Here is a 140,091-nt window from a genome sequence, read left to right as displayed (position 1 = left end):
AATTATATTTCCCAAATTGGAGTTCCAAATTTCCAAAGTTTTATGACGCTCCAGACTACTTATCAGGATTTTAAAATTTAAACTGTGTATTACTATAGTTTGAATCTGAGTTTTGCCAAACGTAGCATTTATAATGTTTTCTTAACTCACTTTCTAGTTTATTTAAGGTTAGAAGATTGTAATTTAAATTTCGTTAACTTTCCAATTAGCTTAAGCACATTAATTTCTAGACAGGATAATATAATTATTCATGTAGCCTGTGTTCATGTATAATGTGTTTTATTCGTTTTCTAACCACTATAAATAGAATTTATTGCTTATAGGAATAATCTTCTATCGAAATTTTGACTTTTTTCCTAGTAGCTCAATTTAATGCTGAATTTAAAATGGGAACTCTGTGCTATATGTCAATACATGTCTTAATTTCTTTCTGCCCACTATAAGCACAATTATTACCATATTATTGGCTGATAGGATGTTATCATAAATCGAAATGTTAATAACCCCTTCCTGACTAGCTAGTGCGCGAATTCAGACTAAACGTCTTATCGGGATGCATACACACCGTACCTTGAGTTAATTACGGTTTTAAAATGGGTATTAAGATATAAGCATAACTAACAATTCAGAAATTTTTCGACCATTACTAATTAAAATTAAAAAAAATTATTAAAAAAATTTTGACAGAATTATTTTTGGATAAATGAATTTTATAATTTTGCGTAAAAAGTTTAAATTTATTTGAACGTTAAATATGCAAAGAATTAAATTGACATTAAAGATTGACCCAAACTTTCGATCCCTCTCCTACCTAAACTATTGGAACCATAGTTTTCATATTGTGATTACAACAATATAATTTAAAGGCAAGAATTGAAATCCTACGAAAAGGTGGTATGTTTTTTCAGCGAAACACGCTTTACTTTTTGTCTGATTTCGTAACTTAAAATATCGTCATACTAATTATTTAGCATAATTAAGATCACCGCCTAAAACCATTAAGATTGTGTTCTAGTACGTGTAGATCCGATCTTTAGAGAAAAAAGTTACTCTGGGTGATCTTATTTTGCGCGCTGTACGTACGTTACGTTGCGTGCATATACGTACGTATGTGCGTAAGTACGACGCGTGCAGCAAACGTACTTACAATATTATTACATAGCGCATACATACGTACGTATGGACGTGCATTAAACATGTGTACATATATATGAATGTTTGGATCTCTCAATGTTAACAAAGCTTTTTAAGTATTTCGCTACATTTGAAGAACTTTTTTAAGCGAATCATGAAGTTTTGGCACACTATTATAAGATTCGTTTATCCAGAGATAATCTATGCAAAAAATAACTTTATATATTATTTTTTATTTTATTTACTGATTGTCGAAAACACTTAGCATTGCAAAATATAGAATTTTTCCTCATCATTTTTAAAGTAATTTTAAAGGCAAAATAAGAAATTCGAATGAAATCGGGCTAATAGTTTCTAGGTAGTCCAATTCTAAAAAGAGTTATTTATGTAAAATTCGATTTCTGAAGAACACTTCGATTAATTTAATTTTAATTTAAAATTTTCGATCTGCTTAAAAAGTTATACAAGGTGAAATCCGCAAAAAGAAATTTTAACATTAAGTGATTCAAACTTTCCACCACTCTCCTTCATAAAATCTTGATACCATATTTTGCAGATGGCGGGTACCTCCCCTATTTTAAGGGTCCAGGCACTGAATCCCTCATAAAGTTAGACCTTCAAACCAATAAGATCGAGTCGTAGTAGATCAAAATCCGATCAATAGATCAAACTTTTTCTGGGTTTTACCTTTTTTGAGCCCTGTTTATACATAAGTGCATGCATCGTTATTACATAGAGCATGAATACATGCGTACATGTATTGAACATACAGTGAAACCTGTGTATAACGATACTGTCTATAACGATAAACCTGTCTATAGCGATATTTCCTTGAGGTCCCGGTGAAATTCCTATTTACTCAATGTATTTTTAACCTGTTTATAGCGATAACCACTTTTCAGTTAAACATGTCTACAACGATAATTTTTCCTCTTTTGATAGTTGATAGTTCCATTCCGATTTTTCTACCTTTGGAAAACGACTCCCCATCGAGCTTAAATGTGAGATAACAAAATGGTTTTTTTTTCATCTCCTTTGTATGTAATATTCTTTCGTTGTTTCTGAGAAAAAATGCCACTTTTAGGGGAAATTAGAGCAGTAGAAATGGGTGAAGAGGTATTGTAGGAGGGAGAGAGCTTCGTCAGAAATGCTGATGAAACTGGCTTATTTTATCAGCTCATGCCAGATAAAACAATGGCATTTAAGGGAGAAAATTGTAAAGGCGGTAAAAAATCAAAACAGAGGTTAACTGTTCTACTTTGTGCAAACAGTACTGGAACCGGTAAACTGAAGCCGTTCGTCATAGGCAAATACGCTAAACCTAGATGTTTTAAGAATGTGAAAAGTTTACCAGTTGACTACGAGGCAAACAAAAGAGCCTGGATGACAGAAGAAATATTTAACAACTGGCTGCTTGATGTGGATAAGGAGATGAAAAGAAAGAAGAAAAAAATAGCTCTCTTAGTTGACAACTGTACTCCTCACAACAATCCTCCAAGTTTGAAAAATATAAAATTGTTTTATTTTCCCCCAAATTGCACGTCGATTCTACAGCCATTAGATTTGGGAATAATAAAATGTTTCAAAGGATACTATCGAACAAGATTAGTTCAGAACGTTGTTTATAATCTGGATAATAAACTCCCAAATCCTTATGCAGTTGATGTAAAAAATGCATGTGATTGGATTTCCGGAGGGTGGAATTCATTGACACAATCCACCATCCAAAATTGTTGGAAGAAAGCTTCTTTCTTTGAGGATAAAAGCAACGGAAACGCAGAAACTGAGCTTACTGAAATCACTGATGAAGAAGAAAAATGTGTGGCAGGCTTAAATTCGATTGTCAGTGATTTCCAAAGATCATCTAATACATCACTTCGATCATACGACGTTGTTATTTATTTAATTATTTTTAATTTTGAAAGTTACGGACATTAATTTATTTTTGAATTCGGAAGAATATTATTCTACCGTTTAGCGGTACCTTCACAAATTCAATTTTAGGTAAAACGGTAGTTTCACAAATTCAACTTTAGGAAAAACGGTAGAATTAACTTAAAATTTTATTTTTGTATCCCTAAAGAAACGATAAATCTATATTTTCACCATGTTTTTGTATTGATTTTTTAATATAATTTTTAATTTTTCACAAATTATGTCTAACTTTTCACAAAATAGGTACCTTTCACAAAAACCTAGACAGACCCCTGATAATATAATTTTATAATATAATTGCATAATATATTTTGAAATCAAATATATGGATTTACACGAAAAATAAATTTTATCTATTGATTTTAATTTTTAGTTTATTATTTTTATTTATTTAAATTACCATTGATTTAAAATTGTTTTACTCTATAGAAACTCTCTTTAAAAGCACAAACATAAACAAAGCAAACACGGGGTTTCAGATAGCTTTGTGATCTTTGAGCTAGTAAAAAATAATTGAATGTGCAGTATAAGTTGAAACAGAACAGTTTACAGTTTTATTTGCAACAATGGCTAATGCTGAAGTCATGCGAGAAAATCATTTTCCGAACATTTCTGCCAAACGGAATAATTAAAATTTGTAAACGAGTTTTAGTATCAGCGGCTAAATTAATACCTTCGAGTTTTCAAGAGTTATAATAGTAATTATAATTGTTTTCAATAGCACAAATAGCTCTGAAGTTCTTAGAGATTTGACTGGGCGTTGCTTGACAAGGTCGGGCATAAACATAATTTTAGTAAAAAATGTACTAGGTAAAAATATATTAGACAAAAATGTATTATTAGTGAGTTCAAAAAGAAAATTGAAAAACATAATAACAAAATCCAGCATTTTTTATTTAAAATGTATTAAACAAATGCATAAAACTCGAAAATGAATGAAAATAACTTGATAATTAATATTTTTATTCATTTTGCAAAATAATTGCATTTCGAAAGCATTTTTTTTTTCTTTAGAAATCTTACCGAGTTTTAGAAAAAAGTAACGATTTCATTCGACATTTCCGTTACAAATACTTGTACTTTTTCCCTAAAAAAGTAACGAAAGTACAAGTAAAAGTACTAAATTTAAAAAGTAACGAAGTACAAGTAAAAGTACGTACTTTTTACTTGTACCGGCGGTACAAGTAACGAAAGTAAAAGTACTGCCATATATGGTCCCAATAGTTATGATCAGAAGAGCGGAAGTTTGTACCCCTTAATGTTTTACTTTTTACGTATGAGACTACATCATGAGAGCTTCTTAAGTGAATTGAAATTTTTTTTGCACTCAATTAGAAAATTCGTTTGTCCAAAGCTAATTCCATGCAAAATATAACTTTTTGTCAAAATAATTACTTTTTGTTATTTTATTCAATGACAGTCTAAAAAATTTTGAATTGTAAATTAAACAATTTTAAATTGGCAAAAGGCAAGATTTTGACGAAATGAATAACTCCTAAAAATGCGACTTTTTCAAAATTCGATTTTTCAGGAACTATTCGATCCATTTCACTCAAATTTTGTATTTTGCCATTTAAAATTTCCTTCTTTAAAATGATATAAAAAATTATATACTTTACCATTCAAAATTTTTTCGGCTATTATAAAATAAAATAAAACAAGTAAATATTTACTAAAAGTTATATTTTGCAAATAATTATCTATGGATAAACGAATTTTATATTTGTATGCAAAATTATTTTAACTCGTTTAAAAAATTCTCAAGACATGGTGAAATACGCAAAAAGTAAAATTAACATTAAGGCGTCTAAGCTTTGAACTCAGACCACACTATTGGGACGATTTATCTCGCATTGCGAATTCCCGTTGGACGGCTCTTTTGACCAAACTATTATTGGGACCATATTTCCCAGATTGCGGGATTTTGTGGGTCAGAAATATGCATCCGTCGAAAAAAGATATGTTTTTCAGAGAAAGTACGTTTTATTGTTGTCTAATTTCATAACTTAAAATATCGTTTGCATATTTGATTAATTAACATATTTGAGATCCTAGGAATCCTTAAGATTGAGTCCTAGAACGTAAATAACCGATCATTAGATCATCTCGCAATAGAGTGAACTTTAAGACACGTTTCCCAGTAGAACACCGCATCACTGATGGCTACGGTCAGTGTGTGGATTGGTGATCACTTTGTTCAATCGGCGAAGGTGTCTTGGCCTTGGTATCGCTTGATTAAAAAGTACAAGGTCATTATGCTCTCTAATTGATTTCCTGTTCTTCTGGATAATCAATAGTTCTTTAAATTCTAATTTTTCTTAACATAATAAGTTTATCTACCTTTACTAGTATAATAAGTTTGAACTTATAAAACTCTCAGGGTGGTTTAAATTTTACAATTCTTAATAAATTTAATTATATTTTTTAATTTGTATTGATAAATACATAGCGATTGTAAAATGAAATACATCTACTTTTGTTTTAAAAATTCTCTAAGTTAAAGTTTTCTTTTCTAAATGTTTTTGTTGTATACCTTCATTGAAAACATTAAATGTGTTTTTCTCTACATTTAAGAATCTTTTTCTGGATTTATAAAGTGCAATGCGCCCTTCTAAGGAAATTGTTAGTTGCTTTTTATTGTATACATTAAACGTACATACCTTCATTGAAAGCATTGAACATGTTTCTCTCTCAATGTATATATATATATTTATTATTATTATTGTTTTTTTTTAATGCATAGAATTTTCTAATCCTTAAACTAATTTTTTTTCCTTCAAATTTAATAATTTTGAAAACAGCCATATTCAATTTATAAACAAAATATATGTATATATTTAAGGATCTGTTTCTAGATTTTTCAATGTGCTTTTGCTCAGGTTTAAGAAATTTTTTTTTTTGAACAATCATTAGAATACTGTGATAATATTTTATTAATCTGTAACATATTTTTCCTTTTTTTTAATTAACATTTTGACATAATTTTTTTTAAAATTTATTTACTTCGTATGCAATTAAAAATGTCCTATTTAAGTATTCATAAAACTCTCAAAGTATAAATCTTGATGTGTATAGATTTATTTTTAGCTGGAGAAATTTGTATAAATTTATGTATTTCACTTTCTGAAATCATTCTTTAACAATAAACATATTTCAATATTGTGGTATTCAATTTATTTCTATATTGAGCTTGGAGTTAGCTCCATGGATGCAACACATTCATAACAACCTAATATTTTTTTTTCTTGTCTTTTCTTAAAATAATTAGTTACCTCACTTTATGGACCTATGAATTAAAACTATCAGAGTAATATAAATTTTAAATTTCTAGATAATAAACTTTTTTATCTTCTTGAAATTGTTTTGAAAAGTGCATAGTGATTATTAAATAAACTTGACCTAATATAAACTTTACCAAGAATTCCATTTGTTTTAAAAATTCTGTCAAGTTGAAATGTTTTTTCTAAAAGTTAGAAATACGAAAATTCTAACGGCTAAATAAAAATGGAGAAAGCTTGGATGGATGGATCTCTTATTTAACTTAAAAGACTTAACTCGACACTTTAAATCAAATTAAGAACCCTTCAAAACAGCCCTCCAAGGTCCGTTAAAAAGCATGGATTAACTACAAATAGAAAGATGTATGATGAGCGCACAACGACGCAGTAAGTAAGATGGCGACGAACTCTCGCGGTTGCTTCACCTTGAAAGGAGTGGGCCAATGGGAGTGTCTTCTCCACTTACTCCTAGCTCCATGGGCTGCAGTGCCCGGCATCGCAGAAAACATCGTGCTTCCCCGTCCAAACCAAAAGACTCTCACTCTAATGCTGCAAGGTTCCTGAAAATCTTTAAAGAGCTCCAGGAGTTACTCAAGGATGAGGCAGCAGTTTCACTGCTTACCTCTCTTCTTCCATCTCTCAAGACCTAATCAATTTACATTCTCCTTCATGCCTGCTACAGCCACATGACCAACTTTTTGAACCACCCCTTATGAAAAAATCGAGGTATAAATGAGGTATAAACGAGGTATATTTTAATGGTAGAAAGGAGGTTGTTATTTAAATACGTCGTTGAGGTTAAAAAGGGTGCAAATGAATACCTCAAAACCAACCTCAAATATACCTTAAATATACCTCCAGAGGTATATATGTTTCAACTTGAGATGTTTAATTTTACATCTGGGGAGAGGTAGATATTTACTACTTTAAAGTGTTTCATTTTCAATCTTAGGTTATTACTTATCAGCCAGAAGTATATTTTTTTACACTTGTGGAAGTATTTATTCAACAACCTAAGGTGTGTCATTTTACACTTCAGGTTATTATAAATCAACCTCAGGTATCTAATTTTATGCTTGTAGAGATATATATTTTTCAACCTATGGTGTGTCATTTTACACTTCAGCTTATTATAAATCTACCTCAGGTGTATTTTGTTCGACTTCAGGTAATTGTTTTTCAACCTCAGGTATATAATTCTATGCTTGTAGAGGTATATATTTATCAACCTGTGGTGTGTCGTTTTACACTTCTGGTTGTTATAAATCAGCCTCAAATGTATTTTGTTCTACCTCAGGTAATTATTTTTCAACCTCAGGCATATAATTTTATGCTTGTAGAGGTATATATTTTTCAACCTAAGGTGGGCCATTTTACACTTCTGAAATCAACCTGAAGTGTATTTTCAACACTTGGAAAGGTTACTTTTTATTAGCGCCATGTGTTCCATGTTCTACCTTAAGTTATTATTTCGTAAACTCAAGTATATATTTTTCTATTTTTAGAAGTATTAATTTATCAACCAAAGATGCGACATTTTACACTTCAGGCTTATGTAGCTCAACTTAAATCTGTTTTTTTAGCACTTACGAAGGTGAGGTGTTATACGGACCACCTAGTTTATTAATTTTTAGACTCACTATATAAAAAATATAATATATATAAAGATATTATTTATATTATATGAAGAATAATGTATATCATTATATTTTTTTCACTAGTAGATATCATTTATCAACCTGAAATTTTTGATATTAGACCTTCGGCAGTAATTGCTTCTTTTGTTTAGCTATAAAAGAAAGTTTCAAATGCATAATTCTTCTATAATTTTAATAGATTGAGTTAAATCATCTTAAAATAACACTTATCCAAATTCTACAGTCAGTAAAAATTATTTATGGGAACTCATACTCGTATTTTTAGAAGATAGTTGTCTAAGGTGCTTGAATTTTTAAAGCTATAAAACTACAAATTTAAATAATTAGTCAGCTGAAATTGAAAGTACAACTTTTATTTAAAACTAAAATGTCATTTATTTGCAAACCAACAAAATTATTTTAATTACTGTTTCTGTCTACATGTTGAAACTTGTAATTATTGGAACCTAAAAGAAAAAAAAAATATGAATTAGTAAGAAAGTCATATTTACAATAATAGTGGCAGATTTTAAAATATTAGAAATTGCTTTTTTTATGATTTAAATTAACTGGATAAAATTAATTTTCTTTTTCAGATAAATAGTATTACTCTTCTGCCATTTCTATTCAATCCTCGTAGCTAAAAAGCATGATATGTATCACAGCCACATACACTGATTAAATACACTGAAGACAGTATTACCATTAACAACATTTACAGAAATTCAAATATACAGGGTGTTTATAAAGTCCCGGACCCATTTTGATGTTTAATAACTCATAAAATAATAAAGATAGATTAAAATTAATAACATAAATATTTAGATAGACTCAAAAAGTTTCATGACCCTTGTCAATGAACTCCCACGTGTGCCCCCTTCGTCGCATGGAGAATATCAAGGCGATAGTCAATTTCACGCCAGGTAGCGGCAAGCATGTCGGCATCCACAGAGGGTATTGCGGTTGTAATTCTGGCTTTTAGGTCATCCATGTTCGACACGATCCTCCTGTAAACATTTTTCTTTATAAATCCCGAAAGAAAAAAGTCCAGTGGCGTTATATCAAGTGATCTGGGTGGCCAAGGGATTGGACCTCCTCGCCCTATCCATCTTCCTGGAAAATGGTCATTCAAAGAACTACGAACGATGATAGCCCAATGAGGTGGTGCACCATCTTGTTGCAAAAAGACATGTGGCTGAAGCTGTTCTAGTTGTGGAAATACGAAATTTTCCAACATGTCTAAGTATACGACTGATGAGACCGTCTTTTCTGTAAAAAAGAAAGCTACCTGGCGTGAAATTGACTATCGACTTGATATTCTCCGTGCGACGACGGGGGCAAACGTGGAAGTTCATTGACAAGGGTCATGAAACTTTTTGAGTCTATCTAACCATTTATGTTATTAATTTTAATCTATCTTTATTATTTAATGAGTTATTAAACATCAAAATGGGTCCGCGACTTTATAAACACCCTGTATAATTCCAATCTTATTATGCAATTTTAACACTTTTTATTTTTCTATACATTTGTAACATTCTGGTACTTGTAAGTTTAATAATTAGATTTTCTTTTTTTAAAAATCTTTAAACTCAATAAACCTAGTCTATATTTTTAAACTTTTAGTCAGACTTCATGAAACTAATAGCTTTTTTTTAAATTTTTGACGTTGATTCTGAAAAGGACTTACGTTATTGTCAATCACATCAGAGTTTCTTAAAAAATAGTTATTTTAATATTTTTTAATCTATGTAATCAAGAATCAACAATCGTTTAATAAATTAAAATTTTAAAGTTATGTACGAATTTTTATTCTCTTTTTACACTCAATCGAATAGAACAAATTACAAGCTGATAAGGAGCATTTATTTTAAAGTTGTGAGGAGTAATTTTATGTGAGGAAAATGTCTAAGAGAGAATGATTTGAAATAATACTTTTAAAATAAGTTGAGTATAATATCTCCTATATAACTTATAATACCGAGAAGAATAAAACTAATAGTTAGTTGTTACAAACACTTGTTTAAATATAAATACCCATCCCATAGGATGAAATTCAAAACAATGCATATTACTTTCAACCATAAATGTTTTTATTTGCAATTGATTCTATTCAATTCAGGATCAAAATTGCATACTTTACTGACTTATTTCTAAAAAATTTAAGATTTCCGAAATTCGCACATTTTTGAAGTAGTGAACCATAAACAGCTGCATGAAAATGCTCATAACTTTGAAACAAATTGTCATATAAACTTGAAATCGGATTTAATTTAATTCTGCTCAATATTCTAATAAGTAATAACAATCTGCTTAGTAAATAATTAACGTGGGTAAAATGCGAGAAAATAACATGTCGTGAAAATAGCAGTTTTGTGATCAAACATGAAGAAGTTAGCTAGTACAGTTACTAGTTTTCAATTATCAAATATCTAGCAAGCTATTGTTATCAACAATTACATAAATTCTGTAGTTTATTAGGAGAGATTACTTTTTCTTTTAGGTATAAATTCAGAACTATTTCCTAGGGGAAGGCTGAGCAGCTTGCTAGTCTCTTCTTCTGCTCCGCTGCGCATGTGCTATTTACAACCTAGGTTATCTCAGCAATATCAGGGAACTGTGGATAAGCTCTGTAAATATATATATATATATATAAATATACAGTGGCATACACAGAATTTTTTCAAGGGGGGTGTTCATAATTTTCTGAAACTACTAAAAGAAATTCGAGTATGTAATAAAGCACAATTATTTCCCTAATTTAGACAGCTAGACAATTTTTACTTTTTATTTAGACAGCATTGTTTAGTTAAATTTTGATTTGATTTTTTAAGTTTAAGAACATAATGAAATATCTTCTCGTATGTAATATCATCTGAAAAATGTCCAATGTCATATGGGTGGGAAGTAGCACTTTGAGGGCCACTTTCTCATTCATCAGATTTTGTTATGCTAGAAACGTTTTCTTCAACGGAAGTATGACATTTCTGTTCAACAGAAAAACTTTCATTGGTTCTAGATGCTGTCACCTAACTAATTTCAGGTCATGATTTTTTATCAAAATAATTCAAAATTGTTACATTCTTGCGAACCAGCCCGTTACAGTATCACGTGAATTTGGTTTCAAAAGTACAACCCTTTTATAGTAAATGTTTTTTCAGTATTCTGAGAAATACCATGAAAAATAAAAGTAGGCATAAAACAAATAAAAATATATTGTCTTAAAAAATAATAGCCCGCATAACTTCTACCAAAATTTTCATTTTTGCCATTTTGTCTGAGCTCAAGGGGGGAGTTTAAACCCCTAAACCCCTCCCATGCGTACGCCCCTGTATATATACATATATAAACTTTATATATATATATGTATATATATATATATATATATATGTATATATATATATATATATATATATGTATATAAACAATATAAACTTTGCAACAAATATCCAAACTATAAGCATACAGCTATAGTAGAATTTCAAAGCAAAATTGCTATTTTAAAATTCTTTGAATTTTCAATGACTTATTTATGAGAGAAATTATGAAAATTTTTCTCAATTAATCAGCGTGCATACTGCTACGTTAAAACATATGCATTTAAGCAAAATAAAGAGAATAGTTCTACTTGAATAAATTACGAACAATAAAATATACTGTGCATAACCTGCTGTAACGATTCACCAGTAACGTTACCCTAAACAGCAACGAAAAATATTTCGGTTATTCTCTCTTATTGCTAAGCCTATAACGATAGCCTCTAAGAATATTCTCCAACTTAAATTATTTAAGATCAGGACGCGTGTTTAAAACAAAAATAATGAAATTTAAGATTGAAAATTGAAACACATTTGATTAAAAGTGATAAAACTAAATTAATAAATGTCAAGCACACTTACCGAATTTCAAATAGACTTTCGATTGTCAACACACACGCCATTTACCGGTTCGCATGGAACTCTGGGAAGTGAGCTAGTTAATATGAAGTGTACTTTAAACAACCTTAAAACAAGCTTAGGTTTAAAAAAAATTACTTCATACACCTCAATAAATACCTCACTCTCTTTAGTTGAAATAAAGTATATTTTTTTGTACCTCATAAATACCTCACTATCGTTAGTAGAAAAAGGGTATATTTTTTTTATGCCTCGTAAATACCTCACTCTCGTTAGTTGAAATAAGGTTGATTTTTTTATACCTCATAAATACCTCTTTTGTTACAAGTGTAAAAAAAACAACCTCGTATACCTTAAAAATCACCTTATCAGTCTAGATGATTTGAAGTGAATTTAAAACAACCTCAAAATAAGCTTAGGTATAAATAAAATGACTTCATATACCTCAATAAATACCTCACTCTCGTTAGTTGAAATAAGGTAAAAAATTTTATACCTAAAAATTACCTCTTTTGATACAAGTGTAAGAAAATAAACCTGGTATACCTCAAAAATCACCTTATCAGTCTGGATGATTTGAAGTGAATTTTAAGCAACCTCAAAACAAGCTGAAGTATATGTAAATCAACCTCGTACACCTTAATTACAACCTTTACAAGGTATAATTTTTATTGCTGTTTTCTCTGCAACCTTAAATATACCTCAAATATACCTCAAAACAACCTTAATACCTCAAATCAACCTTAAATATACCTTAAATTTTCGTAAGGGACCTATCCTACTGATTCAACACCTACTTCAGATCTGCTTCGCCAGAGCAACTTCAACCCCACTGGGATGAATGAGTTGGGACCCCTGACGGGGCCTGTACTTAGTTAACCATTTCACATAGGCATTTCTTTCTCAAGAGACTGTTTGATACTCCTGTTAAGATAGAGAGATTTTGTGGCAGGCGCCACGAAATACAATGCTACCGATGGCAAAAATTCGGACATACACAAAAGTCATGCACAGCTGAGCCTGCTTGTATGAAGTGCGCCACTGCACATTTCACGCACCCTTGTACAAAGCCATTGAGCGAGCCGGCGAAATGTGTTAACTACCTGGGTGAGCACCCAGCCTGTTTTTCGGGCTGCGGTGCAAGACCCAAAAGAAGACCAAGAGGCCGACGCACTCAGCCTGCCAAAGCCTCGGACAAAGCCACCAGATTCCTGCTGTTATTTAAAGAAATGCAGCAACTCCTAAAGGACCAAGATCTCATGAATTTACTCCGATCTCTGCTAGCCGATAAGATTTAGTTACAGTGATCTCTCCTCCTAGCTGACAAACACCCAAGACATCCACAGTTCTCTTGTGGTTTACTCTTTTCTAAAGACATTATACTAGGCGCCTACGGGCACTACTATCGATGAAGAGGTGGAGTGTCAGCTTCGCGGACTGGTACTTCGTATCCAGACTCAGCCTAAGCCTAATTTCTTTCTGTTGCACGGATGAAGGTTGCCCTTTTGAGCATCCGAAACAGCTGTCTGTATTTTATAAATATTTTTGTGCTCTTTAACGTTTTTAGCCTTAGTTTGTAGATACCTGAGGTTGATTTATAATAACCTGAAGTGTAAAATGACACACCATAGGTTGGAAAATTTATACCTCTACAAGCATAAAATTAGATACCTGAGGTTGAAAAATAATTGCCTGAGATAGAACAAAATACACCTGAGGTTGATTTATAATAACCTGAAGTGCAAAACGACACACCACAGGTTGATAAATACATACCTCTACAAGCATAAAATTAGATATCTGAGGTTGAAACATATATACTTCCGGAGGTATATTTGAGGTTGATTTTGAGGTATTCATTTGCTCTCTTTTCAACCTAACGACGTATTTAAATAATAACCTCCTTTATACCTTTAAAATGTACCTCATTTATATCTCGATTATTTCATAAGGGCTGTAATCAGTAGAGCTCGTATAACTGAAATTAGAACGATAGATGTGCTCTATCTTGGCACATAAATTGACGCAAATGCACATGCTTGTAAACTTAAAATACAATATATGCAGAAAATTATTGGAAAAGATGCATATTTCATGTTCTCTGAGAGAAATGATTTGGAGGAAATAGATGTGCAAAATTTTTTTTATGTTTTACTCTCTAAATCAGAATAAAGAAGAGTTCAACTTTCCTTCCAAATCCTTAACTATTTCATTTGTTAAACTAAATTGTTGCTTTTTTTCTGATAATTTAAAATATATAAATATTTTAGCGCAGCATTTATGACTTTTCAGTTGAAATATTCACCGAGGGTAACACACATAACTTTCAGTTAACACACGTAAAGCACCAATTTCACCAAATAAAAATGTTGTCACTGTTGGAAAAAAATTTAAAAAATCACTAAACACAGCTTTGATATCGTTAAAAAAATATCTTAATTTTACACATTTATACTTCACAGAATTAAATGAATATATTCAAAGTTTTAAATATCTAGCATTATAAAGGGTAACACACGTAACAAAATTTCAGAATTCTTTTTTAGCTACATCAAATTAATAAGCACCTTCTATCTTCTTTCTGCAAACTTAAAACACATGTAGATTTAAGAACAAATTAAGAAAAAACATAAAATATATCTAACAAGTTTATAATAAAGAGTGTTAAAGTTGAAATATGTCGTGTAAAAGTAACACACGTAACAAAAGAATCGCCCACTGATATAATAATATTGGATAGCAAACTTTTTCAAGCTTAGGCAAAAAAAAGTAGTAACCCGGAAGTCTTACTATGAATTTGCACTTCTAGCATGAGCCATCCATAAGGAAATACATACCGAGAAAAAATTGAAGTCAAAGTTAAAGTGGTTTTTTACTTTTGCAAATCATGAGACAGGGATAAAACAATTAAACTCTAATCATTTCATTTTTGCCAATAGTAGATTTTCGCGCTCTGTCTTCTGCTATTGTTAATTCCATTCCATTAGTTAATTTAAAGAATATAGTCTGTAACCTAAATTAAGTTTTAGAAATTCATTATTTGTTACTTTAGAAGGAGCTTGATATAAATTTGAAATATTTCTTGAACCTGAATTTAATTTACTGTGGATAAAGATTTTGTAAGTTTTATTCTAATTATGATTCAAATTTTATTTCCGCTCTGAATTTTTTAAGTTCCTTCTATTTTGAAATAATCTGTTTTAAGTTGATTCCTCAGCTAAAAAACTGACTTCTTTTATCATAATTTACCTAATTGTAGTCTAAGCTTTTGTTTTATTTTTATAGTTTTACTTTCTTCTATATTCTAGTCAGGTGGGGTAAAGTGGGTATATATTTAAGAATATCTATTATCTCCTTTAAGTTAAGATAATTTATTATTTGTAGAGATATTTAACTGGGATTGGGGCAAGCATTTTTATTTCAGTTTTAGAAACTGTTAAATAAAATCTGTCTGTTTATGATTAACCCTTAAAGTATATAGTTTGAGCTGTTGATGAACTTTATTATATCATTAAAAATCATCAAAAACTATTAATTTAGTTCAAACTGATAGAATGACATCTAAAGAACAGATCTACACAGAAATTTATGAATAAATTTCAAAATTCAATTTATTATGAATTATTTTCTGAAGTGGGGTAAAGTGTGTAAAGCTTAACTTGTGTGATAGGGATAATTTTTACTTCTGTTCTAGCTTTTGAAAGTGTCTAATGCTCTATTTTACAGTGAAATGGCTAAAAAGTAAATTACTTGTTTGATTGTAACCCTTCACAGTAATTTTTAATACTGATAATATATCGTTTAACTTCCATGGTTGGAATAGCTGCTCAAATTGTTCCAAAACAAAACTTCTGCTCCAGCCTGCTCAAAAATGCCACTTTTTCCCCAAAATTGCTCCAAGTTGTTCCGAAACTCCAATACTATTCACTGAGCCAAAAGCATGACATGGGTTCAATTTGGAGCTGAAAAATAAGTTATGACGCTTCTCTTGGGACACAGGAAATTAAAGAATGTGCCAACAGATATATGTAGTAAGCAAAATTATAACCAAACTTTTAATACAATATCTACAAACAAAAATCTTTTTCTTATCATTCTCTTTTCCATCTTTTTTAATATTTTCCTGTTCTATCAAATTATTACATCCTTGCTTTTACTTGATTCAGAGTTTCGATCAATCCTAACTTAAAGTCCTAATTGTGCAAAATCTTATTGTTTTAAATTTTTTTTCTACCAATAGAATTCTTCATATCAATTGATGAATAAACTGCAAATTTGAAAAAAATAAGTGAAAATTTAAAAAATTATTATTTGGAAGTGTTGTCTTAGAAAGATTTTACCTCTATGGTAGAAAAAAAACAGTGTTACATGCTGCATTTCATAGCCGTAAATTATTAAAATGATAAATACTTTCATTTATTTTCACAAAAATTTTACAAAATAATAGAAAAAGCATTAAAATATACTTAATAAAAATTCTGCATCAATGGGTTAACAATATTTCGCTTAGAAATTTTTAAAATTTAGGGAGAAAAACTTGTTCTTCTTTTATTCAGGGCTGAGATTTTACCGCTTTTTTCACTTTTATCTCTTGAATTTCAGCTTTTTTATCAAAAATTCAGATTTTTCTAAAAAATTCACTTTTTTTTTTATAAGTATTCCTCTTTTTCAGAAAATTCATCGATTTTCAAAGAGAAACAGAAAATTCACACTACATAGCTACCAATCCTTTCTCATTTTTACTTATTTTAGCTATTTTCTCCCCTTTTACTCGCAGCAGATAAGATTTTCCGAATTTTTTACCCGCCCTCCAGATAGATCTAATTTTTTTAGTTCAAAAGACGCTGCTTCTGACAAGCCTTTTAAAGGTCCCAAGCCTGGAATCTGCTAATATCTCGATTCTTATTCACATGATTTTTATCAGGGTGGCCACCCTCCTGGAAAATCTTGAAAACCTCGAATTGTCAGGGAATTTTTTTATACTGGAGAAAACCTGGAAAAATCAGGGAAATATGGATAAAAACCTGGAAAAATCAGGGAATTTTAAAGAAAAGCTGGAAATTTTTCCTTCGATAATTTTTTTAATCTCACTAATTTAAATTATTTCATCCATTATGCCCACTTTTTTTTAGACGGAAATGTATCGCCAAACAGTTGAAATATCATCAACTTGGCGATACTTTGCTTGCATAAAAATTTGCTCCATTAGAGCTCTGTTAAACTAGAATGCCACATAAAATTCTCTCACAGTTGCTAAACGAATGTAGAAACCTTTGACTGCTATGGGACTGTGCAATTTAGAAAAGGTTGTGGTGGAGGTGGAAGAAGGGATTAGGATATTAGCTTTTGTTTTTAAATTCTGTCCTTGGGCTGAATCCATTTATGGCTCAAGTTTGTTTCGATGCTTTGGTGGTAATTTTTTTCTATTTTAGCAAAGTGTTTTTGTATTTTTAACTTTATAGAATTCTCCAAAAATTAGTTAGTTTTAATTCAATAATAATAGATTTTATATTGCACTCTTTTTCTGAAAGCTTTTGTATTCCCATTCAAAGAAATCTGTGAATTATTTTTTCTCAGCAAACCGACCAATCACAACATTTTTTTTTACAGTCGCTAACAGCAATGCTTGTTACAATTTTTGCATTAAAGATAATTTTTTCAATTTCATTTTAACCTTTTATAACATATTTTAATTTAAAAAAAAAGGTTTTTTTAAGAACTAACTATATATTAATATTTAATTTTACTGATTTGTTGGTCAATATGTAATTTTTGATTCGAAATTTTGCGCAAAACATTAAAAATAATTACAAAATCTTGCCAAATTGTCAAAATAAATAATTTTTTTCGAAATGATATGTTAAAAAAATGACATTTTGAATAAAATGTTTTATAATATAAACACTTTTCTTGTATACATCGTACACTTCATGAGAAAAAAGAAACGCACACCTGGAAATTTTAAGATTTTTATCTGGAAAACCTGGAAAAATCAGGAAAATTTGAAATCTGATTTGAGTCTCCACCCTGTTAATATCAAACATAGCTTTTCATATTTGCGTGTTGCGATTCTTATTCACGCGATTTGAATTTTGTACGTTGCGATTCTTATTTACGAGATTTAAAAATCCGATATTGTGATTCGTATTTACGCCTTTTTAAAAACCTATGTAGCGATTCGTATTCATGCAAGTTTAAAATTCAATGTCTTGATTTGCTCGTGCCGTTTATAATATCAAACATTGATTTTCGTATTTATACATGATTTTAAAATAGGGCATTGGGATTCACATTCACACATTCTAAAAATTATGCGTCATAATTCTTATTTATGCAATCTAAAAATTACGCATCATGATTTGTATTTACGCGATCTAAAAATTATCAATCGTAATTTGTATTTACGCGTTTTAAAAATTCTATATCCCAGTTTGTATTTTCTCATTTTCAAAATCGTATATCTAGTTTCATATTCATGTGATTTCAAAATCCATAATTGTTATTCATATTCACGCAATTTTAAGATTAACTATCGCGATTCTTGTAAGAAGTAAATTTTTTTTAAAAATTAGTTACTATAAAGGTGACTGTTTTTCTAACGACGATTATTAGTATATGTAAGTGTTAACACATTAGAGAAACTCGAAGGGAATATATTCAAAACTTACATTCCGTTCTTGCAAAGAAGAAAAAATATTTGTCACAGGATGCTTGAAGATGGACTAACGACTAAATATAGCAAACATAAAAGATATAGCAAACAAAAGCAATCACTTAAAAGGGATTTAATTTAGATTTTTTTTTTTTTAGAAAAAGAGTTAATTAACTCATTATCAAAATTTTATTTACAATTGCTGTTATTTATGCTATAAAATGCAAAATTCTTATTAAATAAAAAACAATTATCTAAACAGTTGCTGATTGTCATGTAATTTTTCAAACTGAAATAGCAATTTTTGTATGTTAAGGAGTTACTATATATTTCTACTTCACTGTTATTGATATGTTTCAAAGGGCTGTAGTTAGATTAGACTGTAGTATGAACATGATGATTCGGTCCATTGTTAAAGTTTTTTTTCCAATATAAGTTAAAAGTAATATTACTGATATATTTGCTATAAATCACATAACAGTATTTATTCAAAGAAATGAAATATTAATGTATATTCTCAGTAGTTTTAATTTGCTAAACCAGGTAGTTTTTCAAGTAATAATTGTCTCTTATGTGAACTGAGGAAAAATATAATTTCCAGCTTTATTTTTTCAATTGATAATTTTTATTTTCACTAAATGTTAAGTATCAATGTAATCATTTATATAATAATAGATTAGTACACAATTGTATGTCAACACATTATTTATTACCTTAAACTGTCTGGAATTTATTATTAAAGGGTTGCACTTGCGTAAAATTTACTATCGTGGAAATTCAGCTTTTTTGCCTTTCGGCTAATCTCGTCCCTGTTTATTGCTAAACTCGTAGTTTCTTTCTTTTAAAAAAAAAAATAATAAATAAAAGCATTAAAATCCAAGATTAGTAAAAATTTATTAAATTAAATCCAAGATTAATAAAAATTTATTAAATTAAATCCAAGATTAAAAAAAATTTATAAAATCCAAGATTAGTATTGGGTATAAAAATTTAGCCAGTTGAAACATTTTAACAAAATACAGTAGAAAGTGTTAAAAACGCAAACTGAAACATAAAGCTTTGTGTTTTATGGGATTTTTTGTTATATAGATTAGGGGTGCACAATCTTTTTGAGTGAAGGGCCACTTGCACAACAGGTTGACTTACAAAGGGCCGCACACGTATTTAGGCATGTTAATGGCAAATGTAGTAATATTTATTTAAACATTAGGGATCTAATTTTTTTATCAATAAACTTAGTAATATATTTGTAGAAAATTAAAGGCATTCAATTATTAGAATTCATTCAAAAATGAAAAAACTAATGCTTTTTTTTAAAATTTCCATTTCTATCTTATCAAAACAAGATTTATCAAAATGAACAAATAAAGTTATTAAACAAACAATGGAGAAAAGAAATGGTTTTTAATCATATCATGCAATCAAAAAATTCATTTAAAATCTGAATAAAAAAAAACTGAAATGCTTTCAGGATGGAAGTGGGAAGAAATTTAGTACATATGAAGCAATATAAATTCAAATTAAATATTTTAATTGAAGAAAATTATAAAGTTCAAACAAAAGCCTAATATATAAAAACAAAACTGTTATAGTTCAAAATAAAATTCAATGCTTATTTACTTTATTATTGATTATTAGATTTTTTTTTTATATAGTAAACGATTTCTTTTTTTTACTGAAAAAGATCACTTAAGGAAGAAAAAAAAATTTAATTTAAAATTATAAATAGTGAGTAGTTTAAAAATTCACATTTTCTGCCTCTGTCAATTTCTCAGGTTGCAATAACATTGCATTTAAATTAGGGATGTAACGTAACAAGTATTTGGCCCTTTTGTTAAAAATTCAATTGATTGAGTGATCGGCCAAATATTCAGCAGAATATTTTTGAAAAAAGTATTTTTTAGTTTTTTTTTTTTAATTTGTATAGATAAGATAAAGAATATAAAATTGTATTTTTACATATATTATTGCATTGTTTGTTATCAGATAGTTTTTGCACAAATTTGTTAAATTTTAAAATCTATGTTTCTGCACATAGCTTGCAAATTTTTCTTCTAGAAGACAAATGTAAAAATTAAGTTTGAAGAGTTAAAACTACTTACTTTATACTGAACCACAAGTTTTTGCACTTCTACTTTTTAAAAAAAAATTTTTTATCTATTCAAGCAAGTCAATTTTGTCATACTTTCAATACTTATAGTTAAAAATTGACAATGATTTTTTTCTTCATTTTTGCTGTTTTTATTATATTGCAGCATTCTAACAGAACATCTTATACTATTAATTTGTTGTCACTTTTTCCCTGTACTGTAATATTGATAACCAGTAACATAGAGAACTGTGATTTTCAGTGGTAAGTTTTATTTCAGGAACTAAGTACAATTCATTTTTTTTTTTTTGGTTTTCTTTTTAATTAACTTTTCTTTATATAGGCATTTTTATTGTGAAACAGCATTTTTTTTAATGAACTTTATTTTACAGCCATTTTTTTTCCTTTTTAACATATGACAATGTGAAAAATTTAAATTTAGATTTTCAGCATTTTCATTTAAAAAATGAATGTTTTTTTTTATAATTTTTTTTTAAACTTCTCTTTTTATAGACACTTTTATTATAACGCAGCTATTTTTTATAGCATTTCTGTTAGACTTTTTCCTTGATTCTTGTCTTTTTTCTTGAAACTGAGATGTTCGGCTTTAAAATTTTCTTTCGAAAATTAAGATAAATTTTTATTTTCACTTTTGCGTATAGTTTTTATGATAGCACGACATTTTCAAAAGCATTTCTGTTAGGCCTTATTTTTTAGTGTTTTATGAATAAGTTTTTTCCGGAAAATATTATTCTTAGCATTGAAATTTTAGTTTCTCAGTGTTGCTATGCTCTGCTAAAAAAATTTGCCATTTGGCTCCGAATATACGGTATTCAAATTTTTTTTAATCCGAATATTCGGCATTAGACCACAATTCATCACCACATTCGACTAAATTGCATTCGTTGCAGTACCGAATACCTTTTGTGACCGGAATACCGTATCAAAAAGTGATTATTTAAATGCGTGAATAGAAATTCGCATGTCGCAAATAACATCATGGTTGAATAACGGGAACGTCAAAATCGCGTGGAAATGTATAGCAATAATTGAAAAAAAAAAAAAATCACTTAAATTAATGCTGGACTCAGAATGAATAAAGATTGTCAAATGCGCAATTTAAATATGTCGTAATAAAATTATCAGAAATTTTTTATACTACGTGGGAATGCATAGCAATGACTGCCAAAAAGAATGGTGGAAAAAAAGAAAGCAATAATTACTAAAATAAATCGGTACCATAAACTCTGCTCCTATAAAGTGCGTCAAAAAGTGATTACTATTTAAATGGGCGATCTGAAACTCCTGTGTCGTAATATAATATCATAGTAAAAAATTCGGGATTTTCGAAATTACGTTGAAAAGCGGAAATAACTGCTTAAAAAATCATTTAGATTTACGATAAAATCGCTTAAAGAAAGGGCGTTGAACATTTAAGAATCTATTAAAATTGAGCGTGTCAAAACATGATAACTCAAAAGTGCAATTAAAGATTTTCCACTTTTTTCTTATTTTTGAATTTTATAAAATTCATTGTGTTTAGAAGCTCTCACAGGCCGCATTTCAGTAGTTAGTGGGCCGCATATGGTGACCCCTATTATAGATAATTTTACTTATCTTTAACTTACCTACTAAGTATGGCAATATTACTGGGACAGATCAATTTTAAAATAGTTTTTAGATACAACTCTTATCACAAACTATGCATTTCATTATTTACAATTAAAAAAAATTTAAATTTATTGATAACGTTAATATTTTTTGTTATTTATTATCCGGGGTGTGTAGCGTTTTTAAGAAGTACTTATTTTCGATTTTTATTTTTTTAAGGTTGGAGAACCTTTCAACAGTTTTTGCTCAAGAATTATTTTCGAAGTTTTATTGCTTTCAAAATCTAAGTTCTAATTTTTATTTACTAAATTGATATTTGAGGTAACCTCTCAATTTTTTCCAAAGGTCTAAGCCAAAGACAAAATACCTAATTTTACATATTTAGTGAACCGTGTATTTTGTTGAAATTTACCCCTCCTGGGGGGGGGGGCAGTTTTCAACTGGTGGTAGGGCACATTTCAACCATCGAAGAGAACGTAACAAGATCATATATTTTTGAAAATTAACTTCATTCTTAAAATAATAATGATGAATGAACATATTGGATTGATTTAGGTTTTTTCTACATTATTTTGTCTTTAATAAAATCAAAGTTTATGGAGAATGTCATGAAAAATACAGCTCGAGCTGTTCCGCCACTTAAACTTGGTTGAGGCAGTTTCAATTTAATGTCATTTCTTTCTATACTATAATATCCTCTTTTACTGGAAAATAAAGCATTGATTATCATGCTTCTTCGCTCTCTCTTGAAACTACCTGCCCCAACCTAACGAGCTACCAGCTTGGCAGCAACATTCGGAGCTGTTAAAGCTCCAGTTTCATCCAAGTTATATATTTGATCAACTGTAAAATGACCAGAAGTAAGAGCTCTCTCATAATTGTTAAAAAATTCTTCAACATTTTCTTTATTAAAAGCTGTAGCTCTTTCGAAGCTTGTGCTTTCCTTTTTTCTTAAAGTAAGCTGTGGGTGACGCTTCATAAAACCTTAACCCAGTCAATTCCAGGCGTTTCATTTTTGTCCCAGCTACTTGGAATTTTGCAGTTGAAACGCTTTGCGTAATCATAGGCAAGTTGTCGAACTTGTCTGTAAGTTAGACCATAATTGAGAATTGAACATGTAATTATGTATTCACAAAGCAGGGTTTCTCGCTGGACGTCAAAAACTTGTTGGCTTGTGTATTTAGAACTGAAGCATTTTGTGTTAGTTGTACATTGTTTGGTTTCGCCAACCAAACAATTATTTGACTTTCTTTTTTTTTTAATCTATAAAATAAAGCTGAAAAGTCCATTCCAAATAAGTCTGCTGCTGCTCTTAAGAGCAGATGCACTATTTCTGACAGCTTCCATTGCTTTTTCAATGTTTTCTTCGCTAACTTCTGGTTTAGTGTCCTTTTTTTTATATGTTTGCACCATTTTTATTAACTGTAAGAAAGTAAAATAACGGGATTGAGCATTTGATTAAATATAATGTTACGTCGTAAACTTTTCAATTTTCTTAAAATTAAATTATTTTCATTCTTAAATGAAATTTTCTTGAATATTTTTATAAAATTTTAAAATAATTATTTTATTGACGCTTTTAATGAATTCTTTGTTAATAAATTTTATTTTCAACAACAATGCAACTAACTAAATCTTGATTTTAATCTAAGCTCTGTTGAAATCTGCCCCTGGTATGGACATTTTGGTTAAAGTATTATCAACCACTTAAAAAAAAAGACTTTTTACTAATAAATAATGCAGTTAGAAGCAGAATTAAATAAACTAGCAGATGAATAAATGTCACTTACCTTATTAAAAGATTACTGATAGATAAACAGTTTAAAATCAAAACTGTCATTTTACTTTTGGAATGTTAAAACATGTTCCACAGAGTAGCAAAACAGTGGTAAAAAGAAAGTGCTTAAAACTAAATGTCAACAGTTGTGCATAATTAAAGCTTATTGTCTGGCATATTGGCCAATCATCAAGCAATATTAGAAGGCAGAAATTCTAGTTGTTGAAAGGTGCCCCGTGTTGAAATGTACCCCCTCTCCCCTACTCTTTTTTTGTTAGGTGTTCTTAAAAGTGCTTCATTTTCCCTTTTCCAGAATAAGATTTTTTTCTTTCTTTCCCACGTAAATTTTCGCCGTGAATTACGCAAAAAGCTTGGTTTTTACATTGTTCTTTGCAACGTTTTTATGATTAATTTATATTTTACACACCACAAATCATTACATTTTGCCACAATCCATTTCGGGGTATGAAAGTGACAGTCAATTTATTTTATGAAAAAATTTTTATATTTTGCATATCCGAACACAACTGAATTCGGTGGGAAGGAATCTCGTGCAATTCTGCTGCATTTTGCAAGAGACTTACAATTTGAGACTTCATTTTCAACCCTCTAAAATTGAACCAAAAATGAAAAAAAAAAAAAAAAAAATTTACTAATCATGGGAACTAAGAATTGCCAAATCCCCCTCCCCCATTAGCAAACGAAAATTTTATTTCTCTTATTAATTTAATCCTTGGTGAGGCCTCATTATCTTTGTCACTGACAAGCTAATGACGTTCTCTACATAAGATCTGTACCATAATGCTTGATCTTGACTTGGGGGATCATTTACTAATTTTGTATTTTCATGTGTGTCCAGCAGTTAACAATCACAGATCTTTATCTCAAAATTTCCATTTCTCCATTTATTTATTTAATTTAAGAAAGAAAAGAATTAATAGAGATTTTTAATTATATGGTACCATCTACTAAGCAAATAATTTTATCTTTTTTATTGTATTTAATTTTTTTACTTATTACTTTTAATTTCGTTTATGGTTATATTTTTAAAATTTTCAGTGCTCTTGAGTTGTTTAATGAAAATACTCAATATTTGGAGGCTAAATTTTAAAAGTATGAAGTTAGAGGCTTTTCACTATTTTAACATATAGCAAATCTTATCACATTTAAAAACTTCATACACTTATCACACTTAAAAGGCTTTTCACTTGTAAAAAATCTTATCACATTTGTCATTCCAAAAAGAAATTAATTTGTCTTTTTATCAACAATTGAAACAGTTGAAAATATTTAAATTTGAAGAATTGAATTGATTTAAAAACAATTGAAATAAAAAATTCAATAATCTTGCATTTGTTAAAGTTCTGACTGAAGGGACCATATAATACTTTTCTTCTGACAAAAATGTTAACCTTCAATACTCATTATATTCACATTCCAAAATAATTTAAATTTTTATTAATTTTTTAAAATTTTGTTATTAAAGAAATTCTGAACCAAGTTACAAATTTTAATGAAAATTTAACAGGCACCATTCACTAATTTACATTTGTAGTATGCATATATTAAAGTTTTTTAGTTCGCTTAATTTTTTGCATGTCTTTATAAATTCAGTATGATCAATAATATTAATCTTGTTAATGGTTGAATGTGCTTTCATAAGTAGGTATAGGTAGCTTTAATTTAAATTTAAAATATACACCCAATAATTTTTTAAAATTATAGTTTAATTAATTATAAATGCGAAAAATTTTTTTTTAAGTAATTAAATAAAGTGATTATTAATTTCAAAAATGGAACGAATGACTCAATATAAAGTATATTTAAAATTGTGCATAAATTGTTATTATGATGGCTAATATAATTATGAAAAGAGCTTTTTGTTAGAAACTAGTTATTTTATCATGATAGTGTAAAAGTCTTTGAAAATGTTTTTGCATTTTGTTGATAAAAGAACTTTAACAATAGATCGAAAAAACTTTTTACTGCTTATATTCAAATTATTATTATAAATTTTTTTTAAATTTTTGTTTTTTTATAAGTGCTTAAAAGTATTTTTTGAGTACTTAAAAGGTGCTTATTTTTGGTAGAAAAATTTGGTTATACACCCTGTTATCTTTTTCTACTGTGTCTAAAATGTGTCAAGCGTATTTATTTTGTATAATACTGCTTCATTTTTTCGAAATTGGTGTTGTTCCTTATGCACATAAATTCAGAAAGTGATATAATAATATTGGAAAATTTTAAAATTGTAAATTTAATAAGTATTTTTTTAAAAAATTTATTTGGGTTTTTACTATTTTTCAAAATTTCTGCATGATTTAATATGTCAAGCGTTTTTAGATAAAATGAAAAACTTTTTGTGAACACAAAATCTCAAAAAACTTTCTATAAGCAATTTACTGATTCTTGTAGGTTTTTTTTTAAAAAAATGTGTTTTTTTTTTATAGTTATTGCTGTATTGTGATTTTGAATATCTCAATATTTTAACACAATATTACAACTCGTAAAATTCGATTCTGTTTTTAAAAAATTTCAATTTAAAAAGTAATTACGTATTTTATCAAAAAGAATTTAAAAAAAAAAACGAGATGTGTTAATTTTTATTAAACGTGGATCCCCTTTCGCAGAAAAATATTTTAATACGCATGCTCAATTCTGTAGTCTCATGAACATGTGTAAGTTTAACCACACATACCCAACCTTTATTTTTTGTAGTCACATGATTTAAAAATCTCATGTTGCGATTCACTAGTTTTAAATATCATACGTTTTGATTCTTCTTGCAATTTAAAAAGTCACATCGTGATTCGTATTGACATTTAGGTGATTTAATAAATCATCCGTCGTGATTGGTATTCGCGAGGTTTGAAGGGAACACCGCGATTCGTAATCAGGCGGTTCAAAAACCACATCGGGATTCATATTCACACGTTTTAAAAATCATACATTGCGAGTCTTCTCGCAATTTAAAAATCACACATCTTGATTTGTATTTACGCATCGTATTTTTTATTCACGCTATTTGAAAATCACACGTAACAATTCGTATTCAAATGATTTAAAAATCACATATTGCTCTTCATATACTGTCGATTTAAAAATCAAGAAAGGAAGAGCATCATCAGGGTCAAATTCCAAAAACTGATTAAGTTTAATACTTCCCACAACTACAGTTTCTGTAGAAAGACTGTTTTCCAGAATGAATTGGGCATGTTCTAGACTGTGGAGCAGTCTTTAAACAGAATCATTAAATTTTCATTTAATGGCCCGAAAAAGCTATCATCAAGTAGATAAATTTATCACAATATTTGAAAAATTTGAAAATTTTAGGATAACCATTAAGAAATATTTTAAGCCATTTTCTACCTACATGGACCATTTTTTATCATTTATGATCATGTGCTGGAAAATTATTTGTATATCCTTAAATTTGAACTGTAAAAAAGGGAAATCAAGATCTGTATCGTAATGTAAATTTTAATTAGTAGTCAATATATATATGAATTAATTGTAAATAGTGTCATGTTAAAAAAGTATTGGCTATAAAGAGTTGTAAACAAGTATCTTAATAGTTTTTTATTATTTAGGAAAATAGTTCCTTCAAAATCTTTTCTTTTTCTTTCCTCTCTCAACCCCTTCCTCTTATGATTTATTTACAATGTTTTAAAGTTGGAGTATATTTCCAACTAAATGTTGAATCTTATTATGCCCTGCAAAGGTTTTGTTTTAATTTTAATCATTTTTAATTCTGCAAACTTTCTTTAAAGTATTTAACTTGCATTTATTTTATTAACTAGAGTATTTAATTTTTTAAAAATTTAATTCTATGAACATTAAAAACTTTTAATGTTAAAATTTATCTTTAAATGGACTTCAGTATTATGTAATGTGATAGAATGTGATAGTGTGTTAGAATTATGTAAAGAAAAAAAAAACATGAATTTTCCCATTATTTTAATTTTTTTCAGTTTATCTGAATTTATTTCTGATAATTGATTTTGATTTTCTGATTCTGTTTTTTCCCTAAGTAATCAGTTTCACAGTTTTTAATTTTAAACATTTAAAAGTATTTAATTTCATGCAAACATATTACAAGGTTAAGTGATAAGAAGAATTGAGTGGCTAGAATAATGTTTATATAAATATTACTACCTATATTTGCTGTCAACATGTATGTCTAAATACTTGGGCATGCTGCTCTTCATTGGTCAATCTGCTGTGAATGCAGCCCTTCACTTAAAAAAGTTGTGCATTTCTAAATTAAAGTTTTGTAATGTAAATGAAACACATTTATAGTAAAACCTTTGTACCAAATTTTAATAATGCACAAAGATGGTTCATAATATTATTACCTTGTATTACATTCTGTGCTTTTTCAAATTAATTACATAAAATGTGGTTGGGATATTTTGACAGTTCTTTCTATATTCATAAAAAGTGGTTTCACTACCGCTTTACCACTACAGTTGTTCTGATTTTGAAAGAATTCATTAATTTTTTAGTTTTCACTTATTTAAAAAGATATATTAAATTGATTATTTAAACTAGATTGTGCAATTATGATTTGTTTAAAAAAACATATTTAATTTTTTTTTTTTTTTTTTTTAAATTTGATACCTAACTATCCTTTTGATGTTTAAATTTATAAGTTACTAATTGATTTACTGAAAAGACATTTAAGGTGTCCTATGTCTAACTTTTTTTCTTTTTCAGATTATACTATAAAATGCCTTTCAAAAATATGAATATCTCAAACGAAGTTGAGAGTAAAGATAATTCTAATGTCATTAGACATGAATCCACTAAAAATGAAAATGTAGCCTATGGAATCACCGATCTGCCTAACAATGATGACGTGTATACGAGCTATAAATCAAATAGTTTTGAGGGAAGTATTATTACGCCCGAGATGTTAAAAGAAGAGCAAGAGTTGGAACAAAAGGCTATTTTGGAGGAGCAAGAAATGAAACGCCAAGTTGAAGAGGAAGAAAAGAAAGTTGCTGAAGAGAAGTGCTACAAGCGTTTACATCTTTTGTTGAGTCGTAGCAGTATTTACGCTAAATTTATGGCCGAAAAATTGGAGAAACGTGAATTGAAACAAAAGGAAAAGGATAAAAGGCAGAAAGCAAAATTGGAAAGTAGTAGTGCAGGAGAAAGTGAACTGAAACGAAAATCAGATGATGCTGTATCTTCATCTAAGAAAAGAAAGGTGCATAAAACTGAAATTACAGTAGTTGATGTTTTTAAAGAAAAAAATATGCTCAATATTGAGCGTCAGGAAACTACTAATAATGCTGATTTGGAAAAAGGCTGTGTGAATAATTTAAAAGAAACTGATCTAGCAGACCGTCACCCCATTCTTTTTTATGGTGGGAAAATGCGTAATTATCAAATTGAAGGATATGATTGGTTGAAAACTCTGTATGAACATGGCGTCAATGGAATTTTAGCTGATGAAATGGGATTGGGAAAGACAATTCAGGCTATTGCATTTATTGCATATTTGATTGAAATGAAAGTAGCTGGTCCCTTTTTCATATGTGGTCCTTTATCAACCTTGCCCAATTGGTATTCTGAATTTAAGCGATTCACTCCTGATATACCTGTCATACTGTATCATGGTCCACGTGACGATAGGGATTATCTCCTTCGTAAGATAGCTAAGAAAGTTAAAGTAAATGAATCATTTTCTTGTTTTCCAGTGATTTTAACATCCTATCAAATTGCATTAATTGATGCCAAAAAGCTCTCTGGAATTGATTGGAAATCCATCACCATTGATGAAGCACACAGAATTAAAAACTTCGAATGTAGACTTGTCAAAGCTTTGAAAACATTTCATGCCGGTCACAGATTACTTCTTACGGGTACTCCCTTGCAAAATAATTTGGATGAACTCTGGTCGCTGTTAAATTTCATTCTTCCTGAAATATTTGATGATCTCAAAGTGTTTCAGTCTTGGTTTGATATTAACAGATTATCTAAAAGTGGGGCAAATAATGAAATAGTTGCAAGAGAGCAAGAAAAACAAATTATTTATACAATTCATCAAATTTTGACACCTTTTCTTTTACGTAGGACTAAAGCTGATGTGGAGTTGCAACTTCCTGAAAAAAAGGAAATCATTGTCTATGCACCACTCACTGATTTGCAAAAAAAATATTACACAGGTGTTTTAAACAAAACTATAGCAAATGATTTGAGACCTTCAAAATACTTTGATCCTTCGGAAGTGCTGACAAAGAGGAGAAAGCCAGTTAAAACCGAATATTTTGGTTGTGAAAATCTGATAAATGAAAAAAATATTGCCTGTAAGTCAGAAGAAGAGCCTTGGGATCCTGATACCTTGGATGCAAAGTTGAATCTTAAACTTCAGAATCCTATGATGTGTCTAAGAAAAATATGTAACCATCCTTTCTTAATCAACCACCCTGTAGTTCCTGTTGGCGAAAAGTTAGTACAAGCTAGTGGCAAGCTTTTAATCTTGGATGCTATGTTAGCTGAATTAAAAAAACGTGGGCATAAAGTGATAATCTTCACCCAGTTTGTTTCTATGCTTGGCATATTAGAAGACTACTGTGATTTGCGAAAATATAAATATTGCTGCTTGGCTGGAGATATGACATTAGAGGAGCGTCAGGAGCATCTGGAAGACTTCAAAGATGATTCTACTTTTATCTTTTTAATTAGCACTAAAGCTGGTGGTCTTGGATTAAATATCATATCAGCTGACACCGTCATTATTTACGATTCCGATTGGAATCCTCAAAATGATTTGCAAGCTCAAGACCGTTGCCATCGTATTGGACAAACTAAGCCTGTTGTGGTATATCGGTATATTGTACAAAATACGATTGACGAAAGGATTTTGGAATATGCGACAGCTAAAAGGAAATTGGAGAAGGTGATCATACAAAAGGGTCGCTTCACGTCCAAAGATATGGCTCGTTCTCAACAAGCGATCACTCCAGATGAACTTTTGAAACTCTTAGACTCCTGTGATCATGCAGGTTTTGTGAAAACTAATGATAATTATGTCATTTCTCCTGAAGAGCTTACTAAACTGTTGGACAGAAGTGATATGCAAGGATGGGATGAGAATGTTAAAGGTTGAATTCTTTTTCGAACAAATTTTTCATTTGTAAATTTATTATTTTCCACTCAAATATTTTCTAAATTAAAAATTAAACTTTATCTTATGGATCAAGTAAAAATTTACAGACTTTTTATGAATTTTTTTTGCTTGTGATTGTATTTTAAATCATAAGTAGTTATTAAATTAGTTAATAAAATAAGTTATTTATTATTGATGTTAAAAAAATTTTCAAAACTGGAATTTTTTATTTGGCAATTGCAGTCATTTAATAGTAACATTGTCTTGTAATTGAATATGCTTTTAAAACTTATTGTGAGACAATTGAAAGTCAAAAAGTAAATTTATGTTTAATATAAAAGTTTAAAGACTGCAAATATTTGTGTTTTTCTTTTTAAAGTTTTTCTCATTTATCTGACAAAAATCGCCTGATCGCTGCTCATTAACACATAATATTTCTTACCAATTCGTAAAGTTAATTTAACAAACAACGCAAAAAATTTATTAACGACATCTTTTATTTAGTTTTTTTTTTCCTGTTCTTTTTAAGGGTAAATAACACATTAAACCCTAAATTAAAAGTAATTAAACCATTAAAAAGTATTTCAACAAAATCTTTTTTACTATTGATTAATATTTTGATAAAGAATATAGAAATTTTTACTTCCTCATTTTAATGATAAAAGATAACTAGAGATATTTATTATAGACATTTAATATCTAAATGTTTTTTTTGTTCAAAGTGAGGCTTGTATGTTAGTTTGTTTACCTCCTTGATTGTTAGCATATAAAGAAATGTCAGAATTATTTACATTAATGTTCTTATTTAACAGTATACAATTTGTAGTATACTGTTAAATGTATTAATTAATTGTTCTAAAATATACTTTTGTTTTTCATTCATTGTATCAATACAAATTTTAATATAAATGAGCGTAAGATACTCGGCAATATATTTTTCTAATTAAAAAAGTTTTAGAATGATGAAAAGGAAAAATGGACTGCATAAATAAGCACATAAAATAGTAAAGGTATGCACTAGCAGTTTGAAAAACAAAGAATTAATTACTTTTTAATTGTTTATTCTAACTTGATGGGGCTTTAAACGTAGCAATATTCTAATTCATATATTGCTGCATTAAATAATTGAGAAAAAAATATTTTCAGTGAATTTAATAGTTTTTAATATGAAAAATCACAATAATTAATAGAAACTTACTGCGTATATACAAAACAAATTTATTTACACTGACAGAAAATAATTCTAAAATGTTACTGAAAAAATTAATCATTCCTATTTATACTTTTTATCGCAGCAAACTTAATGTTATTAATAGTAGTTAAAAATAAATATAGTTATTGCATAATTAAACTATTTAAGCATTTTTAAGAGACCTAAATTTGCTCACGCTATTTAACATCAAGGATGGCTTTCCGCAGTGGAAAAACCACCTGTAAGAAGTAGGTTTTTTCTAAAAGAAATATTTAAACAGTTTATAATTACAATCAAGTTTATTGTTAATTTTTAAGCTTTTTTTTTGTATCATTTTTATATAAGTAAACCTTAAAAAGCAGAAAAGATATGGAATTTTTTAGATGAATTAATTAAAATGACTCATTTTTCAATATTTTATTTAGTAATATTTATATAGTAATATTTAATTTTATTAACAACACTGAATCACATATTAAATGTATATCTAAACACATATTGAATTCTCAATTACAAATAGCATGCTAATTTTTTAATCAAATGTTAAGTATGAATACTTAAACCAACTCTTAAATAATCTACATATCTGCCAAGTCTCCTGTTTTTTAACGAAGACTCCTGTATTTTTCAACTATCTCCTGTTTAACTGTATTGTGTCAAATTTCTCTATATTTGTGGAAGAAATTTAAAAAAAAAAATTTTTTTTTGATAAAATATCTGCTGATGGAAAAAATATTCTCATATTCCTCAACAGATAGTGCTATTGTCAATACTGCAGTATTTTTGAAGACTCTGTATAATAAATGGTGACTGGTGCAGATTAAATCTGTCGAGTCACAACGTCCTCCATGTACCCATAACAAATCAATCCCTCTGGGGGTACTGATACAGGAGTTTTCTTGTCTTCTGGATTGGTTCAAAATTACAAGGCTACGGAGTTGAACTTTACTAGTTGTAAACCCAAAATTATGTCAGTTGTTCAACAACTGTTATAAAATAAAATAGTTTAAGTATTATAAATAATGGTTTAAAAAAATCTTCTTTAGATTAAGATTTATATACATATTTTTTACTTCCCTAACTGTAAGTGCTTATATTATTTCCAGTTTTAAAATTCTCTGTTTGAGTTACATGGTTATGCATGATGTATCAAAACTTAACTCGTAGCTTAAAAAATGTCCCTAGTAAAATATCCGTTATTTTATTTCTTCAATGTTGCCAGGCATACAACTAATAAATAATTAATAATTTTAAAAAAATAATAAAGTTAATGTGATAAACTTTCTGTTACTATATTAGATTTAATTTTTTTAAAATTTGAGTTCTTATACTTATTGTTAAACAATTGTATTGGTCATTTTTAGTTTCTTCCATTTTGTCCAGTTAAAGATTTCTTCCACTGTTCTGGAAAAAAAATTATTCTTTAAGGAGGCCCTAAAGCCCTATTCGCGATCGCAACACTCGAATACGCCATCTGGGGAGAGACCGGTTTCATGCCTTTAGCCCTTCTCCCATCCCTCTCCTCCTCTTTTCAGTTGTATAGGAATATACTACGATATTTTCCCTTTTCTTAATATTTTTCCTTTTTATTTAATAAAAATATTTCTTAAAATTTCCGTGATACTTTTCTCTAGAACTATGTTTAATGTAGTTTTCAGTTCCATATAGTTTTTCAACTTAAAAGATTTTAATCTATATAAAAATCAAGAGAGAAACTAACGTACTTCCTTCCTCTATGACTTTCCACACGCTAATGGGGAAAGCATGTGAAGTGTTGCCATAGGAAAAGAGTTCTGCTCTACGCCACCTGCAGCCCATTTTGATCGCCAATACCTGAAATGTTAAAAATCGCGGAACAGTTTCACAGATTAAATAGTATACTAAGAGTCTCGAATTTTTTCACGACATTCAAGAATCTTGTTAGCCAGAACCTAAAATGTTTATTTTTGGAAAATTAGGTTGTGAATTATTTTTAAAAGCGTATAAAAGTTTTGTTACATTTGAGTTGTAGTTCTGTTACTGGAAATTGGATGGCATTACAATAAATGTGAATTTACTGTTTGTGAGAACAATTCGCAAAAAAAAGCATAAAATACATATTTATATTCTCATTAATTGTTGATTCTTTTTGTTTTAGGTATTAATACAGATTGTTAGCTTTAATCCAATAGCAATTTTAAGACATTTTAATCAGTATTTAATTTGTGAAACTGTTCAGGAGAAAAGTCACTACGTGATAATTTTTCCAGCATAGAAAATCAGAATATTTTGTTTTTTTTCCTTGTTTACGAACGCGCTTGAAAGAGAGTTATTTAGGATATAGCGATTAGCATTTGTTTCTTTAATTTAAATTCTAAATAAACATGTAAGTTGAACCAAATAAAAATCGTTGGTAATCTAGATGCTTGTTTTGCGATACCAGAAGACGTTCTTTACATATTTACATTAATATACATCATTGCGATACAATGATTTATTTACATCTAGAAACTGTTAAAAGATAGAATAGTTCTTTCGAGGTAATCAATTAGCTAGTATGAATTAGAATCTTTTTAGGAAAGGCTGAACTCAGTGGCCCCCTACCCCCCCAAGCTCTTGGGCGCATTCATCCCCCCCCCCAAATTTGCAAACTTCCCCCTTCCATGTCAGTTTGTTCGAAATAGTGCTACTTTGCTTGCTCATAATATGACAATGCTTCTTTTATTTATGTACTAAAAAAAATTCTCCCGTCTAAATTCCCCCTTCCCTTGGAGGCTAGATTCGACTTTAGGACCGCCTTAAGCATTATCGCAGAGCTTAATGCCATCTATATTCGCGATCGCAACGAACTATAGGGGGCCTTGTTGTAGGAGAAGAACACCTGCGATTTCTATATGAACAGTCATTCTGGAGTAGTGATGTGCCAATCGATTCTTTAGAATCAATTCACTAAAATGAACGTTTATCTTAATCGATTCTTTAGAATCAATTCACTAAAATGAACGTTTATCTTAATCGATTCTTTGATTCTCTTTTTAATGGTCGTTATAATGGAAGAGTCTTTATAAGAGGAGGTCGTACAAATTAGTTAAGACTGTTTTAGTATTTGAATTAGTTGATCTAGGTCAGGGGCTCTCAATATTTTTCGGCTATGGAACTCATAATCATAATATGGAGCTAATTAATGTTCTTTCGGCGGAACACCTGATAAAAGTACTATCTCGTGTAGCCGCTGTAACCTTTCCACGGAACCATAGGGGTTTACGGAACACCAATTGGAGACTATTAATTTAGATCTTAGGCTCTAGGGTGCAGAAGCAGAATGTGGCTAAAAAAAGTACCAATTAGCGAAACCCTTGCAATTCTTGACGGAACTGTAGGGTTCCATGGAACACCATCTGGGAACCACTTATACTCTAGGGGGCAGAAGTTGAATGTTCTACTTGGGTGGCTATAAAAGTACTATCTCGTGTAACCGATGTAACTTTTCCACGGAACCATAGGGCTAACCAATTGGAAACCATTAATCTAGATCTTGGGCTCTAGGGTTCAAAAGCAGAATGTTCCACTTGGGTGGTCCAGTTGAATGTGGCTATAAAAAGTACGAACTAGTGGAACCCCTGTAATTCTAGACGGAACCCAAGGGTTCCACGAAACACCATTTAGGAACTGCTAATCTAGGCAATGCTAATAATTTTTTTAGAATTTTAATATTTTTATTTTTTTTTAATATTTGATACATCAATTTTGTTAAAAAATTATTATTTTTTTTAAAAAAATTGTTAATATAAAGACCGATAATTAATAAAGATATTCGTAAAAAAATAAAACGGTAAATTTACTTATAATAATGAAAAAAATTCAAATTGTATGAAGTGAAACAAAATAAAAAATAGATAAATTGCGTTTTAAAACTTGAAAAAGTTAGAGGATATGAATTGATATTCAATAAGTTTGTCTAAAAGTATTCCTAACAAAAAAAAAAAAAAATAAATAAATAAAATTAAAAATATCCCAGCAGTAAAAGAATATTTACTCTAAATCATGGGTCGCCAATCTTTTTTGATCATCGACCCCTACATAATTTTTCGAAATCTCCTTCGACCCCCCATTAAAGTAATTTTCTGTTAATTAAAAATAAACCCTATTAGATACTTTGTTTGTGCATTTATTTTATGATTTTAAGCATTTATTAAAGCAATAGTACATTGTAAAACAGTAGTTTTATGAAAAATACATTAATGTTGAAATTTAAATACCTTAATATTTATTAAATAATAAATAAGTAGAAATAATAAGTAAAGTAACTACAGATTTATTGCTTCTTAATCAATGAAATGGGTGTGCCTTGTGTTTTTTTTTTTTTTTTTGCAAGGTTCGCTATATTAGGTTCAAAATTGGTCAATTTTAATCTTAAATCCTTTCGAAACTCAACATTTAATTTATTTATGCTACTTAGTAAAGATTGAATTTACGTGACTGAAACCGGCTTCCACCATATAGGAACTTGGAAATGCTAGCATATATAGCTGAGTTTTTTCATAAAGATTTCCATATTTTTGCATTATAATATTTCTATTTGTCCAGAATTTGCTTATTGTTGAATTTTTAAAAGCGTGCTTCAAGATCCGATTACAATTCAGCAAGCTCATCTTGCAGGTTTTCAATTTGAGCAGAAAATGGCACTCTAATCCAATCAGGGATGTCTATGTTTTCCAAATCAACAAAGCGCAGTTTAAAATCGTCGCTCAATTTTTGAGGATGACCTGTGTATATTTCCAAGTCTTCTTCTTTTATTTCTAATAGTCGTAGATTTGAAAAATACTGATAATCCCTGCGTAGCAATAAGGATCTAAATAAATTTAATTTTACTTGGAAGCCTAACAGTATTCTTCGAGCTGGTTGTATTTTTTTACGAAAATTACAAAATTTTTGAAGATATTATTTTAATTTGATATGAGTAGTTTAATTTAATTTCTAGTTAGTAGTAAACAGCAATAATGTTGTTTTATTGCTGTTCACTGCTAACTGGAAATTAAATTAAACTTATTTCATATAAAATTGTTATTCTTAAGAACAGTTAAAGATACACTTCAGATTAAAATAATAATATTTTCAAAAATTTTGTAATTTTCGTAAAATGATACAAAGTGTGCTATAGTTTTGTCGCAGGCAGTAGTAATCCATATTATTAATGCTTACCTTCTTTTTTTACATGTATTGATAATTAAAATTGATATCTAAACTAAACGAATGGTTTTATCGAAACAATAACTAATTATCCAAAACTATAAAAGTTTTAATAATGACACTGTTCAATACTGTTATAATATTCAATACTGTTTACAGTTTGCAAAGATAGCTGAAACTGAATATGATATTTGCATTTGTAGCGTCAATGCTCGTCACACGTGACATTTGGACAAGCGCACATGTGTATATGACTTAAAAACCAGAAGTGCAGAGTTCGTGTCACTGCGTGCTGGTACGTAAATACTTGTTTCACCCGAATAAATATACGTTTATTAATTTATGTTCTATAAAGAAACTTATATTAAGTCAATTATAAAAAAAATCCTAAATTTTACATACTTAATTAGGTATGTGTGATTTGCGTATTAAGAACTGTTTTTTCTTCGACCCCCAATCGAGCCTTCCGATTCGGATCGACCCCCGCTTTTGTTAAATAGACCCCTGGGGGTCTATATAGACCACTTTGGCGACCTCTGCTCTAAATACTCACATTTTTCGCAATAAACAGTTTTTCAATCATTAAAAAATAAATTTTTTTCTTTATCTTTTCTTAAAGAAAAAAATTTAAAAAAAAAACTGTCCTTTTTTCTAAAAATTTTTAGTTACTTGCCCCTCTGAAGGTACCTTTTAATTTTAGAAAATAAGATATAGCGAAAAAAATCGATTCGTTTCACAAAACAGTTCTTTTAATGTTAAAAGATATAAAACCGCTCAAATGAATCATTTAAACAGTTCAGTGAATCGAATGCAATGTTAAAGTATAGGAAAACGACTCAACTCTTTGAGCCGATATCAATGTTAAGAGATACGAAACGACTCAAATGAATCGTTTGGAAGTTCAATTCAACTCTTTGAGCCGATTTCAATGCTAAGGGATAGGAAACAGTTCAAAAGAATCGATTCATTTCGCTTTATGATTCTTTTAATGCTAAGAGATAGGCAAACAGTTCATTGAGTCGTTTATTCGACTCTCGATTCTTTTTCTATCATTCGGTTCATTTTTAACCAATCAGAGGATCGTTCATTCGATTCTCGACTCTTTTTGTCTCATTCAACTCATTTTCAACCAATCGAAGATTTGCATTCATACGTAAGTTCATTACCCAATCAGCGCAACGTTTTCATTTTCTTTTGCTCTCGCTCCTTGGCATAGAATAAACGAGAACACAAAACTCTGCTTTCTTTCATATTTACTGAAATTTATAAATTGAAAATAAACCAGAATATCAAAAAATTTGCTCTTTAATATTAAAGGACTGAAAGTAATCATCTTTACAGCTTTAATATCTTTTTTATTTGAAAGGAACAACCGAAACTGTAGAAGACAGCTTTTCAGTTGTTGCCATTTTTAAACTGTTGTTTATCAATAGAATTTATTAATTTCGTAGATGGAAAAAAAAAGAGAGTGGTGCACACTTTTCACTGCATCAGAGTGCAGTCCCTTTTGCATTGATAGCATTTTCAATTCCCTTCATCCTTCGAATGAGTCCATTTTATTAATCACCTCTGGAAACCGGTTGTGCGCTAACGTTGACATCGGGGCCAATCTCATTGGATGCGATTTTTTCGCCCGCGAAAAACCTCACGCATGCAAGTACCTTATTGCCAAGTTGCTATCATGTAAATATTTACAACCAATCAAATTGTCATTCACATGATACTCGAGTGAGAATGAGTCTATTCGACTGCGTTTGGATTTTAGCAAGCTCCAATTGTATCAACGAAATGCTATATCAAATGCATATGCGGATGTTTAGAACTCTGAATAAGCTTATAAAGTGTAGAGTACAAAATATTGTCAAAAAAAAAAAAAAAAAAAAAAGGAATCGGTTCTTTTTCAAAAACGAACTTGATGAATCGATTCACAAAAAAGAATTGATTGAAATATCGATTCGTTCGTTTTTCGCACATCTCTATTCTGGAGACGTCTTTAGTGTAGCATTGTAACGTTCCTGCTTTATTGCGGCTTATTAAATTTGATAAAGAAAAATGTTTGATATTCTTTCTTATGCAAGTGAAAACAAAATGGTATCTCTTTTTTTAAGAGAAGGAACATACAAAACACATCGGAAAAATATTTGTAAATAAACAGAAAAAAATATGTATATTCTTATAAGAGTTAAAACCTAATGCCCAAGAAATAGTTTTACTAAATTATATGATATAACATGAAAAGTCCATTTAAACTTAACATTCCATAGTTTTAAGAATCGAATTACTTCAAAAATTAAAATGAACAAAAAGTAGGACATAAAGCCTCATAATTTTGTATAATTTAATTTCGTAAACAAAGTTTTTTGACAACAATTTATATCAAAAAATTTTAAGTTTCAATAAAAATCATTATTTAGAAACTAAAAAAACGTAAAATAAAGAATGCTTATGAAAAAAAAAAACGCCATTTTTAGCTTCACGAAAATGCAACTTTGGGATTTGCCAAAAACAAAACAAGATGCAATTTTATTTTTTCAGGAGCGAATTATTTTATCGAAAAAACGAAAATGTACCAATTCCCATGACATGAAACTTTATCTTAGTAAACGTACGTTTTGGAAATGATCTTTCATTTGGAATCTTATTTATTAGAGTTCATACTTAACCGGACTGGCGATGACATTTTTTTCATATGGCGACAGCAATGGTGAAAGAAAATATAGATTGTTTTGAACTCTATTTCGGCCCATTTTCCACCGAAATCCGATTGACTACTTTGATTTTTAATTAAAGTGTTTTATTTTATGATTTGTCTAAAAAATTCTAGGTATAGATTGGCGGCACTTAAAAACTGCCAAATCTGTAACGGCGGTGGCGTTAATACATTAATACCGAATTTTTATTACATACTTTTCAGAATCATATTACTTCAAACATTAGAATATGCAAGATATATACATAAACACATAATGTTATACCATTTAATTTTTCAAAAAAAGTATTTTGACGACAATTTTTATCAAAAAATTATAAGCTAAAAAACGTAAAATAAGGAATTCGTAGAAAAAAAAAACGATTTTAAAAATTCCTCATATTGAAATAAAAACTTTCACATTGTTTCTCTTTTTTTTTTTATTTATTTTTATAGTTCTTAATCAGACGTAAAAAACCATTCTGTAGAGAACGATCATCAAACAAGAAAAAAAATTACTTAACAAGCAAATTTTTTTATTATTAAAATCATAACACTCACTTGATTTATAAATTCGGAGAATTCCAAATGATATGTTCTTCGTTTGAAAATTTTATTTTCAAATAATATATGCATAGATTCAGTGGTGTAGCGAGCTTAACTCGCGCCCGGGGCACAATACCTTTTTAGCGCCCCTCCCCCATTCGAAAACCATACAATATAATATGTAAAATATACTCGCAAATTAATAAATAAATAGATAAAGTAAAATAAATAAAGTCATAGGCTCAAGCTAGGCTTTAAATTTGAGACAAAAAATGTAGTTGAGAAAGCAAGACTAGATTTTGAAATGTATATGGTCATCTAGAATTAGTTCAAAACATACCTATTATTTATTTTTCATATTTATAAAGAAATATTTTAAGAACACGCAGTTTTAAAACAATAAAAAAGTAAATATTTATTATCTCTAAGGAGATACATATATTTAAATGATTATAATACATTAATGAAACTAATTACTATGTATAAATTTTCCTTGCTTTTGATGAAGCAAATTTATCAATAATATCATCTAAGCTGATAATTTCAAATTTTTCTCTTTCCACACTTAAAAATGCTAGGTCACTTAGGTGATCTTGTCCCATCGTTGATCGTAGATATGTCAAAATTAATTTTAATTTGCTGAATGGACGTTCGCAGGTAGCAATTGATACTGAGATAGTCAGGAGTATTTGAAGTGCCACTCTCAGGTTTGGAAAATCATCTTCTCCATACGAGATTATAAAAGTAAGAGATTCTAATGGAGTTTTAGGTTCGATTTTTTTTCTACTGCGGAGTAACATTTTGCAGTCACATATTTCGATAACGAGTTCTATTCCATTGAAATCTGTATCATAAAATTCACCCAAATTTTTAAAAAAATTTTCCAAGGTCGTTATCAACATGATCCTTGTTTAATAAATTTTCAACGTCTAGTAGAAATGCAAATTTGAAATTAAGGTCACTTAATCGTGTACATATTTCTTGTTGGAGACGATCAAGAACGCTTTCCATAACGCGAGAAATTTCACTTTCTGCAGAAATACCAACATCTCTAGCCAATTCTCCGGTCATTTTGCGGCGTTTTCTTACACGTATTGTTGTATCAATATTCCATTTTTCTCAAAGAGACTTCGCTTTTTCTAATGCCTCTTCACAGAGCTTGTTCCGAATTTCGGCTAGTTCAGTAGTTAATGATTCAAGATCATGGAACGCTTCTCTAAAATTCATTCTAGGATTTTGTAATCTGAGCTGCGCACGATCAATCCTTCTTAAGATTTCACACCAGAAATGAACTTAAGTTATGAAACTAAAAGTTAGTATATTTTGCAACAGAATTGTAACTTCACTTCTGGTGTCAGTTATAGTGGTAGTGTCCTCTGCTAATTTTTCTAATAGTTCTACTATATTCTCTAGCCCATCGATGATAACGCTATTCTGGAGCTCCATCGTAACGTTGAACGTGAGAAAAATAGATATATGTTTTCAATTATTCCAAAACATGTCACAACGATTGGATCTTGTTTAGCTGCAGTAACTCCTACTGAATTCAATGAATGGTTATCACAATTTACAAATAATGCTTTATGATTTTTTCCCCATTGTTCTTTGTTGAACGTCAGATGTGTGACCTGCCATCTCGGCAGCATTATCGTAACATAGTGATCTGCAGTTTGTTAATGAAATTTCTAACTAACTAACTCAGTGGCGCGACAGCCCATTAAGAGGGCCAAGGCCGACTGTGCCCATCTCAGTTTTCTTGACCTTTGGGCTCTGGGGTGCAGGAGCATATGTTCCGGTCAGGTGGTCAGCCGAACGCGGAACCCCCAGTGTTAGTTCCCAAGCATGCTTGGTACTCATTTTATCGACCCACTGAAGGGATGAAAGGCTGAGTCGGCCTTGCCCGGCCCAAGGATCGAACCAAGGACCTGTGGCACGACAGCGCGAAGCGCTACCGCTCAGCCACCGGGCGTCGAATTTCATCGGAATTAAATTTTTCTAAAATTGTATTTTCGATCGAGGCTGTATCTTCATCGTGTATTTCAATAATACCCAAAGAAGATTCTTTGATGGAAACTTTTTTTATGGATAAAATCAACATCTACATACCTTAAATCAAACGAAAGTCCATAATATTTATTTCTTTTGATATCGTTTATTAGTTGATTTCGAATTGTAGATGCCAGAAGATGAATAAATTCGTTTTGAATCTGTGGTGACAAATATGAGACAGTTTTTGGAGTTCCTGTGGCATGATTAAGATGATTTGCTAGTAGCAGATCAAACTGAGCTGCAAATCTAAATAAAGATAATAGGTTTCCTGCATTTGTACCATCTTGAAGTGCTAGTTTTTCAACATGGCCACGTAGAGGAAGATTTTGTATAATTAAGTACCTCAAGCAAGCTAATATTCCTTTAAATATATTTCGCTACCGTTCTTTTTCGGACTGAATGTTCGCTTCTAATGATACATCATTTCCCGTTCTACTTATTAATCTTGGTTCTGTTTCTTTCCAAGCCGTAAGTGATTTTCAGTGAATTAGACTTCTTTCATGGCTAATCAATTCATCTTTTTTCTTCCATTTATTAAAACCAGCAGATGTTACGAAAGATGATTGTATAGCTGATATTGATGTAATAAACAGTAAGCAACAAAAGCAGTACGCTGCAGTATTTTTTGATGAATATAATAACCAGGATTCGGTTAACTTCAGTTCCTTCTTCTTCATTACCGTCCCGTCGAGAAAACCAAGATTTTGGCATTAGACGATTAGTTGACCGTGACTGTACAGTCCGCAAAAAAAAAAAAAAAAAAACGAATCACCCTGAATAACTTTCGTTCTAATGATCGGATTTTAACGAACTAAGTGTCAATCTTAATGGTTCCTGGGGGTGACCTCAAATATGCTAATTAATCAGTGCTAACTATTAATTAAGTTACGAAATCAGACACAAAAACGTACTTTCTCTGAATAAACATATAATTTTTTTTGCATATTTGGATTCCTTATCTTCAAAATATAGGGGGTAGCCGCAATCTGGGAAATGTGGTCCCCATAGTTTGGTCAAGAGAGCGATTCAAAGTTCGCACTCCGTAATGTTAATTTCGCTTTTTGCGTTTTCAGTCATATTTTCAAAACTAATGAAGCAATTCAAAAAAAAATTGGACCCACTCATAAAACTCATTTACCCAAAGATAATTTCATGCAAAAAATAATTTTTAATAATTATTTATTATTTTTTATTATTTAATTAAAGTGAGGATGAAAAAATATTGAATTATAAGGTATGAATTTTTTATACCATATTAATCTACATATTTTTCAATTGAAAAATCTAAAGTTTCAACTGTTTTTATTTATTAGAAGCTGAGAAAAATTAAAATTAATTATTTATAAAAAAATAATTTGGCGACAATAAAGAAATAACTGATAGGGGCGATTAATATTAAAATGTGATAAACTTGGGAGGAACTTGACTTCGCGCGCGTAGCGTAAAATTTCATTCATATTTTTTTCGCTAATAATCGTTTGCTAATCTTTTTATTTTTATTTCTTTCGCACTATAAAATACGATGTTTCTTTTTTAGTCATTTAATAATTTATTTCCAATTTAGTAAAGAATTTTGAATAAAAAACACTTTATTCAACAAATGTCTAGTTTTAAAAAAGCGTGCTTCTGATAGAATACACCAGATTGTGCTTATTTAATGTGATTATTTTTTATTTTTCTTATTTTGTTTTTCAATAACTGATACAATTTCAATAATATACATACGTATGCAGAGATTTGGAATAATATATTTATCAATTTCTTGAATATGTATTTTATAAATATTAATAAAAATACATAGTCAACATTTTTAAACATCTCTCACAACATCGCAAATTTCTCAACATCTTATAGGGTAAACTAAACAATGAAGGAACACTTAAGCTTAGCTTGCCTTTAAAAAAAATTCATAAAAATTTCGAAATTTGTAGTTTTAGCTAAATGATGGTGTCGACATATTTGTTATTAAATGCAAATTATGTAAAAAAAAGTTAGATAACTTACATAATATTGTTTTAAGCTTTTGGTGGTTTAAATAAAAAGTACTAGTAAGATGACCAAGTGAAGGAACAGTTCTTGCCAGTGAATAAACACTAAATTTTCCAGTGAATGAACACTTAATTTTGAGAATGTTTGATGCTCGTTAGGAATCCATAGGCCACACAAATGTCTAAAAACAAGATTTTTCTTGGAATTACGACATATAACCATAGTTAATGTGGAAAATATTACTTTTTTTTCAGTCATGGAATGGAAAGTAAAATATGTTTGAATACATAATTTAAAAAAAATTTTTTTCATTTTTTTCTCACAGTTTAATAGTCCGTTCTAAATTATGAATGTTTATCATTGTGTAATCCGATAATGCTTTTATTATTATTATAATTCGATCATTTTTTTGTTTACTCTTTTCCCCATATTTTTTAAGCTTTTTTTTTTTAAATCTTTCTAAGTATTTTTTTTTCTCTTCGTCATGAGTAATTTATTTCTTTTTCTTTTGATTTAACCTTCCTCTTTTTTCCAAATTTTGGGCCAATGTAAATGTATCTCCGAAATTTCTTTTGATTTTCCAGTTCCATTTCCAGAATTCCTCACTGGATAATAAATGAGAAAAAGGAGTTTCGAAGTTTGAGTAAAACCCATCTCTCAATGACTTATATCTAGTAGTTACTTATAAAACCAATTGTTTTTGCAACTAACAATGCCTCAAGAGGACTTATAGTTTTCAAGATACTTTCATTATTAATGTTAGTTGTCTCAGCTTCAGAGCCAAAATTTGATTATACAATTGTTCTTTTTGAAATAAATTCTTCAATATTGAAAAAAGCACAGGCTATTGGATATTTGGGAGATTAAACTTTTCTGTCAATATTCCTTTAAAAATTTGCAACATAACTTGTGAGATTTCCTTCTCAAGCTTCTGAAGAAATAGCGCATCGTTACTCTCAAAGCATGTGTTTTGTTGATAAGTTGTCTTGCTCATTAACTCTTGGTGTCTGTTTTGCATGCATTTGTTACAGTCAACGTTTTCTACATCGAATGGAAAAATATCGCATTTTATAAAAGCATTTTAACTTCATCAGTTGATGCCTCAAATCTTATTTAAAAATGGATGTAAAATTTTCTAGACATATTGTTTTACAATTCTTTTGTTTTCAAGATCTAACGAGAGATTTCCATGAATTAGGTAGAAAACTAAACCAGAAAAATTGTTTTGAGGAACAAAACTTGCTCAGTATCAAATTGATATGAGATTTATACCTATCCAGAAGAAGCAAAATATGGAATTTGATTGCATTTTTAATTAGCTATGGGTAGAAACATTTGCAATACATTTGTAAAATGTTGCTGCGGTCATCGTTTCATCTCATGAATAGCTTTTTCCAATGAAATATGTAGCAGGGACTGATTCTGTAATATCTCAACGAATTCTTCTGTAAGGAAAAACTACCAATGGAGGTACTTTTTCTTTCCTAGGAACTTTAAAATATAAATCCTTATAATTTTTAAGGCAGAAGATTTTTCCCGTTTAAGGGCAGTATTCAACTCTTGTTTCATTCGCATTGTAAATGCAATCACTTTATAAAAGGAAGACTTCCCTCCTAAAGATTCTTCTGAAGTTCTTAAAACCAGTATTTCGAATATTATTCTCTAAGGGAAGTTTTGCCTTTTGAAATTATCTTCGCATTGCACTGAGTTATCGGTGGATGTCGCCTTAAAAAAAACTTCATCCATTTTTCACCTAGATAATTGTCTTTAAATGGATTTTTCCTACCAGTTCCCGTTAGGACATTAAAGACGGCAATAAGATAATAATTTAGTTAATTATTCGCACAAAATCCTGCCAGGAAATTTTCCATTCAAGCTTCTATTATTATATTTAGTTAATAAACATAGTTTATTAAGGTGTCTAAGGTATGATGTAATAACTAATCACTACATTTATAAAGATAAATAATAAATTAATTATTATTATAATTCTTTAAATAAATTTAGCAATTAAATTTGCATATTTAAATGAAATTGTTATAGGAACTATTCATACAACATTTAACTGAATTTTAGGAGTCCTCTATGTCGCTGAACTACTAATTATCCATGTAAAATCATATTTCACACATACTATTCATTCACTGGGAAATCTATTCTCAGTGAAGGAACATGCCTGTTCCTTCACTGGTTAGAAGTTTTTTATTTTTTTATTTTTAACATAATTTTGATTTATAATATGACAAAAGGTACAAGAAAATTAAAATTTTCTTTTATTTTCATTAACTTGAAAAAATCCCAGTAAAGGAACACTTGTTTATTCATTGGTTTTTCATCGTTCGGTAATCCAGTTAATAAACACCCCCTAATCTCAGTACTTGCTTATGTTATGATGCTTAAAATAAATAAAACGTAACTTCAATGACCATATTTTGAATTCTTTTTTTCACAATGAGAAAAAAAGCATTATTATATGCAATTAATTGTAGTTTAAACGGATAACAACAAACACTGACCTTATAATTTTGTCAAAGAAACAAGGCGTTGAACAGATACTAACAAATTCAAAACTTTTTCCAGAGAAGACTCAAAGACCAGGTAACTAAATGCATTGTTAGATGACTTCCTATTGTTAGGTAGTAAGCTACTGTTACCAATCAATCTAAATTGAAACGTTTAAAATCTTATTTCTAAGAAATATCTATGAAATGCTCCTTCATTTGTTGGTTTACCCTATATCATCCTAATCTTAAAAGAAATTTCCGGAAGTGTATCGCAGAACTATTTTACCAACTATTTAATTAAATTTTAACATTTTAAAAATCTTATTCTTTACCATTTTACGTTTATTATTTCTTCATTAATATACTAATAAATGTTTTTAGAACTTTAATTTAGATTTTCCTTAATTTAGGTTTCCTTTTTAAATTATAGTCAAGTTTTTTTTAAAGAATTATTGTCTGCTAGCTAAGAATAATACCTTGTTAAGAAATTAAAAACATTCAGCTGTTTAATATTATTTAAGGCAAAACAGCTGATTATTTACTTAGCATACTATTTTTTTTGAAAAAAGAATATAAATTATTGATTGTCTTTTTTTTTTTGTTTCTTGTGACTTCAACTTAGATTATCTAAAATAGTGTTGATGTTTTATAAGTCACTACAAAGAGGATAAAGATACCGAACAGCTGTGGAATACGTAGCCAATTTTTTTAGTGTCTTAAAATATCTCAGTATCTTAAATGTCGTCCTACTATCTTGGTTGTGAAATTAAATTTTTAATTATCTGACCACGTGTGATTCACTAATTATTTCATTACATCTTTTACTCTTTATGATACCAAGTAGATTTTTTTTCTGATAATATACTAAACTATTTTGTTTAATTTTTTACTTTAGCATGATTTCCAAGATATTATTGTAGTATAATTTATTATCAGGAAAATGCCTTATTATTTTAAGCAGGAAATACTAAAAATTGAAATTTGTAAGGATTCCGAAGCTGTGCCAATTTTAGAGTCATCTGATTTTTAAAAAAAGTGCTATAAAAAATACACAATTTCCGAACTTATTTTAATAAAAAAAAATTTAAAAAAAAAACGTGGCAAGTAGGCTAACATACTTTTTACAGAAACTGTGAAAACTAATTTTTCCTATATTTCGTCAAAAGAGGATAAGAATGATGTTGCTCCAAGGGACCTACTCAATAATTTTTCTATTTCCAGAATGAAATCTGTTTGATCGAAACATATTATTCCTTGAAAATTAAAACGAGGGAAAAATTAACTTTTATTATTTATCTAAGCTTATTCCATTTATTTAATGATAGCGGTATTAAGGTTAAGGATATGCGTTGGAAGCTCCGTTTATTATTATACTATAAATGCATTAAATCATGTAGCTTGAATAATTTATTTTAAGTAAATTATTTAATAATTTTAAGCAAATAAGGGTGTAAAATTAAACTCGATCGAAATACTCCGAAAGTATACCCTGAAATATATGTAGAATAAACTTTGGAATCGATATATAAAAAATACCTTTTCAAACAACTTCGAGTAGGACGGAAACGCTAACTTGTTTAAAAAAGTTGTCCTTGTAACTATTTAATTTCGATTCCTGGTATTAGGGGACATTCCATTTTCACATTCGACTTTTGAAATTTCAATTGCAAACGGAATTTTTTTATGACCTTAAATTAAAATGTTAAGGCTTGCAGCAAAAAAAAAATTTTTTTTTTTTTTTTACTGCATTGATTTTTTTACAAAGTAGTGAATTATTATTTTTTCAATCTAAGAACCTGTGCCTATAACATGTGTAAAACTTATTTTAATATCGAGTGAAATAATTTAATATGTTGTGTCACTAAATGGATAATCCCAAGAAACTGAATCGAAAATATAAAAACTTCATTGATTTAAAAAAATAATAGATGATAATAAAAATAGACATGTTTTGAGCGTCCAATAATAAAAGTCACAAGTTATCCAAGCCTGACAAGTCTTGAGAATGGGCGATTATATTTGAAATCTCGAAACATGTCGACTTATACTTCCCTCTTCATATGTTTTGAAGCCATTTGAGTTTTTATCGTCAATTATACTGCTTTACATTTGGATCTTGATCATTATTTTGATAAGGATTTTACTCTCGTTAAAGTAAACATATGCATTTTAATATTTTATCAGGATTCATGTGGTCTTTAAAAACGTAAGAACATCAATATTGTAAAAGTTATATTTAACTTAAAAATTAACATTTTGACACCAGATATTTTGAGTTAATGAAATTAAATATTTTATCTTTTAAGTTTTTGTGCCCCCATTTCAGTATCTTAAGGATCTTACGAGCTCTGTTTAAAAAGAGAGCATCAGATATATATAAGAAAACAAAAATAACCATAGTAGCAGTATTTGGTGGTAAATGTAGCTTATCGTAAATGAAGAATATGCTGTGCGACATTTTATGGTAAATTTGCGAACGTATAAGTTTCAGAATGTATCGAAACATGAGGATGCTATTTGCTAATCATCTTTATCCAAAGAAAACGATGTAACCTAAATATCTAGTAGAATGAAGCGATTTTTTAAGCAATGAATTCTACAATATGCAACATATTATTTCAATATCTTATTCTTAAATATAACATATTTCAATCTTTTTAAAATGCCACTAAACATTCAGTAATTCCTTGAGTTATAGAAGAAAGAAATATCGTAAATTATAGAAAACCTTGTGAATGTGCGTTAGAATTATTATACAATCTACATTTTATTTTTCAAGCACTTTTTTTTTCTTCAAACTTTCTTGCCTAGAAGACTCGATTGAAGCTGTAAAAATGATTATCCCTAAAATTTTGTATATTGCTATAATAAGTTATGTTCATTTGATTTTGGTATAAAATCCTCGAATAAATATAGTAAAAACAGTGTAATCTAAATAATATCAGATAAAAAGTCATGTATTTAAATTCTAAAAACTATCATAAATAATTTATAAATCGATTCAAATTTACTTTTCAAAGGAGATTAAAATAATTTTTTTTTTGCTTTTTGGACAGAAATCCCCTAAAATTGTTTATTGCCAAGAAACTTCGAGATATTTTCTATTAACAATAAATTAAACCTCTCCGAGCAATCACTGAACATTATTCAATTTTTTTACTATCAAAGCTTGGTTGCGTAGCAACCTAGTAAAACTAAGCACTCCTCTTTTGAATTAGTCAATGGGTTATCTTAAAATATTTATTTGCGCAGGCGACTTTTTTTGGCGGTTCTCTGGACTATCGCCAAATATATAAACCTTTATTGCGGCCCAATTTACCACCCAATTTTTTTAAAATTTTGTCTACCCCCTAATTCAAGTGTCTAGATTCCAAATATGTAAAAAAAAAATATATGTTTATTCAGAGAAAGTACGTTTTTGTGTCTGATTTCGTAACTTAATTAATAGTTAGCACTAATTAATTAACATATTTGAGGTCATTAAGATTGACACTTAGTTCGTGAAAATCCGATCATTAGAACGAAAGTTATTCAGGGTGATTCGTTTTTTTTTTTGCGGACTGTACATGTAAGTACATTAGAGGGTTATTGTTACTGTTTTAAAATTACTAGCGTAAGCCACATTGCGTTTATAGAAATAAAAAAAATATAGTGTTCTGAAAGGAAGAATGTTTGTACTTTGTACACTGCAAATATTTATTGCAACATATTATTTAATCAGACAAATCAAGAAAGGAGATAATTTATGTAACCACACAGAGTAGATGCCATAAGGAAGTGCTGACAGATACAGGTCGAGTCAGCCCGGCCCGGCCAGTAGAAAAGACATGCCATTTCTATTATGAATATATTATTACAGTTTGATTTAGACTATTAGTGTTCCTTTTTTTACCTTTTTATTTACGAATTAATATTTATTATATTGCACTGGCACTAAATTTAAAATATATTTTCTAGAAATCAATTACAATAAAAATAAAAATTATCCAGCAATTTTTTGTTTTGCGGACCATTTGGCGCCCCTTTGTGAGTAGCGCCCGGGGCATGATGCCCCCCCCCCTTGCCCAACCCTCGCTACGCCACTGATAAGGAGTACTAATATATGAAGGTTGTATTTAGCTATATTAAGAAAAAGTGGTGATTAAAGTTAAGAGTATTTTAGATCTACACTTCATCTTTATATATTTCTAAATTTCCTATTAACTATCATAGGAATTGTATGCCTTGCATTCAAAATTGATAGATGAGGTTAATGTATTTAAAATAAATTAGTTAACTCTAAGAAAGAGTAACAACATATTGGGATTTTTTGTCACTGTGAGAAATTTATCTCTTTTGATGTTGTAATTTTTTAATACAAGTATTGTTTACGTTACTTTTTTTTCTCTAGTGGTTCATGATTCATATATAGGAATGACTGGAAGCATGTCTGTGTACCACATACAGTTGGCTGATCGTGGAGAAGATAAACTTGGTGAAACAATAGCTAGAAAACTGCCTATTTAGATAGTTTATTAAACTTTCTATATAAATGTTTTTAAAATGGTTTTTTTTTTTATTGTTTTTTCCAAGTTCAGTATAACAGCTAAAGCTCACTTGCAAACTTCACTAGATGTTAATTACTTTCTAGGGTAAGTCATTCATTAACATTTTCAAGTACTTATAAGTTTAAGAATGTTCTAAAAAACTTATTACTACATTAGCTATATTATGTACCTCTTACTGCAATTAATATTGCATTGATATGACATCAATAAAAGTTAAGTGACATTTTTACAGACTCCCGAAACTGGTAAGTTCCCATTTTTGGGTAAGACATTGCAGTTTTATCAAAATATTTTTAGTTTAATTTTGATCTTTAAAGATATGAAAGTTTTCTGTAATGCATATATGATCAACTTAACTTCTAGAAATTTTATAATATTTATATTGCCAATTATTTATAATTTGGCCTTTATATGGTTGATATGTAAATAAACATTTGGAGTTTTAATTATTCTCCCTTTAGTTGTGTGCATATAATCATATCATGAAATGTAATCCAAAGTTCTGATTCTCGTAATTATACAAAATTTAATCTGCAGTTTGGGAGTAATGTTAAGGTTATTGTTTCTAATTTATAAAAATTTAAGCATTGTTTTTAAAATTGTACATGATTAAATGATCAAGTTATTGATGATAATTTAAGTTCTTTAACTCTTGTAATGCACATTCCATGTATTGTTGTAAAATGAGTAAACATAACACATAAAATTTCAAGTATATTGTCAATTTTAACTGGAAAATATTGCACTTTTTCTATTTTGATAACTAGAAAAATCTCTAAAATTCCTTTTGTGTTAAATATGTAGTACATTCTGCGACAATTATCATAAAATTTACATTGTTTCGTAAAATCTATATCGGATTTTTTCCTATCCGTGTTGTCAGCTATGATTTCGCAATTTTTCAGAGAAGAGTTTCGACAATTTGAAATATAGTTATTAAGGTTTATACTTATGTATATGAAACATCTTTTTTTTTCGTATGCTGGAAATTTATTTAAAGAAGAAAATCTATGCAATGAAATTCTATAAACCACCTTAACTTTTAATATCTATCTATTTTTAAGTCTACTCTACTTGGTTAAGCAAACTAAAGTTGATAAATTTATTGTGTTATATTAGTTGTTATATGTTCTTGAAAGTTTAAAAAAAATTTCTGTTAATGCTTAAGCACATATTTATGTGTCTAAATATTTGAATCTTAAAATTATATTAAGCATTTTATGGCTTGTCTTTCTCAGATTAATATTACTGTCATGCTTAGTAGGTAAGCATGACAGTAATATTAATCCAATGTTCTGTATGACACAAAATTCTATAAAATGCAAAGACACATGTTTTAAATTTTTTTTAAGATATTGTTTTAATAAACTTTGAAAAAGTTACTATTAATCCTATAAGTAATATTTTAGAGTTGTGAACGCCTAATTAAAATTACTTGTAGGCTTTAATTGAATGGCAAATATTATTCTGAATTTTTTATTTTATTTTCAATTGCACATTATTTGTGAATATATATATACATATATATATATATATTTCTGTTTGAAAACCCAGACAAAATTTAATAATTTTTTCTTCTAAACTAGTTTCTTTAAGCATGTATAATATAACGTTAAAAATTAATAAAATAGATTTTCGTATAGAATTATTGGGTGAATTATGTTAAACTTCCATTTTTAAATTAGATATTTATTGTAAATGACAGTTTCTTGGATTGGGTAGATTTACATAATCAGTTTTTTTCTAGCCTGACAAGAGCTTACCAATCCTGGTACTATTTGAATGTAATGTTTGAAGAAGCTACCACTAAGTAATAATTTTTAAAACCGTTCTATCAAGGAAAGAATCCTTATGTGCAAAATTCTTATTTATATTTGTTATTTGTATCTAAAACTATTGTTTGTATGCTTATTAATACATTTATTTAAGAATATGCATTTAGGTGAAGTGTATTTAAGTTGTGATGTCTGTCTGCTGAAATTTCAGAAAAATGAAAAACTGTGCAACTATTTTATTAAGTAAAGTTTTAAATTGTTCATATAACCAGTAGTAATTTTGACTTCTTTAATTTATTATAGCTTCGTACTTAAAAATTTTTTATTGAAGTAAAAATTCATACCAAATGCACCTACAAGATGTTGATTACAGTATCTTTGTACAATAAATAAATAAAATTAGTAAAGATATTTGTTGTTTTTTTTTGTTGTAAATAATGCTTAAAATATTTAATTAAAAAAATCTGCTGAGATATGTTTTGAGTTATCACTTTTGAAATTTGAAAACAGTGTGTAAATATCAATTTGCGATATCTACCAACTTAAAATTCTACACTTTTAAATTTTATTGCAATTTTTCAGATAAACTTTCTGTCCTATCTTCCTTAATATTAGTGCATTTTTTAAACGTTTGATCTTCAGGTAATGAAATAATTTGGGAAATTCTATACAAAATGCAATCAGATCCATTAAAATGGAACAATTGCTCAGCAATAACTCTACTTGGAACAATTTCTCTCCTTCTGAGCAATTAACATCTAGAACACTTTTCAGAAGAATACAAAATACATATTAAAAAAAAGCATAATATACTCAGAAAATAAAGGTTTTACTTTTTTTTAAAGTACATTTCAATAAAATTATTTTTTCTCTTGTGAAATAATATGGATGTGGAATTTTTTAAAATAGCCTAGAAATAAATGAGATATTTTAAGTATTTTGTATGCAATTTTTCTTTTTAATTTATTAAAAGTAATTAAATCTGACGCTCTGAAATAGATTTGGGAAACCTTTATAAGTTCAGACCATATACATAACCATTTGAGTGTAAAAGGGGTTAAACTTTAAATCTTGTTTTTAATTTATAATTTTAGAATTGTTTTCAAAAATAAAGACAGAATTAACATTAGCGGTCGCAGATTAATTTTCAAACAAGGAAGAAAATAAGCTTCTTGAATGATGAATCATCATTGAGGAAAGCAGGATTAAATTTAAACCTGATATATTTCAAACATTTGCCTTTCACATCCTCCCGGTTTTCTTTAGCAATCTACCAGGTTTTATTGTTTTAAAATTACAAATGAATGATTTTTCTGATTTTCATAACATTTCTGCGTTAGTTTCGTTGAACTTTACTTAGCAACACATGTATGTGTTTTCATTTAATTTTGCGCATCCTAAAAAAGTATATTAAAAACTGTGCTAACGGAGCTTCTTATATATGAGCTTATCAAAATATATGATAGCATATATATAAAAACTTTAGCTCTAATAATTAAGTAAGAATACAAAGAGTTTGAAAATTTTGTTAAATATTCTTCCCCAAACTTGTGAAACAAATAAATTTTCTAAAAATGTTACTATTCCGTTCTCACCTTTTACCTGATGGGTGTAGAAGATTCGCATCACAATGTATATTTGTAATTATTAGATTTAAGATATCAATAAAAACTAAAAAAATAATTATGGATCGCATTTTTCTATCATCCTTTGTATTTTGAAGCATTTTGCAATTTGATCCTCTCTAAATCCGCTGCTTCTCCAAATTATTTTATGGTCTAAAAAAGTATTTTGGAATATATTCGATGCAAATATGTCAAAAAATTTCACGCGACGTATAAAATTAACCAGTAAATAAATATAAAAAAGATATTTTGTTTCATATTAACTTTATTTCAACAATGGTTAAAAAATATAATATTAAATGCAGCGGGAACAATTTTTCAAAGAGACATTTTTTTTTAGAAACTAGCTAATTTTAGATAAATAATCTCTTTGCCGAGAACAATCAAAAAGTAAAAAAGCTAAATACAGTTTTTCTTTTTTTTTCCATTTTTTTTTCATAACTTATTTCCGAACAGTTTTAAGTAAATAAAGACATTTTATCACATACATTTATTATTTAACCGTGTAATTATTAGATATGGAATGTCCTTAAAAGCTAAAAGAATAAAATTGCATAATCTGCCACTTAATATTGTTATGCATTTGACGCAATCCGGTCTTATAAAGTCGAAACGAAATTTTTAAAAGCTATTTGATAATGAAATAAAATAGTTTTCAACACCAGCATTTGCTGAAATTTTAAAAAAAAAATCGTACGCCATATTTCACATTAATTAGTAGTAAAAGAAGGATACATCGCCTGAAATGGAAATTATTAGTTAAAAATTCTAAGAACATTCATCATAGTCTATCAAGTTTTATCAAGAAATTAATCCTTGAAACAAATCAGAATGTAAATTTTGAATTCGATAATGCTGTAAGTTATTTAAAATTGTAAACTTTTGATTTTAACAAAGGTGTCTTTAAAAATTATTTCTCTGTATTAATGGAAAATAAAGGTAATTAAAAGAAAATTTATCTTTCGTAAATAGCAACTAACTCCAATTATAAATTAAATAAATACAACACTTAAGAATGATGCATACATTTTGTAGTATTATTAAATTTAATCTTTTATTTTGCTAAATTACATATGAATTATAAAAATTTTCAATTCATAAAAATATCATTTTATGGATTTAAAGAAAGAATTTAAAAAAAAAAATCGAAAGTTTTGAAAAATTTTTGGGTTATGGCACATGCTTCCTTAGGTCCCTTCCGTGGTAATTAGTGATCCAAAGAAATCAGAAAATAAATTTCGAATTCCAAAACATCCTGCCAGTTTCGTAGATAATTTGAATACTATGAGACAAAATTTATTTATATTTCCGTGAATGAAAGAAATTGGTTAACTTCCACCGGTGAATGTGGACAATAACATAATCGCTTTGGTCTGAATTATATACTAGCTCTAGTTATGTGCAACTACCCGATATACATTTGCCCCATATCAATGTATTTTAAAGGTTCAGTGCCCGGTATGTCCTACATCGATGTTTCTTTAAGGTCAAGTGCCACTGCCCAATATGCATTAAATCGGTTCTCCGAACACTGATGTTTCACCCAATCTATCCCAAGATATTAAAATAGCGAATAAATAAAATAATATCAACGAATAAAGTAATATCTAATCGGATAAAACAAATATTTCGCACATTCACCAAAGCGACAATGTGATTGTTGACATTCACCGGTGAGAATCGACATTCTCTTGATCTCAGTCATTCACGGTAACAATTATGCTGTAAAATATTTGTGAGAAAGAAAAAATAGTTATGAAAAGTATATATATACAGGGTGTTCTAAAATTATCTTTACAACTTCAAAAATTCATAACTTCGAACATAAACAAGATATTTATATTCTGTCTTTTGCATGTATTACTGTAACTAATAAAGTTTTTTTTTTCAATAGGCTGAAAAGTTTTAAGTGAGGATGTGGACATCACAACAGAAAGCTCAATGCGTCTCATGGCCGTATTCGCTCCACATTTTCTGGACTTGCGCTGGGTCGTCCGGCTCCGCTTTTATGCAATACTGATCCGGTGCTCATGAAGCTTGTGTGCCATGCACGGATGGAGGGTCTGGATGGTGGGTCTCTTTGGAAATTTGTCCTGAAGTTCCGTTGAACCTGTGTATCTGATTTCGTCTCTATGAACCATGAGACGCATTGAGCTTTCTGTTGTGGTGTCCACATCCTCACTTATAACTTTTCAGCCTATTGAAAAAAAACTTTATTAGTTGCAGTAATACATGCAAAAGACGGAATAAAAATATCTTGTTTATGTTCGAAGTTATGAATTTTTGAAGTTGTAAAGATAATTTTGGAACACCCTGTATATATATATACGAAAAAAAAGAAGAAAGAAAGAGAAAACAATAAAAAAACAAGAGCTTTATTAAAATCTGATAATTTAATTTCAGTCACGTAATCAAAATCATAAAAGACCAGTTAGTATGCCATAGACTAAATGGGGAAGTAAGGATATTATTTGGGTTACTAGATTTATTAGTTTGACTAATTGGATTATTACTATTCTTCTAATTAATTATGAATCCATTTATGCTGTGATTATCCTCAACAGTGATTCCTAAGATTTTGATAAAATTCTGACTGAGACAGTTATTTGCGACACCAGAACATGTGGTGTTTTTAATCAAATTGCGACTTCATGTGCCACAAGCATTTTTAAAATATATGAACAGAGTGTTCCGTTTCCTCGTTCTTAATATTAATTGTTTAAATATTTATTAAGAATTTAATCTAAATAGTACGCAATTAATTGCGTACTATTTAGATTAAATTTTCAATAAAATAACCTATAATTATTGGTTAATCTATAATTATAGGTTATTTTATAGGAATAATTATAGGTTAACCTATAATTATCGGAGACCGATAATTATAGCAAAGAATATAGAGGGGTTCTATAATCAGGGGGGAAGATGGGCTCACGATGCGCCCACTTGCTTGGGGGGGGGGGGAATTTTTACACTAAATAAAACGAATAGTTTGGGGGGGGGGGGGGATTTAGACGAGAGAATTTTTTTCTTTTTAAGTACATAAATAAAAGAAGCAACGTAGCACTATTTCGAACAAGCTAACATGGAAGGGGGAAGTTAGCAAATTTTTTTTTTTGGGGGGGGGGGATGAATGCGCGCAAGAGCTTGGGGGGTATGGGGGCCACTGTCTATGATATTCTTTGATTATAGGTTGCAGGCTAATATGCGGGGAAGTAACAAAAAGATAGTTGGAAACTATCGAGTCCCTAAAGAAGAAAAGATGAAAAAACGGCAAGACCAATTTGATTGCCTAATGATTCTTAGATATAGTTCTACCGATCTCCTTTCAGTTTTTTTCTGTTTCACCCAAAAATCAAGCATGCTTCGTTATTTACCCCAACCGGGATTCGCGGGTTTTCACAGATAATGTTTCGTTCTCGCTTAAATTTTAATATGCATGAAATTTACTTGCAGCCTCTGTCTATAGTTTCTTTTAAGTATAATTTTAAATATAATTTATTTTCCTTCTTCAGAAGAAGTTAAAAAGCTGAAGCGTCCAAACAACGAATTTTCGAAGAACCATTCTTTTTCAGAAAAGGCTAACATTAACACACACAAGATAATTTTTAAAGCAATAGTATAAGAATTAGAAAAATGTTTTTCCCTCCCCCTTTTTTTTAAATTTAAATATCTGAATCCAAAAACCAACTCATATATATGTGACCAATGTGTTTCGTTATTTTTACAGAATTGCAAATGCGTGTAAATAATGCTTCTTCGAAGAAGGTTTAGGGCATTTTCAGCGTGGACGGAAAAGAAAATCTTTGATGTCAAGCTTTGTGCTCTCGAAATAGTGTTCAGGCACAGTAAAATCAACTAAATCAACATAAACTACAATTCAATTCGTAATCAAATACTTTTAAAGGTAAGTGTGAAGCAAAATGTCAACATAACATCAAGGAATTTTTTTATACAAATTAAACTATTTTACAAAAATTATTTTTGTATTAAGTTTTATGAAAGAGAGAAAAAACATTATTTAAATTGTAAAAGTTTCATTTTCTTCAATAGTCTTTTCTATTTCGGAATTTGCTGGTCCGGATATATTAGCAATTGTTTCCACACTTTTTGACAATGTCAGTAAATTCTTCTTTTAAAATGTAAAAAATTCTTAAACGACTTACTTTTCAAGGAAATAAAAAAAAATTCATCCCTCCCAAAATTAAATTTTCTTTTTTGTACACTCCTTTCTATTTTCATTTCATTGCTGTAGGGATTTACTAATTCCATCACTAGATGGCAGCTCTGCATTAAAGTACACTCTACTGAGGCTCTGTTAGCAGAGTTGGCCAAAAATGTAATCGATTACATTTTTTGATTACAGTAATCAACTACTTGTAATCATGATTACAATTTTCAAAAATTTTGATTACAGCTGTAATCATGATTACGTTATTGATTACAGTAATCAATTACTTGTAATCGTGATTACAAAGTTTGATTACAGCTGTAATCATGATTACAATTTTGATTACAGTAATCAATTACTTGTAATCATGATTACAATTTTCAAAAAATTTTGATTACAGCTGTAATCATGATTACAATTTTGATTACAGTAATCAATTACTTGTAATCATGATTCCAAGTAATTGCGATTACAAGTAATCACAACAAAAACGATTACAAGTAATTATGATTACAAGTAATCAAAATATATGATTACATGTAATTTGATTACATGTAATTATGATTACATGTAATCTAATTACACGATTACAAGACTATTGTATTCTGATAAATGATTATATTTTACAGTAGATAGTAGAATGTATTTTATAATGATACATTTTGCGCGTATTAACATGTACTGCATTTTGTACGTATTTGTATACGTACAAATGAATGTAACTGAAATGTATGTACATATGATTTTATCTAGTGCATATGTTCAGACATTTTAGTATCACACACATGTACATACACTTATATTGTAGGTATAAAATATATGTACGTATGTATATAGATAATAATTACGTATGTATGTGCAAACAATGTAGGCATGTACATTTATACACAATGAATATGTGCATTTTATGCAAATATTTGTGTATGTAAAATTCATATCTATGTTCATGTACGCATGTATATACAAGTACTTGTGTTTGTACGAACATACATGCATTGTCTGTACAATGTATGTCCCATGCATGTATGTGCAATTTATTTATGAACAGTACAATATATGTATGCATGTACAATATAGGTATATCTGTAGGATGTACAATATATGTATGTATACATGTACATGATATGCATGTCCAGTGTATTTATGTACATGTACATAATATGTTCATGCTCAATGTAAGTATCCAAATATGCATAATACATTTGTGAACTATTGTACGTACGCGTATTTATATTTCACATATATTCATACATGCATTCGACATGCATAACGTACGTACATACACACATTTGAGATGCATATATTGTACAGATGTATATACATATAGCATACAGATGTATATACATATAGCGTACAGATGTATATTCATATAATGTACATATGTGTGTACATATACAGTACGTATGTGCATAAATATATTGGGCATAATTCTTTCGTACAAATTTTACATGTGTACATGCATGCTATCCCTATCTATGCATATGGTGCAATGTATATATGTACAATGAATGTATCCACACATGTACAATACACGTATGTTCCATGTATGCATATCCATATGTACTATATATGCACGTACAATACATGAATGTATGTACATACATTGTACATGCGTACATACATTACACGTATACATATGTACATTACATTTATGTCTAAATATGTGTTCAACGCAATAAATAAAATGCATGTAAGTTAACTTTTAATGACTCAAGCAAGTTAAATGACAAAATCAAACGATATTTAAATTTAGTTTTCAGCTTTAATTGTTCTATATCATTTTGAAATTCTCTGAATAAAAAATTATTTTCAGGTATTTTCATGAAATGTTTGACAATACAGATTTATTTTTTTTATAACATAATGCATGATTCATAGAATTTTTTTAAATGGTAAGAAAAACGGTAAATTTTATGTGTGGAATTAATATTTAGAAATTCCAAATAAAATTATCGTTTGCTTTCTAAAAAATATGAGGTCGAGTTTCATATACCTTAGAATAATTTTAAAGCAAATTTTAATAACTTTACTCATATAAATTTTTTTAATGTATGCACAATGTATGTGTATATTGTAATTACATATATTTAAATGTACGCACGTATTTGTACATTACTTGTAATTATGTACATGTATACGTTGTATGCACATGCATACATTGTGCATATGACTATTTTTTGTACATCCATGCATTACATGCGCATAAATATTAACAAAGTATGTAGTTATACAAGTACATACGTAAGTTGTACATAAGTACATACTTTGCTTGCACATATATCGATGTACATATAAATATGCATGTATACATGTACGCATTTTATTTACGCAACTATGTGCATATATTGTACCTTTAAATAACATTTTTACATATTGTACGCAAATACGTACAATTTTATATACAAACGTACATTGTATATGCGTGCTATTATCGTAAATTTATACAATATATGCACTTAAGTACATAAAAGCATGCAAACGCATAAACATTATTTTCATATACGTTCATACATACATTGTCTATGTATACAAAGATACAAAACATTGCCTTTTTGTAGAAACTAACATACATGCGTACATGTATCATAAATGCATAATTATATGTACTAAGCATATGCGCATTGCATTAAGTATATTACAATATAATTATGAATATTGTACGTACAAACAACGTTTGTGCATACATTGTATGTATAGGAATCGCAAATTGTACGTTCATGCGTGCGTACATTCTATGTACATAAAAATATGTAAACACATGAATACTTACATAAAAAATTTGACTATAGTATACAATCGTAATAACTTGTAATCGTATAGTTTGATTACAAGTAATCACAATTACATGTAATCAAATTACATGTAATCATATATTTTGATTACTTGTAATCATAATTACTTGTAATCGTTTTTGTTGTGATTACTTGTAATCGCAATTACTTGTAATCATGATTACAAGTAATTGATTACTGTAATCAAAATTGTAATCATGATTACAGCTGTAATCAAAATTTTTTGAAAGTTGTAATCACGATTACAAGTAATTGATTACTTGTAATCGTGATTACAAGTAATTGATTACTGTAATCAAAATTGTAATCATGATTACAGCTGTAATCAAAATTTTTTGAAAGTTGTAATCACGATTACAAGTAATTGATTACTTGTAATCGTGATTACAAGTAATTGATTACATAGCTGTAATTATCTGTAATCAATTACAGTTGTAATCGATTACTGTAATCAACGGCCAACTCTGTCTGTTAGTAGTTTAGAATTGTAAAATTAAATTATCAAATTAATTATTAATAAGTAATTAACTAAGTTAATACATATTTCTAAATCGAGTTAAAAGTTTTATTAACTTTAAAAGTAAAAATACAATTTATTGTTCATTTTTTATATTTTATTATATTGTTATATTCGCAATCAGAACTAGTACAACTAAGCACTCAACGAAAAAAAAAAATGGTAGTAAATTTTTTTAAAACGCCAATAATAAGATAAACCACAAAGATAAGGTAACCCTAAAAACCGGTTTTACGTTGCCATCGGAAAGATAGGAACTTCACTTCCTCTTACGGGTTCCTTATATCTACGGCACTAGTTGGTGCTGTCTCTCCTATTGTGCTATCTGTCATCTTCTACTTGACGAAGGTTTATAAGCCTATTTTGAGCACACAAGGCTGAAAATTTAGGTAATTGCAATAACCAATAATCTGTCAAGTTAATTTGTGAGATGTTCGGTTATCATATTTTTTAGTTATAATTATTTTAAATTATCTTCCTTCTTATAACTAACTAACAGTTCGTTAGCTTAGATATTAAAAGTAAGAAAATGATCCCTTTTATTAAATTTTTAATGTTATGATCCATAAATTAGTTACCCAATACAAGATGATAACAAATTTTATTTCTTAGTATATCATTCGCAAATAACAAAAAACTTAATTATTCTTTATTTGGTTGTGATTTATTGTATTTAAAAATCTTTGGCTAAAATGAAATTTTTAATATTAATACAATTAAGAATATAAAATGGAATTCCTCTAAGGTGGGATGGGAATTTAAAATTTCTTTTATCAACTGTAATTGGGAATATATATTAAGCAATTAATCATCTGTTGTAATTAAAAATGAACTAAATTTTTATTGTTATAAGACAAACTAACAAAGAAAATGATACCAAGTAATCGCCAAGGTGCCAAATAGATTTTAAACTTGCAAATTTAAAAAAACAAACAAACATGCAAATGTTTGTTTGTTTTTGCTGCGAGTTATACCTTTCAAGTTGCTCCTTTCCTGTGATTTTTTTCTTTGTTGCAAGTGGGCCGGTGCCTTGAAGTTGCCAAGACTTGCTGATTATTCTGCCACATATCACAATACGAAAATCTTCCTGATGGCTGATATTTGAACAATGAAAATCTATAATCACAATTAATGCAAGATATGTGCATTTTTTTAAAAATCATAGCTCAATTTGGTCCTTACATATTAATGCAACCAGGCCAAAATTCGCATAAATCGCCAAATTTTGCGACCCTACTTACGGCAACCCTATGTGTTATACGTGGTTTTTCGTAAAGAAACAAAATAATAATAAATAATTTTGTTTTAATAATAATTTGATAATTTTAATAATAATTAATTAATAATAATTTTGTTTTAATAATAATACAGCAGAGTCCCGATTATCCGAGTTAATGTGGACCACGACTAACTCGGATAACTGAAAAACTCTGTTAAAACGAAGAGTATAAAAAAAGAAAGAAAAAGAGTTGGTATAAATGTAATATATTTAAGAAATATAAAATTTATACGAGTATACCACATACAATTCCTATTATTATTAAAAAGCTTACTTGAAAAAACTTAAAAAGTATACTTTGCGAGAATTAAAGAGTTTTTATTTAAAAAAAAGTCCTTAATCGTTTTTTGTTTTACATAATTTTGATGCTTTTCTGTAGATATGTTTCGCCACTTTTTAGAGATAACAGGAAGGCTGGTGTCGCCTTTTTTTGTTGTTCTATGTATTCAGTAGCATTTTCGACAGCTTTAAGTTAATCTGTGTGAGAGATTTTTATATGTTGATTTTCATCGTCACTGTCTTCATCATCCTCGCTAGGTTCATTTTCATTATTGACGATATTAATGATCATTTCATGGGATCAAGTTGTTAGATTTTGTTTTCCCGAGTGTTTGGAAGATAAAATTCAGATTTATTTTTCGGCGGTATTTTTAAAAATAAAAAATAAACTAGAGCAAAAAAAACCTTAAAATATTTGATAGCTCGGTTAAAGCGGAAACTCGGATAACCGGGGCTCGGATTATCGGGACTCTACTGTAATTTGTTTTAATAATAATTTTGTTTTAAATAATTTTAAAACAAAATAATATAAAAAACTGTATTAAAAATTATCTGTAATTAATAAATGTACATTTTCTTTCTATTTATACTTCCTTACTCAAACTTACAAATCGCACCAACCTGGTTGCGATAATATGTAAGTACCCTCAATTCTTTTTCTTCTATTATAAAAGTAAGAATTTATGCTATGGCACTTGAAAATAAGTGTAAAGAATTATTTTAAGCTTATAAAATTATTTGTCGCAGGATATTTCCATATCTGCTTTCAGACCCGTAGCCAGGGGGGACCATCGGGACAAATCCCCCCTCCCTCCTGAAATTCTGGGATTCAAACTTTTTAGTCTTACTTTGAGCCTCTCAGTAAAAAGAAAGCTCTCATTCTCATTACTGAGAATGAGAGCTAAATATGGGGATGAAACTTTGATAAAGCATATTAACCAATGTGGTGGTAATGCAATGTACATCAGTCCATCCATTCAAAATGAATTAATAGAGATTTGTGGTAGCATTATCCAAGCGACAATTGTTGATAGAATCAATAAAGCAAGCTGTTTTGCTATTCTTGCAGAAGAAACTATGGACATAACTCAAACTGAGCAGTTGACACTTTGTGCAAGGTACATCGATGTGAGAGGTGATGTGCCAATTGTCAGAGAAGACTTTCTCCAATTCGTTCCAATTTTTGACTCATCTGGACGAGGAATAGCTGGTGTTATTTTAAAATCATTAAGAAATTTAGGAGTTAATGTTTCAAAAATTGTCGGACAAGGCTACAACGATATCAAGCAAGATGCAGACAAAGCTACAACGATGCAAGGCTACACTTGCAATGCGAGGAGACTTTAACGGTGTTCTAGCAGCCATCAAAGAATTACACCCAACAGCTATATATGTACTCTTCACACTCCTTGAATTTAGCAATTAGTCACTCTTGTAGTATTCAAGCTATTAGAAACTGTGTTGGCACAGTTAAAACAATAACAAAATTCAATTTTGCCAAAAGAACAAACATTTTAGAAGACATCATCAAAACGAATTTGCCGAATGAAAAATTCAAAAAAATATCTTTTTGCGAAACAAGATGGATAGAAAACCATGATGCAATCATTAGATTTAAAGAACTTTATCCAGAAATAATTCAACTTCTCGAAGAAGTAATGGCTTCTGGAAACTGCTATGCTTCCTCTAAAGCGGACAATCTTATTTCTACTATCACTAAAAGTGAGTTTTACATTACTTTACTTGTTTGTAGAGATATTTTTTCTGTGACTCTCCCACTGAGCAAAGCACTCCAACAAATTCATCTAGATTTGAATGGTGCTTTGATACATGCAAAATCAATAAACAACACAGTTCTAAACAAAAAAAAAAATGCCGAGTATGAATTTCAAAAGCTATATTCGGAACTCCTTAATACTTTCACAAGTTTGGATCTAGATGTAAAACTTCCTAGATTGGCATCCTATCAAAATCACCGTGGCAATATAAAAAATCAGAACACAGACCCAGAGCAGTACTTGCGTCAAAATATATACATTCCTTTTTTAGATTGTTTCGCTGCCCAACTGATTGAAAGATTTTCGAAGCACGAAGATACTCTTGCATCTCTCAATAAAGTGTTACCTAAATATTGTGTGAACGTTGATATTAATTTATGCAATTTTCGAATCTATGCAGATTTCATTGGCATTGAAAACCTCATGGAAGTATGGGCATCAAAGTGGAACCTGCCTGAACCCTTTAGTAGACCAGATACGTCACTTTCAGCAAAGGAAGAATGTGACAGTATCTTTTTCCCAAACATTTATTACTTGCTATCAATATTGGCTACGTTGCCAATCACCACAGCAACTGCAAAAAGAACTTTTTCTACTCTTAAACGTGTAAAAACAGCAACAAGAAATGCTACTAAAGAGAAAGACTAACTTTATTAAGCATATTTCGGGATATTCAGGTTTGTCCTAGAAATGAAATCGACAAATTTTTTCCAAATCCCCGTCGCATGTCTTTGTAAACTTTGTTTACGAATTGATTATAATTATTATGTAATATTAATTGAAAAATAATTATTCTGTAATATTTTTTAATTACTAGTTTAACTTTTTCTAACAATAGAATAAACGATATTTGTTACAATGTTTTCCCCCTACTTTGCATGTCTGAAGCTGTCCTTGCTTCTTACCATCCCCCCCCCCCCCCCCCGAAAAAATATCCTGGCTGCGGCCTTGTCTGCTTCCATTGCTCAATGTTCAATTCTGTGATTATTTTTTAATGTTCTCACATTGCCATTTATTTTGGCACAGTTTTGCAAATTTTTTTGATTTATCTGTTTAACATTTTATTTAATCATTGTAGAAGTTTGTTTTGATTAACCTTTAATGCATCATATTTTCCTTTAACTTTTTGTGCATCTTATTTTCTTTTCTTTAATTTTTTTCTATTTTTGAAATTCTTCTCTTAGCTGCAGTAAATTTATTTTATCACATAATCATATTCTATTACAGTAAATATAAATCATTATTACTGATATATGTTGCTGCTTTGATAGCCAGTTTTGTGCTTATTAGTAAGCATCAAAGAAGGCATTCATTGCTTGTTGTAGTCATTAATTTAATGTTTGGAATTCAATAAAGCTTATTGATTTTTATTAGTTTTACTTATAATTAAACTAACTGTTAAATTTTTATGTATATGGAAGAAAAGGTGAAATCCAAGTATAGTAAGACCTTGATTATCCGAGCTAATTGGGACCGCTAGTACCTCGGATATCGGAAATCTCGGTTAATAGAAATCAGGTATAAAAACCTTCCGTTCTCGCGAATTTAACTACTTTTAAAGTAAAAAACAATAGAACGTTTTTAAATGATAAAAATAAACATATATGACTTATGTTTCACAGCTAAAGAGATTAAAAAAGGAAATCAACTCTAGTAGTAAATTTTAAAAAGTAAAATGGAATTTTTTTAACTGTACTTAGTTAAATATCGAAAGACGCATTTTCAAAAATAACACAAATCTCAAGAAAATATTGCATTTTTAAAATTTAACATATACATTAATTTGTTAAATTTACATTCTTTTAAAAAAGTCTGTTACCTTTCGTTGCCAAAGTCCAGAATTTCTATCATGGGCTGCCCTATTGCACCAATTCTTGAGCAACAAGAGATCCATCGGTATAGCATCGTTTAAAAAAAAATTAGACCTCATTATTGCCTCGGTTAACAGAAACCTCGGTTAATCGAAGCTCGGTTAATTGAGGTTCTACTCTATGTGGAAAAGACTTCAAAATTAATTTTTAAAATTGCTGCCAACACTGAAATTATTTGATTTACAACTGCATTTTTATTTACTTTACTTAAAAAATGAGGATTAATTAAGATATTCAAGTGTGCACATTGAAAAGAAATATTTGATTATTTGAACTAATGTATTTAATTATGTTGAATCAGGGTTCATAGGTATCTGCAGGCCACATTAAGCGTATGCTTGACCCTAGGCCATTCAAATTTTTGGAGCCCTTCGATTAAGTTTTTTTTTTTTTTCCGTATATTTTTTATTTATTCAAATATAAAAGTATTTATATATCTTTTCATTTAAGAAAGCATATTTAAAATTAAAATAAATAATAATAAATTCAAAATTACTTTATTTTGTTAAATTAGAGCTAAAAAATAATAATAACATTTTGAAAAAATGTTACTAGTATATGTTTGAAATTTATTTTTTTTTTTAAAAAAGTCATTGTTTTCCTTAATTTTTTAAAATTTATTTTCAAAAAATCCATTTTAAGGGGGCCCCTAATCATTGGGGACCCCAGGCCATGGCCTAAAGGGTAATCCGTCACTGAGTATCTGCTGAGGCTGTTAAAACCAGCTTGGCAATAACCCTTTTTTTGCCACAAAATTTTGGCAGAAACTCAGAAAAAACGATATAGAAGTTACTGACATACAATTGATAATGCATAAAAAAAAACATTAAAATTTTAACCAAAGTACAATTTATTTGTATTATCACCATTCAATATCAAATGTTACATTGTTTCTACTTTGCAATACTCTATACTTAACTGTTTACATTCATGATTGTTTACATCAAAGAAATTATTTACATTTTTGAGTCAGTCAATCTAGCCAATTATATTTCTTCTTATATACAGCAAAGATTACGATTTAGTTAGTATTTGCGTGATCGGATTGCTGAGAAAAAAAAACTATTTGGAAGTAGCTTCATTCAGTTAAGTTAAGAGTTAAAATGATAATAAATTATTGAATTTTAGAAATTAATATTTAAAAAACAAAATTTAGTTTTTATAATTACATTCCTTCATTTCATATAAAGTATTTGATAGAATACACTTTACATTTAATGTTAACAAAATAATATATTTACAAAAATGAACTGATATGTTTGTAACAGTGACAGGAAGGCTAAAATTTCTAATACTGAGCAATTTTAACAATAATTAATTTAATTGCTTTGCTTCCTACATTGCAGTCTTGTCATTTAATAGTTTTTACATTGAATTATTATATCAAGGATAAAATGAAGTTTTTTTTGTTGTTGTTTACTTAAACGAATGTTGTTTTGTAATCGCTGAAACATTAACTTATCGGTTATAACCAGTTTCTGTCATTGGCAGGGCAAAAATCAATCCTGTGTTGTATAGAAATCACCGAACCATGTCCAAACTTCACATTTTTCTATCATTTAACAGGAATGCCACATAGCTTTGACTCAGGTCAGATGATGTGTCTGAACTGGTATCTCTCTCTCTCTCTAAACACCACAACTAACGACAGATTTAATGTGCACTTTGCTGCTGAGATGGTTTAGTAATAATATTTGTAAAAGTAGAATTAATAGTCTATATCTACTGTCTACAATAATGTAATAATAGGAATTATTTATGTTTGACTAATATAATTTATATTTTTAGGTACATTGTGATACTATATATTATATGAAGGTTTATCAAGATTTGCATGGATAATGAGTTCTCCTGCTCCAACTTCATCGAGAAGTGTATATGGATTTGTTATGTTTTTAGGAAGTTATACTCTCTTAACTTTATATTTGGTATGGGCTTATGTTCCTATGCCATGGCTACATGCATTAGGCTTAACATATTGGCCTCAAAAGTACTGGGCAATTGCCATACCTGTATTTTTCTGTTGCTGTATTTTTGTTTTTGCTCTTTTATTATATCCCGGAGTCAATTTGATAATGACTCCAGATTTATCCTCCATTCAAACAGTTACTGATGACTTTTCTAGGAATCCAGTGTTAGCAATTCCTAATAGTATACCTCCAATTTATGATATACCTATATCTGATGTATGTCATAGCTTGTACTTGAAACGAAGATAAATCTTATTTTTTATCTATGTCCACAGATTCTGTGGGAAATGTCAGGCACTATATCTGCTATTCTAAAACAATGTACCTTTGCGAAGTAATTTTTATAATATTAGAAGAATTTTTATAATATTAAATTTACTTTCTATTAATAGTTGATAGATTGAGTCCAGCCATGTCTGACTAAGACTTAAAAAAAAGAAGAGTGTTTATTGGCTAAACTGCGCAAACAATTGGAAAATTTTTTTGTAAAATTAAAATTTTAATTTAACATTAGAAAGTTAGTTCTAAATATTTTTTACTTTCAATTGCACCCAAAAAATTAATTGGACCTTGGAGATGCTTCATTAAATTTTGATAATCCTATGTTTTTATATTTTAATGTGAATCTCCAATGAGTAGTTTTTTACTCATTATTTTTGATCAGTTCCTTTTTTCAAGAACTTTTTCGAGCAATAAACTAAATGGATTTTTAACTACAAATTAGTTCCTCATTTGAGAGTTTAGGAAAGCATATCCTAAATTCATTTTCTGAAGATATAAAAGCATTTAGAATCAAGTGTGTAACTTAACTGACGATGTAACATTCGATATGGCAACTCAGTAAACAAGTGGTATTGTGTGCTAGGTGAACCTCTCTTGCAGTACAAGTATGTAGTCAATAGATTTTCCCATCTTTCTTGTGAAATTAGTTTCTATGGTGCATTATTAAAAATAAGTGACATTAATATAAATAAATGGTGTGCTTTCAGATTTTGCTTCAAACTTGGGCAACTATAGAGAACTCCAGCAGACCTATAGAGACAATGGCTAAGGTTTTTTAGTGGTTTAAGGCATTTTCAGAAGGAAGAGAAGACACGCTTCATCAAACGTACTACAATTGCAAGAATGAATGGAAATGTTGACAGAATCGAGGAGTTTTCAGATAGTTGATTGACTGCTAGAATAATCGGGGAATAGTTGAATTTGTATCACATCATGTTCATTAGATTTTGAGTTATGAAATGAATTTGAACAACGAAAAAGGATCATGTTTTTGAGATCAAACGATACTGGCAAAAGTCTTGTTAACAGCAATGTCAATAAACACATTCCTGTGGTTCCTTAATCTCACCTGATTTGAGTTCTTTTAAGTTTCCCCCCTTTCTGAGATTCAAAATTCATCTCAATATCGATGTTATAGAGGGAAACACTTAAAAGGCTGTTCTAGTTTCTTGCGCTGCTGTTAGAAATTAAGTCCCGCAGTAAACTGATTGTTAAGACACGGATCATCCTCAGGGATGTTTCCCAGACTGTCGCCAATAGCTCATTGTGTAGCTCTAGTGTGATGTAAATGAACTACAACTATTAGAAATGAAAGAACTGTCTCAAACGGTTTCCTAAAGGAATTATTTTGAGGAAGACCATCTTGAATTGTAATTCTAGTTGGATGAAAAATTTATAATATCTCATTACTTAATTTACACTCATCCAACCTGAGTTGGGAGCCATGGTTATTATATTAGTATGAAACAAAAAGATGAGTCAAACAAATAAAGCTTTAAATAATGTGTAATTGAAGAAACACTAATAGGTTTAAAATATGTACTAGTATAGTCTAAGTATTAAATAGATTGTATCACTATAAAACAAAAAGACAATTCATTAGCAAAACAAATGAAATTTCAGGTAATATATTAACGGAGAAAAAATGATAGGTTCAGGTTTTAAAAAAAATTAAAACCAAATTATTCAATTTTTTTGTAAGGTTTGATTTTTAAGATGAATAAATTTCTAAATACTTGACATTTAATAAAACATTAAATACATAGGCTTGCAATACTATATTGACTAGCAATTGCTTTGAATAGGCCTTTTTAAACTTAAATTGTGTTTTCTAATTTATCTTCAATTACAATTTTTCTGTGCTATGTGTCCTCCATGAGAAGAGGTGTTTTTTTAATATTCTAACGGTAATGCTGTAAGAGTTTTTCCCCACTTGCTTATAATTTTATATTGCTGTAATAATTCAGATAATTGAGAAAAAAAATTGATATTAAAGATAATAAAAAATTGTTGGGATTATTTCTTTTAAATAAAGTGTTTGCATTTTTCTATTAAGTAAATTTAAAAAAATAATAATCACAAGATTTTAAACACATATTTGAGGCAGTTGTTGGATCTGCTGTTGGATCCTGACAAACAGTGATCAATTCAATATTTTGTAAGAAATTTTTTAGCAGAAAGGTTAAATTTTTGTTTTAATATTTAAATATTTATGAGAACTTTTAATTATTTTTCTTCATAATATGAACTAAATAAAATCTTATACTCAAAATAAACTCTTTCTTGCTTCAATTAGGTTTCATTTTAAAATGTGTCCTAAAAATAAATGATCAAATTTTTTTCATAATTACTCCTTCCATGTTAACCTACAGAGAATTATATGAACACAGTTCACAGATTTCTTATTCAGTTATTAAATGAGATATTTTATTCATTAAAATGTTATTCCTATTTTTATGGAACAAATTGTTTTTTAAAGAATATTAATTTACCAATAACGAAATTGCTGTCATATAATTATCCATAGGTTAACATAAAGCATGTAAAATTATTTTTCTTATTCATTAACCCTTATGGTTAATGAGTCTTCATTGACATACTTGGAAGTTCATTGCAGTTATAATTAAAAAAAAAAAAGACGAAGGGATGTAGTTCAAAATATTCATTAGAAAAACAACTTTTCTTGGTTCCGCCCAGGATCGAACTGGGGACCTTTTGCGTGTAAAGCAAACGTGATAACCACTACACTACGGAACCCACAGTAAATAATAAAATTTTTGTGATATATCAAATGAGAGTAGATTTGTATATTAACTGATTTGGGATTGAAAATTTTCCCTCGTTTTGTAATTGTTTAATTTCCGTGTAAATATTATCAGAACATCTGAGGGCAAAACAGATTTTGAAGTATTGATGCATAAATTAAAAACGTGATGAAATTTTGTTGATAAATAATTGTAAAAACTCGCAAATTACGAAAAGAAAGTACTGGTACATAACTTTTTTTAAAAATAAAAAAAAGTTAGAGTGTGTTGCTGTAATTAATTTTAATGCCCATCCATATGCCATTTTAAGAGAGTTACATCATTAAAAATATTTTGAATCAATGTAAGACATGCTGCCATCTATTGATGAAAACTTTATTCATATAATCTGAATATTCTCAGATTCGAGATGCTTCAATTTTCTGGTGTCCTAATTTCCGCAGAAGAATTTTCAAATAGCTGCATTTATTTTCATCTGATAATTCTATTTTAAGCTACTACATTTTTGTTAGTTTAAAATAGTTTTATTAGATTTTAATTTTTATTTATTCAGATCTTTGCCTTTTAATTATGAAAAAATATAATAATCTTTCTTTAATTATGTATTATTACTTGGGAAAATATTTCAAGATTCTAGGTTTTATCCGATTTTATTAATTTTGCTTTATTGCAGCAATAAATCCCCGATTTTTTTTATTTACTTTTTTTGTAATTTTCAAAAATGTTAAAATATATATAAATGTTGGGCTTTTTAGTTCATTCTGCTAAGAAAAAAAAGTTTAGTTATTTTAATTAATTTAGTTGCATTCAGTAAACAAAAATATGTTTGTTATGAAGTTCTTTTTTATGAAATCTCACGTTTCTATACTAAAGCGAAAGTCTGTTAGCAAATAACTCGAGAGGTTTTTTTCTGCAGCTTCCAAATTTTTAAAGAGGATTTCTAAATCACCAGTTTCAAGCGACGTTTAGTTCAAGAGCAATAGCGAAATTCCTTTGTTGAAAACCATTGCTACAGATTCAATTTTTCCTTATCTCTTTTGAATGATTTGCATGGCGCTTTCTGTTACAGGATGTTAATATTTGTTTAATCAATTTGCGATGTTTCCATGCATTATTCAAAAATGCTGTTTTTCATTGTTTCAACATTGCGCTATAATAAAAATAAATAAAAGCAGATGAATTTCGAAAAAAATGAAATACCTAATTAAAGCTCTCTAAGCTAATAGTTTAAATCCTGAAGTAAAAACGAGTGTTAGAAACAAAAACAAATATGCAGGCTAACATAAAAGTTATATATATGTAAAAAATAACTATATTTAACGAAGTAATTTTAATTATAAATATGCTTATTCGTTCAAACTACTTTTTAATTTCAAGAGGTGTAAAATTACTAAATTCTAATATTAAAACTTTTTGTTAGTTCGTTGCCAAATATTAATAATAGTTATCATTTTTTGACATCCTTTTAATGCACAAATTTTAATTCTGTACCTGGATATTATTATCCTTTAAATGAAAAATATCACAAAACTTACAAAAATAATCCAAATTTTTAATGGCGGCAGGTTGGGCACTAACAGAAGCTAAAAAGGCATCAAACATAAAATTATATGTTTGCGCACCCACATTTAACTGCCAGATTGAGACAGGTCTCGACAGTGGCTGAGTGGCAAGGTTGACTCAGACCCTACAGTGGGTCAATAAAATGGGTACCAAACATGATTGGGAACTAAACACCGTTGGTTCCGTGTTCGGCTGACCATCCAACATCTGCTCCTTCTCACCAGAGAAGATGGGCCAGGCCCTCGGCGGTCAAAAATTCCCCGCGGACAACGAATTTCTCGAATCCGACGTCCGCGCGGACGGCCATTTTCCAGTTAATGTTCGTGATACATTTTCAATTTTTTTTTATCTTACAAGAGTCTAGCGCCTCACTTCTAAAACGACCCTGAAATGGAATTGATATTTTCTCTGTCTGGGAGTACTGCAGCTGTTGAAAGGGGCTTTTCAGCAATGAACTTACAAAAAACACATTATGTACTGGTCTTAAACAGGAAGCGTTAAAAGCAATTGTGAACATTTATCTAAATGGAAAACCCCTTTCAGATTTCTGTGCATAAACCTCAGTAAATCATTGACTTGATTGTGGAACTGGCAAACGTTATATTTGATTCATTTAGAAAACGCAGTACCCCCGAATAAATTGACATTCCAGAAAACTTGACCTTTGTCATTTAAATTATTTCATAAAAGAAATACTAGGTTACTATTAGTAACCTAGCATTCCTTTTATTACTGTATAATGTAATCCTAGTAACTAGTAAATCATTGTGTAATTTATATAAATGTTTGTAATAAATAAGAGAAAATTATATTTTTATTTATTTAGAAGCTACGGGTTAGTTTCAAAGGAGGACGGGTACATTATTGGACAAGCCGTCCTCGAGGACGGGTAAAATTTCTGAGTTTTTTCGAGCCCTGAGATGGGCACTCTTTTGGCTGTTGCTCCTGTGAGTTAAGTTTAGGTTTCAAATCCTAGGTCTAAATATATATATTTATATAAATAAAGAAACTGCAAAAAATGTTTCATTTAGGTTTAAGAAGTCGAATAAAATTGGCAATCCAAAATTAATTCTAATTATAAATTAAAATTGCCATCTTTTTTAAAACATAAATGCACATTTATTTGGTATCTTTTTTTTTCTTCCCGACCGTGTCATAAAACAAAAATATTTTTTACTTTAGAATGTATTGTTTACTGTTTTAGATCTGTGTATTTTTTTACTTTAAAAGAATTTATAATCGTTGTCGTTTTGGCGAAATGACCCTTAGAAAGTTGCTAATTTGTTTTATTATCCATCAAAAGCACCATTGAGATAATTAGTATATTTGCTTTTTGTACTGAACTTTTTATTTCAACAAATTCACCTCGAAACCATCATGAAGGAGACTAAAATTAAATCCACTCTCACTTGAGTTCGTTTATATAGACTAACATATTGTCTTCATATTTGAGCGTACGATTTTAAATCTAGAAATTCCATTTATTTTCAGCTGTTCACCGAAGGCGGCTACTAATTTTATATTTTGACATTTTTCAGACCTTTTACATTGATTTTCAAGTTGAAAAAAGTTTTCTGATTCCCTTGACTTGATTTCACAGTCTTCATGTCAATAGGAACTTATTATGCTATTATTATAGTTGGACATTAAACTCTACAAATTTTCATGAATTCAGATTTTTAAGCCTCACCTTGAGTCTTTAATTTTAATCGTCATACTATCAAAGTGAACGTGCTTTTTGATTAATGAATGAGCATGATCTATTTTTAGATTATTTATAAACTTTAAAAATAAAACTTGTTTTTCTAATATATTTTTTATGAAAAAATATTTTCATACATTTTTTAAAACATAAATTATAAACATTTAAAAAAAATATTTTTTGAAAGAAATATTTTCAGGCAATAAAAAATAATAATGTGTCATATTATCTGATTTTCGGGTCGGGTTATTTGCTTAGTGTTTAACTGTATTATTGTAGGTTTTTTATTGTGTTGTTCAACTAAGACTTCGCTATAGATAAAATTATAAAAGAGTCATTTAATCAAAATATTATTTTATTTCTTCATAAATACATAAAAGCAGAAAATAATTCAATTAAAATTTATAAAAAATGATATCACTTAAAATGCACAAAATCTCATATATCACATTGTGTAAAGATCCATGCTGACACGCAGCATTGAAAGCCCTTTGATTTTCAAATCACGAAGTCTGATAATGCAATTGGGTTGGTAATGATTCTCCTAGAAATGTTGCATACATGACTTAGAGGTTCAAAGTGAAATAGGAAAGCTGCAGCAATCGCCAAAATATCTTGGCAAGGCACGATTACTTATATCGATGTGGATGTTCACAGTTTGTGTAGGGCACATCATTTAGTGTTTCATTGCTCCTTGATTTCTTCTCTCAAAGCTTACAAGTATCAATAGTTCTTGTTAGTATTGTGCTGTGGCAATCAAACTATCGGTTGCATGGCATCGAACCATTTGAGGACATCCATATATTTAGGTGCAGAAAAGATTATTATTATTATTCTTTTGTAAATTTATAACTAATAGTAACTAAGAACCATCTTTGTCAAACTTGATTTCATTATCAAGCAGTTATGAGATATTTTACGCTATTCTGCATTTTTAACACGTGTAAAATGAATGAGTACACAGTTATTGAAATTATATTCGACGAAACAGAAATTATTTTCAAACGAGTTTGTTATTTTTCTTCAGTTTGAGCCAGGTGCTTTTTTTTAATTTTTTGCTTTTTGTTTCTATTCTCTGTAAGAGGAGATGATCTTGTTTAAAAAAATTTGCGCGTTTTTAAGATGATTTTGGAGAAATTGGAGTCCTCAAGCATTTTGACAACTACTGAAATTCGGGAATCGTCCTCACCTTATATAAAATGTCCTTTCAGATCTCTGTAACCACTTTTTCCTAATGTTTTCGGTCTATGCAATCCTCGTGATGTACCCTTGTTGCAACTTTTAAGTTTGTGGATGAGATGAGGTTACATCTTGAAGAAAGGGGCTCAAGAATCCAAAGCAATCCACAGAAGATGGATGCGCCACCCAGGAGATGAAATAGATGATCATAACTGCCCATTGTGTCTCGGAAATAACCTAAAACATGAATTTATATTAGTAATATGTCATTTTTGTTTATAAACTTAGACCATATTTTGATGAGTGTTCATTATTTTCAGGTGACCACTTATTCTACTTCTTCTTTGAATCCTTACTTTGATTTTGAACTAGCAAAATATAATTTGTAACTCTATTTGCTTTTGAGTTATTAGCTTGTAACTGAATAAAAATTGTAAACATAATTTAGTTTGATATTAAGATATCCTGAATTATCTTTTTTTTTTTTTTTTTTTTTTACTTAAATGTAAGATAATTAATGTTAGAAGAAAAAAGATAATTAATGTTAGAAGTCTTTAATATACGGCACGAAATATTAGATGTCTCAGTACAATTCAAACTAGTATTATAATTTAAATTTTTTTCACTTAAAAACTTCCTCTTTAAAACGTTTCTGTACTGTTTAATTTACGTTTCAACATAAGTTTATTTTTTGTTATAATCAAGTATACAATTAGATAGTCAAAAATAACAGCGTCCCAAGGATTAAGTTTTTTAAATATGCTTGCTCTTACGAAACAGGGCTTAGAGAAAGATTAATACAAACGAATTCAACATCAAAGATTTTTAACACTAAATTACATGTGTTATGTCTGTAACTACAATGAATTGTGAATATTATAAATGCATGTTTTAAAGTATTTTTAATGTATGTATGTTTAAAATACATGTTATATTATAAATCTAGTTAATAAATGTCTTAAAACAAATTATTTTAAATGATAATTCTTTTATCGAAAAAATCTTTCTAGGTTGACTTCTAAAATGTGATACATACTTAATAATTATGTACTAGTAAAGTAATGAATAAAAAAATTATTTTTTTTTTGAAAAAAACTTTTTGTATTAATTATAATTTCTTATTTTAAAATAAATAAAGCATTATTAGACGAACTTTTTTTTAATCAAAATAAGTTATAAAAGATAACGTATTATTAATTAATTAAATAGAATTTATGACAATTTTGAAGTTTCATAGGTTGTTGACGTTCATATAATTATGTGTGTAAATTATATGAAACATTTTAAAACCCATAAGTGGTTATCCCATTATTAAAGAGATGAAATTCATAAATATTTTTTAATCCACCAAAGTCTCTCTTTTTTTTATAACCGTTGTTGAGCAGCTGACAAGATTTTGAGTTTATGTCTACCAATGCCTTGAACCCAATACAGAAGACAAGGGAACTTCTCAAGTATTGGGAAAAATTTGCCGTCTTGGAGGGACTTTTGATGAAATGAACACGCATTAGCGTTTCACGGAGAAGAAAACCTCGAAAATCTCCCAAGGTTAGCCTGACAGCAAGGGGACTCTAACCTATGATCTGTCTATCACTGATGATAATTTACGTCAGCTCTGTTGTCGATGCGAGCCGGGTGCGGAATTCGTATTTATTGTAATTTTGAACATAATTCAGAAGACAAGGGAACTCTTGGATCAATACAAATTTTTACATTTTTTAAAACCTGTAATTCTGACCTTTTAAAAATGTCGATTTTTTAATTCTTTATGGTCTTCTCTCATCAGCAACAAATCGGTTAAGTAAGTTTTTTATCTTTTTGACGGTCATTAAAACAAAACTTATTCTAGAGATATCTTTTTTTTTTTTTTTTTTTTTTTTGACATTGTAGAGTGCGCTAAAAAATAAACGGACCACCTTGAATGACTTTTGATCGGATTTTCACGTTCTAGGACTCATTTTTAATGACTGAAGGGAGTGAACTCAAATAGGCTAATTAATAAAGGCAGACGAGTTCACCATTGAAACTGTATAGACAATTTTTATTTATTTACTTTTTTTTAAAATTCCTATTTAATATTTGTTTTTAATTCCTATTATAAAAACTCGTTGAATGCTTTTGGCCAAAAATATATTTTGTAATAATAAAGAGAATTTCTGATAATTTTGTTTTTATTGTTCTAATGGTATATTTTTCAAAATGCTATACATAAAAGTAAATGTAACGATGTTTAATAATTTTAAAACGGAGAATAACTTATAGACCGTTTTTAAAATGTTTTTCATTAAGTGTTTGCGTTGGAAAGTTATATTAGATTGTACTTTAAAATAAAAACACTATTAATTTCGAAAACGTAATAATAGCCGAGAGTAATACTAAGAAAGAATGATAGCGTCAAATAAGGACTGAGCGTACAGGTAAAAAATACCTTTATATCTTTCGTTCATTTTATACTTATGACATAACATAAGAGATTTTTATTTGTGAATTTCTAGCCAATAAGAATAGCAATAAGGAACAGTTTTGGACTTGTATGTTAGCATAAAGAAATAAAATACACCAACGGAAAAAGAACAATTTTTCTCAAAAATGCAATGTAAATCCGATGGGAGATAATGTTTCTCCGAACTATAAAACGTTCAGACATAAAGTTATAATAAATACCATGTCTAAGCACCTTTTGGTGACATTGAATTCAAGTTTACTTAACTTTCATTTATTTACTTTAATTTACTTACTGAATTTATTTTTTTATTTTAATTTAATCGATGAATCCAAGCTGACTTTGATAGTTTGGAATTTTAATTGGAGTTTCGTATAAATAAGTTATTAGTTAGCCCCTTAAGTATTACCTTAGCCATTAGTTAGCCCCATTAATTATTAACTCAACTTCTAGGCAGGCGCGAGGAAACTTAAAAAAACTTAAATACTCCCGATTCCATTTTGCAGATTGAGATTATCCGGAAAAAAATATCCCAATTTGAGCCACCGATTTCAGCACCACAGATTTGCGCTGTAATCGACAAAAAGGAAAAATGAGGTTAAAAACTTTTTTAAAAATGAACTCTACTCTAGAAAGAAACTCTCTAGAAACTCTAGAAAGATACGTCAGATCGTGTTTGATATTTTGAAAAACCTAAGTTCCGTAAAGCGGTGGTGATCGAAGTAGTTGTTCAACCTTATTTTTATTTACTTGAGATGTAATACCATTGGGTTCATCTTTAAGTTAAAAATTATAATTTAAAAATCAAATGGAGAATCTTCAATATTTAAAAGAAGAAAAAAAAAAACGGTGGTTTATATTTGAAATTCCACTTAACCTCAGGGCTCATTGAGCATATCTGTTATGGATTGAAAAGTAAAATGTTTTATTTACCTGTAAGCAAGGGTGTCACTAATGAAATCACACCAATCGAAAAATTCATAAGCCCGATGGCCATGGGCAGCTGCCGTATTCCCAAATATTCTTCTAAGAGGGCATAAAAGAGAATAAGATTGATCCCCACCACGAGTCCAGTACACACTGATATGGCAGTGACAGCTATGTATGTGGTGGTGAATGAAGTGGCTGCCAACAGTCCGCCCACCAAAATCATATTTCCCATCATAAGATGTTTCCGCTTCATAATGCCACTGTCTGTGATCCAACCAGATCCCACTCGGCCTATAAGATCAGCTATTGAGAAGGTAGATACGAGAAAGACACAGTCTGTCCTGTCTATACCCAAATCTAAAGAATAATCCACTATAACAATCAAGTAAGTCATATAGGAGAGGAAAAAAATGGAATAGTTGCTAGCAATAATCAGGAACATTGGATTCTTGATGATTTCGCAGGCAGCTTTGATGGGTTCCATCATGCCTTTCAACCGATTGTCATCTTGCACCACGTAGATCGGTTTTTGTGGATCTTCAATCAATTGGAGTGTTCCGTGAGGTTCATCTACTGTTACCTGGGATTCATAGTGTCTCTTTTTCTTAATAGAAACCCCATTGATACCATTTTGTTTCAGATGATTGCTTTTTGTGGCTATAATGGCTGACATTTTTGAGTTAGGCAGTAGAGAATTATCTTCGTCGTCATCATTTCCATTGTGGTGAATTGTAGAGACTGTTTTATTCTTTGAGGAAGGATTTTCGTTCAGCAGATTTTCTACTTCTTCCGATTTCGTTAGAAAATTCAGATTCTGGTCTCCTGTAATGGAATTAAAAATTTTTTAATCCTTTTTTGTCCGACTTAAGGTTGTAACGGACAGTTAATTCGTAGCACCAGATGGCGCTACCCCTCTATCCGCAAAAACAATAACAATAGTCTTCATTCTGACTTAATGTGAGATGACGCAAGACGAGCTCCTAACCTTCCTGGTTCCCTTCTCCCCACTCAATTTGGATAAAACTTTCAAGTTCTTTTTTTTTATGTTAGTTAAAGTTATATTGTTACTCTTTATTGTTTAATGTGAATGTATAATTAAAATATTGAGCTCTTTGTGATGGTGTTTTCCTTCCATCATCTTGCGTCCTTACAAAATTGGCACCCAACGTGGGGTCGGGTCTGGTCCACTCCTGATCTTTTATCTTAAGAATTTTCAGTTATATGTTCCCTCTGGAACCAACTGAAAAGAAACAAATTATCACCCTGATAACTTTCAATGTTTCAATCATGAAACTTTTATACCTACTTTTGGTTTAATTAAAGTGATAATGTTTTCCATTCAATTACACTTTGCATGTTGTTAATTGTGAATTTGCACGAATAACTAAAGTTTCTATTATGCTGTGCTTATAATTCCTCTGTTAAAATAGATTTCTTAGTACATAGTTAATGTTTATAAGTACATCGATTCATATTTATCCTTAAAACGAACTAAACTTAAAAGTGTTTAGCTTTCAAAAATGAAAACAGAAATCAAAAGTTTTTCCATATACATGTATTTATTGTTGACTGAAGTATATAATATTAAACTTTCTTGTGGTATTAAAGTATGCTATGTTTGAATTATTTAAACGTGATACTTCCTTGTTCAATTTATAATGAGGATAGGATACAAAGCGAAAGTGATTGTATAAACATAACTCACTTTAATATATTTATATTGCACTATAGATGCAATGGCTGAATTCGTAAACAAATGCATTGTTACCTTTTGTACCTTCTAAAGAGCTCATCCAAGCTCAATAATATAAGTGTGTTATACTTTGAAGAAAATAAGATAGTAAATTGCAAACGCTCATCCGAGCTTTATTTTGTTGTTATTGCACAGTTACTTTTTACCCGATTAAAATTTGTTAAACGTATTTCTGAATATAAGTTTATTCTTTTAATTATAAAAAGTATGAAAGTATCTAAGAATTCACCCCGAATTCTATAATTTTAGTTAAGTAAGGTAACTACTGTTTTTTTTTTTGTTTCATAAAAGTGGTAAAAGCAAATATTTAGTTCCAAGAAACATTTTTATATTTATTGAATGTTTATTAAAGATGGCGACGTAAAGTTAGAAAGTTTCACTTTCTATCGCCTACTCAATAATACTTAAGAAATGTATCATTCATTCCTGCCAGGAAGTTCTTAATTAAAAATATTTAATTCATGGATAAATGAGAATAGCTTATTTTACTGTGGTTTGGAAAATATGTTAATCCCAATGGAAGATTTATGAAGTGAATGGTTTCTTTTCTTTTCTTTGGTGGTTAAAGATGTCATTAATAATAAGCTCTCGTAACATTTATGGAAATAAATTGGATGATTTTATTCTGTTGCTTGAAATATTATATAGTGATTTCTTTTATTATTATTACTGTGTTCTTAAGTCAAATGCTCTTTTATTGTTCTCAACAGTGATTTTGTTTTGATTTTAAGAAGTATTTTGGCATTATTTTTAACTTAAGAAGGTTGCGTTTTAATAAAATTTTGAGTTATGTTTTGAGAATTTTGTAGTTCTGTTTCAGGATTGTATTTTAAGGAGTTGTTTAATTGCATTTTAAAAAGGAATTTTTTTTATTGCACCTTAAGAATTTTTTGTGGTATTACGTGTATACACCACAATAAGATGTTGCTATTTTTTCTTCTTGTAATAATAGCATTTGGTTGAATTTAAATTTAATTTGTTGTATGTGAATTGAATTTAAAACATATATATTTCTGATACATTTTCAGGCTATTTTCTCTGCTGTATTTAAAATTTTGTTTAATGTATCAGTATAGCAAAGTTTATCTATATAAAACTTAATATTTAATTTCTTCTGTGTGTTTTTTAGTTAAGTGTTGTAGTGAACATGTGTATTGTTAAAGTCAAATTTTTCTTGTAATATGCATTTAAAGGGGTAATTTCTATATCTGATTACTGAAGTTGATTTTGAAAATTTATCAGTTTTACCAGTTTTCCTTTCTTTTTTTGAAAATTGGTTTGTTTTATTTTATTATTTGATTGGGTGAATTTACTAAAAAATAATAATAATTTTGTAAAAGAAACTGAATGATAGAAAGACAATATCTGAACAATTAAAAAAAAAATTATTGCATCTTTTTCCCTCTCCCCTGACTCCACAAATAACGATGACTTACTTAGCCAAGGCCCGTAAAGAGGATTTGAAAACGTTATCCATAGAATTGGGCTTGGAGGTAAGTGATACCATGCTCATTATTGATTTTAAGGAACTTATCATAAAATCTGACACTTATGATGAAGAATTCACTAAAACACTTCTTGATACTATAATAGAAACTAGGCATCAAACAGAAAGTGATAACAAAGAATTAGAGGAGCGTAAAAGACAAGAAAGTGACCAGTTGTTGGAGATCGAACGTTTGAAGTTAAACTTGGCAGCTGCTGGCTCAAATCCTACCTTTAGCACATTTGCTTCAAACGCAACTGCTGAAATAAATATGCAACATCTAATTCCTAAATTCAACCCTAAAACAGAATAACTAGGGAATTTTTTAAATATTTTTGAGAGACAGGCGAAATTCATGAAGCTACATGAGTCCTCATGGATTCCTTACTTGATTGGAACCCTTCCAACAGACATCACTTCTCTCATTGTCCGAGAACCTGAAGAAACCCAAGAGTATAAAAAAAAATAAAAGAAATGCTTCTACGAAGTTTAAAATTTACTGGTGACAAATTTCGTCAACTCTTCGTTCAACATAAGATGGACCCAGATAAAACATGCAAAGACTTCTTCGAAATTTCTGGCTTCTTCGAAGGTTGGCTTAGCGAACTTAAGGTGGATGATTTTGAAAGACTGAAACAACTGATCATTGCAGATCAGATTAAAAAGAAAGTATCGCCCGAAGTCAAGAAACACTTTCTTGACATTTGGTCAGAATGGATCACTCTAGTTGATCTAGTCGAAAAACTGGATGGTTACGAAAACGTCCATTCTGGTATGAAGAAATCTCTACCATCTTTTCATCAAAAGAAGACGTTTTCTCCTAAACAACCACCTCAAGAGAGAAAACCCTATTTCCAAAGAAATGATAAGGTGAAAAAGGAATATTCTCCTGAAGTTGTATGCTGTGGGTGTGGCCCACCAGGTGTCAGTAAACCTAAATGTAAAACTTGTAAAGGAAGTGACAAGAAAAACCATGGTACCCTCAGCAGTGCTATTTTTCAATCGGTATCTAGTCCATCAAGACAATTGGCAACCCTCCAAGTGACTATTAATGGATTCATGGGTACTGCTTGCGCAGACACTGCCGCAACCCATTCAATTGCTGGTGAAACCCTTTACAATTTATTGAAAAATCAAGGAACAACCTTCGCAGTTAGTTCACTCGTCATGTTTTTGGCAGACGGTAGCAAGATCGAGAAAGAAGTCCATACCACCTGTGTGAAGATTCGTCTCGGAGGTCGTACATTGCCTCTAAACCTTATTGTCATACATGGAACAAAGAAGAACAACACTCTTTTGGGTGTTGACTTTCTAGAATCATTCGGAATCGTTCTCAACCTCAAAAAGAAAACCTGGGTTTTTAATGATCAGCCTAAACGTCAATTTCATTTTGTAAAACAGATTCAACAGTCCTGTGAAGCTGAAGATTCGAATGTTTTCCAAACGGCTGCACCGTTAACCGTAAAAGAAACTGATCACCCTGATCACTTGCATGAAGATATTCATCTGACTTCCATTCAGCAGTTCGAACTGAAAGAACATCCTGAACAGTTACGTGAAGATGAAGGTACCCACCTAACTACTATCCAGAAGAAGAAATTGAACGAAATGTTATTTAATTAAGAAAGTAGTTTTCGATTAGGGGGAGAGGCAACTCCTTTCATTGAGCATCACATTGATACACAGAACCATCCACCTGTATCTGTATCTCCTTATCGTGTGTCCCCAGCAAGAAAAGAAATCATGAAGCATGAGATTGATAGACTCTTAGATGAAGGTATTATAGAACCCTGTGAATCACCATACGCAACACCTGTTGTACTCACAGCTAAGTCAAATGGTAGTGTTAGATTTTGCGTGGATTATAGAAAACTGAATCCCATCACCAAAACAGATTCCTATCCCCTCCCACGCATTGACGACCAACTTCATGACGCCAAACACACTCGTTATCTGTCCACAATCGACTTGAAAGCTGGTTATCATCAGGTGAATGTAGCTGCTGCGGACCGAGACAAGACAGCTTTTACTTGTCCGTTCGGAACTAACCGCTTCGTAAGAATGCCTTTTGGATTAAAGAACGCTCCAGCGACTTTCCAAAGACTCGTCGATAATTTCAGAAGTGGTCTGGAAAATATCTTTATATTATCTTACCTTGACGATATAATTGTTCTATCAGAAACTTTTAAAGAACACTTAGAAAATTTGGAAGAAGTTTTTCATAGACTTTCCTTATTCAAACTAGCCGCTAACCGAGAAAAATGCAACTTCGTATGCTCAAAGGTCAAATATGTGGGACATTTTATTAGTCCAGAAGGTCTCCAAGCTGACCTTAATAAAACAGCCGCTATTCAGAACATACCTGAACCCAGGACTGTAAAGCAAGTGCAGTCCTTTCTGCAGACATGCTCCTGGTACAGAAGGTTCGTTCCGAACTTTTCTGAAGAGGCTCGACCTCTCAGTAACCTCACCAAAAAGTCCTCCTCTTGGTGCTGGACAGAAAAAGATAAAACTTCTTTCAACATTTTAAAGACTTTGCTAACTTCACCACCTGTTTTGAAGCAGTGCGACCCTAACACACCTTATGTTATACGTATGAGTGCATACGCTCTTGGTGCTGTCCTCCTTCAAGGAAAGACCAATGAAGATCAGCATTCCTTTGAGTATGCAAGCCGACTTTTAACTAGTGCTGAACGCAATTATTCAACAACTGAGTGCGAAGCTTTTGCCGTTGTTTGGGCTCTAGGAAAATTCAGATGGTACATTGAGGGACAAGAAGTTACCGTTGCTACAGATCATCAAGCTTTAAAATGGCTTATGTCTCTAAGGTCCCCTTCAGGACGACTTGCTCGTTGGGCTTTGCTACTTCAGGAGTTTAATCTCCATATTGAGTATGTCCCCGGCAAATGCAATGTAGTTGTTGACATGCTCTCTCGTCCTGTTTTTCCCCATGGAGACAGCTTGTGCGAGATATGTGCTGTGACTGTTAGCCAACCTACTGTTGTTACGATAGATTTTCCTACTAGAAGTCCTAAGGAAGTCAGAGAAAGCCAACTACAAGATGAAAATTTGAAGAAAATAATTGATAGTCTTGAAGCAGTCAACCTGACTGAAGAATACAGAAATTGGACAGAAAGAAGTTTTTTAATGAATCGAGGTATCCTCTACAGATATGCCCCCAATTCCGAATCTGATGAAGCACAACTAGTCATTTTAGAACATGAAAAAGAGCAGATCTTCAAACTCCATCACGATGCTCCTACCGTAGATCATTACGGTGCGGAGGGAACTTTTGACAGAATTTCAAGAAGATATTACTGGACAGGCATGAGGAAGTACATAACTAATTATGTGAAAGAATGTATTGAATGCATGAGATACAAGCCCTCTAACCAGAAACCTTCTGGTCTACTCCAAACTCCAGTTCCGTCACAAAGGTTTGAAACATTGCCAATAGACCTATTTGGTCTTCTTCCTGAAAGCCATGGAAAGAAGTGGATCTATATTGTGGAAGATGTTACCACTAGATGGGTTGAACTGTTTGCACTGGAAAAAGCAGCAGCAAAAGAATGCGCTACCACCCTGATAGAAGAAGTATTTATGAGGTATGGTATTCCACGCAGAATTATCAGCGACAACGGACCTCAATTTGTGCCCGCTATTATGCAGCTACTTTGTTATCTGCTGGACATTCATCAATCCTTGATCCCTGTTTACCATCCCCAGGCAAACCCAGTAGAGAGGAAGAACCGAGATTTGAAACGTCGACTTGCAATGTTAGTTAACAACCGTCATGAGACATGGTCGGAAAAATTTCCTTCGGTTCGCTTTGCACTCAACACCTCTGAGTGCAGTTTCACTGGAAAAACTACCGCTTTTCTCAATTTTGGCTGAGAATTGCGCACAATCGATGACATTACAAATGACTTTCGCGGAATTATTGAAAATGACAACTTTGTAGCAGAGATGACTCCTTATCTAAAGAAATTAGAAAAATTCACGTCTGACGCCAAGGAGATCATGCAAGGACAACAAGATAAAAACACGTCGTATGCATATCAGAAAAGAAGACCCGCTCCTGCATACTCTCCGGGAGATTTAATCCTAGTTACGAAACCCAACATAAGCAAGAAGAATACTGGTGTTTCATCGAAATTTATGCCCCTTCTTGACGGACCATTTGTCATCGTTGAACAAAAATCACCAGTATTGTATTCTGTGACGAACACAGATTCACCTAATTTACCAGTAGGTGTATATCACACCTCTGCGTTAACTCCGTTCAGAGGTAATAAAACTCCACCTGTACAAGCTTTGCGTAGAAGAGAAAGATCTGCCAGAACTATTAAACCCAGCTCTCCCACTCCTACCAATGCTCGAAGACAGCAAGATTCACAGAGTGCCTTTTCTGCTGACCCCTGGTCGGGTCGTCTTTGGGGTCAAAGGGGGAGGTTATAACGGATAGTTAATTCGTAGCACCAGATGCCACTACCCCTCTATCCGCAAAAACAATAACAATAGTCTTCATTCTGACTTAATGTGAGATGACGCAAGACGAGCTCCGAACCTTCCTGGTTCCCTTCTCCCCACTCAGTTTGGATAAAACTTTCAAGTTCTTTTTTTAATGTTAGTTAAAGTTATATTGTTACTCTTTATTGTTTAATGTGAATGTATAATTAAAATATTGAGCTCTTTGTGATGGTGTTTTCCTTCCATCATCTTGCGTCCTTACAAGGTCACTATTAAGGTCGGTGGCTTATTTTACACTTTTACTCTACGTTAAATTGCTAGCAGTGCAGACACAATATGATAGATTATATAGTTCAGACATTTGTAAGCATAACAATAATAGTGATTATACGTTTACTTATTTTGACTAAAAATAAATAATATTGAAATATTTTATCTTTAAACACTTTCATTTTAACCAAAAATATGTCACACTGTTTGGAAACTTTTCCTTCGTCCCACTTCTGACATCATGTGTGGACAGTGTTCATTTAATGAGTATCGAATGACGTAACTACATATCAATATTATTATTAAGCTCGAACCAATAATTATCTGTATGAGCTTAACAGATAGATTACCTGCTGTGTATTTGTTGTTATTTTGACCATCTAGAGAAGCCATTTTGGGGATCCATTGAGCAGGCCTCATGAGTGATGCTCCTAGGATTCCATGCAGAGTGATGCCAGCCATCATGAGGAATGAACCGCCAAGTCCGTACTCTTCGATCGCAAATTCCACAATGGGCGGTAAAGCGAATGATCCAGCCGTCGCTCCTGCACACGCTATACCCGCACCTGTACTCTTGTACTTTACGAAATACTGATTTATCATGACTGGCACTAAGGTGACTGCCATACCAACACCGAATCCTGTAAAAGGAAAACAATGAACACGTCAAACAATATTTTAAAAGCTTATTATAAGGGTTGTTCGGAAAATAATATATATATATTTTTTTAATGAAAGATTATTTTCTTACAGTGAATAAATATTTTATTAAATTCTGGTCCAGTACTATCTTTCTGGTAGTAGCAAGAATCCGTGCTCGTAAGGTTTTTGTTCTTTGCTGATAAAAAGGCGATTCAAGTGATTTTTGTCCTCCTCATTCAAACTGAAAGTTTTACCTTCAAAAAATTTTTTTAGAGAGACCGGAACAAATAGTGTATTCAACTCATTTTTCGTCACCAGTGACCTTCAAAAGTAGATTTTTTTTTGACGTTAGAGAGGGAATGAACCCACATGAAAGAATATAGAAAGGAGAAGTCAAGCTCTTAGAATACGTAATGAACTGCTGGGTTTGGTATGTTATACCAGAAAAACAACGTACAGGGTGAGCAGATTGAACAAAGCATCCTATGTATCAGTGCATGTGCATAAAAAGCAAAGTGAGTGTCGGGGCGAACGTGACTCTAAATCAGGCCCGTCGATAACTGATTCGAGAGGGGAAGAGTTGAGGTTTATTTTGCCGACTGTCATATATATATACATAGGGGGGGGACTTATGGGCTGGTTGTATTACGCTTTTTTTTTAAAATTTTATTTCATTTATTTATTCTTCCTTGATTATTTTTTAAAGCGGGAAGATATTATTTAAATTTTTCAATTTTGTTTTACTTTTTTTTGTAATTTTTTTAAGTGAAAAAAGAGTTATTTTCTATTTTAAATTCTTTTTTTATTTCTTTAGAATAAATAAGAAACAAAAGTTAAAAAACCATGCACGGAACAGCAAAAAGCGCTTCAATCTAATCGTCTCATTTCAAATATTTTCCCCTACAGAATTTTCCCTACACAGGTACCTTTTTTTCCGGGGACCTTTTTTCCGTACCTTTTTTTCCGGGACCTTTTTTTCCAGGTACCTTTTTTTCCGGGACCTTTTTTTCCGTACCTTTTTATCCGGTACTTTTTTTTCCTAGAACCGCTGGGGAGGACCCCTCTCACCCCCCACTCCGTTGACGACAGGTCTTTTCTAAATGTACGCTGCCTTCCGCTGTTTCATCCTTTTTTTCCATGTCAAAATGTGTTAGAACAGATTGAATCAAGATGGGTGATATGAATGGTTTCTCAAAGGAACAACTTTGTTGCCGATAAAAAGAGAAAACTTTTATCCTCCTCAGTGTAGTGGTTGGGAAGAGAGGTCATCAGCTGCTTTAAATATTGTTCTTTCCTTTCTACACAGGGACCACACCAAACCTTGGAGGTTTACATTATGACTATGGAAGCTAGCCTTCTTCCCCTATCTATATTTTTTGCCCATATGTCAAGTTTTGAGCATGCGTTTCAAATGATTGTGAACCGGCGAATTCGATATTTCTCAGCAATTTCTCGAATTCTCCCCCAATTAACGCTCTTCATCAGTTTCAACTGGTCTTCCAGTGCATTTTCAATATTGAAATTGACAGATTGAAATTTTATCTCGATACATCTTACATCGGATCATTTTTTTCGTTGCTTAAACAGCACTTTTTCGATATGCCGAAAATGCTGCTTTTCACTTTCTATATTTGAAGCACCCACCGAAACTACAAAAATCTTTTCATATATGTGACTTAGTATGAAGTTGTCTGTGAAAAAATACCCAGTTGAGAAAAAATAAATAAATAAATTACTTATCGAACAACTCATTGCTATCTTCTGAAACAGCGTTTTTTTGTAAATGATGTGGTATTTTTATTGCTGCTTTGAGTTTGTAACAGTTATTCACAACTATTAGGTTAATATTCGGCTATTTTCAGCCAACGGTTTTAATATAAATATGTTAAAAGCGCTTGTTATTTAATTGTTATTTGAGTTTTAAGACATGCGATAATATAAAACTATTTATTGATTTTTGAGCTTTTCATCTAATTTAAAAAAAAAAAAACAAGTATTTCTAAATATTTAAGTTTTAAAAATATTAAGACTGAAGAGAAAAATTCTGTTTATCTCTTGAAAAAGAATGGACTAAATTCTTTTTTTAAGTACATTTAATTATTCTTCAAATCCTTTCATTTCCTTACGATTGACACATTAATAAACTGAGCTTTTATAAAATTCTATATTTTTATAAACAAAATAACGTTTCGTATCGACTTATATCCTTAGAAATTGAATTTCAAAGAAGTCGAATATTTAAAATTTGATTTATTAGGAATTCTTCAGATTATTTCGCCCACATTTTGTATTTTGCCATGTAAAATAACATGTTTTAAAATGAAGTTATAAATTGTATATCTTACAATTCAAAATTTTTTCGATTATTGCTCAGTAAAATAAAAAATAATGTAAATAATTACTAAAATTTATTTTATACGTGGATTTATCTTTGGAAAAATGAATTTTATAATTGTATGCAAAAACTTTTCAATCCGCTTAAAGAAATCTCGAGATAGGGCGAAATAGGTAAAAAGTAAAATTATTATTAAGAGGTCCAAACTTTGGAACGCTCTCCTGACCAAACTATGGGAACCAAATTTCCCAGATTGTGATTACCCCCTCTATTTAGAAATCCGGTTCCGTTGAAAAAAAAGAAAAAGAAAGTCATGTATATACAGAGAATGTAGTACGTTTTTGTGTCTGTTTTTTTTTTTTTTTAAATTTACAATATCCTCTGCACTAATTAAATTCGAACCATTAAGATTGAGTCGTAGAAAGTGAAGCAGAGTAAATGGAAGTAAGGTAAAACCTTGCAGTCCTCCTAAGAAAAATGTTATGATGGTGATGTCTTTGGCAAACCAGCAGATGATATTTGTGGTTGTGACTAGTAGTACTCCTGCAAAAGTGATAGTTCGAATACTCCATTTGTAGCTCAAAGCTCCCGCTATTGGACCTGCAAATAAATAAATTTATTGAAGAATTTACTGTGACATTTAAATAAAATCAGAAAATTACGCAGATTTTTTTCCTTCTTTTTTTTTTTTAACGTTTTAATTTGCTTACGTGTAAGCTTCCTTGAATAAAAACGTTTTGTATATGTGAGATTTAATAAGCATTCTAATGCAGCTAGTTATTTCCTAATGACACCACCCTCAATGTATACACATTGATTTGCCTTTGTTCGTACTTTACAAGGGTTTGGTAAGACATGTTTCAATCCAATAGAATGTTACATGGACAATAATGCGTACAAAGTGGGTTCATTCCTTAGTCATTACAACTTAGTAAAATTATTTGGATTATGAAGCACATCTGACAGTCCTCTCTAACTTACAGATTTAGTCAATGTTCTTTAGACATAAATGAGCTCCAGAAATTCGTGAATACGGGCTTTTATTCGTACGATCCAAGAAAGCATTCATCTAAGGTTTCTAATGCGTCGACAAGTGTGGTTATATTTTTATTTTACTTATTTATTTATTTTTTTAAAAGGAAAATAAATAGGGCCATTAGGGATAAAAAATAAATATTCAATCGAAGTCGAAACAAAAACGCTATCTATTGAATCACTAGCAAGTAAAGCTAGATGAATCTTATAGGCCTTCAACTCCTCTCTCTTTATGTCAGCGATCTAAGAGGTTTTGATTTTTGTTATCACGCTTTCTTCATGAGTGTCGTTAGATTTAGAGTAAGGTTTTGTTTGTTCTGTTAATTAATCATTTTTTTCGACGATCTAATGAGCACTCTTTTTTTTGGAACACCTAAATTGATCACGTATGATTTTCTTGAATCACTTACAGAATATGTCCAAAAAGAGTTTGTCCTAAATAAACAAATTCATTATGTGATATGGTGTACGCTTATAAATGATTTTGCGATTATTTTAAAATTTATTATTTTATTTTATAATTTTTTTCTTCTAAGGATTCTTTTGAAACTGGATTAGTTTAAATCTGGTTTCATTTAACTCCGTGTTTTCTAAAATGACCCATACATACGTCGAAACATTACAAAAAAGTTATTGCCCGAAACAGGCAAATCAAGAATCCTACAGAAAATAACAAGATGAGAACACTATCAATTTCTCGCATCGTGGCATTTAAATGAAGCGTGTTTCTCATGGAAGAATGTCAAGAAATATTTACCAAACACATTTTGAATTTTTTCAGTTCTCTCTGAGCTCTATATATCGTCTATATTGTTTTTCAACATTAATGCTAACTTTATGGTTGAAACTATTTTTATTTATGCAACCGACATTTTTTTTATATGTATCACAGATTGCTTTTGAAATAATAACGAATCAAAGATCCACCCTCTATAGGTAAGCTATCAAATATGTGACAAAATGTGTTTAGGAATTTGTGTCGAAATTTCGTACTTCTTTTTCTCCATTAAATCAGCATTATTTCAGAAAAATCAGTCTTATGAAATGCAACTCTCTCAAAGTAATCATTGCAGCCTTATTTTGCTCCTCACTCGATTATTTTGCTTTGGCTGTATTAATACAATATTACAAAGCACTCTTTTTTGCTGATATAATCAAATGAGTTGACAAAGTCTCTTCGTTTTCTTTTGTTTTATGACTTTTTAAATTTTTTTAAAAACATTTTATATATTAATAATTTTTTAACTTCTATTTATGTTATTATGTCATGTACCTGTAGTATAGATGCAGTAAATATATATATATATATATATATATATATATATATATATATATATATATATATATATATATATATATATATATATATATATATATATATATATATATATATATATATATATGTGTGTGTGTGTGTGTGTAATAACATAAAAAAGGATCAAAGAAAATAGAGATTAACAAAGAAAATGACGAAAAACAATAATAAGTTTCATTTACTGCGCATAAGTTGCAAGCACATAGCATTGAGAAAGCAAGGAAAAAGTATAAGGATTTTTTAAGGGAGAAGATAGAAAATATGAATTTTTTTAAAAAAAAATATTTACAAATTTAAATATTTTTTCAATTCAAAAAAAAAATTATTGGAAAATTAAATAAAATAATATTGTATTTCTAATATTGCATTATGCAATCAAAGCAAAACAAATTAATACAATAGTGTGAGGAGCACGAAAAAAATTGAAACAAAATAAAATTATTAAGCAAATAATCCAAAGCGCAAAATGCAAAACAAAACATCCAAGTAAAAAGAGAAAATAAAAATTCAAGAACATGCAGAATAAAACTCAAAATGTAATATATATAGTGACTCGCAAATTCAAATATACTTGCAGATATTTTTCCAAAAATGATTTGAAAAGTTTTCGTAATAAGCTTGCCAGATTACGAAATATGAAAATAGAAGCGTAAAGGGAATCAACTAAGCGCGCGTTCTTACTGAAGTACAGAAGCGTTAGTTGCCTTGGATTCGCCTGAGTCTGGATGTGCACAAAGTAAAAATGTCATACTGGATAATTCAAAGTTTGTAATTACTAAGGTTGAGTTTTAATTATAAAATTTTAATATTTATAAGGTTGAATCTAGAGAAATTATCAACATTTAATGAAAAAAAAATATTTATTTATTTAATTTTTCTTTTTAAATATTAGAAGATTTTAGCCATGGATTTGCGCATTGGATTTGCACACGGTAAAAATATGAATTTAGGTAACAAAGAAATTTTCAATTATAATATACAATTAACTCAACAATTTTACATAGAATTTAATTATATTAGTAGGACATCTATTGTTTTTAATAATTAAATTTCATTAGAAAAACAATTTAGTTAAGATTATTAATTTAATTCAGAATTTGTAGTAATGCTTGTGTACAGAAAAAAGAAACAGACTAACTTTTTCAAAATTTAATAAAAAACAATGGATATTCAACTTATGTAATTAAATTCTATATAAAATCGTTGAGTTAATTGAATGTTGTAATTAAAACTTTCATTGTTATCTAAATTTATATTTTTACCGTGAACAAATCCAATTCAGGCAAATCCATTTAATTCAGGAAAATTCGGGGCTAAAAATCGTCTTATATTTAATAAAGAATTAAAAAAAAAATTTTTTTTTTAAATAATTTTTTTTCATTAAATGTTAATTTCTCTAAATTCAATTAAATGTTAATTTCTAAATTCAAAATATTAAAATTTTTTAATTAAAATTGTATAATTTATAGTTTGTAAGTTAATTATAAAAAATTATCCAGTATAATATTATATCGGTCATTCATATATATATATATATATATATATATATATATATATATATATATATATATATATATATATATATATATATATATATATATATATATATATATATATATATATATATATATATATATAAGAATGACCGATATTGGTGGCTGATGACTTCCGATGAATGTGGACAATCACATAGTTGCTTTGGTAAATGTCTGAAATATATACTAGGTTTAGTTAAGTGCCACAGCCCGGTATACCCTACACTGATGTTTTTTAAGGTCTAGTGTCTCTGTCCGGTATGCATTTAACCGGTACTCCGAACACTGATGTTTCTCCTAATCTATCCTCAGCAGATATTAAAATATCGAATAAATATAATAATATCAAAGAATAAATAAATATCAAAGCTGATATAACAAATTTTTCTGACATTCACCAAAGGGACTATGTGATTGTTGATATTCACCGTTGAAAGTGAATGCTATTTTTAAAAAAATATAATTAGCCCCTTATAAAATATTAAATTTCCAGTTTGAGTGTAAAACATTATGCAATAAAAGAGAAAAAGTAAACAATCTGAAAATGGGTCGCAATAGTCATCATTAATCATACTTTTCATATGTTTCACTTTATCACCATTTGTACGAATCAAACAATTTTGCACCTTTTCATAATATCCATTTTTCCTAAGATAATTTTTCGTGAAAAGTAATTTTAATAATTTTTTTAAAATTTAATTTAATTTCTTTTTTTTTTTTTTTTTTTTTTTTTTTTTTTTTTTAGTGAAAACTTTTTTTTAAATTGTAAGGGTATATGCATTTTTATTTCCTTTTAAAGTATATTATTTTAGATGACAAATTACATAATGTGAACAAAATGTATTGATGAGGATATTTAGTTTTTTACTATTTAATTCAGAATTACTATTATTATTATTTAGGATCGTTAAAATTTCGGTATAAAAATTACTTTACAACAGCAACAATAAAATAGTAATCTCCTTTTTTTTTTCTCCAGAAAATCTAAGTTTAATGAAGGATGTTAGGACTCCCTAACAAAAGGTTAAATGTCATTAAAAATTGGAAGAAAAAACAATTTTATAAAAAGAAAAATTATGTAACAAATTCGTAAAAGTGTTTGTTATGTCATTTTTGTTTGCATGCAACCCTAACCGAAAATGAATCAGTTCCGGAAGATTTGATCGAATAATAGATATCACTATTATGTGCGAATAATAACGAATCCTTCACGGATTACAGTTTTTTGAAGGAGATGTAAAAATCAATTAAAAATAAAAACACTTTTCAATAAAACGGTGTCTGGCTTATGTGTTCTAGTGATATTTCTAAATTGTGTTTCTTATACCATTGAATTATTTCATTGATCCCTATTTTATGTAACCCTAATATTTATTCTACGGAAAAGAAGAATCAGTTCCGGAAGACTTGATCGCATTTTTAAGGTCATTTCAAGGGCGTTAATGCGTTTTTGAAATGAGAGCTAGACGATTTTAATACCAGAAAAATAATTAGAATCTTTTTAGTATGGGAAAGGAGTATGTGGTTATTGCACAAACGGGAAATTTGTGACTTAACAAAGACCAGTTGCTTCATAAATTTGGCTAAGAAAAACCATTAAAATATTTTTTTAAATTGAGTAAAAATAAAATTATAATGAATTACGTTTGTTTTCAATACATCGTGCTCGAAAGTGATCCATTTATTATTATGTTTTCGTAAACGGCGATGATATGTTGCATAAAATTGTAAATTAGATTTGAAAATATGCTGAAAGATCAGAAATGAAAATTTCGTTAAATTTAAAACTCTTTCTTAAAATTAAGAAAAAAGATATCTGATTTGATTTAAACGTCCAAATGCAAATTTTATTTCGCAAGAAATCGCAACAGAAAAAAATATTTTAAAATTAAATAAAATTTTAAAAAGTGGATTAAAAAGAAGACAACTATTAAAATTTTGATACACGTTCCAATTTTTTTTGTGTTCCAGATTTATAGTTTAAAACACAGTTGCACAAAATTCGAATACTTTAGTTAGTTAGAAAATGGATAGTTAATTATGGATAATGCAGGCAATTATTAAAATCGAAAAAAAAAGATTTTTTAAAGAAATGTATCTCAGATTAACATTTTAAGATAGGACAAGGCGCACAGACATGATTGCTACAATCATTCGTTTGTCTTTTGACGATTAACAGATATTGAAAGATTCCTAAATATTTTAATAATATGGATTTGACTTCAAAGATTTTGACTACAAAATTTAAACCAAATAATTTTTTCTTGGTTAATTTTCATTACATTTCTATTTAATTTTCGGTAATTATATTCTTCGTCCAAACAGATTATTAAGTAAAAATTTTATAATGTTTTGACCAAAAAATTTAATAATGTTTTATGTACATAATGCATTAGGAACATGTTTAATAATTTCAGAATGATTAATTAGTCATCAACCGATTTAAACACGTTTATCATAAGTTAATATCAAAATATTATATTATACCATAATAAAAAAAAATCCTCGTATTCAGTTTAAAGATTTTAATCTATCAAATACATTAAATTCAAAAACTTATTAAAAGATGATGAATAAATATTACGGGTGAACTCTTTTACATTGGGGATAAAGAAATATTTTACCAGTAGACAATTTATTTAAATTTTGTTATTAATTTTACGTTTATGGTAAACAAAGAAATCTTGATTTTCGTAAGAGAAAACTGGAGTATACCATGTGATTTCTATGTTCAATGAGAATGTCATTTTCGTCCGTTTTTTATATACATATGTAGAAATAGTTAATTATTATTTCTTCCATTTTTTAGTCCAAAAGAAAAAAAAGCATTTTTTTTTAAAATATAGAAATAAGGTAGGGACAATTACTTGACTGTCAGGAAATGTGACAAAATTAAAATACAATATAAACAATGGAATGAGTGACCTCATTTTGGTGAAGATCGTCTGGGTCTGTCAGCGGTGCGCGATAACACTCTCCGAAAAGGACACATCAAGATTTTTGTATCGTTGCCACATTTTTGCAAATAACAATAAAAATGAAGTACAGAATTCATAATATTAATATTATGAATTCTTTACTTCATTTTTATTGTATTTGTAAAAAAATATATTTTTAGAGTTTTTAATTCAAATTGTAATACTGGGACTTCATGGCGAAAGAGAAAATCCTCTTCGATTCATTAAAAAATTTAATGAATTAAGAAATCTGAATTATCTTAAATTACGAAAAGTACGAAGTAAAATATATATTGGATCGTTTTTTAAGTAGACTAAAAAAGAGCATTTATTTTAGTGACACAAACAAAATCTGTGATAACTGTGTTGCCACGACATTGGAATATTACAATGGGATATAAAAACATAACAATAATGAAAAAAAATACGAATTAAAAAAAAGGGAAAAGTGATAAAGTATGTATCAGAGATGAATCTTGGGAAAAATCTGCCTAATATGGAGAGTGCATAGCTTAAAAAACAACACTTCGCCCTTTTTTTTTTTTTTTTTTTAAAAAAAATATTTGCACTTGGTTAAATAGTTTTTATTAACCTCATCAGTTCGAAAATCTAACTGAAATATGTGTTTCAATTAATTTTTGTTTGTTAAAGACAGGCTCTATTTTTTGTAAATTTATAGAACTTCTGAAGATGACAGGCGAAAAACCAATTTCATAAATAAAAAGAATGCTTTTTTTTCCTTATCCGTTTAAGAAGATTCCCTTCCTGCGAAAATAAACTATCAAACAAACAGATAACCATTTCACTCTAAAATTTGGATTTCTGTTATGAACTTCAGTTTGATAATGAGTACATTTTTTCCCAACGGAATTCAGGGAAAGAAAGTGTTTAGAAAAGAATGAGAGCATTAAAATAATTAGCATTCTACGCGGCACGTTTCTGACATTTTGGAATGAAGTTTATGAGCTTCGCCTCAGATTAAAAAAAAAGAAAGAAAAAAGACTGAAAATTTAATTTAAGATTTTTAATCGAATGCTGAGTAATTCATTATTTGAATGCAGACTCATTAATTTTATTGAATTTCATAGTTCATTTATTCATTGGATCCTTGATATGTTAGGCACTTTTTTTTTCAAGAGCGATAAACTTGAAAAATTAGTGTTTTTTGCTTCTTTTCGGTTTCAGAAGAGAAAAATAGGTTGTTGACGTCTAGAAAAACTTTAAAAAAATTATTATTATTTCCATAACTTCATATTTATTTATATACAAATAATAATCATATTTTTAGGCATTATCAAGAATTTTTCTTAGATTAATAGCATAAGTTTAACATTTAAACATTATGTCAGAGTTACCTAAAATATATAATATAAAAATATATAATATAAAAATATATAACATAAAAATATATAACATTAAAATAACTGCAGTAAAAATCACCAAAAAAATATTAAAATTTTTTTTTGGTTTCTAGAAATAAAAAGAATTTTGAATTCTAGAAAAGCTTTGTTAAAAAATTAAAAATTAATTTCATGCATTTATCTTCGTTTTTACTTTAGAAAAAAGCACTATGAAATAAATTTTATAGGCATTATAATATTTTTTTATGTCAATAGTTAATGCATATTTAGATATTATGTTTAAAAAGTTGCATTATTTCTTATCTATCTGTCTAATATGTAATATATATATATATATATATATATATATATATATATATATATATATATATATATATATATATATATATATATATATATATATATATATATATATATATATATATATATAAGAAATAAACGAGATTAAAAATATTATAATTGTTATGCCACAATTGGCATTACATATTTCCTAGCTTTTAAAATTTCTTTAATTTCTTAAACTTATCTTTATTAATCATTCTTAATTGAATTGTGATTAAATTAAATCAGTTAGTTAATTTTTATTTAAATTTATAAAATGTAAACATAAAATATTTTATTCTTTTCTTATCGATCAATGTAATGGCTAACTTTTTATTTCAGTACCAATGTTGACAGAGTTGGGCGTCAATTACAGTAATCGATCAAAACTGTAATTGATTACAGATAATTACTGCCATATAATCAATTACTTGTAATCACGATTGCAAGCAATCGCAATTACAAGTAATCATGATTTTTGATTACATCAGAGTAGAACAAAAATGTAATCAATTTCCTATTACAATCACAGTCATCAATTACTTGTAATCATGATTGCAAATTTTGATTACAACTGTAATCGTGATTGCAATACTCAATTACAGTAATCAATTACTTTTAATTATGATTACAAACATTCATAATTTTGATTACAACTGTAATCGTGATTACATAACCGATTACTGTAATCAATTACTTGTAATCATGATTACAAGTAATCAGAATATACAATTACATGTAATCATGATTACATGTAATCTTGATTTCATGTAATTATGATTACATAATTTAAATATTCAATTACAAGACTATTGTATACTTATATATGATTATGTTTCACAGTTGATAGTATAATGATACATTTGTATCGTATACTGATACATTTTGTATGTATTTACATGCAGCGTAAGAACGAATGAATGTAACTAAAATGTATGTACATATGTATTTATCTAATGCATATATAGATAAATGCATATGTACAGACATTTTAGTTACACACATACACTTGTATTGTAGGCATAAAATATATATATCTGCAAAATATATGTGCGTATGTATATAGCTAATAATTAAGTAAGTATGTGCAAACTTTGGCCAAAGAATCCTTGTTTGCCATGGTGCAAACAATGTAGACATGTCCATTTATACGCAATGAATATATGCATTTTATGCAAATACTTGTGTATGTAAAATGTATATCCATGTTCATGTACGAGCATGTATATACAAGTACTTGCTGTTTGTACAAACATGCATACATTCTCTGTGCAATGTATGTCCCAGGCATGCATGTACGATTTATTTATGAACAGTACAATATAGGTATACAGGGTGATTCTAAAAAGATGGGCAAAATTTTAGGAAGTGATAGTACACACCCAAGCAAACAATTTTTATCAAAGAATACATGGTTGAAAACAAAAAGCAAAACCGCTAGAGGGCGTCAAAGTTTATGTTCTTACATGAGGCAAAAACACACAAAGAACGATGAAGTTAAGTTACGAAAGCAAATTTAATGGCATGTGATTACAATAAGTGTTCAAAACAGTAGCCGGCAGCGGCTATGCACGCAGTATAACGGCGAAGAAAAGATAAGCAAACATTCTGAAACACACCAGGCATATCACGAACTTTTCCTGCAGCGGCCGAAAGCTTGGCGACAAGTAACGCAGTGCAGTAACTCGCAACAGGAATGGAACTTTCACGTTTGCATCAAACAACTTTCCAAATGCGCCAGCACCTTTGCGTTTTGTTTTCGAGCATGCATTCTTTGATAAAAATTGTTTGCTTGGGTGTGTACTATCACTTCCTAAAATTTTGCCCATCTTTTCAGAATCACCCTGTATATGTAATATGTACAATATATGTATGTATACATGTACATGATATGCATGTCCAATGTATGCATGTATATATGCACAATATGTTCATGTTCAATGTATGTATCCAAATATGCATAATACATTTGTGTACGATTGTACGTACATTGTGGGTATTTATATTTTACATATATACATACATTTGACATGCATAACGTATGTACATACATACATTTGACACGCATATATTGTACAGATGTACATTCATATAATGTACATATGATATTATGTACAGATAATGTTATGTACATATAATGTTCATATAATGAATATATGTGTGTACATATACTGTACATATGTGCATAAATATATTTGACCTTATTCTTTCGTACAAATTTTAAATGTGTATATACATGTTATCCCAATCTATGCAATATGTGCAATGTATATATGTCCAATTAGTGTATCCACGCATGTACAATGCACCTATGTTCCATGTGTGCATATCCATGTGTACTATATATGCATGCACAAAGCATAAATGTATGTACATACATTGCACATACGTACATACATTACACGTATACATATGTACATTACATTTACGTCTAAATATGACTACAATGCAATAAATAAAATGCATGTAAGTTAACTTATAATGACTCAAGCAAGTTAAATGACAAAATCAAACTATATTTAAATTTATTTTTCAGCTTTAATTTTCGATATCATTTTAAAATTGTTTGAATAAAAAAATAATTTTCAGGTATTTTCATGAAATGTTTGACACTACAGATTTATTTTTTTTAATTACTAAATGCATGGTTCATAGAAATTTTTTAGATGGCAAAGAAAACGGTAAATTTTATTTGTGGAAATAATATTGAGAAATTTAAAATAAGATTATCGTTTGCTTTCTGAAAAATATGAGATCGAGTTTTATATGTCTTAGAATAAAGTTTAAAACAAACTTTAATAACTTTACTTATATAATTTTTTTTAATGTATGCAGAATGTAAGTAATATTTTAATTACATACATTTAAATGTACGCATGTATTTATACATTACTTGTAATTATGTACATGTATACATTGTATTTACATACGTATATTGTGCATATAACCATTTTTTTGTACATCTATACATTACAAGTGCATAAATATTAACAAAGCATATACATCTGTAGTGTATCTGTATTTTCAATAATTTTCGGGGGTTGACGAAATGTCAGATAGGTGAGCGAATATGGAGCTGTTCCAGGGGGAAAGTAAGCAGCATTGGATGGTTGGAACAATTACCAATCTGGAGTTCATTTATAATTTTAATTTCATCACATAATTACGTATCGTAAAAAGCATGCACTGCAACCTGCATTTGCAAAACCACTGAATACTTCGATAATTATTTGATTATACTTTCGAACCTGTTCATTGATCTGAAAGAATTATCTGTTTATAATTTGATTGATTGTTTGGTTCTTCAACTCATTATTCAACTAGGTTAAAAATTTGTTATGATTTTAAAACTAGATTGATATATATCTTTAGGAAATGTTACAGAGAGGACCTGATCTTTAAATGTGTTTACACTGGTTAAATATATGTTTCTCATAATTTCAACACTCTGGTATGTCTATGTCTAGAAAAAGCTGTTTGTGTAACTCCTATGCAAGTGTTTTAAAAGCACTTGCTTGTATATGAGAGCGTGCAGTTATTCAAACAGTCTTGTCATTTTAAAAGCAAATTTACATCAGTGGATTTCAGCTATTTCGCTTTGTTAGTTTGATGGCCAAAAACCTGCCACAAAATGTGTAGAAAATTTCATTGAAAATGGAGTTAGGTTATGTGGCGCTTCAATGAATCGCTAAGAGCATTATTGCACTGCGCAAGTTTCTGAAAGACTTCAATTTTAGACCCATCGGTGAAAAAAAAATCCCTGTGTCCCCTTATTTCAAAACGCCCGAACTAGGGGTGAAAATGTCGGTAAGATATTAAATTCAGTTGAAAGTCTTTTTAATTCTCAAACCAAAAGTCTTTTGTTTTCTAAAACGTTATGACCAACAGGAATTATATGAAAACAGTGATAAAACTGTTATAATAGGCGAGGTTTTTGTCAAGATACGCCCTAATTTGCATCGGATAACATTTTTTAACTTCGTATTTGCTTAAAGCTCTCACAGTTTTACGTTACAAGCTTTTCTTAATTATTGAATAGGTAGTTTAACAGTTAATTTTGAGTCAAAAAGCAGACGGAGAAATTTTGTCTCATTTAAAACTGGAAAACTATTCTAATACAGTTCGGAATGAAGTCCTCTTTTTGCTACGAAAATGACGTTTTTTGTTTGGCTGAAACCATTTAATTCTGCCTATTTCAATAATATGTTGTCTTTCAATGGTGCGCAAGAACAAATCCGCAAATAGTCTGATATCCACTGTAGATAAAATTTCCTTTGAAAAAGAGTACCTTGAAGCACGCCTTTTTCTTGATTAAAAGATAAAATATTATTTAGTCTCATTTAAAATTTCCTATTTTTTAAACAAAATAAAACATATTTTCAGTTATGTCATTATTTACTTGTAAAATACCGCCTCATCATATGTTGTTTTTTCAGTAATTAGATTATGTCTTTAAAAAAAAAGGGGGAAAAAACGAATTTTTCTACGAGTTGTCTATAGCAGTGGAGTAAACCATTCTGATTTTTGGATAAAATATGTAGGGATACTAAAATGAATGCTATTCGCGAATCGGTCAAGAAGTTTACAGAAGTAACGTGATGGGTCAGTAGTTGATAGGGTTCTTGCCTGGTTAAGGCAACCACACCTTGCTGAAAAGCATTATGTTGACTATTTGTTTTAATATAGTGTTGTGGATATTATCAACACCTGGAAATGTTTCTTTACATTTGTTCATTTTAATTCAAACATTGCAAAAGGTGAGCTATATATTATTTGGAAGGAGATGAGAAGTAAGAGCAATTTTTTCAATTTGGGGTTTCGATCTTTTAAAGGTTTGAGAACAGTTCTGTTTACTGGAAGCGCGTAGGAAAAGTTTTTTGCTAAAGTGTTTGTCAATTCTTTTAAATCTGCGATTTTATTACCGTTTACATTTAAGCGTGGAATTGGAGAAATGAGATACTGTCCAGATTTGTTTCATAATTTTCTTCCATACTTTTGTTGATTAAGTATTATTAGTTATCTCACTTACGTTTAAATTATATTAAATTAAGTTCGGTTAGAGACAGGTTCTTTTTTGATCTTTATGGGTTTTGGATATTTTGGTAGTTTTTGTGACGGAATTTACTTTTCAGCTGTGGTTTGTAACATGTGTCATCATTATCACAATATCAATTACGTTTTCATTTAAAGTTATTGACTCGTTAAAAAGTGAGCAGTCAGCTGAAGTTGATCGTAATTACCCTTTAATAGTTGATCTAGGTAGTAACATGTTGATTATAAGGGGTAAATGATGGCAGAAATGGGCATTATTAGATTTCTTTTGGGAAGTAGTCCATTGGACACATCTAGAAGGATGTTGTGAGGAGGGCCGAATGCCTTAGAAGATTTTGTTGCTGGTGAATTTTGTGTTTTGTGAGTTTTCTTCATTGCATCGTATACCTATGGATTGTTATTATTTTTGAGTTGAAATACTGCGAGCTTTGGAATTTAGTCTTGCTATCTGTACAGCGTCATTTAAATGATTTGATTTTCTTGTTTTTGACAGCAACAGATTCAATTGAAGTTCAGGTGATGTGTGTTCCACTGCAATTGTTAGCAGAATGGCTAGACTTTTGGCTTTTAAAACAAGGTAGGAATGTATGAACGGACATTCTATAACAGTGGGTAATGTTGAGTTCCTGAAACTTTCTTAATAGTTACATGACAAGCATTCATAACGCCTTGACCTTCAATGATTTCAGACATTGAGAGATATTTCAGAGCCTTTCAGTTGAGTGAGGTTGCAGTTATTGGGACAAGTTTATATGTTTTTGGTAGTGAAGTGGTTTGTTCAATTAATAAATCATCTTAAGGCAGTTGTAGTGCATTTTTTGTGTTCTCCATGATTTTTCTTGTGAGGTTTAAGCAAGAAACAGCAGAAAGCTTCTTTTCGGCAAGTGTTATAAATCTTGCTTTTGTATCGCCGTGCTTTTGAAAGATTAAAACTAGGCGTAGGTTTGCTTTAAGTGAAATATTTGTAGTTTCCATAATACATGAAGACGTTCCGCAAAATACTGCCAACCAGGGGAACAGAAATACCTCTATCCAGGTATAGCAGGAGCGTGGTTCCTAGCAGAAGCATGCCCACTTGAAAGAGAGGGGAATCCTTTCTCTCGACGAGAGTCGGGAGCCTGCCGAGTCAGAGATGCTCTTTTTGGCGCCGTATGAGGATGCAGACTGTAGGTTCCCCTTTTCTACAAGTGTAGATCTTTCAAATAAAGATATACTACAAGTCAGAAAATACGATAATAAACAAAATTCTGCAAATGATAATCAGTGTTGATGAAATAACACGTGGAAAATATTGGGTAGAAACTCAAAGCAGGACCGAAATATAATAATCGGTTGAATAGCTTCCAAAAAATAATAGTTTAAGGGGAGTCGGTAGGGCGTATATCAATAATGCTAAAACTGACCTTTTTCGATGTTCCTTTTCTAAGAAACTATTTATGATATAGCTTTGACATTTTTTTATTTGGGGGGGGGATAGTTTAGATTATATCAGTTGTATGCTGTGATAATGTTTCAGCGTTAACAGGAATACTTTTTGAGATATGCAAGATTTTTGATGAAACTTTATAAAGAATTAAAAGTTCTCAGTTCATAATTTTTTTTAAAGAAATGTTCGCCAAGGAGAGGTATTAGCAGTTATCTTAGTGTAAATATGTATACGTAAATATTCTGCGAAAACTGAAGCAATCTCTTGCTTAGGTGCTGAGAAAAGGCACATCGAAATTTTAGAATTATTGGTACATGCCTTAACATGCATAAAAATGACTATATATTGTGATTTTTTTAAAAATATATATTGAATGTTTAGTGTATGAAAATATAAAAAAGTGAAATTTTGGAAGGTGTTGAACCACTCTCAAATTTGCTATAAAAAAAACCTTTCTGCATACTTCTTAACACTAGAAAGACTGAAACTTACCTATATTGCTCAAAAGCAGTCAAAATGACTGGATTGTAAAAGAATAATTAATGCGAAAAGAAATTTGTTTAAAATTAATTTTTAATATTTTTTTATATTATTTACAGTTATAGAACAAGTTATTAGTAAATATTAACAATACAAAAAATTTTATGTTGTACAAGAAGTCACAAAATTCTAAGAAATCGGGTCATTATATACATAATTGTTTCTCTAATTGAAATTAAAAAGCAGTCAAAATGACTTCCTTGAGCAATCTAGTGATAAGTAGATATGACAAGTTACGAATAGCTGATTTTGAAATCTAATTGCTTCTGCAATATTTCTCAAAAAAATTTGTCTTAATGGCAGCATGCTACAATTTAGTGCAATTTAAATTGGAGAAAGAATTGTATGGAAGTTGGAAGAAAGACTTAATTTTTAGTTTGTTTAAAAGTAATATTAAGTCTTATTTATATAGAGAGTCCATTGAAACTGCTTAAATATGTATAAGCATATAGTTATTTGTTGAAAATTTCACTTCAATTATGGACATTTTCGCACAATCTGATGGCGATGACCTGTCTACAAACATTATTTTCAGTGAAATGGACTGAAATGTGACGTCCCTAAAGTATAAAAATATGAGCAATGGTTATTTTAAATTTTTAATTAAACATAGTTTCTTTAAAAGACTCACAAAAGTAATTTTCATTGGGTTCTTTTTCTAATGACTTAGATAACGATGTAAGAACGATCAAGATTCCTTTAGGATCGGAAGCATAGCTAAAACTGACCGTTTTCTATGCACCTAAACAAGAGATTGCTTCAGTTTTCGCAGAATATTTATATATGCATGTAGGGTGTAACGTAGCAGGCCTCTACGTGGTGCACCCAGTTTAACACTAAATCTGCTACGGCTTTGCCTCCTTCCTTCTGTCTCTGGACATTTTAATGGGAAATTTTGCAAGATGTGTAAAGCTTTGAGACTGCTTCAGTGGAATACTGGCGGCTTCTTCCATGAAAAAAGAACTTAACTCCTAATTGTTCTAGATAAGGAGAATGGTGATGTTTTCTCTATTATGGAAGCTTCCACAATTTCCCTGGTTACTCCTTACACTTATTACATAAATCAAGACAAATTGCAAGTGGCTTTCTTGCTGGGATAAAGAAATCACTTACTTCTTCCTTTACAATCATCAGTGACTCACATTCTGCCAGTGGCACTGAGTTGGTTTGCACTGAGATTTGGAAAAATGACGTTCATTTTACAATACTTATGTGCTGCAGCCCACCTGGTAGCACAAAATTAAATTTTGAAGCTCTCTCTTTTTCCACAGAAACAGTGCTAATGGTTGATTTCAATGAACATAGCGCTAGATGGAGTTATGGTGACTTCAATTGTGCAGTGATAGAATATCTTCTTAACTCAACCTCTTTAAATCTTCTATACCACCCACCCGATGCTCCCACCTACCTCCGAAAATAATTAAGAGACTTCCTGTTTTAAAAAGGTTGGCTGGTTGCAAATGGGGATGCAGCCGGGACGCTTTGAATACAACCTTCAAGCTTTTCATTCAGTCAGTCTTCAGTTATTGTAATGAAGTACTTGTCTCTGCTGCTGCTGTTAACACTATTCAGAAACTCGAAATAGTTTAAAACCAAGCTCTCCGTATCATTACGGGAGCTGTAAGATCTACTCATATTCTGGCAATGCAGTGTTTGACTGAAAACCCTCCAGTACGAAGCATAATTGAAAGAGACGTAGTCCTTCTTTATGAAAAGCTGATTCGCCTGCCCAACAATATTTTTTGGAGGGATTACGACACCAATGCAGAGAGAAATCTTAAAGCACGAAAAGGGTTCACACAATATGCCTATTCGGCAGCTAATGACATAAATGTTCACCTCAGCCCTAAACTTCTCTGTAAGCCTGTTGGCCCTTTGAGTTAGGGAGGGATCTGTCTGAGGCTGGACAGGCAGGTTTATATGAGCGATCAACAGCTTCGTGCCATTGCTCTATCTACTACTGAAGGAAAACAAATACCCTAGAGATACATGGTTACATGTCTATACAGATGGATCAATATTTAACTATGAAGACGGAGCGAGAGCCGGCTTGTATTGTGATCTTTTTTCGTGCTATTCACCAATTGGTGCCCATTCCACCCATTACGATGGTGAAATCGAGGTTATTTATATTGCTTTAAAGCAACTGGCAGTCTGCCGTTCATCATTTTGTAGAGCGGTTATTTCAACAGACTCCACGTCTGCTCTGCAATCTCTTGCAAATAGACAGTATACAGATAATACCCGTATTCTGGAATGTAAAGAGCTGGTAGTGTCGATCTCTGTTTCCTTCCAGTGGATCCCAGCCCACTGGGGGATTCCTGGAAACGAGGCTGTCGACTTTTTAGCCAAAAAGAGGGCAGGGGTCCTCTAGAGACCTTTGAAAAGCCTCTCTTTTCATTCAGTCAAACTCCTGATAAAAAGAAGATATAACACCAGGATAAGGCAGAAAGCATTATGTGACTCTCTGCCGGTAAGCCATGGACCCCACTGCTTGAGGATGCAGAGTTGGTTCCAGATTTTCCTGGAAGAGCAGCTGTGGCACTTATCCGCCTTACAGGCCATGACTGTTTGGCCGGGTATTTGTATCAGTTTGGGCTTTGTGATTCTCCCTTTTGTCCTTTGTGTGGACAACATCAAATTTTCGATGCTATTCATTTTGATTCATGTTCTGCACTTGTGTTTTTAAATTGTAATGCTCAGAGATATTGGAAGGCCAGAAAACTAAAGCGTCATAGCCAATCTTATGGGTATTTGTAATAAATAAGTAAATAAATAAATAAATAAATAAATAAATAAATAAATAAATAAATAAATAAATAAATAAATAAAAGCATGTTTATACTGTGATAACTTTTAATACACATCTGTGGCAGAAAATTTAAAAAAAAAAATTATGAACTGAGAACTAATAATGTTTTAAAAAGTTTCATCAAAAATCATTCATAACTCGAAAAGTACTCCTGTTAACGCTAAAACATTATCATTGCATGCAACTGCTATAATCTCAGCTATCAGCTCAAAACATTTCAAGGTGATATCATAAGTAGTTTCTTAAGAAAAGTCAATTTTAGAATTATTGATAGATGCCCTGCCTACTCCCCTTCATACACTACACTAAGATACTTTACAAAAAGGAAAATAGTTATTTGCTGCGAATTTCTAATTTGAGTGTAAAATAACTTTTAAACACTTTGTTTTAAGATTCCAAAGCTATTGCAGCATTACGTTCATGAGGAGTATCAAAATAATTCGTTAACAATTTAAATAAATAAATAAATATTAGTTTGCTTAAATTTTAAAACAGAAAAAAAAAGAAAAAGAACATCGAACATTTTAGTGTTGTGTTAAAATTTTTCTTCGTAGAACACAACAGTTGAATCAACGAGTTCGTCATCCACAACAAAACAAATTTTACAAAAGAAACAAGTATAAACTACTTTAGCTAGAGCTTTACAAGTGCTTCTTCTCAGTTTTTTGATATTAAAATAGGGTTGGTTAAACAATATTCTATTGCAACTGTGCGATAGCATCACTTCATTTAAGAATGAATTAGAACTTGGAGATGACGGGTTTTTGAAAAAATCTTAAAAAGAATACAAGACATTATTTTCAACAAGCGAAAATATTAATAATGTGTCATGAAATAAAGACTTTAAGGAAGTCTTACACTATATATTCACGGATATTTGTGTGGATTCAGAAATCTATCTGCGCCGGGCCACTTACGAATTTCTTCATAGACAAAAACTTACTTGCGTTAGATGGTATAAATTTTTTTTTTGATACCGCAATTCTCTTGAGGTGTATGGCAACTTTTGCAAAAATTTTTTCCTAGGCTAGTTATGGTGTCACTTTTAAGGTATTTTTTTTAATAATAATTTTTTAATACGAGTAAATATTAATTTGCATTGAAAGGAAATACTTCAACAGGTGTAATGCTTCGAAAAGAGTAATATTAGTATAATGTGACATCTGTTGTTTCTTGCTATTTTGTTGGACCCATTTTGAGAACGCATTTTTCTAATAATGCTACCAGCTTTTGAAATCAAGAGTAATTTAATTCATCTCCTTTTATCTCTCTTTATTTTCTTGAACTCTTCGGGATGATAACGTCGGGAATGAAAAGGTTAAAATAAAGTAGACCTTCAGATAAAATAAAAAAAACTGTCAATAATTACTCGAATAGCGAGAGTTTTAGAAGTGAGAGAATGAATCGGCTTCAGACGACGAAGAACAAGTAATAAGAAGAGTGGAACGCATAAATGAACTTGAGAGCCGAAAGCAAGTTTTGTTTTCAATTTCATTAAGAGAAGGGGGTTTTGAGGGCAACAGAAAAATATCCTCTTTATCGTAGGAAAGAAAAAGTGTGAAGTCTAGTGAAAGAAGTGGTTCAAATATAGGTTACCGAGAGGAATAATTTTTTCTCTTCGAGAAATAATAATTGCTTGTCTTGGTAATTAAATTTCATATCAGCGACGTTGCACATATTTCACTTTACCGTTTAAATGTTTGATTTCGTAATAACGTAATAATGAATCGAATAACATAATAATTGATTAAATAACAATTATAAAGAAAAATCTCTAATTCATAATCATTTTATGGCTAAATCGAAAGGGTAAATTCAACTACATTATATATGAAATAAATAGAATACATAAATACTTCAAAATGAAACAGTATTTGTTTAAAGTATTTATTTAGCGGAAGTTTCAATATTTTGTTGTAACTAATTTATTGTATTTACTTCAATGTTTAAATAAGTATGTATACATCGAGTTTTTGTAGTAGTTTGATCAATACATCGCTTCTAGTTTTAATGGCAACAGAAATTTTTATTTTACCTCATTTGAAATAATTTTGAGATGAGATGGTCTCTTTGATCAACAAGCAATATTTTTTTTCTCTTCATAATTTATCTAAAGTTTAACATTATTTGAATATAAACACTTTTGTGAAATGTCGGAAAGTACTGTTATAATTGAATGGAGATAAAATTTAAACTTTGACGTATTGCGCTCTCGATAAAAGTCATTAAAACCACGTGAACAACTTACAGTAGGCAGTCAAATAGGATCGTTTTAAAGCCATACTAGATCAAAGAAATTGAAAATAACAAATATTTTTTTTTAAATTATAAAAAGCCTTAATTTTTGAAATCTTTAAAATTTGTTTAAAATTTACTTTGAACAAAGAAAAGAAACATAAAATATTTTTTAATATCCAAGTTTTAGTATGAATTTAAACAACATGTTATACTCAAACGATTTAACAAGTTTTAATTTACTAGGTTTATTAGAAGTGCTGAACGCGAAGTGAAAAAAATGGAAACTGAGAAAAATAGGGTTAAAGACAAAATGTTGAATAAATAATTTTAAACAAAATAAGTGCAGACGATTCCAATTAAAAAAATGTGTACGTTATTTTTTGTTTTCCGTGTGTACGATTCAGCATTTTCGCTTTAAGGTTTTTTGAGTATTATCTTATACTTTGTGTCAAATTGCTCAGAATAAAATAGGTTATAGCAATAAAAAAAGAAAACAGAAAATTTTGTTAGGAAGAATTATTTAGACCCCCTAATGTACAAGAATCTATTCATTGGCTCAGATACAAAGATTAAGATTAAAAAAAGGAAAAATAACCTGTAAAATTAAAAATTATATATTTTTTCAACATTTTATTAAACATTAATTTAATTAAACATTTTATTAATAAACTATTATTCTTTCTTAATTTTAGTTAAACAGTATTTTACATAAGCATCTGAAATGTCTTTGCAGAGATTTTCAAAACATTTTAATGCTTTAAGAAGCAAATAAAAACATTTCATTTAAAAACTCCCTTTTGCATCGTCCTTTTAAAAAGTCATTTTTGATATATAAATGCAAACGTCTTTAAGAGACTTGATTAAAGTATGAATATTTAATATTCATTTAGATGAAAATTATAGATTTTTAAATTAAGAAGCTAATTGTATAACGTGTTTTAATACTCGCCATGAAACTTGATATCCACTTGTCTCATTTAATCAATGCTGTATGTTACTACTTTCAAATAAATAAATAAATGAATAAATAAGCAAATAAATGAATAAATAAGTAAATAAATAAATAAGACTCGTATTGAATACATGATGAAAGTAGTTATATTGTTCGATGTTTTGATCTCGCAATAAACTTTACACGGCAACTTATTGTCTTATTATTCTCAAAAGCTTTTGTTTTGTAATCGAGGATAAAATGAGCTTTCTTCTATCATTAGAAGTTAACTTGGCAGACGATGCCTTTTGGCAGAGTATCAATTTTGGTACGTTCTAAATGTGTAAATATTTGATTCATAAAAACCCGATTCAACAGTTTGAACTAAGATAAATAATAATAAAAAAAAAAAACAATTTGGTGCGTTTAAGAAACTGAATGAAAAAACCTCAAGGTTTCTTTTTTAAAATTTTTATTTTAATGGGGTATTTAACTTCTTAAGTAAAACATCTGTAACTTTTCTTTTCATATTCAAAAAAATATTATTTTGTTATGGAATTTAACTCAGCCATACACTTTGATTCACGTGATGTTAAAGTCATTTACTTTCATGAATTCATTTGATTTTTCTTTGCATGCTGTCATAAAAGAGATTCGAGTACGCAAAATTCTTCGTTCAAATTAAAATCCTTTATTTATAAGCAGATATAAGAAAATATCTCATTTATAATTTTGTTATTACTTTATTTTTAGGTTTATCAATATGTTTGGAAAGCCTATTTTGCTTCATCTTTCACACGATAGCATGAAATGAGGTGATTTAGAATTATCTTATCTTGAATTTTTTTAACAAAGTTATTTTAAATCATTTCAATAAAGTATGGGTAAAAAAATTGCTTAAAACTAAAATGCAATTTAGAGAAATTACGTTAAAGTTGGTTCACTTAGAAGTAGCGAAAGAACCAGAGAAGAAGTTAACTCAACAAAATGCACAGCAAAATAAAAAAAAAAGACCACCGAAAATAAATTTAGATCTGATTTTCGCATTCTAGGCTCAATCTTATTGGCTCTAGGGAGTGACCTAAAATATACTCATATATAAGTGCAGACGATAGTTATGAAATCAGACACAAAAACGTACTTTTCTTTCGACGGATTTGGATTTCTGACCCCTATGAAATGTAGGGGGTGGCGGCAATCTGGGTCTCTATAGTTTGGTCAGTAGAGAGCTCCAAACTTTGGACCCTTTAATGTTAATTTTACTTTTTGCGTATGTCGCAATATCTCACGAGCTTTTAAACCTAATTAAAAAAAATTTCACTCACACTTATAAATTTGTTTATCCAAAGATAATTCCAAGCAAAAATAACTTTTAGTAAATATTTATTATTATTTATTTTTTAAAATTAAGAATGACCGAAAAAATTTAGAATTGTATGGTATACAATTTTTTGCATCATTTTAGAGAATGTAATTTTATATAGCGAAATACAAAATTTGATCCAAATCGGTCGTCTGGTTCCTGAGAAATCGAATTTTATGTAAACTTTTATGAAAATCAATTTCTCAGGAACTATTCGACCGATTTCGCTCAAATTTTGTATTTTGCAGTGTAAAATTACATTTTTTAAAATGATACAAAACATATGATATGCCATTCAGCTCAAAAATATTCGACCATTCATAAATGTAATTACAAAAAATAATAAATATTTACTAAAAGTAAATTTTTGAATAGAATTATCTTTGGATACATGAATTTTATAATTGTGTCGAAATTTTTTTCAATTCGCTTAAAAAGTTCTCGAGATATAGCGAAAAACGCAAAAAGTAAAATTTACATTAAGGGATACAAAATTTTTCGTATCATTTCAAAGAACATAATTTTGCAAGGCTAAATATAAAATATGAACAAAATCGGTCGAACCGATTTTCCTCAAATTTTGTATTTTTCCAAGTAAAATTATATTCTTTAAAATGATACATAAAATTGTTTATCTTACAAGTCAAAAATTTTTGGACCATTATTAAATAATAAAATTAAAAATAATAAATGTTTCCTAAAAATAATTTTTTGCGTGGAATTGTCCTTGGATAAGTGAATTTTATAATTGGATGTGAATTTTTTTTAAATTCGCTTTAAAAGTTCTTGAGATATAATGAAATTCGCAAAAAGTAAAATTAACATTATGAGATCCAAACTTTGGAGTGCTCTCCTGATCAAACTATGAGGACCCTATTTTCCAGATTGCGGCCACCCCCTATATTTCATAGGGGTCAGAAATCCAAATTCGTCTAGAAAATTCTGAAAAATGTACGTCTTTGTGTATTTCGAAACTTAAAATATCATATGCGCTTATTAATTAGCATCCCTTAGAGCCATTAAGATTGAGTCCTATAACGTGATCATCAGTGACCAAAATATATTTAGGGTGGGGGGAAGTGTGCATGATTGCGTAAATGTTGACGAAAGATATCAATTTATTTGAGATGGTCACATGCAGGGCTGGATTACCCATTAGGCCATGGACTGGGGCCCCCAATCATTAGGGGCCCCCTTATAATGGATTTTTTGAAAATAAATTTTAAAAAATTTAAAAAACAATGATTTTTCAAATTTTTTCAAAATGTTATGATTATTTTTTAGTTCTAATTTAATAAAATAAAGTAAAATTTAAATTATTATTATTTATTTTAAATATTCTTTCTTAAATGAAAAGATATATACATATTTTTTGTATGAATAAAAAATATACAGGAAAAAAAATTTAATCTAAGGGCCCCAAAAATTTGAGGCCCTTAGATTAATCTAGGGCCCCGCTTACGCTTAATCCGGCCCTGGTCACATGTTCCGGAAACTTTACCACAAGTCAATGGGAAGCCATTATTGTAAGCCTATAGTTTATAATAAAGTCCTCCTTATTTAGGTTATTATTGTTTTCACTCTGACCATTGAGTGTTCTTTATTTCAAACAGCCAATTTTGTTTTGTACAAGCAGTTTTACTTGCATCCAATAGAAAATGAATATTAATATAAAGATTTGAAGAAGATACTCTTAAGTTAATGTTTCTTTTATGGTTTGAAAAATGAGTTGTATCCCCGCAATTCAAAATGTTTTAACCTTAAGAAAGTTTCCTTTTTAAAGTTCATTTGATGTCACATTCAAGTGTTCCAAAAGAGATTTTTGAATGTAATGCTTCACTAAGATCTTAAAATTGCATTTCCAAAATATAAATTTTTAACCACTCAAGTTTTAAAATTATCCAAAGAGAATTCGAAATTTTTGTAATACATATATAGGGGAGAATCGGGTAGCCCCGCTCACTTAAGGAGTATTGCTTATATTTCTGTATAATACTGAGCAATAATCAAAATTGTATGTAGCTATTGTTTTATCATCTAATTAAATAATGCAAAAAGAATAAACCAAAAAAAGAATAGTTAAACTTAAAAAAATAGAAATTTAAAAAAACATGTTTTTCAGCTCTTTTCAAAATGTGTCGGGTAGCCCCGCCCAGTTACAAAAATTGTGTTCTTCTGCTATTTTTTCACGTGTAAATGAGAATGACCAATGTATTGACAATAGATAAACCTCATTTATCATTTTTATCACAAAATTATTTCATATATCACATATTTATATACTTTTAGTGAATTCTATCATTTAATAACAACAAATGTCATACTTTTTATCATTATTAATGTATATTAATAAATTATAATATTAATATATATTTATATTAAATATTTAACGAAAATAATTTAAGTAGCAATAATTAATAACAGTTGTTTTTCAATATAAACTTATTTGGTTGATCTCTTCTTATAAACTTAATATGAAATACTTCTTATAAAATTACAAATTCACTTTGTATTTTGATTGCATTCAAATGCTTCTGTAGATTGATTAGTTCACAAACAAGGGAAAATAAATAAGTAAGCAAATAGCTTATCATAATATTTATGATTTCTTGATATTAAATTTAATTTGTATATATCAATTACATTTTAAAAATATTAAATTTTTCATTTTTAAATATATAAATTTATGTTTCATATAATATTAAAACATATATTTGTTGTTAAAAATGCATATAACATTCAAATTTGAAGCAATAAAATAATAAACTTTGCAACCGTACATTTATCGACGAAATAAAATTGGGCGGTGATACCCGACATTCATGTGAGCGGGGCTACCCGAAATCCAATTTTTTTTGTAAATTTGTAATTACTCGAACAATTTTTTACATACAAACATCTTTCTTTGTGCAAATTAAACTTAAGACTACATACTTTAATGCTGCATGTATAGAAAAAATTATTTTTTCAGTATTAAAAGGAAGTTTAATCGAAACATTCAACCAATTTTTCTTAATTTCATGACTACTGTATTCAACATATTTTCAAAACTATTGTTTACCATGTTACCAGTTGCATAAATACTTGAAACTTTGAAAATAATCTTTTTTTAATATAACAATTAATGTCCGATGGCCCATTGACTTGAAACAATATTCTATACACATGAAATTAACAGTGGGCGTGGGTACCCGCTGAGCGGGGCTACCCGACTCTCCCCTAATTTTTTTTATTTACGAAAGATGGTTTTCCTCCATTCTAAGTGCCTTTTGATGCGAAAAGAAATATTAAAGTATTACTTTTCATCTCAAGCCATTTAACTTGCAACTGTCATACCCATCGTTTGCCATCTCTGAACTAATCTTCACAAACGAGGTTCTCATGTGTGTCATCATTAGCAGTTTTGTGAAGATATTTTAAACCTAAATGAATGACGGATATTCTATTTAGTTTAATGAATAGTCAAGTACTGAATTTACTTTTCATTCATAAAAGATAATGTTTCGCATTACATTTAATGATGCTCCATAAAAAATATTATTTTGAACTGTGTGACTTCTAAAGAAAAGCTGACAATTTGCAGATTGCGATAAAAGCTACCGCGTGCACATCTTCTTAATGTATATGGGTAGGTAGAACTTCTTTTTTAATGAGTAACATTATTTCTATAAGCACCCAAAACAAATCAATGGATAAAAACGTATTAAAGGAAATGAAAAAAAAATGAATAAAGTAATTAATAGATGAATTCATTCCTGTTTAATGATAATTAAAGCATCATAAGTTGTCAATAGAAGCGTTCTTTTAATAACTAATTCTCTCATTTTATTTAAACCATAATTTTTTTTTCATTTCACGGAATTTAAATTATCGTGCGATCCATAAAATAAAAAAATCTAGAGAAAATATAATTGTTAGGAAAAAAATGCTGCGTCAGTGAAATAAAAAGGCATTATTTTAAATGACTTAGTAGAAATAATGTTTTTTTTAAAAGAGAGTTTGCTATAGAGTAATGACCTATAACTAACTCTTCATAACCAATTTATATTATCCACGCAGGTTATGAAAGGTATGATAAATAAAAGTAGACACTCATCAATTGCCGCGTTAGTTCACTTAATTGAAATGAACTCACATTACAGTCACCTTCACGTAATTGTGAGGAACAAACGTGAATTCTGTTGTGTTTACAAACGAAGGGAACTTTTCAGCACATTATTTGGCGTGTATTGCTTTGTGTTACGCCAAAATCAAGAAATGAACCTTAGACAGGTCGATCTCATGTGTGACCTACCTATAGTTAACACAATCTCGATGATTAAACGTTTTTTTAAAGTTAAAATCACAATTAAGTGCTACTATAAAATTTTTAAAATTCTTTTTAGGAAAACAAATATTTGAGTGAGCGAGAAACTCAGTATTTACTCTGAGCCGTTCTATGAAGTCAGTGTTGTTTTGATTAATTTAGATATTAACCATAAATTGGGTTCAGAAATATATCGATGGTTCATAGCAATTAATGCAGTTAAATTTTTTTTCATTTTATTGAAATAGCAGCTGTATGGGTTTTTGATAGTAAAAACAGATTCTACAATGACACTTGTAAAAAATGATTAAATAATTACTTCTTAATACTGCTTACTTTATTTATTTATTTCAAAAAGCACGAAAAGGATGTATGAGGCTATATCGTCTACGTATACTGATTTTGATAAATAGATGAATTAACGAAATAATGTAAAAAGACAATTCTTAAAGAAAGGAAAATTTTCAATATATATTTATTGTAAGATTATCAATATATATTTATTGTAAGATTAACTACCACGTTTGAAACTTTAAAAGAAATGAAGTTTTTTTTCTTCCAAATATACAACGTTTCAGCAGTTTTATTTTTTAAATTTCATAAGATTGAAACTTTAAACCCTACATGTAACTTAAAGGTTTTATGTAACTTAATGGCTTTATGTAACTTAACAGATTTAAAAGTTTTTAACAACAGATTTTGTATCTAATTGAATGATAAGAAACCAATTTTGATGAAAGTTCATGGTTAAAAGTACACATACTTTTTTTATCGTCTTTTATTGATATTTTGCTTAATTTCCTAGGTTTTATCTGCAGTGGTAAATCTTTTCAATCAGCAAATTTATTATAGTAAGAGGGTTGACAACAATTACTTAGCCGATGAGCAGCTTATTACAGATTGTTTTTTCCAAAGTAAATAAATTCAAGGTTTTAAAAGTAATGTTTTTTTGTTCTCCATGCCATCAACCATTATCATATGTAGAAAAAAAAATCTTTTCATACTTAGTATACAAAAAGTTAGTATAGTGTTACTTTTATTTTCCATTTTAATTTTTTAATTAGTTATTTACATATATATATATATATATATATATATATATATATATATATATATATATATATATATATATATATATATATATATATATATATATATATAGCTACATTAGAATATAAATATATATATTAGAATATAAATAGCTATATTAAAGAGAAAATAAAAAGGTGGCACAAAAGAAAGAAAAAGAATAATTTTGAAGCTAGCCTAAAATATAATTTGTATTCATATAATTATGTGAACCATTTAAAAGAAATATACCAGTCGAAAATTTGTCATCATGTGTTTTTCGATTTTATTTTTTTTAATTAGAAAAAAGAAACTTACCACTAAGATTCCAAATGGCCATTCTTAGGGTAAAAGGCCATGACGCTTGACCTCTGGTCACCCCATAGGTATCGATGAGGGCCACATAGACTACTCCACCCGACCTTACAAGCCCCTGAATTACAAAAGTCACCCAACAACATGCTGCCGCGATCACCCAACTCCAAGGGCTATCTGCTCCTCTCGTTACCATAGTTACGAATGATCACTTTCATCTGGAGTAATGTTCAACAACAGTCAATAGATGGCGTTCGTTTTAAAGACTCGACTGTTCTGTGACAATGAAACTTCCGGTCCTCATATCGCTGTTTTCTTTGAGAAATCATAATTTTAAAAACAAAAGGTTTTCTTTTTATAAACTCCGTTTTCACCTTGTGACTCAAATTTGTCGGTTCCTCGATTACTTCCTACTTTTTTATTATCTCAATTTTTTGTTTACCAATGTTCCATGACGATTTTTGAACGATCTTGAAATATCTGGCAAGGTGATTCGATTTTTTGCGTTTTCTCCGTTGATATATATATATATATATTTATTGTTTAAAGATCTAGTTTCGGAAGCTTACGAAATGAATCCAAAACAATTTAACACAACGGTTTTACTGCTACACGGTTTTTTTTATTCATTTATTTATTAAAAACACGAAGCTTCTGCGAAACCGAACACCTTCTATGTAATCCCTTTCTTGGAAAATTGTCAAATAAGCAGAGATTATATCTATAGCGTTTCAAAATTTTTCGTTATAAATAAAAGTTGTTATTTGAGGTTGCTGTCTTTAAAATAATGAAATGCTAACCTAAGAAAGGTTTAATTTTAATTATACATACACACACACACATACACACACACACACACATATATATATATATATATATATATATATATATGTTCAAAATGAAGATAAAACAAAGGAAAATTACAGATTAATAAAAAAATTTTTATTAAAATTATTTTATGAGTTCGATTTACTTGCAGCTTATGCGCAATAAATGAAACTTATTGTATATTATATATATATATATAATTATATATATATATATATAACTATATATATATATATATATATATATATATATATATATATATATATATATATATATATATATATATATATATATATATATATATATATATATATATATATATATATATATATATATATATATATATATATATATATATATATATATATATATATATATATAGAAAACAAAAAAAAACCAAAGAAAAAAAAATTTAGCTTTTACAAGAGATTAAAAATTAAAATTAGCAATATACAATTTCCTTACTTAATTATCAGTCCTAAATTTCATAAAATTCCAGTAAAACTTAGAATTATCACATGTGGGTCTAATACTTATTTAACTAAACCTGGCACAATTTTCTCTAACTACTTAAATAAGATTATTACTATATTACTAAAGAAGGTTTCTCTTGGATTATCACTAATAATCAACCGATTTTAGATTTCATTAAACATAATAAAATTAATTCCATTGCGACTTTTGATTTACAGGATCTTTTCAATAGCATTCCCCTTTCTAATCTGAAAGATGTCCTTTTGAATTATTACCATGATTTTAAAAATTTCCTTTGTTGCGATTTTGATTATTGGGAAATTCTGATTAATTTTTGTCTTTTTAGTAATTATCTTTACAATGGAAGGGATATTTTTCTTCAAATTAATGGAATACCACAGGGATCTAATTATTCATCTCTCTTAGCTAACTTATTTTTGCATTATTATGAAAAAAATTATACTCTTAGTATTAAATTTGTTTTTAGATATATTGATAACTTAATTATCTTTAATTCCCAAGATTTTACTGTTTAATTGAGTGATATATACCCTGGGGAATTAATCTTACTTCGTAATCATGATGATAATATTAATTTCAATTTTTTGGATTTGAGTATTATGAAAGTTGAAAATATCTGCTTTGTTGATTTATACGATAAAAGAAATGATTTTAATTTTAATATTAATAAACTAGTTACTTGGAATTCTAATGCTTCTGGGAGCATCTATTTAAATACCACTTTTAATGAAATGAACAGAATTAAAAGAATATGTAGTAATATTTATTTATCCAAAAAACAAATCGATAAACTCTTTCAAAATCTGATAAAAAACAATGGATACCCAACTAATGTAATAAAATTTTATATAAAATCATTGAATTAATCGTATATTTTGGTGGATATATTTACTAAACATTTTTTTTTGTTAATTTTTATAATTTTCCCTTGTGCAAATCCATTTCAGGTAAATCCATTGCCAAAATTATTTACTTAATAATTTCTTTGTTAATTTATATAATTTTTCCATGTGCAAATCCATTTCGGGCAAATCCGTGGTTAGAATTATTTACTAAAAATTCCTTTACTAAATAATTTCCTTTGTTAATCTATACAGTTTTTCCATGTGCAAATCCATTTCGGGCAAATCCGTGGATAAAATTGTTTGCTGAAAATTTCTTTATTAATTTATACAATTTTCCATGTGCAAATCCATTTCGGACAAATCCGTGGCTAAAATTATCTACTAAAATTTTTTTCTTTGATAATTTAATAATTTTTCTATGTGCTAATCCATATCGTGCAAATCCGCGGCTAAAATTATTTGCAAAACCGGCAATTTATGTTTCTCTTTTCTATTTTATATTTTTTCTTAAATAAACATCTATCTTCTAAAACTATTTATGATCAATTTTTAAAATTATCCCGTATAATATTACCTTGCGCACATCTATTTCGGGCCCATCCTTGGTAACTAACAAATCAAAACTCAGAATAACAAATCACTTCAGCAGTGCAGTAAGAACGACACTTTAAAACCCTCTTGTTACACTCAATTTGCGCTTTTGTTTTCATCTTTTGTTTTCATATTTCGTAATCTGGCAATCTTTCTGCGAAAACATTTTTAAATCATTCTTGAAAAATATCCGTCAATGTAAGTTGTTCTGATTTTGCTACTCGCTTTATAGTCCCCCCTTTTTAATGTTTTTTCTTTTTATTTTATTATCTGTTTTTACATGTTATTTTTACTTATTTTTGTGATCTATTTTATTTGTTGTTATTTTTATAAAAAAATTTCTTGAGTGCTCCTCACACTATTGTATTAATATATTTTGCTTTGGCTTTATTGATACAATATCAGAAAGCACTGTGTTTTGCGGATATAATCGTGTGGGCTGAAGAAAAGATTATATCTTTTTTTTCCGGCTTTTTCTGCGGCTTTTTAATTAACATTTCATTATTTTTTTTTTTTTTAATAAACTGTTGTTTGTTATTTTTGAACTTATTATTTCCCACCCCCTTTTTTTCATATGTCTATAATTTTTCTTTGTTTTATTCTTCATTTTGAACTTATAATCAATCATTAAATAAATAAATAACTTTGATTACATCCAAGCATATTACAATCATACATAAACTTGGTATTAGGTTAATATTTGCTTTCCCCTTTTACAGTATTAGCAGATAAAATGAATTTCTGGTAACACTTCAATGTCCTGGCATTCATAAGCCAGGAAAATGACACCCAGGATAATGACAAATTCGCCATTTTATAGCATATAACTTTACCTTAATTTAATATTTTGGCCGAAGACGTTTATATTCTGCAGAAAACAGCAGTATTTCTTAAAATAACTCAGATGAATCAATGTAGTTTTTGTTATTAATGATTTCAAGAAGCCAGGAAAATGACAGCATAAAAACCTACTCACCTTGAAAAATTTTTTGAAATAGATTTTGAGCCAGAAAATTGGTTCTTTATTCATGCAACAAGACATGTTCAGATAGGAGGGTATCTAATCCATCTATTAACATAAGATATTGATTCCTGGCGCTATCTATTTTGGTTATAAATCACTAAATAAAAGTAGCCAGGAAAATGACAGATTTTCATGGGACAAACAAATTATTGACTGAAAAAATTTTTTTAAACGAAGTTTTAGTAAACAATACCCTCTACGTATATTCTAGAAATGCTTACATAGGATAAGATAAAAAAAATTAGATTTTGAAAAATGTATGGGAAGTTTTGAAGCTAGTTATTATTGGAAATATTGTTTGGGACATGCCAGGAAAATGACATTTTGATATTCAATTAAATTTTTTATGTATACAAAACAGTCAATGCTAGTGCAAAGTCATTTTAAAATGCTAACAGCAATGCTATTTATTAATTTTTTTAAAAAAAATGTTCTTTTAGTATTATAGTATTAGATCTTAAATAATAAGTAAATAAATAAATAATTTAAATGTTTACCCTTTTTCTGATCGTTTTTTTTAACTTATAGAGAAAAAATAGTTTGCATTAGTTTTAACGAATGAGAATTAAAAGTTGTCTATATTTAATGCATCTAAAAGTTCAGCTTAGAAAGTTAAAATGCAAATCTGAAGAAAATAAATTAGATAGTGATCTACTCAGAAAAAGAAAAGAAAATATTTTTATAATTTTATGAATTGATTGGTGGACATTTTCTTCAAATTGATTTCAAATAATTCTTTTTCCTCCTATGTCTATTTATTTAAAAGTAAGTGGTCAAACAAACAAGAAATATTTCGGTCATCTGTGATAGTATGGTCCATTGTGTTAAACATAAAAGCTAATTTAATTAAATTTGCACAAATAAAGAAACAATTGTTCAATAAATGTAAGAGACACAGCGAGAGGTGTCATTACAGGGAGAAAAAAGAAGTAATCGTTCATTGTAAAAAAACAAATTCCTTTACTTCTGAATAAGTTTTTCGAGCAAACAATTAAGCATTTTATTGAAGAACTTAGAAATGAAATAATTGTCTTTCTTCCATAATATAATATATGAGGTACCTATATTTGGTGTTAGATCTTCTTGGATGCATGCATGAATGAAAGACAAATTTTATAGAAAAAGAGATAAAGAATTGGAGAAATGTTTAAAGATGCTTATTATTTATAGTAATTACAATTATTAGCAAAACTTTTGGAGATTTATTTCGCTGTCTGTCAAATCTTTTTATTGTTGTGCAATATAAAGTTATAAACATTATTGTTATTTTTAAAACCAATGTTTGATGTTAGAGACGTGGGTATTTCTTAGTGAGCCAAGTCAGGAGCACTAAAATCATTTTTTTATAAATTTTTTTTTCAAAATCTAAATACAAAGGATAAACAGCGAAAAAGATATTAAAAGTGCTTCGAATCTAAGAGAAGTTACTATTCTTTACGAAGAAATTTTAATTCGGATTTTCTTTCCTCTTTTCCTTTAAAGCGTTTTTATTAAGGTCATCACGCAAAACTATAGTAAGTCTCATTTTTGATGTTTTCTCAATTTCTATTCTAAGTATATTTTCAGAAAAAAAAAGTCCTCTTTCGAAGAAAATTATTTTTATAGTAAATATATTTCATTTTAGTATTCAAATTCTATTATGTGAATGAAAAATAGCTGTCATTTTAAATATTTTTATTTTTTAAGAAATATAAAATTGAGAAAATGCTGTTTAAGGTTTGAGATTACTTTTGTGTGTCTTATAAATATGGGCTATAACTTGGTTCCTTATAAGAGTTTAAGCTTAAAAAATGTAAGACTTCTAACGAATTATGTGTGGTCGTATGTCTTATTTTAGCTACCTTTGGAAAGACAGATTTTATAGCAGTGAGCAATGCTGTTCTTTTAAGTCGATAGGTTTCGGACATATATACATAGATATAAAGTGTTATAACTCATTCAGCCGAGGATAACCAACACCTCCTAGATTTCTCCTTATTCTAGGAGGTGTTGGGATAACGCTCCGCATACTTTCTGAATAAAGGTTACGTTATAGCAACCTGGCGAGCAGCAATCCTTACACTATCATCTATGATAAGAGAACGCAAAAGTTGCTCATCGTTTACATCGTCAAAAATCAGTTGTTCATCGTCAAAAATCGTTTACAGAGGTAGTGGGTTCGTGGCCCAACACTATATTTTCATTATAATTCGAGCTCATTCATCATATTCGAGCTCATCTTCTCTATTGAATAATAGTAACATTGTCAAAGAAAATAATTCTGGAATTTTAAGAGGAAAAAGAACAGTAAGAAAAAACCGTTATAAATTGAAAAAGAAGATAGAAGAATTAGAAGAGGAAAACTGAATACTAGACTTGAAAGATATAAAAAAGAAATTAAGCAGATTTCAGAAAAGTGAAGAGAAGAAAAATGAATCACCAAGAAGGAAAATCAGCAGAGAAATGAATAGTAAAGATAGAAGAAGCAAATCTAATGTGTTTAGAAAATTGTTATTTGTTGAAGTTATTGGCAGACAAATTCAATCTAACTTTAAAAGTAAAAAATATCACAAAGTGAAAAAGACAATATTACAAGTTATTGGTAAAATTGTTAAAAAGTTTTGGTTATTCAATCAGATAAAAAAAATTACTTCAAGAAAAATGCTTACTAAATGCCATAATAAAAATTTAAGATTCCAAAGCATATCCGTTGCCTATTACATTTTCTCCGTGAACAAGACAGAATTTAAAATATTTTAAATCTTGTAAAAAATAAAATAGAAAATTTGACCATTATTATAAGGACACATAACAAAAATAAATAAATGCATTTATGTAATTTTTATCACTTTTTTAATTACTTTAATTTAAGAAAAAATTTTAGTCTATTTTCAGTGAGAATGACCCTCATAAATCACTTCAAATTTTTTATTTACCGACTGTCTTCTATAAACTGATGAATAAACGGTACTATTTAAATTCGATTTTCTTATCGCATAACAAGCTTATTAAATTACAGTTTTAAAATAAGAGCATAGCTACTCATGAAATTAGAAAAGTATTATTTTAGTGTTGAGGTGGTAAATTATAACCCCACATTAATCTAGATTAAAAAAAAACAAAAAAAAAAAAAAACTCTTTTAGAGATAAGTAATATCAAATCACCAAATAACACAAGTAAAACGCTTAGAAAATAAATGGCTGAATTTGATAGAATTTTTCACTGAGAGCAAAAGTATGGCCATAACTACAAGAATATGGTAAAATGTATCGTGTTTCTGACTCTATGGGAACACCAGAAATCTCGGTAATTTTGACAATGATTTAAGTAAAATTAAAAATAAAATAAGATTTTATAATAAGTAATAAAATTCGGCAAATGTCGTAAAATTTTGTAATTGTATCATGATACATTCCTCAGAACATGTCATAAAAATCATTTATTTGGCTAATTTACTTTTCAATTTTTGTATTTTTTACTAAATGTGTGGTATACGAACTGTGAAAACCAGAAATTCGGGTAAACCGTTACCATTCGCGTAAACCGAACGGAAGAAAAAAAGAAACCAAATGACTGGTTTAAATGTATTTTGGTTTAATTAAGCAGAACTATGTTTTTTTTAATCATTATTACTAAAAACGTCAATATTATGAAGTGCAGAAATTTTACCAGAATTTTTTTCTCCGCGTAGGTACTGTTTTCGAAAAAAAAAAAGAACATCGCGAAAAAATGTCTAGCGTGTATTATTTTTTTCAACTGTTTAAAATTTTGATTAAATTATCCACCACATTGTATTGTAATCTATTAACCTTTTAGTCGTCATGACTGTCTAAAGCTTCAGACAGTTAGGATGATAATCTGTGATAAATAAAAATAAATTCATTTCTTTTAATTGCAAGAGCATACTTTTTTCTTCTCAAAATGGCTTTTGTTTGAGGAGAGAAAAATATTTGAGTCTAGACAAATCAGGTATTGTAACCGTTACATTTCAGACGTATATATGGCTCTAAATCCCCTCTGACGCTATTTTTCAGCAGGACAATGCACGACTGCAAGCTGACCGATGCAAAATATGTCCGTGTGGTCTCCTTGATGTTTTAACTATTGAAAACTTGTAGTGAATGATAGCTGAGTAACTGACTGGTCACCTAATACAATGAATTGTGTGCCCTTGACTGATTTCTGATTGACTGATAATAGATGTTAGTTCTGCCAGATAAGTCAACTATGGGTACTCGTTTCTCTCTATCTATTTGCCCTAATTTTTCATGTAAATTTAATTGCATGCTCTCTGCAGTGTAAGAATGCTATTTACATTTCTTCCTGATGTATGGAATTTTAATGTTCAGTAGTGTACAGTATCACGATGGAGATAAATCCCAAGTGGGTTAAATTAATTGTTTGGAAGTTATTGATATTTTATGTAACACAGTTTTGTATTTATTTGTACACTTTTCGACTTTGACCTATTTACGAGTCTGTCATTGCCATATAGACAAGTGAGGCATTGTTTCGTACGTACTTTTTATGTTTATTAAGTGTAATCAAATCAAGTTAGTGAAACTACTAATATTTTAAAACAAACGAGGGATTAAGCTTTTTTAAAACTAAAACTTAAAAAAAAAAAAAAAAAAAAAAAAACTGAAGGAGAATTCGTAGAAGAAGTAGGAAGATAGAAGAAGGAATCGAAGAAAGGGTGCTCACCCCCGAAGCTGAAGGGGATAGAACTCCAAATTCTAAAATCGCCCTCCTTTTCCACTAACTACAAAATAATCGAACTTTTAATTTTCAATTTTATTTAAATAGCAATATTCTCCACCAAAATTTATTCTAAAATTTATTTGAAGCTGTAGCAGAATAAAAGGAGGTGAAGAGGGAGACAAAACAAAATTAATATAATTTTTAAATAATTTTTATTTCCGAAATGTCCTTACTTAAGTCCAAAATTAAAAAGAAAACGGTTGAAAGAGTTTTGAATAGTTACAATTTAACGACACCATTTTTCACTATTGCTATCACGCTTTTTTTCAAAAATAATTTTAGAATTGTTTTTGTCGGGAGTTACTCAACAGTTTTTCCAAATAGTCTAACGAAAATCTAGTGAATAAACTTATGGTTAAATTTGATTAAGTTACATCTGCAGAATTTGTTTAAAATTACTCAATTTAATTAAAATGTTTTTAATATCCCATGTGTATTCATTTTGAATCCCCTATGCAATGTTAACAGCATCAATTTGTTTAAAAATTTCTCTCATATTTCAACGAAAAATTATAGTTAAAAGAGAAAAAGAAATTTACCCTACCTACTTTCTTCCGTTTAATAAATTCATTTTAAATAAATCGAGTGTTTTTGTTCAATCACGACCTGATCGAAATTCTGTGTTTTTGATCAGATCGTTTCTTCAGCCTTGACCGACGCGATAAGAATATAAATTAGTTTTATTGATTTAAAAATTAAATTTATATTCTTATCAGGCTTAAAAGAATGCTAAAAAGTATCCTATAAGTCGGTTTTGCATAGAGTTCTAGTCTCAAGATATACTTTCTTTTGGAATGATTTTTTATGTGAAAATCGGTCATTCGCTATCGTTAATTTAATTTGTTTATGTCATTTTTATTTTCATCATTTATAAATCGTTTTCATCATTTATAAATTTAATGGATTTTGCAAAAGAAAGAAAAAAAAGGTTCGGCGAAGCTCAACAAAGATTTATTTATCTGAATTAATACATTTCACGAGGGAAAAAAAATTAATTTCCTCGTATCTAATTTGTTCCAGAACTTCAAGAATAAATGGAAGGAATTTTATTTGTGCTTATTGTTGAGAAGAAGTTTAATTTTTCATTCATTCTTAGCTTCGTTCAACATTGTTGTGTTTTTGTTAAAGAGGATATCTGCAAGTGACGCTGTATGGGAACTCGATCCTGATTGGTTGTTGAAACGTGGCCTTTGTTTACGTTAGCAACTGCTCTTTGCATTATATTTCCAGAAAGCCAAGCCTCTCACGTATCAATTCCTTTACGTGACACATTCTATAATCCTACACGAAGATTCATTCACAAGGCTATCAATTCTTTTACGATGTATTTCTTACTTAAGACAAAGACATGCCCGCCGAAGCCGTGTAGAACATAAACAAACTAATTATGTATCGAAGGTACACAAAACAAAAATATATCACTGTTACAATAAAATACAGAAACAAATAACACATTTAAGTTAACTAAAACGCGTAGAAGAGAAATAATTATATTTCAACAAATTCGATGCGACACGTTGCATATAATTAACTTCACGTTAATTAATATTCTAACTTATGTGGAGAAACTTGGCTCAATTTTATCAACCCATTTTGCTTATGAGTGATCAGTCGGTGCTGACGTCATAGGTCACATGCATCCGTACTCTTTTTCTTGAAGTATCCAATTATGCGTAATATACTTAATCTTTGGAAGTATGTCATGATGTTACACAGTTTACATATTTGGAAATATGTAAACTATGATTGCATTTATAGCACGAATAAATGAAATACTTCTCAAGGTGTATCTTCTCAAGTCAATACTTCTTTACTTTAGATTCATTTTAATAAAATTTATTGAATAAAGAAATGAATTTATGCATTTTGAAATCTTTCCTATTATACATTTATGAAAAAACATAAAGCTTTCTAGTCAGCTCCATTTTTTAAAAAAAAATTAAATTTTAGTTCTGTTATACGTAAAAAGTGATTCGGTTATATTTTCAATGACTCTTTTTATTTCATTCTGTCATATGATAAAATCTACTAAAAACAGAGTTAAGAAAAATCTATATAACTCTTTTCGGAATTTATTCTTCAGTTTAAAAGGTTTAATGATGCATATGACTCACATAAATTTGTATTTTATTCAAAATATGAATAAAATGAGAAAACGAGAAGATATTTATAATAAATCTTAATTAATTCATAATTAATCCAGAAGATATTTATAATTAATCTATCTATTGAGTACAATATACTATAATAAGTACATATTCTATAAAAAAAAATATTGGCAATTGATAATGAGAAAATGATTTTAAAACTGTTTACAGAGAAATGAGGCGTTAAGCAACAACAGTGTAAGGCCATTCTTTAGGTCATAGATAAACGCAATGTAAACTCAGGTGTGACAAAAGCATTCGCTACACTCTCCCCCCCCCTCCCAAGTGAATAAATTAATTGGTTGACAGTGAGACCATTTTGATTATCGTCACTTTCAGATATGTTGGGGTTTAAGTTTTGAGAGAACATCATGCCGTTTACATGTAGGGCAATATTCCCGGAAAATATTGTCGGAGAAAAAGAAAATTGATATTAAAAATTTCCCAATTATAGGCCAGATATTATAAATACAGTTGGATGAATTCATTTCACAGTCGATAATTCATTAAATTGCATGCGGGCAAAACGATCCTCGTGAAGACAATTATTGAATGGATCACCATTTCAATGAGTGTTATTAAGGTTTTAACAATTCAATATTCATTTATTGTAATCTTAGATTGTAAATTGGGTACTCCAAGAAGACGTTAGCTTATCTTTATCAGCAAAATGGTATATTAAAGTTGAGAGCTAAGTTAGAACGATAAGTTAATGAAATACAGAGAAGTATCGAATGAGGTGAAATATAATTCTTTCTCGTCTTATTATTTGTCTATGTAACCTGATGCATTTTTGTTTTGTGTACCTGATGCATAAATTAGTTTGTTTAGGAGGAACCTGTCTCTGTGCGAAAGTAGAGTGAAAGAAGGCTTGGCTTAATAGAATGGAAAGAACAGTTGCTAACGTGCCACGTTACAACAACCAATCAGGATCCAGATCAGGATCACTTTGCAGGTATCCCATTGTCAATAAAGGATACTCAGACGAACATGTAATGCATATAAAAATGTTCAAATAAATTGTGACCCATTATACTGCTTAGAAATGTGTGTAAATAATTTGGATTCAAAAAATTCTTTTACAATTAATTCATTAAAAACTTTGATAAAATTAAAGTGTAAATTTAAGGGAAGAGCTATTTTTAAAAAAAAAAAAAATTCTAACTAGAACTGAAAGAAACAGTCTTTTGTATAAATTAAAATGTTATTCCTTTCTGGGTCGTATACTTTTCTTAAAAGAATGTGCGCACAAATAAATAACAGTAGGAAACAAAATTCAATAAATAATTCTGTTACTAAGAATGATTTAAAATGCATTGTGCTCTTAATAACTAAAAATTGAGATTTGTGTTTCAATTTTATTTAGCTAAGTAACTTCAGTCTCGATCACGGTCTTCCATACTTTTCGAACTTATGATGCATAACACTATAAGAGATGGGCTGTTGATTTAGGATGTTCTGCAATGGCCACCCTTAAAATAAATGTTAAAAAAAAATCCATGTCAAAAAAGGAAGTTAAAAATAACATTCATATTAGAGGTATATTTAAGATCAAATATTTAGAAAATCACTACTGAAAGAGAGACAGAAACTATGAAAATTATTTTGATTGCCGGAAGAAACTCGGAGGTGTTTCTAACAGTCTTTTTTCAGCTACCCTCCGCTTCCTCCGGCAATCAAACAGGTTTTCATGTTTTCAGTCCCTCTTGTTGTTGTGAGTATTTAGATAGGTAATTTATTTTTAAATATACCTCTAATGTGAATGTTATTTTTAACAACTTCATTTTTTGACAAGGATTTTTAACACGGCCATTGTACAGAGCAGGGGTAATAAATCTATGAGTTGTGGCCCAAAAGTTGATCACAGGAACTCCTAAAAGGAACAGTCAGAGTTTCTAACGAAGGATAATCTTTAAACCAGTTTTCGTGTTAAATTCGTTAAAAGATATACAGCGCATACAACTGTATATTATGATGCACAATAAGTGTTTTTAAGTAAGCGTCTTCTCTTGTTCCAATTTGCGACGAGAGTTATCAACGCATAATTCCTCTGTCAACTTATGACCCTCAGTTTGTACTGGGAGAAAATAAATAATCGGCCATAATTAAGACAAAATAATTATACACTGATGCAATTAAACGAAAAAAGTCGACATGTTTTGAGCGCTGTAAAACAGGGTACTCATTCTCAAGTCCGTGAATAAAGAAACAAAACAGAATTGAAAAAAGAAATGATAAGTTGTAAAAAAGAAAACAAAGGGGTTATGAGTTTTGGTGATACCTAAGTTGCCCAACCTATGCCCAAGTTTTGTCGTCGTTTCTTTTTTTTTGGAGGGGGGGGGGGCAACTTTGCGTTTTTTTCTTCTTCAAATATGTTTTGTTTTTCAGCCTGGCGGTTCTTGAGAATGGGCGCCTCGTTTGAAACATGTCGACTTTTTCCACTTTAATAATATTTTAAGCCGATGAAGTTATTAAAGCCAATCTTTGAAATTGGCCGGGATAGCCTGGTCGGTAGGGCGCTGGGCCCATATCCAAGAGGTCGTGGGTTCGATCCTCGCCGGCCGAGGACTCCCCGTGTAGTAAATGGTGACTGATGCACGTTAAATCTGTCGAGTCTCGAAGTCTTCCATGTTCCCACAACAAATCAATACCTCTGGGGGTACTGATCCAGGAGTTTCCTTGTGGATTGGTTCAAAATTACAAGGCTACGGAGTTGAACGTAAGTAGTCGTAAACCCATGAAATTGGGTCGGCTGTTCGACGACGGTTATAAAATAAAACAAAATCTTTCCTGTTTGTGGTTGTTGACTCTGGAGGTTTCAAAATAAGACAGAATGTGGGGAGGAAACTGAAGCAAAAATAATGAGCCATTTTAATTGGATTTTCATATAGCGTTAAAAGTTATGTACATTTTAAATCTCGATATTTATTATAAAATAAAATGTTTGCAAATAGATATCTGAATTAAAATCTATTGCGTGATATTGATTTGCATTTATCTCTGATAATAATCTTCTTTTGGATACATAGTAGTTTTGAAAATCAGATTTTCGTATTTTATGAGTTATTTACTTTTTTTTAAAGATGATTATCGCAGATGTTGTTTTCTCACAACACATTAAATCATGACCGTGACAGATTTCGTAAGTAAAACTGCTTTATCAATCAATTCACATTCTTTTTTTTGACTTCATCTCTTACGTTAGTAAGAAAGTATTCGAACGATTCTCTTGTAAAAGTTCTCATAATTTATGAATAATATTTTTTTTTAAAGAAATTGCTTATTTTGAAGTTAACAATTTAATGGATCGTTTTAGGCTTTTGAGCATTTTAAATAGAACGAAAATTGAAATTGTATTAAAACAAAACTGTTACGAAAAATGATGAAATGTTTTGTAACAAGGAATGGATCTTTATTCAGATTGTATTCAGGGTTTCATATGTATGACCACCAATGGATTTCATAATTTTGGCACTATATACAGATCAAATAAATAGTAAAATAAACAGAGGAATATTATATCCTATATCCATTATCAAAATCTCGACAAATCATAGAAAATAACAAAAATTATGAATCCAGTTTAATGAGTCCAGTCTGAAATCCAGAAACACGTATTTTTGATTTAAGGGCAGAAATGTTAAAATATGATTCCCCCCCCCCCCTTGTGTGTCAGATGAGTTAAATCAGTTCCCAAATTTTAAATAACTAAAAATTTATATCTGTTAAATATCTTGAAACCTCAGAAGTTTCTGTCTCTATCTTATTTAGTTCAAAAACAATACATCCGTCAAACAAACGTAAGAAAAAAATACCCAAAATTTTTTGAAAAAAAAAAAGGATTTTATCAACGGCTGATTTTCGATCAAAAGCAAAGCATAACGCATACTACAATTGCAACAAATCTATTATTTTAATAACTAAAAGTAATAAAAACAGTGCATTAGTCAAACCAAATGATTAACAATTTTACACAAAAAAGAAATATTGAATGATATTTTTAATTTCAGTTACAAATAAAGAAAGATACTCGCTAATTTTTTTCTTCCGAAATCAGAAAAATGGGAAAAGAATTCATAAAAAAAGTGTATTAAGGCGACACACAGATTGTTTTTCTGCAACCGAACATGTTTATAAAATCTAATGGAAATCAAGAAAAAAAAATTTTTTTTTCTCGATGTTTCTTGTTTTAATAAGAAAATAGTGAATTAAATTGAAGACATTCATGCGTAACGAATGTTAACTATACACATCAGGATATTTTCTTAGAATTTTCCAGTTATGCTAAAGAAAAAAATTAAGGTTTGAAGAAATTAAGGTTAAAGAATTAAGGTTTGCCCCATAGCGATGACATCGCAAAAAATATTGCATTTTGTGATGCTAGTAGCTGAGTCACGGAAACCAATGCTTGTTTTGTTTCTCTCTTTCCGTATTGAAAGCTCCCAACATTCAGTTTGCAAGATAATTGAATTGAATAAACGATATCGTCCAACTATCTCATTTTTCTACTATAGTCCAACTATCTCGATCTTTTCATTGATTGCGTCATTTTATTATTTCTACGAAAAATTTAAATAAGGCTCGCGGCATAGGTTTTATAAACTGTCAAACCCCTACAAAAAGCAGTTGTTTTTATTTGGATGGCTCGAATAATAAGTAAGTACTTTATTTACGTCGCATTAGACCTGCACAATGAGCTATTGGCGACGGTCTGGAAAATTTCCCTGAGGTTGATCCGAAGACCTGCCTTCGCCATCTTGATCCTCTGCAGAGGGGATGGCTCGGCTACTTTGGTAGCCCGACGACCTACGCACGAAGTCGAGCACTTTACTGTAGAACAGTTTAACGAGAATCGATACCACGCACCCTCGGTCTCTACGCAGGCTGGTCAAAGCTGCCACATACCCGCTTGCTGGTCGAAGCCAATGATGCTTGACTTCGACGTTCTACTGGGAACCGTTTCTTTACGATCTGCGGGACCTCGAATAATAATAATTACTACTGTCATGAACAAAACTTCATGATTTTTTGACATGCAGATGAGTGGTGACTCGGGCACTTTTGAGTATGATGGCAACCTAGTGCCAATTTTTGATAAAAATGGACTCTAGTTGTTATTAACAACTACTTTACCAACACCTTTTGGTCCACGTCTTGGAGGGTCAGGCTGCGAATGCCATGCATCCCAATTGAGGTCCTCAGTTAGCCAACTGTAACTTGATCTTAATCGTACAGAAAATTTGTGGAGGATACTTGATTGACAAGTTTATGTAAATAAGAGACACAACCAGGGTGAATGGCACTAGCTTGATTGAGTCAATGAAAAATCGAGTATTTGAAGTGACTCAGAAAAATCGTGCACCCATGAAATGATTTCAAATCTACTTAATACCACATTTTGAATGCAGCTTACTTTAAAGGCACACCCATTTTACCGGGAAGATACTTATGGTCAAGATTTTTACAACAACGATTTGGAAGGTAATGCAAAGCGAAATGAAATGATGCACTTGACTGAAAATTCAGTTGTGGGTGAAGAAATAGTTATTTCTTCGAGTCTTCATGAGCTGTCTCAGATTTCTTGCAGGATGTTGAATCGAAATTGAGAAAAGTTGAAGTAGCTTTGCCCAAGTTTCGACATTCAAAATCTTCGAAAGAACAATTCCAAACTTTCGGGATGAATCATGCTTTTTTCAATATATATTAATTTTAGGGTGATACGCAAGACTTATTCATTTCAGATATAATTTACAAGGTTGTTGTCATTGTAAATGAAGAGAAAGAACTGCAGTTATTATGATGTGTTAAAGCATGAATCCTCAGTTAATTGCTGATCACTCGTTTCTCATTTATAATATGATATTGTTTAAGGGAAAAGTCGATGAGTTTGTCATTACTACACAATACTAAACTGTATTACTATTTTTAGTGCTTTTTTTAAGTATAAGATTTCACTGCTGTTTTTGTTGCTTTTTATAAAAATATGAGATTCTCTGCAATTTTAATATTACTCTAAAACATAAGATTTTAACTGCTGTTTTCAGTATTGTTGCGTTTTATGAAAATATGAGATTTCACTTCTGTTTTTAGCATCGTTATGGTTTTCAAAACATAAGATTTCATAGTTATTTTTACTAATTGTGTTTTACACTCTCTTCTCTGTGCAATACCTTCTTTCATCTTCTCTGAAGGTTTCAATAAGAGTCATCCTTCAAGTGCGCTTGCTAAAGAAAAGACCTTTAAGTCTATCATGTGTCGTTCTGTGGAGCGTCTGAAATGAGTTGCTAACATATCGGTTGTCTACTTCCAGCTCTTACACGTTGAGTAATGCCATTCTGTCAAGAAGGATTTCAAAAACCTTTTTATCTCTCTCCCTTAAGCCCACGATTCTAGAAGTCGACTTTGAAAACGAATCTGAAAAAGCTGTGGCCAGTGCTTAGGTGGAAAAAAAACAACAACCACGGAATGATACCTAAATGTCTCGATTCACTTGACCCAGACACTGTGATGATTCTTTTGAACGCATCGTACTGCAAAGGTTTTGGGGTGCATTGCTTCCATTGCCATTCAAATTCTCCCGAGACTTTCTCCCGGACTTTCCACAGTTGTGACAATAAAAACAAAACATCGTTATTGATTGAATGTTGAACATGTTATGCGCGTTGCTTTGTCGAAAACCATCCCTCTATTCATTTTATTAAGGAAACACAGCAACAACCTTCAGACTAAAAGCTTTAATTTTAAATATTTTGTATATTATTGAAATTATAAAATTAAATGCTAAGATAAATTAAATACTAAAAATTGAAGTTTTTTGCAATTTTTTTTCTCAGGGGGGTGGTCCGTGACTTCTTAAAAATTTTTAAAAGGGGTCCATTGTAGCAAAAAGGTTAAGAAACACTGCTTTAAATGGATGTAAGAAATTGCAACCTTACAATTCAAACTTTTTTCCCCCACTGGTTGAATAAGATAATGAAAAAATTGAATATTTGATAAAATGTACTTTTTGCATAGAAATATCTTTGGATAAACAGACTTTATAATTGTATAAAAATTTTTTTTGATTGACTTAGAAAGTTCTTGAGATATGGCGAAATATGCAAAAAGTAAAATTAGGATTAAAGGGTCTAAATTTTGGATCGCTTTCCTGACCAAACTATGGGGCCACATTTCCCAGATTGCGGCTGCTCCCTATATTTTGGGGGTCAGAAATACGAATTCGTTGGAGAAAAAAAAGCATGTTTATTCAGAAAAAGTACGTTTTTGTGTCTGATTTCGTAAATTTATATTACGCTAGGATATGTTGTCTGCACTAATCAATTAGCATATTTGAGGTTACGCTCTCAAACCATTAAGATTGAACCTTAGAAAGTGAAGTGTGTTTTCCAAGTGTGAAATCAGTTCCATTTAGAATTTGTAAACTGCATCTTCATCCTTGTCCAGCATCATAACCAATACTTAATTATTGTACTATATTAAATTGTTTATTTTATTTCAGTACTAGCCGCCTAAGGCGGCCAGCTGTCCGCCAAGCTGAAGGTTTTCACAAAAAAAAGTTTTTCAAAACATAGCAGGAAATCTGAAGATTAGTGGACAATTAAAGTGTTCCTGTCCAGCAATTTTGTCTTCATATCCAGTACTGCTGCAGATGTGTTATAGCTCTTGAGGATGTTTGAAATTATATAGCTACAACGCTTAAGAAAAAAAAAAAACTAAAATGCTAAATACATGAAAAGAACACGAAAACGAATAAATTTTTTATGGTATCAATTTCTATTTCTATATAATTTTTTATGGTATCAAATTCTATTTCTATATCTGTTACGTCAAGCACTCAGGTATTATAATTTGATCTAGTTGTGCTTGTATAATTTTGATCTAGTTGCGCTTTCTACGTCATTTTGTTAGCATCGTTTGGTTTGTTATTTAACATCGTTTGGTTTGTTATTTCTAAGTTAACTTTCAAAAAATTGGCTGGTATCAGCATTTTTATTCTTTAAGTTGTTTATTTTTTCTTTTGGAATTCGTTCCTTTTTAGCGAAATGTTTTTCAGCCTAATCGAATTCTTTGCCGACTGTTCTCTGTATATATAAAGAAAATAAAGTGAAAAGTGTGAAAAGAATTTTTAGTTGTACAAAGTACTACAATATCGCTATAAAAATTATCGTCTTCGTTTAAGAAAAAAAATAGAGCGTGGAAAGAAGAAGAAAAACTTATTATAACAATTATGAACAGCGACAAATATATCAAAGCGAAGCGTTCTATTTACGTATCGAATATGTTGCCACATTTTTAATACAAAAGTTAAACTTTTCTCCACTTTAATAAATGTAAACTAATGCGAACTTTACAATTAAATTATTAATTCCTTCGTATATTATTGGTTTAAGTTGTCGAAAATTAATATTTCAATTGTGAGGTTCGCATTAGCATACATTTATAAGAGTGGGGAAAAGTATATGCATTTTTTAATAGTTTTTTGAATATGGCTCTTTGAAGACGAAAAAGCAGACGAAAAGCATAGACTTACAAAATGACTGATAACTAAATAACTAATCAAAATTTTTGAAAAAGAAAAAAAATACTTCTTCATTATGTCAAAACACAATTATGGGCAGAGTTTCGTGCCCGGGCGAGGCTTCTGGGGCGATATATTGTGATTACAGACACACACACACACACACACACACAGCCGCGTTTATTCTTATGTATAGATATGTGTTACGATGAAAGTGATAAATCTCTTAATTATTAATAATTTCCGGTCAATATTAATAATAACCGTCTCTTTCAGTAAAATTGATACATTTCATAAATTATCAGCATTAACCCGTTATTATTAATAATAACCAAAGAAGTTTGGTTAATGTCATTAAACGGTTTATATAGCGTTGGGACATGAGTGTGCTTCTTTGTATATGTGTTACGGTTAAAGTGATACATCTGATAATTATTAACACTAACCGTTCGGTGTGAATTACAATGCGGGAGGAAATTTTAAACAGCATTTGAAGACACTGATGAGTATGCTGAAACAGCTCTTGGTTCGGTTATGCCGGGAATGTAGGGTATACCGGGCACTTAACCTTAAAATTTTTTTTTTTTTAAAAATCAATGTAGTTGCACCTAATCTGCTTTAATGAATGCACTGAATCCG

The 140,091-nt window shown here is 29.5% G+C and overlaps 2 protein-coding genes, 2 long non-coding RNA genes and 1 other non-coding gene across 7 annotated transcripts; 3 read left to right on the top strand and 2 right to left on the bottom strand.

The window, feature by feature from the left end:
• Positions 1 to 14,804: 14,804 nt before the first annotated feature.
• LOC107443808 (lymphoid-specific helicase) lies at positions 14,805 to 31,482 on the top strand. Of its 2 annotated transcripts, none has more exons than XM_016057806.4 (2): positions 14,805 to 14,999; positions 28,726 to 31,482. In XM_016057806.4, exon 2 carries the CDS (start codon positions 28,739 to 28,741, stop codon positions 31,124 to 31,126), a length of 2,388 nt encoding a protein of 795 aa, XP_015913292.2. In that variant the 5' UTR covers positions 14,805 to 14,999; positions 28,726 to 28,738; the 3' UTR covers positions 31,127 to 31,482. The 2 variants fall into 2 exon arrangements, with proteins under 2 accessions (XP_015913292.2, XP_087012890.1); XM_087156764.1 differs by lacking the exon at positions 14,805 to 14,999 and adding an exon at positions 15,895 to 15,911.
• A 5,964-nt stretch (positions 31,483 to 37,446) lies between these two features.
• LOC147814375 (uncharacterized) lies at positions 37,447 to 53,854 on the top strand. Its single transcript, XR_015431222.1, has 2 exons — positions 37,447 to 37,782; positions 51,655 to 53,854. It is a non-coding gene; the product is annotated as an uncharacterized LOC147814375 (long non-coding RNA).
• A 9,208-nt stretch (positions 53,855 to 63,062) lies between these two features.
• LOC122271688 (uncharacterized) lies at positions 63,063 to 72,184 on the top strand. Of its 2 annotated transcripts, XR_006226555.3 has the most exons (3): positions 63,063 to 63,212; positions 69,687 to 70,755; positions 70,858 to 72,184. It is a non-coding gene; the product is annotated as an uncharacterized LOC122271688 (long non-coding RNA). The 2 variants fall into 2 exon arrangements; XR_011636029.2 differs by having other exon boundaries at positions 63,071 to 63,212; positions 69,687 to 72,184.
• Positions 72,185 to 72,834: 650 nt separating this feature from the next.
• On the bottom strand, positions 72,835 to 72,907 carry TRNAV-UAC (transfer RNA valine (anticodon UAC)). Its single transcript has one exon. It is a non-coding gene; the product is annotated as a tRNA-Val (tRNA).
• A 3,610-nt stretch (positions 72,908 to 76,517) lies between these two features.
• LOC107454315 (monocarboxylate transporter 12) lies at positions 76,518 to 120,569 on the bottom strand. The gene is made up of 5 exons (XM_087156760.1): positions 120,267 to 120,569; positions 92,145 to 92,288; positions 89,062 to 89,352; positions 80,736 to 81,554; positions 76,518 to 77,596 (listed from the first exon to the last, which is right to left on the bottom strand). Exons 1-5 carry the CDS (start codon positions 120,457 to 120,459, stop codon positions 77,412 to 77,414), a joined length of 1,632 nt encoding a protein of 543 aa, XP_087012886.1. The 5' UTR covers positions 120,460 to 120,569; the 3' UTR covers positions 76,518 to 77,411.
• Positions 120,570 to 140,091: the final 19,522 nt, after the last annotated feature.

This window comes from Parasteatoda tepidariorum, chromosome 2 (genome assembly GCF_982258835.1).
Source record: "Parasteatoda tepidariorum strain Cologne lab strain chromosome 2, Ptep-v5.0, whole genome shotgun sequence".
Taxonomy (NCBI): domain Eukaryota; kingdom Metazoa; phylum Arthropoda; class Arachnida; order Araneae; family Theridiidae; genus Parasteatoda; species Parasteatoda tepidariorum.
The sequence above is the reverse complement of the archived record's forward strand: the minus strand, read 5'-3'. Positions and strand labels throughout refer to the sequence as shown.

Coding starts and splice junctions, on each gene's coding strand:
- LOC107443808 (XM_016057806.4), top strand. CDS start 28,739: ATGCCTTTCAAAAATATGAATATCTCAAACGAAGTTGAGAGTAAAGAT.
- LOC107454315 (XM_087156760.1), bottom strand. CDS start 120,459: ATGGTAACGAGAGGAGCAGATAGCCCTTGGAGTTGGGTGATCGCGGCA. Junction 89,353..92,144: donor TTTCTTAGGAGGACTGCAAG/GTTTTACCTTAC, acceptor TTCCTTTTACAG/GATTCGGTGTTGGTATGGCA. Junction 77,597..80,735: donor AGTGACACCCTTGCTTACAG/GTAAATAAAACA, acceptor TTCATGTTTTAG/GTTATTTCCGAGACACAATG.